Genomic DNA, 144,179 nt, shown 5'->3' with positions numbered 1-144,179 from the left:
ACACCATTTAGCAGATGCTCTTATCCAGAGCGACTTACAAATTGGTGCATTCAACTTATGATAGCCAGTGGGACAACCACCTTTAAAAAATATATATATGTTTTATGGGGGGTGGGGGAAGAAGGATTGCTTTATACTATTCCAGGTATTCCTTAAAGAGGTAGGGTTTCAAGTGTCTCCGGAAGGTGGTCAGTGACTCCGCTGTCCTGGCGTCGTGGGGGAGCTTGTTCCACATTGGGGTGCCAGAGCAGCAAATAACTTTGACTGGGCTGAGCGGGAACTGTGCTTCCGTAGAGCAAGCAGGCCAGAGGTGGATGAACGTAGTGCCCTCTTTTGGGTGTAGGGTCTGATCAGAGCCTGAAGGTAAGGAGGTGCCCTTCCCCTCACAGCTCCGTAGGCAAGCACCATGGTCTTGTAGTAGATGCAAGCCTCAACTGGAAGCCAGTGGAGTGTGCGGAGGAGCGGGGTGACATGAGAGAACTTGGGAAGGTTGAACACCAGACGGGCTGCAGCATTCTGGATAAATTGTAAGGGTTTAATGGCACAGGCAGGGAGCCCAGCCAACAGCGAGTTGCAGTAATCCAGACGGGAGATGACAAGTGCCTGGATTAGGACCTGTGACGCTTTCTGTGTAAGGTTGGGTCGTACTCTGCGAATGTTGTAGAGCATGAACCTGCAGGATCGGGTCACCGCTTTGATGTTATTGGAGAACGACAGTGTGTTGTCCAGGGTCACGCCAAGGTTCTTTGCACTCTGGGAGGAGGACACAGTGGAGTTGTCAACCGTGATGGCGAGATCATGGAGCGGGCAGTCCTTCCCCGGGAGGAAGAGCAGCTCCGTCTTGCCGAGGTTCAGCTTGAGGTGGTGATCCGACATCCACACTGATATGTCTGCCAGACATGCAGAGATGCGATTCGCCACCTGGTTATCAGAAGGGGGAAAGGAGAAAATTAATTGTGTGTCGTCTGCGTAGCAATGATAGGAGAGACCATGTGAGGATATGACAGAGCCAAGTGACTTGGTGTATAGAGAGAATAGGAGAGGGCCTAGAACTGAGCCCTGGGGGACACCAGTGGTGAGAGCACGTGGTGCGGAGACAGATTCTCGCCACGCCACCTGGTAGGAGCGACCGGTCAGGTAGGACGCAATCCAAGAGTGAGCAGCGCTGGAGATGCCCAACTCAGAGAGGGTGAAGAGGAGGATCTGATGGTTCACAGTATCAAAGGCAGCGGATAGGTCTAGAAGGATAAGAGCAGAGGAGAGAGAGTTAGCTTTAGCAGTGCGGAGAGCCTCCGTGACACATAGAAGAGCAGTCTCAGTTGAATGACCACTCTTGAAACCTGACTGGTTTGGATCAAGAAGGTAATTCTGAGAGAGATGGCAGGAGAGTTGGCTAGAGACGGCACGCTCAAGAGTTTTGGAGAGCAAAAACAAGAAAGAAGCGGCAATAGTACTGTTTGTCCATTTTGAGACGCGGTAGTCAGAATTCATCTAACATAACTCAAGAAATCAGTAATTAATGTAACTCGTTTCAGAAAACTAGGTGTGTCGCACATCACTACTTCACAGGCATTTGAACTTAATTTGTATTTTTTAAATCAAAATGCGTTTTTTGGCAGAAATGCCATCTGGAACATGTAAACTTTCATGTGCCTTAAAAACAAACTTGTGTGCCATCTGTAAATACGAATAAAATTGTTAAATTACCAGCCTAGTTGGTTTAGCCACGGGAAAAGACAGGAACCTTCCAGCTAGCCATGATTGGCAGAGATAATGGATGGGCTGGACATGCCGAGAGATGAGTTTGGATTGGTCTGCCATGTAGCACGCTTCTGTCTATAACATGAGCTGCTTAGTACAGTGAGGGAAAAAAGTATTTGATCCCCTGCTGCTTTTGTACGTTTGCCCACTGACAAAGAAATTATCAGTCTATAATTTTTATGGTAGGTTTATTTGAACAGTGAGAGACAGAATAACAACATAAAAATCCAGAACAACGCATGTCAAAAATTTTATAAATTGATTTGCATTTTAATGAGGGAAATAAGTATTTGACCCACTCTCAATCAGAAAGATTTCTGGCTCCTAGGTGTCTTTTATACAGGTAACGAGCTGAGATTAGGAGCACACTCTTAAAGGGAGTGCGCCTAATCTCAGTTTGTTACCTGTATAAAAGACACTTCTCCACAGAAGCAATCAATCAATCAGATTCCAAACTCTCCACCATGGCCAAGATCAAAGAGCTCTCCAAGGATATCAGGGACAAGATTGTAGACCTACACAAGGCTGGAATGGGCTACAAGACCATCGCCAAGCTGCTTGGTGAGAAGGTGACAACAGTTGGTGCGATTATTCGCAAATGCAAGAAACACAAAAGAACTGTCAATCTGCCCCGGCCTGGGGCTCCATGCAAGATCTCACCTCGTGGAGTTGCAATGATCATGAGAACGGTGAGGAATCAGCCCAGAACTACACGGAAGGATCTTGTCAATGATCTCAAGGCAGCTGGGACCATAGTCACCAAGAAAACAATTGGTAACACACTACGCCGTGAAGGACTGAAATCCTGCAGCGCCCGCAATGTCCCCCTGCTCAAGAAAGCACATATACAGGCCCGTCTGAAGTTTACCAATAAACATCTGAATGATTCAGAGGAGAACTGGGTGAAAGTTTTGTGGTCAGATGAGACCAAAATGGAGCTCTTTGGCATCAACTCAACTCGCCGTGTTTGGAGGAGGAGGAATGCTGCCTATGATCCCAAGAACACCATCCCCACCGTCGAACATGGAGGTGGAAACATTATGCTTTGTGGGTGTTTTTCTGCTATGGGGACAGGACAACTTCACCGCATCAAAGGGACGATGGACGGGGCCATGTACCGTCAAATCTTGGGTGAGAAACTCCTTCCCTCAGCCAGGGCATTGAAAATGGGTCGTGGATGGGTATTCCAGCATGACAATGACCCAAAACACACAGCCAAGGCAACAAAGGAGTGGCTCAAGAAGAAGCACATTAAGGTCCTGGAGTGGCCTAGCCAGTCTCCAGACCTTAATCCCTTAGAAAATCTGTGGAGGGAGCTGAAGGTTCGAGTTGCCAAACGTCAGGCTCGAAACCTTAATGACTTGGAGAAGATCTGCAAGGAGGAGTGGGACAAAATCCCTCCTGAGATGTGTGCAAACCTCGTGGCCAACTACAAGAAACGTCTGACCTCCGTGATTGCCAACAATGGTTTTGCCACCAAGTACTAGTAATGTTTTGCAGAGGGGTCAAATACTTATTTCCCTCATTAAAATGCAAATCAATTTATGACATTTTTGACATGCGTTTTTCTGGATTTTGTTGTTGTTATTCTGTCTCTCACTGTTCAAATAAACCTAACATTAAAATTATAGACTGATCATGTCTTTGTCAGTGGGCAAACGTACAAAATCAGCAGGGGATCAAATACTTTTCCCCCCCTCACTGTATGTGTAGGTCATCTTTTATAAAGCGTTTTTTTAAAGATATCACGAAGAACTGCACAAGTGTTGCTAAGGTTCTCCACTTTCTTGTGGACCGAGTTTTGAAATAAGTGGAATTTCCGGTGGAAGCAGAGTATGATAGTTAAGGAGATGGAGAAAAATCAGGCGTTTGATTGCAAATGCGGAGGGAGTCGAAAAGAGAACACAGAAGGCTGTTCTATAAAACACCTGTCAGGATTACATCTTCAAACTAAGGGCAACCATGGTATCCGTGACAGAGAGGGAGAAGCTTCCATCTCAATGTATATGGGTAAGAGAGTCTAGCTAGCTACATATTCAGATATTACACGTTTCTAATTTTATCAGAATGTCGTTTTCATTGCAAGTTAAAGCGTACTTTTAGCTAGCTAGCTAACTTTAGCTGGCTGGCTGGCTGGCTGGCTAGCTAACGTTATGTGCAGGATCTGTGTAGTAATGTTATTCGTATCGCAGAGCCATTTTCATTGCTAGTTATAGCCTAATGTTAGCTAGCTAACATTGAACCTAGCTAGTTGGTTAGCTTTAGCTACCTGTAGATTCATGCAGGGTAGTAAAGTTATGAGTTGGGATTATGGTTAATTGTTTAGCTAGCTAGCTAGATGTCTAAACAAAAGACTCCACTATGCAACTAACCATTTCACTGTACCGTTTACACCTTCTAACAAGCTAGAAACTAACCAAAAACATTGTTCAGAAAGTTGCTTTTAGTTGCCTGGTTTGTTAGATTGACATGTACTGAATTCATTTTTAAACGGATGGCTTTATTGGTGTTAAAATGCACCAGTTATGCTATTTTGGATCCCCAGGCTGCTGATGTCATACAGCCTGTCGTTTTTGTGTTTATAGTTGTTCATAACGACAACGACAAGTTTGATGTCGGACGACAATAGAATGTTCATGATGTCACTGCGACAACTGTATACAGACATGTCAATAGAATATAATAATATAATATGCCATTTAGCAGACGCTTTTATCCAAAGCGATTTACAGTCATGCGTGCATACATTTTTGTGCATGGGTGGTCCCGGGGATCGAACCCACTCCTTTGGCGTTACAAGCGCCGTGCTCTACCAGCTGAGCTACAGAGGACCACAGAAGTAGTATAAACCAGCCTTTAATCTTGAAATCTTTGGTTGTACACTACCGTACTCACGGTTTGGTGCAGTATTTCTCAATTAAAAAATGTGCATGAAAATGAGTGAATGAGTGAAAATTTAAAGGGTTACTCAATGAGGGTTACTTCGCACCAAATGTAACGCTTTGCATTTTGGCCTTTTTGCAGTATTAAGTGCCTTGCTGCAAACAGGATGCATGCTTTGGAATGGGTTTTTCAGGACAGGCTTTCCCTCTGTCATACAGGCCAGTGAGAAGCGACTGCGATGTTGTTGATCCATCCAAATGCAGGTTAGCATTTTTTGTCATGAATCTTGTCTGGAGGCAGCTCTGCAGAGTGGTCACTAGCTGGCACAACCACAGTCACAAAATCTGATTTTCAACCTAAACTTAACCACATGTACATATTACCTCAATTACCTCGACTAACCTGTATCCCCGCACATTGACTCTGTACCGGTACCCCCTGTATATATAGCCTCATTATTGTTATTTTATACTTACTTATTGTGATACTTTTTTCTTTAGTACCACTTTTTCTTAACTCTTATTTTTCTTAAAACTGCATTGTTGGTAAAAGGCTTGTAAGTAAGCATTTCACGGTAAGGTCTACACCTGTTGTATTCGGTGCATGCGACAAAGAAAATGTGATTTGATTTGACTACTAACTACTACTAAATTAAGACCAACAAGCTAATTTTGGTTTTCATAATTCTTTACAAAATAGCCAATTTTGACAGAACACAGACTTGAATTGTATGAATATACATGACTTGAGACAGATGGATTTTCTTAGTTTTTTGCTTCTAGATGCACAGTTGAGAGAGGATGAGAGAGACATTTGAAGAGGAGTTAATGTTGACCTGATGAGCGATGAGGATGGCCTGCAAAATGGCAAACCAGTGTGGCTTTGTCAAGAAATACAGAGCCGCTCGGAGAGGGACCAAAGCTACTTGGTGAGCTACCCCACACAGATCATGTCTGGGGACTTATCGTCAAGGCAACATGGATCCCATGGGCCCCTCAACACTATAGCAACATTTTAACCCTAATGGAGACTCGCCCTGGGCAAAGCTGGATGTTTCCGGACATATACTTGTCTGTGCACGTCTGCGCACATAAAGCCTTCATTATCGGAGATGCACGGGACTTGTGCAAGGCCGAACATGGCTGGACACATGCCTGCAAATTTCCAGAAACTGTACGTTTTCGGACTTGTGCACTGGAGTGTTCGCCCCCTAAATATGCATTTTCATTATCTCTAAATAATGCTAATTTAACAATTTTCCTATTTGTTTAAAATGCAGTGATAAAAAGGTTTTACAGTGGTAAATATGAAAATAAAAGGCAGTTTTTGCTTTGTCATTATGGGGTATTGTGTGTGGATTGATGAGGGAAAAAAACATTTAATCAATTTTAGAAAAAGGCTGTAACGTAACAAAATGTGGAAAAAGTCAAGGGGTCTGAATACTTTCCGATTGCACTTCCAGTGCATTTTCCGAGATCTCCAAGATCCAGGAATCATACAGGGTTTAAGTTAAATGTTCTAATTTAAATGTTAAATGTTTAACAATTACAAATAACACTGTCATAAATGTCATTAATGTAAGGAAAGAAAGGTGGTGTTTTATGTCACACAATCTGTGAAGACTCCAAGCATTCAACACATAAATTATGGACAACTCATGAACTAGGGTGTAACATGTTTTGATTAAACTTGTGTATTATATTGAATGTAGGCTACCCGTTCTGCGTGTGTTCATTTGTATAAAATTTGCCTCAGCTGAGAGGGTAGACTACCGTCAGTGGTATAGGCCTAGTGGAGGGTAAATGCAACTAAACTCAGTTTACCCCCCTTTTTCTGAAAAATGCATTGAAGGTATAGGGAGCGTTACTTTTTTCACCGCTCCTGGAAGAGTTTACTCACCAATTCTTTTTACCACTACATTACTGGTAGGTCTATTTGAAGTTCATGGTAATAGGCCTACACATTTTTGCCTAGTCTAGTAAATTGACCGTGTGTGTTAGCCCTATTTCAGGTGCCCCGACTTTTCAGGCTACATAAAAAGGTACATTTGTCAGCAAGAAATATTAATTAATGTAGGCCTAATCAATGGCAATCGCTGAATGTCATTAGGCACACTTTTTGGGGTTTTGCAAACAGATGTCTATTTCCATTCATCAAATGGTGCGAGTGTACATGCATTGCACTGTTTGGAATACAGTACATTGGAGTGGACAAACATGCACAGGTAGCCTACTTTTTGAAGAGATTTGTTTGAGAATCAGATGAATGCATCATTATGTGCCACTTAGCAGATTATTTTATCCATGACTGGTTGTGTTCATGCCACATTAGAAGGTAATTATTTTTACCGTTAAATTATGTCTTTCTTATTAGGCCCATAAATTAAATATATTTTTTAGGCCCAATAGAGACCCCTGAATAACACTCATTTGCACTCTAACTACAGGTTTCCTCCAATGGTTCTATTTAAAGCTGCAATATGTAACTTTTTGGGGCCACCCGACCAAATTCATATAGAAATGGTAGTTATAGATCTGTCATTCGCATTGAAAACAAGTCTAAGAAGCGATAGATATGTCCTACGTGCGCTATTTCTATGCTTCCCGTTCTTAAGTTTCGTTTGGTCTCATTTTGTCACGTAAACTGAAATTAGGCGAACTATTAGAATTTTAGCAACCAGGAAATGGCGGAGCGATATCTGCATAGTGCACCTTTAAAGTAATGTTCTCTGAGAACGTTTAAAAACAATGTTCTTCTGTGGGAATTTCAGTACTTCAGCATAACTTTTCATACAGGTTTCCTCATGGTTCTATTTAAAGTGGAACTGACAACATTTTAGCAACATGAAATCTTACTAAAATCTGTTCATATCCACCCCCAGCAAGAATATGACACTTAAAAAATAATTTTTTTTAAATGGTAATTTTCACGTTTTCATAAAGGCATTTGTGAAAATTCGATAGCAGTATAGTGCGGCCGTGTGTTTGGACAATTAATAGATACTGCAGTATATAAAACCTTAAAAAAACATCTGTCAATCAGAGCTACAGTAGGCCTTTATGCAAACAAGCCATTTGCCACACAGGCCTGCCATTATTCATTTTGTACTGGACTGTGTGTTTACAGGCAGTTGCGACAGCATGACTTTAGATCATTAGAATGCATTCGCCAAAAGCCACAAAATACATCTGAATGGATTTCTGCAAATATGTAAATACCTCAGGAGTCCTCTTACATTTGGGAACTTTACAGTCCTATTGATCAAACAATCATGAAAAGGTAGGCTCTCTCTCCCTCAGTTATGCACATCAACAACAACAAGATCAACAACTAATGCTAGCCAGAGCAAGATGAGCTAAAATCTAATGAAGGAACATTAGATAAACCCTCTCAAACTTTTTCAGCTAGTTGCCCTTCAAAATTGCACTGATAAACGATGGGAATTGTAGCCTACTCGTCCTTCTGCAGCTTGCCTGCCAACGCATTCATTCTTGTCCCAACCAAGCACCCAAGCTAACTGGATAAAGTTGGCTAGCTTTCTAGCTAGCTACCTCCAGACACAAATGAGAGAACACCTCACTCTGACCATTTTACTCACCGTTGCAGAGCTGGTTATGCTGTTTACATGTTATCTAGAATGTTGGTGTCTTACTATTCATCTTTTTGCCTACGTTTCCTGACACCGGTCATATCTAGTGGGTGTTGCGCATTCGTAAATTCATCAGTTATTTTGCACTCTGGCACACTCAGATGAGAGTGCTCTGAAATCGGAGTAGATAGCCAGAGTGAATTTTGCGACCGCAAGAGATATGCTAACTGGATAACAGTCATTCAAGCTCTTGCTAGCTAACCAAATGACACCTGCATCTCTAGCTGTGTATATCCACCGAAAAACGATATGAGGGGAAAAAGTCAGTCACTCTCCCCCTCCTCCAATGACATTGCATGACATCCTCCTAGCAGCTAGCTAGCTATCTAGCTAACGTTATGCTCCGTCTTTTTACCTTGCTACATAAATAGATACACTAGCCACGTTATGACTGACTTGTGATCATTGCCCTTGCTAGTTTGATTGTATTGAAATTCCAAGCCTTAGTTACATTTGTCAATTTTTTTTCAAAATATTGAGTCATTGAAACTGAAACAGTGCATCCCGAATGGAGGCAGCAAACAATGTACCAGGCCATCTGTGATTAACAAACTGATAATAGCAATATTTTTTGGACTACCAAGAAATGTATTGGTGAATTATATTAATCATGCAGTGAACTGCATCCATCTATTCTGCCAACAATGCCTTAATGTACGTCATGGTATGTTGAGTCAAATATAACCTATTTTTAAAACCTCTTATAAAGCTGGTTTGTAGCATAAACTGGGAATTTGATATTTTTTACTGATATTATGATTGTCTGTTTGTTTCATATCTGCAAAGTAGTCTACTTTAAAGTTCTCAGAACATAAAGAAAACTTTCCATAAAAATGACAAGAAAACATTAGTAACGTTCAAAGAACATTCTTAGAATGTCATTGAAAAACATATACATTCCAGTCTCAGCGTCAACAGAAGTCTCGTTATCCTCTATCTCTTTAAGTGTATTCAGGTGCGATGGCAACGCCCACACCTGATCTTAATGGCTGCTTGTTTCCTTTGAAATGGGGTCTGTTTGAATAGACAAAAATTAACAGCTTTTTATGAGTTAAAAAAACATGGCATGCTAGCTCCATCCTGATGGCGCATTGGACTAATTCCATGGATAGAGAACAGAAGATCATAGGCGCAAACCTTTGTTTTTGTCATGAATCTTGTTCTAGAGGCAGCTCTGCAGAGTGGTCACTAGCTGGCACCCTAACCTTAACCCTAACCACACTACTAACCCTAATGCCTGACCCTAACCTTAAATTAAGACCAAAAAGCAAATGTTTGTTTTAATTAATTTTTACAATATAGCCAATTTTGACTGTGCAGCTGGCCCATGTTGCAGAAATCACTCAGTTCTGCCTCAAGGAGAAGACTCATGACAATAAATGACAACCTGCTATCCAAACACAGTTTAGTTTCTCCAACCTCAGCCATAGTAGCTGTTAAAAAATGAAAATTGTGAACTTTGGGCATAAGCATCTGTGTTTAATGACATCTTTTAGATGATACTGTACCTGAAAGCCAAAGAATGGGTTTGAAAAAGAAATTATCAGGGCTGGATACATCCCGAAACAATTCTAGAATGTCAATCTTATGGAGGAAGTCAGCAAGGCTGTTGAGAAAGCAAGAGTAGCAGCAAGCAAAGCAACATGAATTGAGGGGCTTGCTAGTGAGGCACTAGTTATCTCATTTACTGCCAGTTCTATTGACAAAATGGTATCCCCCTCATCATGGTATAAACCTTTAATCAACCCGAACTCTGAAGTTGCCATGGGGTTTGATCTGGTGTACCGCCACTGCTTTTGGTGTATGCACCCACAATTTCCTCTCCCTCTACAGTGTATATGTTATCTTTAGCCTACTTTGAGTGCTGACATATTGTCTTTGTCTGGTGGCCAGGTATGTGTTATTATTTTGTGTACCTCCCAGATAATTCATTTTCAGTTACTCACAACAAGTTCTCGGCCTCCTGTTTGCAGTATCTCTGGCTCTGGTTTGTGGTCTGCCCGTCTATGCCAATCTACATCTGGTTCTTGTAAGTGTTTGTGCCCGTGGCCTGCATACCCGTCTCCCTGAGCATGATTATGTCCATGTATGGACACCAAGCCCCCGATAGGGTGTTTGTCTTGTGCCTAGAGGCTGACAGCTGTTCATCATCCAGACAGGAAACACAGTAGCAAGTCTAGTGACGACTGCACAAGGGAACATGTCCAACAGACCAACCGGCATATTGAAACCAATGTAAAGTGATATTTCAAAGTAGTTAAAGGTCCAATGCAGCCGTTTTTATCTCAATATCAAATAATTTCTGGATTGTTTTCAATTAAAGTGGTTAAAAATAAACAAAAATAGCTTCTTAGCAAAGAGCAATTTCTTTCTTATTGGTCTATTAACTAATTTACCACCTGGTGATGTGGTCCTCTGTAGCTCAATTGGTAGAGCATGGCGCTTGTAACGCCAGGGTAGTGGGTTCGATCCCCGGGACCACCCATACGTAAAAATGTATGCACACATGACTGTAAGTCGATTTGGATAAAAGCGTCTGCTAAATGGCATATTATTATTATTACCAGGCAGGCCAAAACTCAATCCCACCAAAGCAGGCTGAAATGTCAGGCGGCCTTTTCAAACAGCTCTTACACACACAGAAAAACACAATTTCACAGTATTGTTTCAACCTCATAGTGTGGAAATATATATCAAACACAAAAAAATAAATCACGTTTTGACTGCACTTGGCCTTTAACATCTGCATCTGATTTGGTTTGTTAGACGCACAATAGTCATCTCTCCACTGTAGTAGCTGATGTGTGATGAGCTCCACACCACCCTCTCATACAATGCAAAAATACTCAGTGTAAAAAACATTAAGAACACCTTCCTAATATTGAGTTGCACCCCCTTTTTCTGTCAGAACAGCCTCAATTCGTCAGGGCATGGACTCGACAAGGTGCCGAAAGCGTTCCACAGGAATGCTGGCCCATGTTGACTCCAATACTTCCCACAGTTGTGTCAAGTTGGCTGGATGTCCTTTGGGTGGTGGACCATTCTTGATACACACGGGAAACTGTTGAGCGTGAAAAACCCAGCAGTATTGCAGTTCTTGACACACTCAAACCGGTGCACCTGGCACCTACTACCATACCCCGTTCAAAGAAACTTAAATATTTTGTCTTGCCCATTCACCCTTTGGATGGCACATATACACAATGCATGTCTCAAATGTCTCAAGGCTTAAAAATCCTTCTTTAACCTGTCTCCTCCCCTTCCTCTTCTGGATCATCCAAATGCACTCTAGCAAACTTCAGACGGGCCTGGACATGTACTGGCTTAAGCAGGGGGACACGTCTGGCACTGCAGGATTTGAGTCCCTGGCGGCGTAGTGTGTTACTGATGGTAGGCTTTGTTACTTTGGTCCCAGCTCTCTGCAGGTCATTCACTAGGTCCCCCCGTGTGGTTCTGGGATTTTTGCTCACCGTTCTTGTGATCATTTTGACCCCACGGGGTGAGATCTTGCGTGGAGCCCCAGATCGAGGGAGATTATCAGTGGTCTTGTATGTCTTCCATTTCCTAATAATTGCTCCCACAGTTGATTTCTTCAAACCAAGCTGCTTACCTATTGCAGATTCAGTCTTCCCAGCCTGGTGCAGGTCTACAATTTTGTTTCTGGTGTCCTTTGACAGCTCTTTGGTCATGGCCATAGTGGAGTTTGGAGTGTGACTGTTTGAGGTTGTGGACAGGTGTCTTTTATACTGATAACAAGTTCAAACAGGTGCCATTAAAACAGGTAACGAGTGGAGGACAGAGGAGCCTCTTAAAGAAGAAGTTACAGGTCTGTGAGAGCCAGAAATCTTGCTTGTTCGTAGGTGACCAGATACTTATTTTCCACCATAATTTGCAAATAAATTCATTAAAAATCCTACAATGTGATTTTCTGGAGAAAAAAAATCTCAATTTGTCTGTCATAGTTGACGTGTACCTATGATGAAAATTACAGGCCTCTCTCATCTTTTTAAGTGGGGGAACTTGCACAATTGGTGGCTGACTAAATACTTTTTTCCCCCACTGTATAATGTATGCCATTTAGCAGATACTTTTATCCAAAGCGACTAACAGTCATGCATGGGTGGTCCCGGGAATCGAACCCATTATCCTGGCGTTGCAAGTGCCATGCTCTACCAACAGAGGACCAAAATGCTTCAAGCACCTGGTGGAAAGGTGCTATATACAGTGGGGGAAAAAAGTATTTAGTCAGCCACCAATTGTGCAAGTTCTCCCACTTAAAAAGATGAGAGAGGCCTGTAATTTTCATCATAGGTACACGTCAACTATGACAGACAAAATGAGAAAAAAAAATCCAGAAAATCACATTGTAGGATTTTTTATGAATTTATTTGCAAATTATGGTGGAAAATAAGTATTTGGTCAATAACAAAAGTTTCTCAATACTTTGTTATATACCCTTTGTTGGCAATGACACAGGTCAAACGTTTTCTATAAGTCTTCACAAGGTTTTCACACACTGTTGCTGGTATTTTGGCCCATTCCTCCATGCAGATCTCCTCTAGAGCAGTGATGTTTTGTGGCTGTCGCTGGGCAACACGGTCTTTCAACTCCCTCCAAAGATTTTCTATGGGGTTGAGATCTGGAGACTGGCTAGGCCACTCCAGGACCTTGAAATGCTTCTTACGAAGCCACTCCTTCGTTACCCGGGCGGTGTGTTTGGGATCATTGTCATGCTGAAAGACCCAGCCACGTTTCATCTTCAATGCCCTTGCTGATGGAAGGAGGTTTTCACTCAAAATCTCACGATACATGGCCCCATTCATTCTTTCCTTTACACGGATCAGTCGTCCTGGTCCCTTTGCAGAAAAACAGCCCCAAAGCATGATATTTCCACCCCCATGCTTCACAGTAGGTATGGTGTTCTTTGGATGCAACTCAGCATTCTTTGTCCTCCAAACACGACGAGTTGAGTTTTTACCCAAAAGTTATATTTTGGTTTCATCTGACCATATGACATTCTCCCAATCCTCTTCTGGATCATCCAAATGCACTCTAGCAAACTTCAGACGGGCCTGGACATGTACTGGCTTAAGCATGGGGACACGTCTGGCACTGCAGGATTTGAGTCCCTGGCGGCGTAGTGTGTTACTGATGGTAGGCTTTGTTACTTTGGTCCCAGCTCTCTGCAGGTCATTCACTAGGTCCCCCCGTGTGGTTCTGGGATTTTTGCTCACCGTTCTTGTGATCATTTTGACCCCACGGGGTGAGATCTTGCGTGGAGCCCCAGATCGAGGGAGATTATCAGTGGTCTTGTATGTCTTCCATTTCCTAATAATTGCTCCCACAGTTGATTTCTTCAAACCAAGCTGCTTACCTATTGCAGATTCAGTCTTCCGAGCCTGGTGCAGGTCTACAATTTTGTTTCTGGTGTCCTTTGACAGCTCTTTGGTCTTGGCCATAGTGGAGTTTGGAGTGTGACTGTTTGAGGTTGTGGACAGGTGTCTTTTATACTGATAACAAGTTCAAACAGGTGCCATTAATACAGGTAACGAGTGGAGGACAGAGGAGCCTTTTAAAGAAGAAGTTACAGGTCTGTGAGAGCCAGAAATCTTGCTTGTTTGTAGGTGACCAAATACTTATTTTCCACCATAATTTGCAAATAAATTCATTAAAAATCCTACAATGTGATTTTCTGGATTTTTTTTCCTCAATTTGTCTGTCATAGTTGACGTGTACCTATGATGAAAATTACAGGCCTCTCTCATCTTTTTAAGTGGGAGAACTTGCACAATTGGTGGCTGACTAAATACTTTTTTTCCCCACTGTAAATCCAATGTTGTTGTTATTATTAACTACTTGTAAGGGCACATCAGGACTTTGTTGTTCCATGTTCAGAATGGGAGCTATTCCATGAGAAAATGCACCTGACAATCTTAATCCTCTACCTCCACTTCAGCTAGCCTAAACCAAGCCCTGTTTCAGAAGTGCCAACGTGCGATGGCCATTTATTTATCTTTATTATAAGAAAGTCTGCACATGGCATATTCTGCTCCCAAATGTTTCAATTTGACCTGCACCTGGTTCAATGTGCTCCTCCCGAATGTTAAGCACTTTCTTTCTCTATTCATATCGTTTATTGTTGGCAGCAGGATGTGCCTATCGCTCACACAGACTTCTTGTAATGGTAAATGACGCATGATTCAATCCCTGCTGACTAAGGTGTATTGGTCTTGTAAGTGCCTGTTTACTTTTCAATACATTACACTAAAGGTGTGGTCTCCGTGTTCCCAAGACTTATAGCTAAAAGTCTTGAACTTGACTCAAATATATCTGTTCTGACACAAACCTGTCTTCTCTAATGGGGGAAGATTTCTGCAGTTTCACAATAAATGGCAATAGTTTTCCCTTCTGTTCTCAATCCAACAAGGATAATTGAGGTTTAGAATATTCTAATAATATTTCTCCCAGAGATGATCTGATCACCCATGTAGTCAAATAACAATAATGTTATTTTTCTGGACAAAAAGTAAAGTGAATTTAAACACTTAACCCTAGTTGTTCCTGTAAGTCCCTCTGACTCTTATCTCCCTCAATAACTTTAAGCATCAGTTGTCAGAGCACCTTACCGATCACTGCACCTGTACACAGCCCATCCGAAATTAGCCCACCCAACTACCTCATCCCTATATTGTTATTTATTTTGCTCTTTTGCACCCCAGTATCCCCAGTATCTCTATTTGCACATAATCTCTTGCACATCTAGCATTCCAGTGTTAATACTATTGTAATTATTCTGCACTATAGCCTATTTATTGCCTTACCTCCATAACTTGCTACATTTGCACACACTGTATATATATTTTCTGTTGTATTTCTGACTTTATGTTGTTGTTTTTTTACCCCATATGTAACTCTGTTGTTTTTATTGCACTACTTTGCTTTATCTTGGCCAGGTCGCAGTTGTAAATGAGAACCTGTTCTCAACTGGCTTACCTGGTTAAATAAAGGTGAAATAAAAAAAAATAAAAAATAAAGTATAAGAGTGACAGCTAAATGACTAAAATGTAAATGTAATTTGTCCAATAGAACAGAATTGAACAGACTCTTGTGATACAATTTTACATTTCCTGTCAAAACCTCAAACCGAACCATGTGATAAGCCCTACTTTTGAATTGATAAACACTGACCCACTTTCATTTCTTCCATTGTGTGGTCTATAACCCACATCTTTTTAAGGTTCTGTTTCTCTCAGTTATGTGTTGTGTCATAAGCCTGTTTCACAACATCCCGCAAAAAAATAGCGGGCTCTGTCTGTGTTGCTCCTATTTGTTATTGTTTGAATCCGGGAAAACAATCTGGATACCAGTCAGAGGAACACACCTCCCATGCCTGAGGGCATTTTACAATTTTTTTCCTCCTGGAAAAGACACCTTAGGGAAATTTGCTGCTCTGTGGTTGCTATATGAATCCAATCCAATGTTGTTGTTATTATTAACTACCTGTAAGGGCACATCAGGCAGAGCCCGCTATCAAGTTAATTAACCTACATTTTATACTACCCTATCATTATTACAGAGTATGGAAATAGACCAAAAAAACAGATAGACTAGGGATCTTGTTATTGAATAGGAATTAATGATGAAAGTAAAAAATATTGACTGAACAATACTGTTATGAAGAAGGTTAAAACTAACCACTGAAATGATTGGGGTCTTATGTCCATAATCGCAGGAAGTTGGGGTGCTGCAGCACCCCTTAAAAATTGGGAATAACAATAAAATATTAATTAAAAATAAAATAGAAAAATAAATTTTCAGGAAAGTAGTGCACTGGGCCTTTAATAGTAGTCCTGTATTAGTGGACCCATATAGCCAACTGCAGCATGGGCAAAACTTTTTTCCAGGACTTCCAGAAATTCTCATTAAAAGGTACATAAAATTTAAAGGGATGGCTTTAGCTAAATGTACTGAAAACCCTATTGAATGAAAACTCTATGAGAAACTCTGATGGCCAGCAAGTGGGAGGGTTTTCAGCTGTTTAATTAAATGTATTCAGCACACGCAAGGGAACCACGCCTGCAAAGCTTGTTACGCACATGCATAAGGTAAATCTGAATACCAACTACTGAGAATCGGCCATAAATTACCACAACTATTTTGAAACCATTTTGATAAATATAATTTCATTGATATTGTTGTGAATGCAGATATACTGTACCCCTTGTATGTCCCGCCTACCTTGTTGGTGATTTGCAATAGTGTCGGCCAATCACCAGTCAGCACCACATTCATGTTCTGTGTAACTGTTATTTTGGGGCAGTTTACCTCCTGTAACTAAACTCAGCAAAAAAAGAAATGTTTATTTTCAGCAAATTTAACATGTGTAAATATTTGTATGAACATAACAAGATTCAACAACTGAGACATAAACTGAACAAGGTCCACAGACATGTGACTAACAGAAATTGAATAATGTGTCCCTGAACAAAGGGGGGCTCAAAATCAAAAGTAACAGTCAGTATCTGGTGTGGCCACCAGCTGCATTAAGTACTGCGCTGCATTAAATACTGCAGTGCATCTCCTCCTCATGGACTGCACCAGATTTGCCCATTCTTACTGTGAGATGTTACCCCAATCTTCCACCAAGGCACCTGCATGTTCCCGGACATTTCTGGGGGGAATGGACCTAGCCCTCACCCTCTGATCCAACAGGTCCCAGACGTGCTCAATGGGATTGAGATCCGGGCTCGTCGCTGGCCATGGCAGAACACTGACATTCCTGTCTTGCAGGAAATCACACACAGAACGAGCAGTATGGCTGGTGGCATTGTCATGCTGGAGGGTCATGTCAGGATGAGCCTGCAGGAAGGGTACTACATGAGGGAGGAGGATGTCTTCCCTGTAACGCACAGCATTGAGATTGCCTGCAATGACAACAAGCTCAGTCCGATGATGCTGTGACACATCGCCTCAGACCATGACGGACCCTCCACCTCCAAATCGATCCTGCTCAAGAGTACAGGCCTCTGTGTAACGCTCATTCCTTCGACTATAAACGCGAATCCAACCATCACCCCTGGTGAGACAAAACCGCAAGTCGTCAGTGAAGAGCACTTTTTGCCAGTCCTGTCTGGTCCAGCGACGGTGGGTTTGTGCCCATAGACAACGTTGTTGCCGGTGATGTCTGGTGAGGACCTGCCTTACAACAGGCCTACAAGCCCTCAGTCCAGCCTCTCTCAGCCTATTGCAGACAGTCTGAGGCACTGATGGAGGGATTGTGCGTTCCTGGTGTAACTCGGGCAGTTGTTGTTGCCATCCTGTACCTATCCCGCAGGTGTGATGTTCGGATGTACCGATCCTGTGCAGGTATTGTTACATGGTCTGCCACTGCGAGGACGATCAGCTGTCCGTCCTGTCTCCTTGTAGCGCTGTCTTAGGCGTCTCACAGTACGGACATTGAAATGTATTGCCCTGGCCACATCTGCAGTCCTCATGTCTCCTTGCAGCATGGCTAAGGCATGTTCACGCAGATGAGCAGGGACCCTGGGCATCTTTCTTTTGGTGTTTTTCAGAGTCAGTAGAAAGGCCTCTTTAGTGTCCTAAGTTTTCATAACTGTGACCTTAATTGCCTACCGTCTGTAAGCTGTTAGTGTCTTAACGACTGTTCCACAGGTGCATGTTCATTAATTGTTTATGGTTCATTGAACAAGCATGGGAAACCGTGTTTAAAGCCTTTACAATTAAGATCTGTGAAGTGGATTTTACGAATTATCTTTGAAAGACAGGGTCCTGCAAAAGGGACGTTTCTTTTTTTGCTGAGTTTATTATCTGTAGATGATAGTCTAAAGACAGGACTATTATCTGTAGACGATAGTCTAAAGACAGGACTATTATCTGTAGACGATAGTCTAAAGACAGGACTATTATCTGTAGACGATAGTCTAAAGACAGGACTATTATCTGTAGACGATAGTCTAAAGACAGGACTATTATCTGTAGATGATAGTCTAAAGAGGAGTAGCCGTTTGTTGTTTTGCTTTCCCTTTTTGGGCCACAGCCTTTTGGTCAACGGCTTAGTTTAGGTTTGTTTTGTTGTTACGCTGTTGTTTCAGCGTTGAACGTTACACTGTTTTGGAAATATTTTTGTCAGGCGAAAGAAAACCCGTTCAGTAGCAATACAAAAGAAAAGGAACCACATCCACTGCCTCTGGTCTGTTCATTTCATGCCTCCCGCTTGTGTTAGGGTGCTTCGGACAAGCTGATCCGTTCACATTTGGGACATATTGGTGTAATGTTCCGATATTGCTTGAAGTCTTGACATAATATTCTTGAAAGTGTACCTTACAGTAATATGCATGACTGGTTTTCAAATGTTGTGTTTAAAAGAGTAACCCTGAGCTGTGTGTGTGTAAATTTACAAAATCTGCCTCTGTAGATGGCCATAGACCACAGACTACTGTATGTTTGGCCCAACATCACTGAGAATGATGTTGAGGTAGTAAGACATATTGCAGAAGCACTGGAAAATGAGAACTTGACCTCAGCTGCAGGCAAGATTCAAAAGTATTTGGAGGAGTTGAGCTATGTGCAGCTGAATATTAAGTCACAGGGGAGTCTGGCTCTGGTAAATCCACCTTTATCAATGTAATCAGAGGCCTGAGGGATGAAGAAGGGTCTGCTGACACTGGTGCAACTCAGACCACTGAAAGCAACACCTTACCCACACCCACAATATCCAAATGTCAAAATGTGGGATCTCCCTGGTGTAGGCACTAGACATTTCAAACCAGAGGATTACCTTCAACAAGTTGGATTTGAGCGCTATTACTTTTTTCATCATTTCATCAGAGCGTTTCAGAGTCAATTATGTTACGCTGGCAAAGGAGATCCAGAGAATGAAGAAGTTGTTCTACTTTGTGCGCTCTAAGATCGATGCAGAAAGAAAAAGGAAGAAGAATTTCAACCAGGATGAGACACTTGAAAAAGTAGAGTATACACCGCAACTATCCAGTGTATGCGACAATAAAACATCTTTTTTTTTATGTACAAGAGAAATGGTCATTTCATATTGCAAAGCCACATTCTGGAGTCTGTATAGCCAATTCACTTATTATTATATTTTTTATCATGTTCATTATCTCCAGCACCATACCAATGTCTGCCTATATGAAAACCGTGAAACACAGTTACAAAACATTTTTGGGGTGGGGGCAATTTTCCCATGACCTTTTCTTTGTATCTTTTGGACTACAGTACGTAGAAAACTGCTGTTTTTACATACAGTACACTGAGTATTTAGTTGCACCCCCCTTTGCCCTCAGAACAGCCTCACTTCGTCGGGCATGGACTACAAAGTTTCGAAAGCGTTCCACAGATATGCTGGCCCATGTTGACTCCAATACTTCCCACAGTTGTTTCAAGTTGGCTGGATGTCCTTTGGGTGGTGGACCATTCTTGATACACACAGGAAACTGTTGAGTGTGAAAAACCCAGCAGCGTTGCAGTTCATGACACACTCAAACCGGTGCACCTGGCACCTACTACCATACCCCGTTCAAAGACACTTAAATATTTTGTCTTGCCCATTCACCCTTTGGATGGCACACATACACAATCCACGTCTCAATTGTCTCAAGGCTTAAAAGTCCTTCTTGAAACCCGTCTCCTCCCCTTCATCTACACTGATTAAAGTGGATTTATCAGGTAACATCAATAACGGATCATAGCTTTCACGTAGATTCACCTGGTCAGTCCATGTCAGGGAAAGAGCAGATGTTCCTAATGTTTTGTACACTCAGTGTATGTAGACACTGGTATGGTGCTGGTGTAGAATAAAGCCTAATGTTAAAAAGTGGCTTTTTAAAGCCCCCCCCCCAAAAAAAAATTTTTTTAGGGAAACTCACCCTATCAGACAATTGTCGCATCTTTTTACTATGCAAACTTTCTAAATGTCGACAACAGAAAAATCACTGGGCAAGTTAATGGAAACATAGTTACTGTTGTGGTTGTACTTGTCTTGATTTTATTTACTTTGCTCTTCTTAGGACTTTGAGTATCATGGTGTGGAGTCTCCTCAGGTCTTCCCCATCTCCAGTTGAGTTACCTCTCTATGATTACCCCATACTGGAGGAGACTATGGAGAAGGAACTTCCTGATCACAAGAGGTGTGTCCTGCTGTTAGCCTGAAAATCAACCAGAGGAAGAAAGAGCCTCTCCAAGCCAACATATGGAGATCAGCTCTTGTATCTGGCAGCAATACCAATTCCAGGTCTTTCCTTTAGTGTAGATATAACCATCTTGGTAAGGGAGATCATTATGTACTACCAGGCTTTTGGTCTTGATAATGAGTCTCTGCAGAGCCTTGCTGGTAGAACAAATGTGCCAGTGGAGGAGCTGAAAGCAGTCCTCAAGTCCCCTCTGAACAAGGAGATAAGCCAAGACGCATCAAAATTCTGGACCATGGCAGCTGGGTCAACATTGATGGTGGTTGAATACTTCTTGAGTACCATTCCAGTCTTGGGCTCCGTTGCTGCAGGAGGCATTTCATATGGCACCACCTACTACATGCTGAAGAGCTGTCTGAATGAGCTGTCTGAAGATGCACAAAATGTACTGAAGGCCGATGAGTGAGATGTCAAAGAGACTGTTTTGATTGTGTTTATCAAGATCGAGGGATGTTTTTTCATGTGCCTTTTTATTATACAAGGGAAATATATATTGCCCAAAAATGTACATAAAATACTATGCTTCCTATCGCATTTCATACCAATTTAATCTCTATAACCTACCGCATGAAATCTATTATTTCTTTTTTAAAGGATTCTATCACCACCATGACAGTCAAATGGCGTAGCAGTGCGGTCGCTTTTATTCATTGTCCTTGTGTAAATATCCCGTTTCTTGTTTTTTTTGTCTATTTTGTATACATTTCTCAATTTTTACTTTTCATTCTTTAACTAAATATACTTTCCTGCAACCCGCCTCACCCAACGTGGAAAGGATTCTATTATTTCTTTATAACTTTCATCAAGAACCGTAAGCTGAAACTAGTGTAGCTGCAACTGAATGGCTACTTGCTATTAGTCACCGTTAGCATCTTCACCACTGTGCGTGGCCTACACTATCCACCAGCCAGCTCTAGCTCTAGCCTGGACAATTCGTCGGCCAGTCTGCACAGCGTGCTATCGACCCAGCGTGCTATCGACCCAGAGCTTATTGGACTTTCTGCCGGAATCACTGGACCCTAGCGCCGGATCATCGCAACCAGCTAGCTAGCTGCAACCTGTTGTTGGCTGATTACCATTGCCCTATAGCAAGCACCAGTTAGCCTTGAGCTAGCCTCAGGCCCATCTCCCGGCTATCTACCTCTCTGTCAACCGGACGGGACCTCCTAGTGTTGACACTGAGCCCCGCCGATCCAACACGACTGGTTTGCCGACGAAATAGTCTGATGTGGTTTCAACAGGCTTCCCGTTGCGACGACCACGAAGATCCATCTGCCAGCCCCGGCCCGCTAGCACACGCAAACTACAACTGTGCTCCCTGCTAGCTGTGCTGAAGCACCAATTTGAACTGCTCTCGGACTCACATATTGCTGTTCACTGGACCTTATGATCACTCAGCTGCACAGCTGATGCCTGCTGGACTGTTCCTTTACACGGTACCCTGTCCTGTTTATTCTGTTTAGCCTTAGCCTCTCTCCCATGTCAATTATGCCTTGCCTATTGCTGTTTGGGTTAGTTCTTATTATACAATTTCACTGTAGAACCCCTAGTCCCTCTCAAACTGCCTCAAATAGTTCCTTTGTTCCACCCCCCATACACGCCGAGACCGGCTCAATCGGTGCCTAAAGTGACACTCTCTCTTTCATTGTTACCCAACGCTTAGGGTTACCTGAACTGTACTCATATCCTTCCATATCCTTTTCTGTACATAATGCCCTGAATCTTTTCTACAACGCCCGGAGAACTGCCACCTTTATTCTATGTACCCAACGCACTAGAAGACCAGTTCTTAAAGCCTTTAGTCGTATCCTTATTCTAGTCCTCCTCTGTTCCTCTGGTGATGTAGAGGCTAACCCAGGCCCTGCAGCCCCCAGTATCACTCCTACTCCCCAGGAGCTATCATTTGTTGACTTCTGTAACCGTAAAAGTATTGGTTTTCTGCACGTAAATATCAGAAGCCTCCTTCCTAAGTTTGAGTTATTCACTGCGTTAGCACACTCCGCCAACCCTGATGTTCTAGCAGTGTCTGAATCCTGGCTTAGGAAGGCCACCAAAAATTCTGACATTTCCATCCCCAACTATAACATTTTCCGTCTAGATAGAACTGCCAAAGGGGGTGGAGTTGCAATCTACTGTAGAGATAGCCTGCAGAGCTCTATCATACTATCCAGGTCTGTGCCCAAACAGTTTGAGCTTCTACTTCTAAAAATCCACCTTTCCAGAAATAAATCTCTCACTGTTGCCGATGCTACAGACCCCCCTCAGCCCCCAGCTGTGCCCTGGACACCATATGTGAATTGATTGCCCCCCATCTATCCTCAGAGTTCGTACTGCTTAGTGACCTAAATTGGGATATGCTTAACACCGCGGCCATCCTACAATCTAAACTAGATGCCCTCAATCTCACACAAATTATCAACGAACCTACCAGGTAATAATAATAATAATAATAATAATAATAATAATAGGTACAACCCTAAATCCGTAAACATGGGTACCCTCATAGATATCATCCTGACTAACTTACCCTCTAAATACACCTCCGCTGTCTTCAACCAGGATCTCAGCGATCACTGCCTTATTGCCTTCGTCCGTAACGGGTCCGCGGTCAAACGACCACCCCTCATCACTGTCAAACGCTCCCAAAAACACTTCAGCGAGCAGGCCTTCCTAATTGACCTGGCCCAGGTATCCTGGATGGATATAGATCTCATTCCGTCAGTAGAGGATGCCTGGTTGTTCTTTAAAAGTAATTTCCTCTCAATCTTAAATAAACATGCCCCATTCAAAAAATACAGAACTAAGAACAGATATAGCCCCTGGTTCTCCTCAGACTTGACTGCCCTTGACCAGCACAAAAACATCCTGTGGCGTACTGCATTAGCATCAAATAGCCCCCGCGATATGCAACTTTTCAGGGAAGTTAGGAACCAATATACACAAGCAGTTAGGAAAGCAAAGGCTAACTTTTTCAAACAGAAATTTGCATCCTGTAGCACTAACTCCAAAAAGTTTTGGGACACTGTAAAGTCCATGGAAAATAAGAGCACTTCCTCCCAGCTGCCCACTGCACTGAGGCTAGGAAACACTATCACCACCGATAAATCTACAATAATCGAGAATTTCAACAAGCATTTTGCTACGGCTGGCCATGCTTTCCACCTGGCTACCACTACCCCGGCCACCAGCTCTGCACCCTCCGCTGCAACTTGCCCATGCCCCCCCCGCTTCTCCTTCACACAAATCCAGACAGCTGATGTTCTGAAAGAGCTGCAAAATCTGGACCCCTACAAATCATCTGGGCTAGACAATCTGGACCCTTTCTTTCTAAAACTAGCCGCCGAAATTGTCGCAACCCCTATTACTAGCCTGTTCAACCTCTCTTTCGTAACGTCTGAGATCCCCAGAGATTGGAAAGCTGCCGCGGTCATCCCCCTCTTCAAAGGGGGTGACACTCTAGATCCAAACTGTTACAGACCCATATCCATCCTGCCCTGCCTTTCAAAAGTTTTTGAAAGCCAAGTCAACAAAACAGATCACCGACCATTTCGAATCCCACCGTACCTTCTCCGCTATGTAATCCGGTTTCCGAGCTGGTCATGGGTGCACTTCAGCCACGCTCAAGGTCCTAAACGATATTATAACCGCGATCGATAATAGACAGTACTGTGCAGCCGTTTTCATTGACCTGGCCAAGGCTTTCGACTCTGTCAACCACCGCATTCTTATTGGCAGACTAAATAGCCTTGGTTTCTCAAATGACTGCCTCGCCTGGTTCACCAACTACTTCTCAGATAGAGTTCAATGTGTCAAATCGGAGGACCTGTTGTCTGGACCTATGGCAGTCTATGGGGGTGCCACAGGGTTCAATTCTTGGGCCGACTCTTTTCTCTGTGTATATCAATGACGTCGCTCTTGCTGCTGGTGACTCTCAGATCCACCTCTACGCAGTCGACACCATTTTGTATACATCTGGCCCTTCATTGGACACTGTGTTAACAAACCTCCAAACGAGCTTCAATGCCATACAACACTCCTTCAGTAGCCTCCAACTGCTCTTAAACACTAGTAAAACTAAATGCATGCTCTTCAACCGAACGCTGCTTGCACCCGCCCACCCGACTAGAATCACTACTCTCGACGGGTCTGACCTAGAGTATGTGGCCAACTACAAATATCTAGGTGTCTGGTTAGACTGTAAACTCTCCTTCCAGACTCACATTAACAATCTCCAATCCAAAGTTAAATCTAGAATCGGTTTCCTATTTCGCAACAAAGCCTCCTTCACTCATGCTGCCAAACATGCCCTCGTAAAACTGACTATCCTACCGATCCTTGACTTCGGCAATGTCATTTACAAAATAGCCTCCAACACTCTACTCAGCAAATTGGATGTAGTCTATCACAGTGCCATCCGTTTTGTCTCCAAAGCCCCATATAATACCCACCACTGTGACCTGTACGCTCTTGTTGGCTGGTCCTCACTACATATTCGTCGCCAAACCCACTGGCTCCAGGCCATCTATAAATCACTGCTAGGCAAATCCCCGCCTTATCTTAGCTCATTGGTCACCATAGCAACACCCACCCGTAGTCTGCGCTCCAGCAGGTACAGTGGGGAGAACAAGTATTTGATACACTGCCGATTTTGCAGGTTTTCCTACTTACAAAGCATGTAGAGGTCTGTAATTTTTATCATAGGTACACTTCAACTGTGAGAGATGGAATCTAAAACAAAAATCCAGAAAATCACATTGTATGATTTTTAAGTAATGAATTTGCATTTTATTGCATGACATAAGTATTTGATACATCAGAAAAGCAGAACTTAATATTTGGTACAGAAACCTTTGTTTGCAATTACAGAGATCATACGTTTCCTGTAGGTCTTGACCAGGTTTGCACACACTGCAGCAGGGATTTTGGTCCACTCCTCCATACAGACCTTCTCCAGATCCTTCAGGTTTCGGGGCTGTCGCTGGGCAATACGGACTTTCAGCTCCCTCCAAAAAATTTCTATTGGGTTCAGGTCTGGAGACTGGCTAGGCCACTCCAGGACCTTGAGAGGCTTCTTACGGAGCCACTCCTTAGTTGCCCTGGCTGTGTGTTTCGGGTCGTTGTCATGCTGGAAGACCCAGCCACGACCCATCTTCAATGCTCTTACTGAGGGAAGGAGGTTGTTGGCCAAGATCTCGCGATACATGGCCCCATCCATCCACCCCTCAATACGGTGCAGTCGTCCTGTCCCCTTTGCAGAAAAGCATCCCCAAAGAATGATGTTTCCACCTCCATGCTTCACGGTTGGGATGGTGTTCTTGGGGTTGTACTCATCCTTCTTCTTCCTCCAAACACGGCGAGTAGAGTTTAGACCAAAAAGCTCTATTTCTGTCTCATCAGACCACATGACCTTCTCCCATTCCTCCTCTGGATCATCCAGATGGTCATTGGCAAACTTCAGACGGGCCTGGACATGCGCTGGCTTGAGCAGGGGGACCTTGCGTTCGCTGCAGGATTTTAATCCATGACGGCGTAGCGTGTTACTAATGGTTTTCTTTGAGACTGTGGTCCCAGCTCTCTTCAGGTCACTGACCAGGTCCTGCCGTGTAGTTCTGGGCTGATCCCTCACCTTCCTCATGATCATTGATGCCACACGAGGTGAGATCTTGCATGGAGCCCCAGACTGAAGGTGATTGACCGTCATCTTGAACTTCTTCAATTTTCTAATAATTGCGCCAACAGTTGTTGCCTTCTCACCAAGCTGCTTGCCTATTGTCCTGTAGCCCATCCCAGCCTTGTGCAGGTCTACAATTTTATCCCTGATGACCTTACACAGCTCTCTGGTCTTGGCCATTGTGGAGAGGTTGGAGTCGGTTTGATTGAGTGTGTGGACAGGTGTCTTTTATACAGGTAACGAGTTCAAACAGGTGCAGTTAATACAGGTAATGAGTGGAGAACAGGAGGGCTTCTTAAAGAAAAACTAACAGGTCTGTGAGAGCCGGAATTCTTACTGGTTGGTAGGTGATCAAATACTTATGTCATGCAATAAAATGCAAATTAATTACTTAAAAATCATACAATGTGATTTTCTGGATTTTTGTTTTAGATTCCGTCTCTCACAGTTGAAGTGTACCTATGATAAAAATTACAGACCTCTACATGCTTTGTAAGTAGGAAAACCTGCAAAATCGGCAGTGTATCAAATACTTGTTCTCCCCACTGTATATCTCACTGGTCATCCCCAAAGCCAACACCTCCTTTGGCCGCAATTCCTTCCAGTTCTCTGCTGCCAATGACTGGAACAAATTGCAAAAATCTCTGAAGCTGGAGACACTTATCTCCCTCACTAACTTTAAGCATCAGTTGTTAGAGCACCTTACCGATCACTGCACCTGTACACAGCCCATCTGAAATTAGCCCGCCCAACTACCTCATCCCTATATTGTTATTTATTTTGCTCATTTGTACCCCAGTATCTCTATTTGCACATCATCTCTTGCACATCTATCATTCCAGTGTTAATACTAATTGTAATTATTTTGCACTATAGCCTATTTATTGCCTTACCTCCATAACTTGCTACATTTGCACACACTGTATATATATGTATTTCTGTTGTATTTTTGACTTTGTTTTGTTTTACCCCATATGTAACTCTGTGTTGTTGTTTTTATCGCACTGCTTTGCTTTATCTTGGCCAGGTCGCAGTTGTAAATGAGAACTTGTTCTCAACTGGTTTACCTGGTTAAATAAAGGTGAAATAAAAAAATTTAATAAAATAAAAATCTGATGTTTTGAGATGATTGCATAATCAATAAATATTTTTTGCTTCTGGATTTGAAAAGAATCCTAGTTAAGACTTAATCAATATTACTTGCCTGAAATGTAAAGGTTGTGGTTTACAAAGGATTTTATACTCTTTCAGAATGTTCTTACAATATTCTTATGTTATTACATCAGAAGGGAGAAATAACAGAGTATATCTGTTTAATGTTAATAATTACTTTTAATCATATTTTTTTTAATTATTGTCAAGTTGCAGAAGTGTCTCGTCCTGAATCTAAGCTCCATCTTTACATAATAAACAATCATAACATTTCAGGTGAACAGGTAACAAATACTTTAGACAATCACATATTTTGAAATAAAAATTAAGCACCGCTGTATACTTGAACTAAATATTACTTTCACCATTTGCATCATGTTAGTCAGAATGTACAGTACCGGTCAAAAGTTTGGACACACCTACTCATTCCAGGGTTTTTCCTTTATTTTGACTATTTTCTACATTGTAGAATAATAGTGAAGACATCAAAACTATGAAATAACACATGTGGAATCATGTAGTAACCAAAGAAGTGTTAAACAAATCAAAACATATTTTATATTTGAGATTCTTCAAAGTAGCCACCCTTTGCCTTGATGACAGCTTTGCACACTCTTGGCATTCTCTCAACCAGCTTCATGAGGTAGTCACCTGGAATGCATTTAAATTAACAGGTGTGCCTTGTTTTGTTAATTTGTGGAATTTATTTCCTTCTTAATGCGATTGAGCCAATCAGTGGTGTTGTGACAAGGTAGGGTTGGTATACAGAATATAGCCCTATTTGGTAAAAGACCAAGTACATATTATTTCAAGAACAGCTCAAATAAGCAAAGAGAAACGACAGTCCACCTTTACCTTAAGACATGAAGGTCAGTCAATCCGGAAAATTTCAAGAACTTTGAACGTTTCTTCAAGTGCAGTCGCAAAAACCATCAAGCGCTATGATGAAACTGGCTCTCATGAGGACCGCCACAGAAAAGGACGACCCAGTTACCTCTGCTGCAGAGGTTAAGTTCATTAGAGTTACCAGCCTCAGAAATTGCAGCCCAAATAAATGCTTCAGAGTTCAAGTAACAGACACATCTCAACATCAACTGTTCAAAGGAGACTGCGTGAATCAGGCCTTCATGGTCGAATTGCTGCTAAGAAACCACTACTAAAGGACACCAATAAGAAGAAGAGACTTGCTTGGGCCAAGAAACACGAGCAATGGACATTAGACCGGTGGATATCTGTCCTTTGGTCTGATGAGTCCAAATTTGAGATTTTTGGTTCCAACCGCCCTGTCTGTGAGACGCAGAGTAGGTGAACGGATGATCTCCGCATGTGTGGTTCCCACCGTGAAGCACGGAGGAGGAGGTGTGATGGTGTGGGGGTGCTTTGCTGGTGACACTGTCTGTGATTTATTTAGAATTCAAGGCCCACTTAACCAGCATGGCTACCACAGCATTCTGCAGCGATATGCCATCCTATCTGGTTTGCGCTTAGTGGGACTATAATTTGTTTTTTAACAGGACAATGACCCAATACACTTCCAGGGTGTGTAAGGGCTATTTGACCAAGAAGGAGAGTGATTGAGAGCTGCATCAGATGACCTGGCCTCCACAACCACCCGACCTCAACCCAATTGAGATGGTTTGGGATGAGTAGGACCGCAGAGTGAAGGAAAAGCAGCCAACAAGTGCTCAGCATATGTGGGAACTCCTTCAAGACTGTTGGAAAAGCATTCCAAGTGAATCTGGTTGAGAGAATCCCAAGAGTGTGCAAAGCTGTCATCAAGGCAAAGGGTGGCTATTTGAAGAATCTCAAATACAAAATATATTTTGATTTGTTTAACACTTTTTTGGTTACTACATGATCCTTGTGTTATTTCCTAGTTTGATATCTTCACTATTATTCTACAATGTAGAAAATAGTAAAAATAAAGAAAAACCCTTGAATGAGTAGGTGTGTCCAAACTTTTGACTGGTACTGTATCTTTCAAAGTCAGTCATTTTCTATACCATCTGATTCTTCCAACACTTAGCAGGGTCATTTACTGTCACATTGACACCTGAATCTGACCAGCTGTCCCTTTTTCTCCCTCTGTTACAAAGCCAGAGCCACCAAAGTTGAACTGTCTGTAGTTCCATATGTTCCCAAAGAGATGGACCTCTCCTCAACATCAAGCACCTCAGATCACCACTGACTGAACCTGTGAGCCCAATAGTACTGGCACTGTCCATCTCCAGACCCACCTCTCTCGGTCTCTTCTGGTTCGCATGTAGGACAGGGACATCCATTTCCTCCCGTATATTCATCACAACAGGTTGACAGTGCTGCTAGGCCTGTAGACGGCTGTATTCAGACAGGGCTGAGGACTTCTTTACCCCGTCCCAGATGCGAGCTGCGTAGTGAAACCTGTCACAACCACAACATAATCAAACATATTTCCGAGTACAGTTTTGCCTCATTTCCAACTAATCACAAAATGTATACAGTGAGTGACAGACACGACAACACTTGTGTCCCTCTGTGCTTCCCTTACCAGTTCTTCTCTGTGAGGATGGTGTGTGACAGCTGACAGCGGGACATGGCCAGGATTTGGCTGCGGAGCTTGGAGACCTGAGAGGAGAAGGTGGGGTGTCCTCTGTACCCCGGGAGGAGAGAGAAGAGAGGGGCGGCCCCAGACCCTAGAACAAAACACCAAGACACAGACATGGGTAATCAGTATCACAAAGGACAGTGAGGAGAATATTCACAAAGATAGACAGACGTGTGTGAAAACGAAGACATGGTATTTGCTCTGACCTGCTTTGGTTAGCGCGTCCTCCCCCTCATTCTCCATGAGGGGCAGCAGGAACATGTTGACCTCTGTTTCCAGGTAGTCCCGGCCCAGTCCAGGGAAAATATTACAGTCCAGCATGGACAAAGTGCCTACATATAGAAACCAAAAGATGATCAGTCAATACATGCTAATTAAACCCATGTCTGCACACTTTATGGGGATCTTTAATGACATACAGTGGGGGAAAAAAGTATTTAGTCAGCCACCAATTGTGCAAGTTCTCCCACTTAAAAAGATGAGAGAGGCCTGTAATTTTCATCATAGGTACACGTCAACTATGACAGACAAATTGAGAAAAAAAAATCCAGAAAATCACATTGTAGGATTTTTAATGAATTTATTTGCAAATTATGGTGGAAAATAAGTATTTGGTCACCTACAAACAAGCAAGATTTCTGGCTCTCACAGACCTGTAACTTCTTCTTTAAGAGGCTCCTCTGTCCTCCACTCGTTACCTGTATTAATGGCACCTGTTTGAACTTGTTATCAGTATAAAAGACACCTGTCCACAACCTCAAACAGTCACACTCCAAACTCCACTATGGCCAAGACCAAAGAGCTGTCAAAGGACACCAGAAACAAAATTGTAGACCTGCACCAGGCTGGGAAGACTGAATCTGCAATAGGTAAGCAGCTTGGTTTGAAGAAATCAACTGTGGGAGCAATTATTAGGAAATGGAAGACATACAAGACCACTGATAATCTCCCTCGATCTGGGGCTCCACGCAAGATCTCACCCCGTGGGGTCAAAATGATCACAAGAACGGTGAGCAAAAATCCCAGAACCACACGGGGGGACCTAGTGAATGACCTGCAGAGAGCTGGGACCAAAGTAACAAAGCCTACCATCAGTAACACACTACGCCGCCAGGGACTCAAATCCTGCAGTGCAAGACGTGTCCCCCTGCTTAAGCCAGTACATGTCCAGGCCCGTCTGAAGTTTGCTAGAGTGCATTTGGATGATCCAGAAGAGGATTGGGAGAATGTCATATGGTCAGATGAAACCAAAATAGAACTTTTTGGTAAAAACTCAACTCGTCGTGTTTGGAGGACAAAGAATGCTGAGTTGCATCCAAAGAACACCATACCTACTGTGAAGCATGGGGGTGGAAACATCATGCTTTGGGGCTGTTTTTCTGCAAAGGGACCAGGACGACTGATCCGTGTAAAGGAAAGTATGAATGGGGCCATGTATCGTGAGATTTTGAGTGAAAACCTCCTTCCATCAGCAAGGGCATTGAAGATGAAACGTGGCTGGGTCTTTCAGCATGACAATGATCCCAAACACACCGCCCGAGCAACGAAGGAGTGGCTTCGTAAGAAGCATTTCAAGGTCCTGGAGTGGCCTAGCCAGTCTCCAGATCTCAACCCCATAGAACATCTTTGGAGGGAGTTGAAAGTCCGTGTTGCCCAGCGACAGCCCCAAAACATCACTGCTCTAGAGGAGATCTGCATGGATGAATGGACCAAAATACCAGCAACAGTGTGTGAAAACCTTGTGAAGACTTACAGAAAACGTTTGACCTGTGTCATTGCCAACAAAGGGTATATAACAAAGTATTGAGAAACTTTTGTTATTGACCAAATACTTATTTTCCACCATCATTTGCAAATAAATTCATAAAAAATCCTACAATGTGATTTTCTGGATTTTTTTATCTCATTTTGTCTGTCATAGTTGACGTGTACCTATGATGAAAATTACAGGCCTCTCTCATCTTTTTAAGTGGGAGAACTTGCACAATTGGTGGCTGACTAAATACTTTTTTCCCCCACTGTATGTCACTGCTTTGCACTTCTCACCCTTCAAAAAGATGCACGTGCTGGAATCATAATATAGAAACAACACAATAGTATAGTGCTTAAATATGTGAATGTTGTGATAAGCCTGTTGGTACATTCTCTCCAGTCTAACCTTTGTATTTCAGATGGGAGTGGGCCATCAGCTTGTCCACTGCCATGTGCATTTTCTTCAGGTTTCTGGGACAGAACTCATCTCGACTAGATTTGTTCTGCAGGAACACTAGACAACAGAACAATACATTAGTGAGCGTTCAGTACACTGAGCCAGAACTAGAGTGTGTGTGTGTCCGTCTCTGCATCTGTCACCTATGTGAGGGTAGTACTCTGATCCCTCTTCGTTGCCAGAGGAGCCAGTGCTGTCGTGGCTGGCTGAGGGGGTGGACGGCTTCAGCATCTCTGCTGTCTGGAGGAACCTGGCCAGAGACAATATCATCATCACCAGAGACACTTCATACAACCTGGTCAGAATATTCACACAGCACAACAACCACTACAATGACAACGTGAATATGATATCAGAACATTCACACTGTTGTGACAGTGGAATGGATGCGAGGGTCTAAAACATTTCCCAAAAAATATTTGACGGGTGGGGTGATTACCTGTAGAGGTTGATATCAGTGAACCAGTCTTGAATCACAATGACCACGTGGCACACTGTGAACAGGAAGGCAGTGATCTGAAGAGACTGATTCAAAAAGAGCAGAGGAGAAAGAGTGAGTTATAACACCTTGAGAGAACAGTAGAACTTACTAACCGACTTCAACATACAGTATGGAAACACGTTATGCAAACACAGACAGATGTTTCAAGACTGAATCAGATTAGACAGGAAGTAGCTCTCCTTTAGAGCCTCTTGTTGCCAAGTGCCCTCTGCTGGCCCCTCACTGACCTGCATCTCCACATAGGTGTGAGGGAGGTTGTACTCTGGAGGCAGCTTGCGGTCGTTGTTGATGAGGTGATCCAAAATGGAGGGGCTGAGAATGGGCTGGAGGAACACACAGAGCAGAGGAACATATTGGTATAGAAAATAACATTGGAGCAAGAAGAATGGTATATGGATAAATACAACATTTGAGATACAGCGAATGACCTTAACCGCTGATGCTTTAATCTGACCTGTGTGTCCAAGAAGATGACTCTTTCCTGAGTGATGTAGAAGTCAATACCAGTGCTTTGGTTCCCCCCTCTCTCTTTGATCTCCTGAGTCTGGGCCCTGAACACATAGCCCCTACAAAAACACACACACAGGCATGTCAGACAAACAGATACAATACAACCATCTGTTACCATTTACTTTCTAATTTAATTTCATTCGTTTAGAATATAAAGTACAATTTACAACACAATATTCCCTGTCTTTGCAGATGGAAAGAGCTCCATTTAAGGAGGTGCCAACAGAACAATACCTTTGGTCTTCTTCAGGTGTGTTGGCAGACAGGAGAGACATGATGGTGGATTTCCCTGTTCCCTGCAGGCCAATGACTCCCACTACCAACATGTCTGTCTGGTCCCTTAGGTACTGTAACACAGGACAACACAACTGTTACACAACATGTCTGTCTGGTCCAGTGTTTCCTTTGGAAACATGTGTAGCAGTGGGGAAAAGGATCGCAGTGGAGGGGGTTACGAGGGGGGTCCGGGTTGCCCCGGATAATTTTTATGTAGAAGGACTGAGAAGCTCAGTTCTTGTGATTTTTTAAAAGGTTATTATTCTCCAAAATGAATGATAATTATGCTGACACCATCTAAATGATAATTTCCACCTTCAGAAATGAGCCCAATAACATATTGGTAAAATTGTTAAAAAATATTGGACCATGCATATAGCCTATGCATGGTCCATATTATCAGGTATGCTATTAGCAATAAGCATGATTACCTGTAGCCCAACCAATAGAAGTGGCTAGAAATAAATTGGCTGAAGCATTGGGTCGCAATCTGCATTTACCCTATTGAGCGAATCATTAGCTAGATCCCAAATGGGATCTTTTAAGTAGTTAGCATCATATTGATGAATTTTTTGTCCCAAAAAACTTGCATAAACACAGTGAATATAATGTAGGCCTACCCGTTAGGGTAACTTGGGGTAAAATGGCACTCGGGTAACATGTCCCGCCTGTATTTCTCACAGAAACCACTTCATGTCACAATACACCCCCCCCCCCCCCCCCCCAACACCTGGTTGCCACTATTCTTGGTCAACTAAAAATTACATCTGTCGCTTCACCATTTTTTAAGTCACTCCCCAAAAAATATTTTTGCGGTAAGGTGGCATTTTACCCCAAGCTACCCTACAATTGACCTGTGTTATATTCAGCCCCACTTTCCCCTATGCACTCACAGCAAATTGCTGAGCAGTAAGGTGCTTAACCATTTAGCTGCTAAAACCTCTGGGTTTAAAATGGTGAAGTTCGCGCATATTTAGGAGTTGTAAAATAAATAAAGTTGTAATGGGATGCTTAACAAAGTCCATTAAAATAGCTGTCCCTGTTATTTCGTTATGAATTGTTGTGCTTGTCAGAATGCATGTTTCCCTCCCTATGGCACTTGCAACTTGAATGTGCCTTGAGAGTTATATTTATCTTGCATAGAACGTACAACAACAAATCGACTAGGTAAATAGATAAACTGTTATACTATGGGGTTGTCTGGGTTTTCTATTCATTACTCATTTATTTTCCAGAGGAAAAGTAAATGTGGACTGTTCTAGCATCTTCAAAGTGCCACAGCTAAATGACTGCAGCGGAAACACTGGTCTGGTCCCTTAGGTACTGTAACACAGGACAAAACAACTGTTACACAACATGGAACATGTGTAGCCTGGCTACGGATCTGTTACACATATGTATGGCTTGACAACGATAATCAGAAGAGCTTTACCTCCATGGCGCTGTCACACCAGTTCATCTGATCGTCCACCAGCTTGATGCTGTGCTTCATCTTCTCAGGGGGGACGAGCTTGGTCTGGCCAATCACAGCTGTAAGTAACGTGCATGTGTTAGAGATTATATTCACTGCTGCAGTAAATAAACACTTATGATGGCTAGGGTAATGCTGATGATCAGTAGACATGTCCTGCATCCATGGTGGTCTGAGGCCTTTATTTCATTGTCTCTATTATGTCTCTGGTCACTGATGACACTAGTAAAGAAAGCAGTGGTCTTTGACGAGTATTGACTCACGGTCCACAGCACCGCTGGAAGCAGCTGCTCCCATGCCTCTGTTTTGTATCTGGTAGACAGGTTGGGTAGGGCGCTGGCCCTCCCTCTCTAGCTTTGAGGCCCCAGAGCCAGAGGCCAGAGGAGCCACCTCAGGGGGGGTCCCTGGTTTCACCCCGTCCTCCCTGGTCTTGATGAGCATGATGGGCTTCTCCAGGGCCTGGCCTCCGCTGATGGGTACACTCTGGGAAGGCTTGGACTGAAACAAAACAAGAGCCAAAGCATTATACTTGTGTTGTGTTTACTGCCAAGACCCATGCATCTGAATTCAGTAAAAACATTTAGTCAGCTTAAAGACTAAAACCTAAAGTAAGAGCATCTCTCCTTACACGTTCTCCAGGGGGTTTGGCCAGTATGATGGGGGTCTTCTGAACGAGTGGTCCTGGAGGCTCCTCACTGCCATCCTTCAAAGATCAGATGAGAACTACAATAAACTAAGGAAACCCATATAGATAATTTTCCCGCATAGGAAAGCGTTGCACTTTTGTCCTTACCCTGCGTTCTCTGGGGACATATTCCCGATCTCGACTGGGACCAGAGAGGTTTTGCCCCAGGGGACCCACATCCCTGTCTCGGCGTCGCCTTCTCCTCCTTCCCTGTCCGTACATGCCGGGTTGACTGTGGCCGGATTCTGACATGTTGCAATGAGGTCAACTGTCAAAATAAAACGAGAACAGATAACTACAACATCAGTTCAAATGTAATGCATACTGCTCTACTGATATGCAGTGGCTAGCTACAGTAACATTAACATTTATGGGTGGAATGGTTCTGAGCTGCTTTTTTCACACTTCCTGGTTCTTAAAAGCAGATGTAGCTGCAGATGGGAAGATGCACTTATGAATTGAAGAAGAAGTGGGGGTAGGCAATTAGATGAGACTTTAAGATACGGCGAGGAAGCACATATTGTTTATTTGCAGCTTCCACTTCAACCCTGGAGACTATCTTCCTTCGTCAGACCGCAAGTGTCTGAAGCCGGATGCTGTTCCTAGACGTTCTCAATGGAACGACTACCATCCCCCAACAACGCGGGAATCTGGATATGAAAGGGGAAATGCTCGTTTTGGAGTTGATGTTCGAGAAACCGAGAACCAGCAGCCGGACACTTAACTGCTCTGGTGTTACTGGTAACCACGACTATGCGAAACATCCTCCTCTCGGTAAGTGATGAATGTCTATTCCTGTATTATTATTATTAGTATTAGCTAGATCAACTCGCTGTCCAGGTAAAGTGGACAGGAACATTTTAAATAGAAGACATACCTACTACACGAACAGCCATGAACAAACCATGTAAATTGCCATAGCTGTAGCCGGGAAATTACAATGATTGAATGAACGCTAGTCTTTCCAGGCCAACGACGCATATATTTAAAACACTTTACCTCGTCTTTACAATACAGTTATTTCGTTGACACTTACATTATGCGTTTAATTTGGTTTTCAAAAAGGATTAGCTACTTGCTTTCAAGATAGAATCCACAAAACGGAAACAAAAACAGATGGTAACGCTGAAGTACATCTCTCAAATTATTTCGTTGGGAAACGAAGCCAGCTGACTAGGCTACATTCGTTCCGGGCTAGTTTTCTGCACGACAGGGTTGTATTCATTACGCCGATTCTGTTGCAAAACGGAAAACGAGAGTTTCTATTGGACAAATTCAAGTAGATAGGTGCTAGGTCCCTCCCCGTTTCGTTTGCTCTGTTTTCTTCCGTTTGGTTCTTAAAAGGTAAACGGTTTCCGTTGCAAGACGTAAAGAATACAGCCCATAATAGGCGATATGCACAGGCGAGCATTACGTATTTCCGGTTAAATCTCAGGATGGATGTAAACTTCCGGTTATCGTAGAATGCTGTGCAATCGTATGCTAGCATTGAATGCTTGTCGTCAAAAACATCCGAAACGGTTAATTTTCGTCGTTGTTGTTTATCTTAATGTTTATGTTAATGTTTTTACTTATAACACGATGACGTGTAAACGTACGAAAGTGTCCTTTCAAAAACGGGATGACAGCTCTTCCAGCCATCACTGCTGTGTGCCGCAATGTACAGTGTCTGCCAGATGTAATTCTTCTGTTAGTTTTTTTACTTTTCCCAAAGACAGTGAATTACATAAACGGTGGGTGATTAACATTCGACGAGTCAACTTTCTTACAACAAACACACGAGTCTGCAGCCGACACTTTCTAAGTGAAGATGTGATAGAGCCTCCGACTCCAGCTGGGCGCAGACGTCTGAAGAAGGGAGCTGTTCCAGTGCTGTTTCAATGGAACAATTTCAGTCTTCCAGCCCCACGTCCCGGAGTTTGGGAAAGGACCGAGCGTCCCAACACAGAAGGCAGGTAGTGGGTTGAGGGGTGATGGGTCTGGTAGCTCACCGCTGTAGCCCTTGTAAAGTGTAGATCTGGAATAACAATATCAGGAAAAGAGGGTTCACTAGGAAATACACCAGAATCTAACAGCGATTAATAACATTTATTTCGCAACACATTGTAGTCTGCCTATTTAATTGGACTCTGCATACCTAATTCTGCTTGCCGGAGTAGCATCTGGTTTGGGCTTCACTACAACCATGGCATCCACAAGTCCTGACTTCACTCCCTATTTATTTATGAGATGGTATTAGGAGAGATGCTAGTATGCATGTGACACAACTGTCTGGTATTGAAATGATACAAACCATTGTTCATGGTTTATGCCACTTCTGCTCTGTTTCAGTGCACGAAAGTACAGGAGGGGCGACAGACATGCCACATTCAGAGTAATGGGCAGTCTTATATAGTAATGCAACCAAATAATTGCATATCCCACACCCAGCCACGCAGGAACAGTAGCTTTTAACAAGCACAACTGGCTGTGAATCACGCAATGTCATCTGAAATACACAGAAGCATAATTTAATGGGTTTTGAAAGACGAGGGTCTACAGCAACAGGAGTAGGAGCAAAACTTGTTCTTTCTACTTTTTACTGGTGTAAGCAACTTATCTACTGTCTCGTGTCACTTTTGTGCTTTCTGCATCACTTTCCTACTGTCTTGCACCACTTGGCTATACTGTCTCCCACCACTTACCTATTGTCTTGTGCCATTTACCTACCTTCAAACAGTATTGGCAGAGCAGTAGGTGAGTGGTGCAACATTGTAGCCTAGTACCAATAACAACAGTAGAGTGAAGGTTTAGCTCCTAATTCCTCTTGAAAAGTAGAAACATCAAGTACAAAAGCAAGGAAGTTGGGCCATATGTTTATAAAGAAAGAAGTAAAGATGACAGGACAGTTTTGAGTAGAACATCAGCAGTTTGAAGAATAGCTGAGTGGAATATGTTACTGTCATTGCAGTCATCAAGTCAGGAAAAAGTAGTAATCTCATTATTGTTTACATTTCAACCAAACTCCAATTTGTTTACAACAGACCCAACAACAAAGCATGGCAATTCCCACTCAGCTACCCTGGTCTGTATTAGGCTACCACTGTTCAGCTATCGTGAAAACCACTAAAGTTCTAAAGTGTTCTCTTAGCAATGGCAATCAAAGCTGTGGTAACATTAAACGAGTAAAACATGTGTTGAACGGAACCTTGAACAAGTTCAACAGAACTTTGAACGTGTCACTTAATCTAGTCCTACTCTCAGCTGGTGTGGCTTTAGTTATCTTCATTGAGCAGTAGCAGTGGGCTCTCACAGAGATCTCATTTGTAGCCCTTTTTTTACCTGATACTTTCATAAAAGTACAGACACATGAAGTGAGAGGTATATACACATGATTAAACTTTATTTAAAGCATGATTAACCTGAAGCAGGACGGAGTCATGACTTAAAACACCAAAGCAAGGCTTCAAGCTCAGGCTAGCTAGTGTTAACATATTACCTTCAAAGTTGCAAAGAAAATAAGAAATGTAAAATGTGAAGCCTTTATCCTGTTTGCTACGTGGTGTTGTACTGGATGTCCGGACGACCCTCCGTATATCATTAACAGATACTTTAGGCAACTCCAGCAAACACCTTGTAAACTTAATCTCTGCCATCATAACGGTCTAATGTTTTTTTCTGGTAACCGGAAATGCCCAAGCATCCTTACGCCAATGCGGAAGTGATGCGTGCATAGAGCCTATTCCATGTTTTGTACACTGACTGGAGATCCAACATTTTTAAATGCAGTGTAAAATATGGTTAGTAAAATGTTGCACCGTTCATGTAGTTCAGGCATACATTTAGCTAATCATACTCATTCCATATATATATATTTTTTTTTCATAAACAGGCCTGGCATGCAGGAGCAACAGGGTGTCACAGACTCACATGTTGATGACAGTAATTTCAGATGGATTTTTAAATGTCCTCATAGTGAACCTAGAATAAATCATGTGAACAGGCTTCAATGCACAGACTTCAAAGCAATACATGCATGTGTAATGAGCCATTGCCCTGAAAACTTTTTATTTTGTTGTAGAGGGTGAATATACAATATAGGCCTACACCCTGGTAAAAAATAATAATATTGTAGCCTATCAAAACTTTACTCATTGGTAACCAGGTTTCCATCCAACCTTTTTTATGCGAGTTAAGTACATGTCGGATAGTTTTTTCTATAAACTTTCCAAATGTCGACAAAACAAAAATATGCTAGACAAGGTGGGATCTTTTTGTGTCAGTAAAATTAATTATGCAAGAAATACCTGTGGAAACGCTTTTATGCGCAAATATTGATATAATTACCATCATATCGATGTAAATTTGGAGTCACGCGATGACATGTTGTGTAGTACTACCACTCGTCAGGAAAGCATGCAGTTTATTAGGCTACAGATTAAATACATTATGATGGACTTCAGAGTGGTGAAAGTGCATGGTGATGAGCTCGATGCTCCTTTACAATAAATATCGAGGGTCCGATTCTGGTGACATGATCATCGATGTTTGGTTGCCATTTGACATACAAATAATCTCTCTCTTTAATCCATAATAATATCTTAATGTAGGCTATACATGCGCTCTAGCCACTGCGCGCTGTTGGGTAGAGCGCACGTGCCAACACCGGGAGTGGGCACACTCGCTATATAACGCAAAATGTTTTGTGAGAAAACCATCCGTAGAGTTGAAAATTAAATGGAAACCCATTTAACTTGTATTTTTTATTCGGTACATGGGAATTTAACCGCAAAGGGTATTTTTATGTGCACTACGTCATCACACATATCATTTTATCTGCAACAAATCAATTTGATTGAAACATCTCTGGTTGGGAAAAGCGCATATTGTTTTTATGCGGATTTTGGAATATTCGCATGAAAATCTCTCAACAATTGGATGGAAACCTAGCTAGTGATGCAAAACTGAAGAAATAATAATCAAATAGAACCAAGTGTATTTTCGTAGGCCTAAAGGGTATGATACCATGATCTAGCGCAGCAAGAGTTCATGACTATGCTATTGCCATTAGATTGTGCCATTAGGCTGTGGAGAAGATAAAAGTGCCCTACACATAACCTAAAAATAGTAATTTAGCTACCTAACAACAATATAGTCTTATTGTTACTAATTTAAATTCCCCACTTAGCTAATAAAATAGGCCTAATAATATAATTAAGCCCATAATTGAAATTGCATCAGAACTTTGCATCAAATTTAAATCATAATTTATAGTAGGCCCTTATGGACAGAGCTTACGTTATGGTAAATAAAGGTACAGTTTGTAGTTTCTACAGCAGTCTTTCAATTTGCAATAGAAGTATGTGTAGCCTAATTATGAATTTGTTTATTTATTTATTTTTTTGCAAATGAGTGGAAATCGTTTAAGTATAATATGAATACTGGTAGTTGTAGTATAGCGTTTACAAAGATGGCCAATGATGCATGCTGGGAGCTGTAGGCTTCACACTGACTCCACCCATTCCTGTTAATACAGGAAATAGAGAATAAATGATGGAAGCCAAAGCAGGGAATATTAACGTTTTAAAAAGGACTTAAAAGGTAATGTTTTTCGAAATGTTGCTATAGTTATGTACTATTCGTAGTAGGTGGTAGCTAGGGAATTTAAGTTAAAAAAAATAACGAATCAATGGCAATTTTGCACGCGCACCAGACCAACGACATTGTCGAATGGGGAAACGCGCTCTCTCTCTATCGATGACAACAACGTCATTACATTGGAGATAAATGGTTACGTGATCCTCACATTTGAGAGTTAACTTGTACGTTAGCGAGCGATCAAACTACACACCTGTGTAGTCTGAAGTACATCATTGGAATAATTTGTCTCATATCTAGTTAGGGTTGTATTCATGAAGCTATTCTGTTGCAAAACGTTTCGTAAACGGAAGCAAACGAAACGGGGTGGGACCTACTTGAATTTGTCAAATTTTCAAGTGTTTGTCTAATGATTACGCCCTAGGTTGTCTGAATAAAAACATCTTGATGATGATAACTTTTGAAGTGGCTATCTGTGTAGCCTAGCTAACGGTAGTATTAGCAGAGAGGAATAGGCGACAGTACCAGGTAGTTAGTAACGTTTGTAGTTAGCTGGACAATATCATGGAAGTTAACAACCTGCTTAGCCAATATTAGCAACGTTTTGCAGAAACTGACATTGTAACTAATCTTTTGTCTTTGGGAGTTTAACTATCACAGTCTACACAGTAATGCCAAAGATACTGGTAACTAGCCCTTCTATCTGTGGTAATACTGTAGCAAGTTATTCTGACTTTCTCCATGTCACTATATCATCTCTGTGTGTATGTGTCTGTCAGTAAGTGTCTGTTTGTGTGTGTGTGTGGATTTCTCTTTGCTTACTTTGTGTCCCTCAAAATGTAGGGATCCAGTATACAGTTGCTATGGAGATGGCTGCTGAAGACATAGTGATTCAGGAGACCTTGGGGGCAGAGGTGGAGCTACTGGAGGATGTGAACAAAGCCCACAAGCAGAGCCCACCGGTGAGTTGTTTAAACAGAGTTGATACAGGCCAGAGACTACAGTTATCAATAATATCCTATCAGTGTTCACAGTGTCATCCATCCCAAATCATGTACAGCGGGAGAGTACATATCATGTTGATAGCTGTCAATTTAGATAATAATTTGTTTGAGGAATTTTTCATTATTTACATTTTTAACCCAAATTCCCTTTCAATCGATTCAGTCTGGCATGGAAATGGAATTGGCTGTGTATCCCTCTTGAATGTATCCCTATCTATACTTCTCTCTTACCTCTCTCAATGCCCTCTCCATCAGCTGCCTTGTTATTTTTTCTCTCTTCTCCTCTGCAGGACAGAGAACCCTCTGAAAATCTCAACTTTATTTCTACACCTGTACACTTGGTACTTTTGATATGATTTCCTTTATGTAGGCTATTAAAGGAGAAGTTCACTCTTTTGAACCAAATCTCTATTTTAGATGTAAATGGCATGTTATAGAAGTACCCAGACACTTTTTCTGCGATTTCACTTGTTTTTGAGAAGCGTACCCCACCAGTGATATACTTCTTCATGCTCGTTCAGCAGTTGCAGGGGCATTATAAAACAGGAACAAAGGCTTCAATAACACCCAAGTACATATTTTTTGAAACAGCAACTCTCTCAGTATAGTGATGCAGGTCTTTAGATATTGTACACATTCAATTGTGTGATTCCGAACTTTATCCGCAACGCTATATTCCGTTTTGTGTGACTTGAGCGATACTTCTCCGTGTAGCCCATTCTATTTTTCCGTGTGTGTATGTGCAGGCTACACGGAGAAGTGGCACAGATGCATAGGGGAAACTGCTTGAGTCGCACAAAATGGAATATAAAGGTGTGATTAAAGTTCGGAATGACAGAATGTCATGTGTATTGCTGGTGAGGTAAGTTTCTCAAAAACAAGTGTCTGGATACTTCTATAAAATGCCATTTACATCCAAAATACATTACTTATCCTTTAATGAATTGATTAAGAAAAACTACTTGGGCTGTTATGCTTTGAGTATGCTGAAGCTTAGGCTGTATCTTTCTGTAGACTGTTTCCAAGGCTCTATTTATTTACCTTCACCAGTGCCTGCCTCATATGTAAGCAATTGGCAAACCAAAATATATTTGTGGTCAGTCAATAGTCATCACTTTGTAAACTATTGATTTATTTACTCACTTTGTCTTTAATATGTAATTTTGCTGTGAATTGCAGGAGATCCCCAGGGTTTCTGTGCCATGCCCATTCTCCATGCCAGAGGACTCGAGTGACGATGACTGTGACCTGTCAGGGGACAGCGTCTCTGCTTACGGTATACATTCCATGGAGCTGGGGGGAAAGTGCTGGGAATGTGGCGTGCAATTCAAGTCTGGTCAGGAGTTGATCGAACACTTTGAGAGCCACAGGTCCAAGGTCTCAACGTCCTGCAACATATGTCGGGTGACTTTCAGTCGCACAATATCACTGGCCATGCACCTAGTCAACGCACACCCAAACTCAGTCCTCCATTGCAGCAGCTGCCAGCTGCATTTCAGCAACTTGTGGGACCTCAACAAGCACATAGGAATACACTTGTTCACTGAGTTGTTAAATACACCCCTTGAGAACATCTCAAATAATGGCTTGAATAGCAGTGAAGAGACTTTAAATGCACAGTGTACTGTACCTTCAGCAGTGGCCCTTAAACATGAGGACAACTCAAATGATTGCTTGAATGGAAGTGAAGAGACTTTAAATGCACAGTGTACTGTACCTTCAGCAGTGGCCCTAGACCATACATACAGCATGGAAAGCAATGGGAGAGTGACAAAGACAAGACATAGGCTGGAGGAATCAGAGGAGGAGGAAGATGTCAAACCAGACCCCTCCATTCTGACCCCCTCACTGAGGATCCGTGTCAAATTGGAGAGAGGGGTTGAGGTTGATGGCGCCCCCCTCCAGTGGGATGAGGGGATGAGCGATGGAGAGGGGTCTGAACATAGCGAAGACACTGAGAGCGCAGGAGGAACAGACAACGACAGGTTAACAGAGAGCAGCGGGGAAACGGATATCGATGAGGAGGACATCAGGCTGAGTGAAGAGGAGGAGGAAATGAAGAGCAAACAGGGGGAGGATAGGAAGAATGACATCCAGAGCGAAAAAGAGGACGAGGATGCTGAGATGCTGATTGACCAAGATGGTGAGCCCTCCTCGTCTGAGCGGGAATCAGAATTTGACCCAGAAGAGTTATCAGATTCTGACTCGGGGTCCAGCAGCAGCGGGGAATCCAGTGGGTCTTCTTACACGCCTGTACGCACAAGGAACGTCAAGACTCGGCCATCTCGGACAAAGCGGCCCCGGACCAAGCTGCCCCAGACCAAGTTGTCCCAGGTCAGGCCTTATTATTGCATCTATTGCGCCAAAGGACCGTATCATAATATGGACTTTCATGTGAAGAGCTGCAATATGAAGAAGGACTTTCAATGCTCTTTGTGCCAAGCCGTCTTCCCTACCGAGATGGCCATGTTGGACCATGAGGTTCGGACTCACTCCGAAGCTATATCGGGCCAAATGTACGCCTGTGAGTTCTGCCGTCAGGTCTTCCCCGATCTGGCCTTCTACCAAAACCACAACTGTCCCAAAAAAGACACACCCCCCCCATATGTCCCTGATCCCTCTACGTGTATCCATTGTGGAACAGGGCCATTCACTAATATGGACGTTCATTTGAGAGGCTGCAGTTGGAAAGGCCTTACATGCACTGAGTGCAGAGTACTCTTCCATAATAGGAAGGCCCTGCAGAACCATAACGTTTCGGTTCACGGACAACTTTCCACTATGTGTGCCGTTTGTGGCAGAGGGCCTTTCACTAATATGGACTTCCATTTGAGGAGCTGCTCTAGGGATTGGTCCTTCCAATGCTCTGAGTGCAAAGTACAATTTCCTTCAGAGAAATCCCTGGTGGACCATAATTTTCACTATCACAGTGCCACATCAAAGACCTCTGACAAAGGTGTATGTGTTTATTGCGGCAGTGGACCATTCACTAGTCTGGACATCCACATGATGACCTGCTCTAAGCAGAAGGGCTTAAAATGCACTGTGTGCAAAGTTTTTTTTCCTACTGAATCGGTCCTGGCGGATCATATGGTTTGCTATCACAGCACCCCATACCATGTCCACAGCACCCCATACCAAGTCCAGAGCATCCCATACCAAGACTCAGAGACCCCTGAAGGTACCTGTATCCATTGTGGCAGAGGTCCATTCAGTAGTCTGGACATCCACTTGAGGACCTGCTCTGGGAAGAAGGGCTTCAAATGCTTTGTTTGCAATGTTTTCTTCCCTACAGAGACAGCCCTGGCCGACCATAAGGTTCTTGTTCACAGTATCCCATCAGAGACCCCTGAACAAGGTACCTGTGACCATTGTGGCATTGGGCCATTCACTAATCTGGACAACCACATGAAGACCTGCTCTAAGAGGAAGTGCATCCAATGTTCTGTGTGCAAGTTTTTCTTTCCTAGTGATGTCCTGGCCAACCATATGATTTCCTATCACAGTACCAAATCCCGAGTTCAGAGCCCAGTCACAGAGACACATGACAAAGGTGCCTGTGTCCATTGCGGCAGAGGGCCCTTCACTAGTCTGGAACATCACATGAAGTACTGCAATAAGCAGAAGGGCATCCAATGCGTAATGTGTAAAGCTTACTTTCTTACTGAGGGCAGTCTGGTGGACCATATTGTTTTGGCTCACGCTGACAAGCTGGTGACCCAAGCTGGTGGGTCCTCCGCCACAACATTCTCCTTCGTACCCATGGCTATCTCTACCACCTCAGGCCAGCAGAGCCCCAGTAGCCCCACCCTGATGTGTTACAGTAGTGGTGTCAAGGAGCTGAAACGACTGGCCCCAGTCCCTGTGGCTGATCAGGGCCCTAGTGCAGTTGGCCAGCTAACACCTGTTGGACAGTCTACTGTGTCTCTGCCTAGAGTAATGCTGTCTACCACCACCTCTTCCCCATCCTATTCCCAGCCAGCTGTTCCTGTGATGGCCACCTTGCTCTTTGACAACACTGGTGGTGGTCCAGGGAAAATGGCCAGGCTGGTCCCAGTGGCCCCACAAACCAACCCTCCCAAACCGCAGGTCACGGCCCCCACACAGACTAACACAGCAAAGCCCCTTGGGCAGTTCTGTAACCTTCTGCAACAGGCTGTCCAACAGCCGACACCCAGGCCCACTGCCCTAGCCATGGACCCTATCAGATCCCTCACCCCCATCACCCCATCCCCTAGACCTGTCTCAGCCTCTGCCCCGGGGCAAATCACCATGATCCGGCTCTCACCTGTCCCTACCCCCCTTCTAGCTCAGTCTTCCCCCCTTACACTTACCCTTACCCCAGCCCCTCTAAGTATCATGTGTATGTTTGTGAATAGAAGTAAGGAGCTGGCCCTGGAGAAACGCATGAAGATGAGCTGGCGCTCCAAGGGCACCTACACCTGCCGCCAGTGCGGCGCCATCTCGCAGCAACCCTCGCTCAATGTGAAGCACCGCTACCTCCATCGGGGCTCCCGGCGGTACCGCTGCCACTGTGGTAGGTCGTTCCTGCGGCGGCTGCACCTCCTGCGCCACTACCACCAGCACGCCCAGGCCACCCGCTACATATGCACTGCCTGCGGGGAGACCTTCGACGGGGCAAAGTGCCTCGCACAGCACATGGTTGGTGCTTCTAACGCGACTAGATGTCCAGGTGACAGCTTAACTTTGAAGCCGAGGAAAGAGTGCCGGATGCCCTTCTCCTGTCACTGTGGGCAGGTGTTTTGTAGGCCCGCTGCTTTTCTCTGGCACAAACTGAAAAACACCCAAAGGACTTAACACTGAAATGGGCCCACAGAAGGGCCCAGTCTAGGCCCTATTCAAAGCACTGTTTTTTTCCATGGCTCACACAGGCAGCAAGCCTATCCTTTACTATGCTTAGTGGTAGAGGAGGACAATGCAGTTTATGTACTTGTTGTTTGAATTTTTTCACTGTGAATGAAAGATGATTCCTTATAAAATAATCTATGTAAATTATGTATGTATTGGTTTATAATGCGTTTTCACTTCCACTAAAACATTGTTTTCACCAAAAGAGCAGAAATACAATCATATTAAAATATATTTGACTTGAGTAGTCTTTATAAGAGGTCATAGGGTATTTGTACATTAGGAAGTCTAAAGCATTATCATTAATTTGGTTCCATGAGATGGCAATATTATTATCGTTAATATTATAAGTAGGTAATGATTTAGCTGGTAGAACAATACTCATTCAAAAACTTCCACTCACCAATGGCTATTAATTGTAAGGAAGACAAGAAAATGTATTTACAATGCATGGTTTTATCATGTGCAAAAGAAAAGCTGTAAACGTTTTCAGTTATCATTGTTGCATAATCTATCCTTTGTAAGCTGATTTCACAATATTACCTGTACATGTGATCCTCGTTAAAAAAAAACATTTAAATTTTTTTAATTACATATCTTAACTCCACTTAATGGACGCAGAACTCCAGTTTAAATACAACCATGGGAATAGTTGTCCTCACAAGGTCCTTAATTTGGTAATGCCCCAGATTACCAGCTTTACCATTGGGGCTGGAGAACATGTGTAGAATTTGTGGATTCACAAAGTGAATGACATAAATTATGCATATAAGACAATGCAGTGCCACTGACACATATTTCCCCATTCACATTTGAGTGCAAAATGTATTGAGAGCTGTGTTCTAAAAATGCACCCTTCTTTGAAGACTGGCCACTTACCTGTGTACTAAATATAATTTGGCTGTTACTAGTCCAAAAAACAATCCATGTCACAAAAGTTTTGTTTGGTTAAAGATTTCAAAAGTATTTAGACTGTGATGATGTATTATTACCCATAGGCTTCCACAGAGACCAAGAATAAGACATCGCATGACATATATTAATGTCTGTGACTGGTGTTTGTAATTGTCATGCATGTACATATCCACTGGGGGGAGCTGCCACATCAGAATTAGAATAACAGTGAGCAATGTCACCCTTTACTTTATGCAGGTTGACGTTTATTGTCGTGAGTCTTGCCCTGGAGGCAGAACTGTCAAAATTGGCTATATTGTAAAAAATTAATGAAAACAAAATTAGGTTAGCCATTATGTTTTGCAGTGTGGTTAGGGTTCAGTTTCAAATCAGATTGAATGACTTTGTGGCTGTGTCCAGCTAGTGACCACTCTGCAGAGCTGCCTCCAGTACATGAGTCATCCCAGTAAATGCCAGCCTGCGTACTTTATTAGGCTATGCCACTTGATTGTTATAAGAACAGTTTAACTATGTAAACTGACTGCTTCCCCATACAATAATCCTTAAAACAACAATATATGTCGGGCCTTAACAGTCTAGATTAGTTCTTTATGCGAAAGAGTCTGTTAAATTCAGAATCTACTTTGGTAACTCCCCAGTACCCTAGGGAGTGTTTGAGTGGGCAGCCCTTGAGACATGGCAACTGACTAGCAGTTTAGCCCTCTAACTAAGGCCATGTGAAGAAATTGTGTTTTATTCCCTAATCTAACCAAACGGAGAGGATTAGAACAGTAAGAGAACAGAGATGTGTATTTTATAAGTGACCAGCAGCTCTCTAATAACGAGGCAGTTGTCCCATACACTGGGATGTTGCCGCTTTATACTTCCTGTTAGGAAAAACGTGTGGAATAACCGTTTTGCTTTTACTTGTGGAAAAAGGTATGATTGAAAGACACTTTGAGGGAGGCTGTCAATACTGAGTGGCATACAAATAAGTTCCCCTCACATTTAAAAACGCTGTTTAAACCTCTCTGAGATGACGCAAGCTACAGAACCAGAGGCTATGTTACTGTAGTTCTTAATTCAGATTCTTAACGCAATACTTTGTACATTAAATACATCTGATACAAATACACCAGTCATCTATATCAGACCCCGCTTTAGTCAAATGAACTATTTTTCATTTTTTGTCTATACAAGTACGAGTCGTTGCGTTGGGTCTATTCAGCCGCCGGGTCAGAAGACGATGCCAGCCTTGGTCCTGGCAGTAGTTCAAGTGGTGCAGCAGGCCAAATGTTAAATGCAGCTTTGGGGGGAATAGGATTCCCATCCCGGTCTGATGGAAATTACATACAAGGCTGGTAGCATCCATCTTTAGTCTTTGGGAAAGGCCTGCAGGGAGTGTGGTTCACCCAACCACCACACAGCCACGAGTCACCTGCAGAGAAGAAGAGAGCATAGTTAGAATCTACAGTGTAGGTTATACTCATGCATGTTCATATCAAGTTTGGTTGTGATAGTTAAAGGTGCTACACAGAAGTTTTTTGAATTTTTGCATTGTAATTTCAGAACATTTCCATAAAATATCTGGCGCTAATAGTGGAATGATAGTGTTTCACACTATTACTTACCCGCCAGTGTTGTGATTGGCTGTGTTACAGTCGCCTGTTGATTTCTCCCACCGCAGCGGCATTTGTTGTCAAACTGGGAAAGCTGTTCTGACTTTGTGGCTGTGTTATCTAGTGGATATTTCCGTTTATGTGAGAAAACAAGCACTGAAGAGTGTAGGGAATCGTTGTACCATCTAAACACTGAGAAATATATTTTCAGTAACAGAAAATATCATTTTTACGGCTGTTTGAAGCTGGTGGACCAAATCCAAAAGTAACAGCTGTAAAAACAAAATGTTTTGTTATTGAAAATATATTTCACAGCGATTTTGTTGGTACAATGATTCCTTACACAATTAAGTGCTCGTTTTCTCTTATAAACGGAAATTGAGCTAACAGTGTAGAATTTTAGCAAGCAGGAAATGACAGAGCGATTTCCACTAGATAACACAGCCACAAAGTCAGAAACGCTTTCCCAGTTTGACCACAGATGTGACTCCTTCAGAAGAAATCAATTGGCGTCTATCACAGCCAATCACAACACTGGTGGGTAAGTAATAGTGGGAAACACTATCATTCCACTATTAACGCCAGATTCTGAATATTATGGACATTTTCTGAAATTACATACAAAAATATATAACAAAAAAAAAAATACTATGTGTAGCACCTTTTAAGGTCTTCAGTAAAAACTGCTTAGGTAGTGGTTGTGAAATGGTCTAATCTCAGGGTTGTGTTTGGGTTGTGGTTGTCTTACCTATACCTGATATACAGTATGGGTTGTGGTTGTGTTAGTTGTACCTGATATATGAGTTTTGTATGTATTAAGGATCCAAACAAGATTAAGGCGATTACATCACAAAAAATAAAACAGTACATCATACAACATATTATTACACCACTACTCTACCACTACATACAGTATCTACAATACAAAACGTATAATACCACAATACAACAATATTACAATGTATGTGTGTGTAGAGTGTGTGTGTTAGCGTGTGTTTGCGTATGCGTGTGCGTCTCTTCACAGTCCACGTTGTTCCATAAGGTGTAGTTTTATCTGGGTTTTTTTTTCAATCTGATTTTTACTGCTTACTTGAGTTGCTTGATGTGGAATAGAGTTCCATGTAGTCATGGCTCTGTGTAGTACTGTGCGTTTCCCGGTGTCTATTATGGACTTGGGGACTGTGAAGAGACCCCTGGTGGCATGTCTTGTGGGTTATGCATGGGTGTCTGAGCTCTATGCTAGTTGTTTGAACAGATAGCTCGGTGCTTTCAACATGTCAATACCTCTCACAAAGACAAGTAGTACTAGTTGTGCAGTCAATCTCTCCTCTACTTTGAGCCAGGAGAGATTGACATGCATGTTATTGATGTTAGCTCTCCGTGTACATTTAAGGGCCAGCCTTGCTGCTCTGTTCTGGGGCAACTGTAATATGCCTATGTCCCTCTTTGTGGCACTTGACCATATGACTGGGCAGTAGCACGGCTGTAACAAAACTAGGGCCTGTAGGACTTGTTTTGTTGATAATGATATCAAGAAAGTAGAGCAGAGCTTTATTACGCACAGACCTCTCCCCATCTTATCAAATCAAATCAAATTTTATTGGTCACATGCGCCGAATACAACAGGTGCAGACATCACAGTGGAATGCTTACTTACAGCCCTTAACCAACAGTGCATTTATTTTTAACAAAAAAAGTAAAAATAAAACAACAACAAAAGAAGTGTTGAGAAAAAAAAGAGCAGAAGTAAAATAAAATAACAGTAGGGAGGCTATATATACAGGGGGGTACCGTTGCAGAGTCAATGTGCGGGGGCACCGGCTAGTTGAGGTAGTTGAGGTAATATGTACATGTGGGTAGAGTTAAAGTGACTATGCATAAATAATTAACAGAGTAGCAGCAGCGTAAAAAGGATGGGGTGGGGGGGCAGTGCAAATAGTCCGGGTAGCCATGATTAGCTGTTCAGGAGTCTTATGGCTTGGGGGTAGAAGCTGTTGAGAAGTCTTTTGGACCTAGACTTGGCACTCCGGTACCGCTTGCCGTGCAGTAGCAGAGAGAACAGTCTATGACTAGGGTGGCTGGAGTCTTTGACAATTTTGAGGGCCTTCCTCTGACACCGCCTGGTATAGAGGTCCTGGATGGCAGGAAGCTTGGCCCCAGTGATGTACTGGGCCGTACGCACTACCCTCTGTAGTGCCTTGCGGTCGGAGGCCAAGCAGTTGCCATACCAGGCGGTGATGCAACCAGTCAGGATGCTCTCGATGGTGCAGCTGTAGAATTTGTTGAGGATCTGAGGACCCATGACAAATCTTTTCAGTCTCCTGAGGGGGAATAGGCTTTGTCGTGCCCTCTTCACGACTGTCTTGGTGTGTTTGGACCATGATAGTTCGTTGGTGATGTGGACACCAAGGAACTTGAAGCTCTTTTTATTATTTATCTTAGCTATCGTTGCATCAATACGTTTTGACCATGACAGTTTACAATCCAGGGTTACACCAAGCAGTTTAGTCTCCTCAACTTGCTCAATTTCCTCATTATTCATTACAAGATTAAGTTGAGGTTTAGGGTTTAGTGAATGGTGAATGGTGCCAAACAATGGTTTTAGTTTTTGAAATATTTAGGACTAGCTTATTACTTGCCACATGTTCTAAAACTGACGGCATCTCTTTGTTAAGTGTTGCAGTGATTTCACTTGCTGTGGTAGCTGACATGTATGATGTTGAGTCATCAGCATACATAGACACACAGGCGTTACTCAGTGCTAGTGGCAGGTCATTAGTAAAGATTGAAAAAAGTAAGGGGCCTAGACAGCTGCCCTGGAGAATGCCTGACTCTACCTGGATTATGTTGGAGAGGCTTCCATTAAAGAACACCCTCTGTGTTCTGTTAGACCGGTAATATTAAATCCACAATATAGCAGAGGATGTAAAGCCATAACACATACATTTTTTCAGCAGCAGATTATAATGGATAATCTCAAAAGCTGCACTGAAGTCGAACAAAACAACTCCCACAGTCTTCTTATATCAGCCAAGTGCTGTGCATGTTGAGTGCCCTTCCCTATCAGCGTGATTAAAGTCAGTTGTTAATTTGTTTACTGTGAAATAGCATTGTATCTGGTCAAACACCATTTTTTCCAAAAGTTTACTAAGGGTTGGTAGCAGGCTGATTGGTTGGCTGTTTGAACCAGTATAGGGTGCTTTGCTATTCTTGGGTAACAGAATGACTTTTGCTTCGCTCCAGGCCTGAGGGCACACACTTTCCTGTAGGCTTAGATTGAAGAGATGGCAAATAGGAGTGGCAATATAGTCCGCCATCATCCTCAGTAATTTTCCATCCAAGTTGTCAGTCCCAGGTGGTTTGTCATTGTTGATAGACAAGTTCTCTTCCACACTCACTTTACAGAATTCAAAATTACTATGTGTGTCCTTCATAATTTAGTCAGTTATGCATCGATATGTAGGTTCAGAGTTTGTTGTTGGCATGTCATGCCTACATTTGCTAATCTTGCCAATGAAAAAATCATTAAAGTAGTAGGCAATATCAGTGGGTTTTGTGATGAACGAGTCTTCTGATTCAATGAAGGATGAAGCTGAGTTCGACTTGTTGCCCAAAATCTAATTTAAGGTGCTCCAAAGCTTTTTACTATCATCTTTTATATAATTTATCTTTGTTTCATTGTACAGTTTCTTCTTCTTTTTGTTTAGTTTAGTCACATGATTCCTCAATTTACAGTAAGTTTGCCAATCGGCAGTGCAGCCAGACTTATTTGCCATTCCTTTTGCCTCATCCCTCTCAACCGGTGATTTAACCGTTTTTACAGTCATTTTCCTAATGGGTGCATGCTTATTAGTAACTGGAATAAGCAATTTCATAAATCCATCAAGTGCAGCGTCTGGTTGATCCTCATTACACACCACAGACCAGCAAATATTATTTACATCTTCACATAGGAATCACTACAAAACCTCTTGTATGATCTCTTATACACTATATTAGGCCCAGCCTTTAGAATTTTGGTTTTCCTTGATATAGCTACTATATTATGATCACTATATCCGATGGATTTGGATACTGCTTTAGAGCAGATTTCTGCAGCATTAGTAAAGATGTGATCAATACATGTGGATAATTTCATTCCTGTGCTGTATGTAAATACCCTGGTAGGTTGACTGATAACCTGAACCAGGCTGCAGGCACTTGTAATAGTTTGAAGCTTTTTCTTGAGTGGACGGCTTGATGAAAGCCAGTCAATATTCACCCAGAAAATATACCTCTGTTGATATCACATACATTATCAAGCATTTCACACATATTGTCCAGATACTGACCGTTAGCACTTGGTGGTTGGATTGTGGTTGTGTTAACTGTACCTGATATATGTGTTGAGGTTGTGTTAGCTATACCTGATCTCAGGGTTGAGGTTGTGTTAGCTATACCTGATCTCAGGGTTGGGGTTGTGTTAGCTATACCTGATCTCAGGGTTGGGGTTGTGTTAGCTATACCTGATCTCAGGGTTGGGGTTGTGTTAGCTATACCTGATCTCAGGGTTGGGGTTGTGTTAGCTGTACCTGATTTCAGGGTTGCGGTAGCGCAGGGCCTGTCCCAGCAGCTCAGAGGTCTGTTGGAAGCAGTGGCCCAGCTCGTCTAACTTCTGCTCCATGGAGATGATGCGCTGCTCCAGCTCCCGGTACGAGTTGTTCCAGTTGGCACTCAAATCGCACATGATCATCTGCATCTGTTCACCATCAATCAACCAAACAAACAATCAAACAGACAATTAATCCATTCATCCAATGCTAGTTGTTTTGTGCTTTTTATAAAGTTATTTGTCGTAACAGCACAAGCATGCCTAACAAAATCCAGACATGGAATTCAGATAAACCCAGACTTAACCCTGGATGAGCTGAGGGTGACAGTGGCAACTTTCTTGGGGGAACAACTCCCTAGGGTAGTTAAAACATTGAGGGGAACCACATACGTCACATGTACATATCTCCCTCCTAAATACTGGCTCCTGTGACTGTTTCCTCCTCATACATTTGCTCCTGTGTTCGATATACATATGAGCTGGACTTGCACAAATATATAGATCAATTTAATTAATAAAAGCGCTCACAACCCATTAACTATAGCCATTTTCTTTAGTTGTGCATTCTTTGCCAGGTATACTGCCCATTAAGTAAAAAGCTCTGACTCTAGGATTACATCACAGAGTGACTTGAACCTTCTGCTAGACCTCATGGCCGTTTTATAGAGTTTAATGTGTCTTTTACAGACACTTTATGTGTCTCAACACCTAGTAATAAATAACACAGCAACCTTAATATACTGGATAATGGTCTGTGTAAGAGTGTGGTTATTACCTCGAACTGGGTTATCCTGCGCATGGTGTGTGTGTGTGTCAAACATGTCGACACAGCTCTGCGTGAGTTGTTCTAGCCTACTGTGTGGTGTGGTTGGTTTACCTTGGGCAGGTCGACCATCTCGCTGGCGTAATCTCTCAGCTTCCGTTGTTTGAGGCGCAGGTGCCGGAATCTGTCCAAAACAGACAAAGTACGTAGCAACATCTTAGTATGATAACAGTGTGATAGTGACCTTAAATAAATGCCTGGGCCTGAAGTGAGAAACTATCTTCACTGCCATTAGTACACATTACAGTATGTATAGATCTGACTGGGTAGTGTGTGCACTGTAGAGGGTCCCCTTCACTGAACAAACACAACATCCCTTACACTAACAATTACACAATCCCTTGGCTTTGAGAAAAGCTGAGGTACTTAATAAACAGTTGCTTCAGGCTTAAAGCGGCAATCAGCAATTGAAACAATAACATAGCGTTCTCCCTGCCTCTGTTTCAGTAAAAAGCTGAGGGATGGGGCTGGAGAAATGAAATCACTCACATTCATAGACAGAGCTATGGATGCAAAGACTGACCATCCAGGCTATTGAAATTATAATTTTAACTATGTTTTGAGGCTATAAAGTGTTTATTTACATTTACTTTGTTTAAAAACATTGGAGTAAAACAAGCTTATATGTTGGGTTCTGATGGGCTACGACAGTTGAACTAAACTTATGAGGCATTTATAAGTCACCCGAGTGGCGCAGTGGTCTAAGGCACTACATCGCAGTGCTAGCTGTGCCACTAGAGATCCTGGTTCGAATCCAGGCTCTGTCGTAGCTGGCCGCGACCGGGAGACCCATGGGGCGGCGCACAATTGGCCCAGCGTTGTCCAGGGTAGGGGAGGGAATGGCCGGCAGGGATGTAGCTCAGTTGGTAGAGCATGGTGTTTGCAACGCCAGGGTTGTGGGTTCGATTCCAGTATAAAAAAATTAAAATGTATGCACTAACTAAGTCGCTCTGGATAAGAGCGTCTGCTAAATGACTAAAATGTAAATGTAAATTTTCTTCAAGAATCAATGGGTAGGGTAGACCGTGGTTGGTTGTCACACTTTTTACTCTTCTGTGTATTTCTCAGCACTAGTATATGTTACAAGACTCTTTTCAATATTAGGAGAAATACCAAGGTCTTCGGTTGAAATTGGGACCCTTTTTACCCTCATATCTTATTCTAACATGGAGTTATTATCCATCAAACACACTCTGTCCACTTGTGACATCCAGCCCAATTGCGGGACTGTATGTTGTTGGTTTTCACAATGTTTGCTAGTAGTTTATTCATTTTGTAACAGGAAATGAAGTAATATAGCATACAGTCTTAAAAATAGGCTTTCTTGGATCTAACGATATTCCTAACAAAATTTAGCATTTTATGCCTTGAGAATAACATTTGGCATTTTGAGTAAATGTGTATGTACGTGTGTTTAGTTTGTTAGGATCCCCATTAGCTACTGCACATGCAGCAGCTACTCTTCCTGGGGTCCACATAAAACGTACAAATACATGACAAAGTACAGAACAGTTGCCCTCAGGACAGCCTCAATTCATCAGGGCATGGACTCTACAAGGTATCGAAAGCATTCCACAGGGATTCTGGCCCATGTTGACTCAAATACTTCCCACAGCTGTGTCAAGTTGGCTGGATGTCCTTTGTGTGGTGGACCATTCTTGATACACAAGGGAAACTGTTGAGCATGAAAAACTGATTGAAGTGGATTTAACAAGTGACATCGATAAGGGATCATAGCCTTCACCTGGATTCACCTGGTCAGTCTATGCCATGGAAAGAGCAGGTGTTCTTAATGTTTTGTATACTCACTGTATATTCATATTCTTATATACAGTACAGTTAAATTAGATCTTTAGAAAGAGGAGAGGCGCTGTGATACAATACTGTATGTTTATTATCAGTTTTTTTTAAAGCTAAACTTGCTTTTTGCCTGAGTAACCTCTGGTGGCAGAGCATTCCACGATGACATGGTGCTATACATAACTGAGCAATGCATTAAATCTGTTTTTGGTTTGGGTACCGTGAAGAAAACCCATAGTGGCGTTTCTGGTGGGGTATGTGTATTTTTTCAAGTGTATGCAAATAGATTATACAAGTGGTTAGGCATATGGCAACACATAAATGTTTATTAAAAAGCTTAGAAGAGAAGTAGTCAATTTCTCCTCAACCCTCAACCATGAGACTATCATGCATGTTGTTGATGTTAGTTCCGTGTGTGCAGTTAAGGGCAAGGCACACTGCTTTGTTTTGAGCCAGCTGAAGCTTTGCTAGGTCTTTATTTGCTGAACCTGACCATATTACCAGACAGTAATCAAGACTGGACAAGATCAGAGCCTGAACAACTAGTACAGTTGATCTTTGTGTCAAAAAACGCAGAACATCTTTTTTATAACAACTTTGTCAATATGACTTGACCTTGATAACAGACCATCCAATGTTACTCCTAGGAGTTTAGCTTCTTCAACTTGTTCAATGTTCACACCCTTTATGCATGTTTCCAGTTGAGGTTTAGGTATAAGAGAATGTTTTGAACAATATACAATGCTTTTGGTTTTAGATGTATTTAAGGCCAGTTTATTGTTAATTACGCATTCTGACTGTAACTCCTTGCTAAGAGTCTCAGTGAGCTCACCAGCTCTAGGTGCTGATGTGAAGAGTGTGCATTCATCAGCATACATAGTCATTTTAGCTTCTTGTAAGACAAGTGGCAAATCATTTGTAAAAATTGAGAATAGTACTGGCCCAAGGCAACTGCCCTGAGGGATACAGCACTGTACATATCTGATGTTAGAGAAGCTTCCATTGAAGAATACTCTCTGAGTTCTATTTGATAAGTAACTCTCCAACCATGTGATGGCAGGTGATGTAAAGCCATAACATGTTTTTTCAATACCAATTATGATCAATAACATCAAAGGCTGCACTGAAATCTAACAAAACAGCTCCAACTATCAACTTACTATCCGTTTATTTTAGCCAATCATCATTCATCTTAGTCAGTGCAGTACAAGTTGAGTGTCCTTCCTTATATGCACACTGAAAGCATTGTATTTGTTCAAACACAATTTTATCAATCCATTTACTAAGAACAGGCAGCAAACTGATTGGGTGGCTGTTACAGCCAGCAAAGGTTGCATAACTATTTTTAGTTAATGGAATTACTTTAGCTTCCTTCCACACCTTCCACACACACTCCTTTAGGCTTTGGTTAAAGACATGGCAAATACGGGTGGCAATACAGTCTGCTACCATTCTCAATAGTTTCCCATCTAGGTTGTCTATACCTGGTGGCTTATCCTTATTGATGGATAACAATAGTTTTTCCACCTCTTCCACACAAACTTGACCAAATTCAAAACAGCAATCTTTCTCTTTCATTATTAGATCTTCAATACAATAATATGATGGTTCACTGTTCAATGTTGTAATTTCACTTCTCAGTTTGTCTACTTTACCAGTGAAATAGTCATTGAAATGATTGGCTATATCAAAAGGTTTTGTTAGAAATTACCCATCAACTTCAATACAAAAATAAATTCTGCCCATAATATAATTTAAGGTGCAAATACTTTTTGTGTGGGTGTGTGACAGAAAAAATATGTGTGTGAGAGAGAAAACGAAGGGAGCTCTTTATAGCACAAGCACAAAAGAGCTTGGGATTTTATAATGGAGCTGATAGCAACAACCTACTTCACATTCCGTGTGACAACCATCCCCAACAGTTATCACATGGCTTGACCTAGGAACTCAGAAATAGGTTTGAAATATAGCTCTCCCTTTCCTATTTTCAACAAACATAATTGTTCATGGATAATCACATAATTCAAACATTTACAAATAAAATACTATTTTATTATTTTTACTTTCACCTATGAAAAACACATAAATACCCTTCACCTCAATGTTTTGTCATGCTGACATGAATTGACCAGGTGGATGAGTTCTTTCAAAGAACTCACACATTTTAACCTTAAAAATACAGTGTATTACACAGTGCCATTGACATTGGCAGTAATTAGCACTGTGACAATCAACCTGTGAGACAACCAACCCAGTCTCCCCTACATATCATTCATTTATAAGTCCAAAAATTTATGTAGCAACTGCAGGTTGACCATTTAAGTTTATAGTGTTTGGCTTTTAGATACAGTCAATAAATCAGCATCCATGAGCCATGCTATGTGTTCGGAATGGAAAGGTTGGAGCAATGTCTGTTGCTCCAACGTTCTTGACGTTTAGTGTTGGGGAAAAAAACTAAATTTAGATGAAACCAGAACTGCCCCAGAAAAATAAAAATGGAAACCAATATTGCAGGGAACTTCCATCAAGCACTCATGTGCACTAAATTGTCCTAGTGGGGATGCAAGAGCCAAAGAACCGATGCATAAAAGCCTGAAAAAGTCAAAACAAAATTAGTCTCTAAATAGTCTCTTAACTGTTTGGCTCTGTCTCCATTCCAAGGTGCTGGAAGTGCCTCCTCATGCTTTCTTTCCACCATATATTTATAGTGGGTCTGCTAACTGTACAACAGGAAATGTAACCCCTCCACCCTTACAGGCATACTCTCTCTTTCCCACACACACACACACACAGACTCACACACACACACAGTATTATGAAGTCCTGCTGCCTGATAATGACTCACACATTCACACGTCTCAGCTTCCTAGTTTCCTATTTGTTAGGATCTCCCGTGAAAGAGGTCAGGCAACCCCACACCTCACTCCACTTGTTATTAACAGGAAGGCTAGGAAACATATTGTCAAACAACATGGATGAACAACAATGAAAGTAGACATGGGGAAGCAGGCAGAGGACGTCAAAGTTTCTAAGTGCTATTATCGCGAAGGAGCTGTCATTCAGAATATTTTTTTTGTCAAATTCAAGCAGTTTTTTGTTAACTTTTCCGGTGTTTCTTAGTTGTGATTTGACTTCACATGATGGAGGTTCCTTCTTCGTCTGAATTCCGTGTCAAATAAATGTTTCACTGTTTGTCAGATGACCACCGTCCAGTTATTTTGGTGACGAGAGCTTTTGTGAGAGTGAGACTATGTTGTATGCTTTTCTCTATTCTAAATTTAAACTTTACTTGTCAGTGAGCGTATCCATTTGATTGATGTCTAAAGTAGATTTTACATAGTGGCCTAGTCTTTTACCAAAGGGGTGGAGTGCCAAGATTGTTTTGCTGGACCGTAGCATCCAAACAAAATAGGCTCAGTTCAGTGTTGACGAATAGTTAATGACCCATAAAACCAGCACAACACACACAGACACACACACACACAGAGAGAGACATGCACACACACACACACACTTTAGACGGCTTAGTGGTCTCTAAATGTATTGTTATTCTTCTGTTCTCCAGTGTTCCTGCAGAAGAAAACTAGTTGAGATGAGTTCTGTCCCAGAAACCTGAAGAAGATGCAAATAGCAGTGGACAAACTGATGGCCCACTCCCATCTGAAACACAAAGGTTAGAGTGAAAATAATCATACTGTGATGAGGACTTACACTCTGATGGCCTCCAGTAGGCACCTCTGGTGTCTCCGGTGCTCTCCACTGTTGCCCTTGGTCAGGTTGGTGCGGTGCAGCAGCCAGCACTCCCTCAGCACATTGGCAGCAGCATGGCGTATCTGGGACAGACAGAGGCGCCAACATCAAGACCCAGTCAATCAAAGGTGCAGCCCTAATGTGTAAGTGTGTGACACACTCCTTTGTACAGAAGGACTGTCCCAGCTGGAGATAAGAGTATTTGGAACTGTGATGCATTAAGCTAACACTCATGTTTATTGCAGGATTAAGTTATAAAGAATTACAGCACTAACTTGGGAGCATGTTTATTTGCTGATTAAACTGTTGTTATGAAGTGAGAGGTAGCCCATGGTTAACGTTGATGAAAACAATTTTGCCTAGTGCAGAACTGGGTCAGGCGGGGTGGGCTGTACACTGTTTGCTACATGGTGGTGTTTGCTAAAAACATAAACGGATAGACACGTACTCATCATATAGGGAATAATATTTGAGGATGCGAATAGGCATCAGTGGGCCATATGTTGGTTACGGAAACACAATCCTCTTTTTTCTCTTTGATTCTATTAGTGTCTGCTGTCCTTCCTGATGAGGACACCGTAACTGCCCTGCTATCTGAGCCTGGTGATGTTACTCCAGCCGGGCCCTGTCTTGTGTTGTCCTGTGTGTGGGGTTATTATTAGGGGCCGTCAGGGGCCGTGGCCAGATGTCTTCTCTTATTCTTCCTGTCAGCATAAATCAGGGCAACGACGGACAGCTCCGCGGGGATGCACACACACACCAAACAACTACAAACAGACGTAAGAATGCACCCAGTGAGAGGATGTGTTCAGTGCCAGGGAGGAAGTGGTTGTATCCTCAGCAGACTCAGACCTACAACCTCGCATCCTCACGCTGACAACACACTGCAGCCTGCAGCCAGTTGTAGCCTACACCTACACTGCCAACCTAGTGCTCAGCTAATGCTCAGTCAGGTCAGTGAATTTCAAAGAATCCTGCCATACACTACTTACATATTAGAGAATTATGTATATGGAAAATGGATAGGGAAACATGCTAGCATCTTCCGTTGCGTTCGTTTATTTTCAGGTTGTTGATTCTCCTTCCGTGCGATAAGCAAACAGATGGATCCTGTCCGAGGCTTCAACATGAAGTAACCCCTCACCAACACACATTCGCTCACTTTGTCCTCAGTTACGGCAGTGAGTGTATATACACACACACGACACACACATCATCTTATCCAGTTTCCCGTCAGTCCGAGCGCCTCGTCCTGGACTGACACAAGTCCCTTTCCTGACAGGGACACGATTGTTTCCTCCTTTTGACGCCTTTTGGAGGCTATTAAGAGATTGGCGGGCCCCACCTCCCAAGCCCTCCAGCCCCCCCCCAGTCTTTTTCCCACACTATCCTGTCCTCTGGAATGCCCTATTTAAGGAAAAAATAATATTATAAAAAGACTCCAAAACCATAACACGCGTGCGACACGGAAAATATCGCTGCATCCACCCAGAAGGCCTCATCCGTTGTGTCATGGGTTTTGTTTTTCTTGTGAGACCAAGGGAACCTTTGAAGGGAGCTGGCTGTTACCGGTTATCAATGTAGGACAGTGGTTTGGATCTTCACAATATGTTTTTCTTATCATTCAGTTATTGGAAAATGGGGATAAATGACTCCTTGAACTGAGACACCCACAACATGTTCACTCATTATTGTCATTATAGAGCCAGGTATTTTTACTGACCATGTGACCAGGAAAAACTCCCAGCCCTTGTAAAGGTTATAACTAGGGCCCAGAGTTTTCCTGACTAGGTGGACACATGGGATCTGGAAAAACTCTGGTCTCTAACTCTGAGTGATTGGTACAGTCGTTCTCCTCTCACCCGTTTGGAGATCTGGATGTCCATCATGAAGAAGTGCACGTGTTTCTCTCCTTTGTTCAGCGCCAGCTTCTTGGTCATGACGGCCACCAGCATGGCGGTACAGGCCACACCCTGAGGACAAACACACAGACAGCCACACCACCGTCACCATGGTTACCACCACCGCCATTTGTCATCCTCCTCCTGTCCCCTTGTGACTCGTAAGAGCGGGAGTCAGAGTCGGAAATCACAAAATGATCATGTCAACATTCAAAATTTGCCCTATAACCTCCGGTCTGTTTGGCCAACTTCAAGATAGACATCGTCATTCCTTTTCAAGAGGTTATGAAATAGTTGTGACTTGTTATAATTTGAACAAATATGGTGGGCCTATTTTGCCTATTTCGCCAAATAATACTAGTTACACTGAATTGACCTTATGCTTATGTGAGAGTGAAATGGTTAATCATATGCCATTGTGGCACTGATATAATAGTATGGGTTTACTCTGAGAATAGCATTGTGCTATTGCTGGATAGGGAACAACAAAATGCTGACGAATGCTCAGGAACACCACAGAGTGAATCAGAGTGACTTGCACACTAAAAGTGACTATATTTCAGTGTGGTACAATAGTTTCAACACAGAAATTCTTACTGCGTAATCTTAGACTACACTTCTGACCTATGGGGGAGATTTAACATAGTTAATTTACCATTGAGTGCAATTTTATATCAATATGTACTGTAAATACACAAAGCTCACAGTTGTACCAATGTGTATCTACCTACACTGTAATTGCATTGTACCTGCCAGTGTAATTACTGTGGAAATACAGTACATGGTTTTACATTTAGTCATTTGGCAGACGCTCTTATCCAGAGCGACTTACAGTTAGTGAGTGCATACATTTTCATACTTTTAGAGACATAGTGTAATCATATCATTTCAAGATTAGACTGGTTTGAAAATGAAGACCGATTTTTACCTTTTTTTCCTTCCCTTGTTTGCATTAGTAAAAGAGAGAGAGAGAGCAAAGTCTGATAAGGAAGAACAATCATATTAGCATGCACGCCAAGGCTCACAATGAAACACAGGTCACAGTCTGGACACAGAGATGATGCTAAGAGCCATTCGGATGGATGAATCACAAAACTAGTCCCCTGTCCCTTCCTAAGAGCTCCCAAAATACTCTGCTGGCTTCCTAACATCAACCAGCCCACTCACTGGTACTGGCATGGGCATGACTGGAAACAAAGATTCCGTGTGAATCTTCCTCAGCGTAATCTGGGAATTCTGAGAGGCACAACATCCTTCACAGGGATCCATCCACACCCCACTGATAGGATGTGTGGCGAGCACTCTGCTCTGCTCACCTCCCCAACACAGCTGGGGCACTACCAGAGAGGCAGGTTAGCCCAGGATAGAGGTGCTGAGCGTAGGGGTCCTTGACAGCCGAGTGCTACAGGTGTGAGTACTGCTTCACTCATTGTCCTAGAGAGCTGCCCTGTCGGGAGTAGGAAACGCCCTCCTGTTCCAGTGGTGCCAAAGGCTATAAACCACCTACAAATGGAAATGGTGGAAAGTTTTCCCTTAAAAAAGGGGAAAGCTTATAAAAACAAGGGGAGAGGGAGAGAAAGAGGCGTGAAGGATTATTTTCCACTGTGTCAGGGAGGTGTCTCGGCCTGGTTCGCGCCCCTCTGCCGGTCTTGTGACTCGCCACCGCTTATCTGCTCGGATCGGAAACGGACAGAGCTGAGGTGAGGCAGAGAGCCAAGTCCTTACAGCCCAACAGGCAGAAAACACCCAGATACCTCCCTCTCCCTCTCTCTCTCCCTCTACTAGTCATATGGCCTTAAACCCTTCAAAATGCAAGATCCTGTTGGTAACATGTATGAGGAACCTGCCCCCTGCATGTCCCCTTATGATATATGGGGAAAACCTGCAAGTCTGTGAGTGTGAAAGTCCTTGGAGTCATATTGCAAAACAATCTGCAGTGGGACGAACAAATCGATTCAATGATTCGCAAGGGAAGCAAAAAGTTGTTCTTCCTATGTCAACTTAAAATATATAACGTGCCACAAATGGACCTGGTAGCCATCTACACAGGCTATGTTCAACCCTGCCTAGAGTATATCGCAAGAGCTTAGCACAGCTCCTTGACTCAAGCCCTCTCTGAACAACTCGAGCCCATACAGAAGCGAGTTTGCAGAATCATCCCTGGCACGGCATATCCTGATCCTGGATACAACAATGCTCTGACGTCACTATCACTGCCCTCACTTCATGAGAGAAGAGAGAAACTGTGCCTGGACTTTGCTTTCTCCCAGTTCAAGTCCCCCTTCAGAGACTGGTTACCTGCCTGCTGAGGACAAGTGTCAGGCAAATCCACCTGCTCTCTATTCCAACTGCCAGGACTGAGAGATATAAAAAGTCACCCATTCCATACCCATGCATATTAACAAAACAAAACTTTGAGTCTCCTGAATGTACATATTGTCATGAATTTCAACTTCAATGTGTTATTGCGTGTGTATTGTAATATCCAATACATTTACATTTTTACATTTTACATACTCCCTTTCCCTTTCCCTTTCCCTCTACCTCTACCTCTACCTCTCCCTCTCCCTGTCTCACTCTCCCTCTCCCTCTACCACTGCATCTCACTCTGCATCGCACTCTCCTTCACTCTCTCTACTCTCCTTTTCACTCTCCCTCTCCCTCTTACTCTCCATCTTCCACTCCCTCCAACCTCCCACCTCTCACTCTCATTTCCTCTCCATCTCTCTCCATCTCCTTCTCACATGTTCTTCCATTGTTAAAACCTAGCAAAACTCAACTGACCCCTTACTGCCTCTCATTCTAATCTTTGTACTCAGCATCAACTACTTAACTGACATATTGGCCTACATTCTTCCTGGTGAGGGTCCATTGTTTTGTAAACAATGGCAGTTGAATTTGACAATATATCATATTGAAACTTCTTTTTTCTTTTCTATGACAGAACAACACCTGAAGTGTATTATTTAATGTCATTTCCATGGCACCCAGACTGCTTGAACATAAGAGTCGCAGCACTTTCACAAATTTCAAATAAGCTTACAGTGCTTGAAATTAGCTTTTTTTCTTCTGCGTGTACCTTTCTTACAATGGGTGTAACCAAAGCATTTGCGTCACAGACATAACAATACATGCGTCAATAACCACACCGCTTTCGTCGTTCGACAAGAGAAAGGTCATATGTTATCATGTAGAGCACATTGGGGCTGCATTCTGTATGAAACGTGCTATAAAAATAAAGTTCAATATTATCAGTGCCTATACTCTTTGAGTTCACCCATAAAACCAGTGAACCCACTATAACCTTTCACATCTCCCCACCTCTGCTCAGTGCCAAGACATCTCCATAAAAGCAATGTGTGTGGGGCCAAAGCCAGCTCTCAGCATCAGACAACTACTCCAGTGTGTGTGTGTGTGTGTGTGTGTGTGTGTGTGTGTGTGTGTGTGTGTGTGTGTAAGTGTGAGAGAAAGAGAGAGTTGTGCATGAGTCGTGTGTGTGTGCGCATGCATGTGCATGTGGGGTGAGAGAGTGCCTGGTACCAGAGAATCATTTCTCTGACCCATTACTCAACACCCCTTATCTCAGAGGTGTATAAACAACCAAGACATCATCAGGCATTCTCCCTTGAACATGTCAAATACAGACTGATAGTGGGGAAAACAATGCAAAATAAAGAATATTACAGTGGTACAGTAGTGTTAAATTCATTTTCAGAATAGAATAGAATAGCTTCAATATGGAAACTACAGCTACTGTACTTTAAGACATCAAAGCATGCACTGGCAACACACAGGGGGCACATGCTATAGTGTAGGACATTGTAAGAATGCCATCATGGAAAAGAATACAGAAAGAAGCCAAGACAAGAGAAATCGATGGGAGTAGCGACAGGCAAACAATGAGTCAGTAGCAACAGTACTGTTGTACATGGCATGCTCTCTGTATGTACCCAGCAACTAGCCGCCTGCATCAAAGTCATTATTGGGACTGGGTGGCACCAAGCACCACTGTATTTCTTAATGGGCACTTACACAACAACCAACTCAAAAGCCCTGACTACTGTTTCAGTTTCCCTCTATTCTTCTTAATTTGATCACCCTGTTGCAGGATAACTTTCCTGTAATGCAGGAAATGTAAAACCTAGTGTATTTGAGGTTTAAAAAGGCTTCTGAAGTTTGTAATTTCCACCTTGAAATTACAGACATGATTTTCCCTTCCGAAAAATGTATCTGTCACGACTTCCTCCGAAGCTGCCTCCTCTCCTTGTTCGGGCAGGCTTCGGCCTTCTAGCCACTGCCGCATCACATCTCATCATTCCATTTGTCTTGTCTTGTCTATTACACACACCTGGTTCATATCCCCTCATTAGTACGTGTATAAGTCTTCCCTCTGCCCCCTTGTCCTTGTGGGTGATTGTTTATGTGAGGAGTGAGTAGCTCGGTTGAGCTACGTGTATTTTGTATTGCTGCGGTATATTTTCCCTGTGTGCCTGTTTTGTTCCAGTGCGCCTGTTTTGCACACTGGACTGTTTGACGCTATCCTGCGTAACTCTGTATTCCGGAATAAACTCTGTATTCTGTGATTTACCCTCCTGTGCCTGACTCCTTCAAATCACCCATCACAGAATCACCCACCAACTATGGAGTCAGCGGGAGAGGAGCACATGCCTGGAGTCGTGGCACGGGTCCAGGAGCATTCGACGATGCTAGCCAGCGTGGGAGAAGCGATGGAACGGGTTCTCCAGGTCGTCCAACGCCTGGAGAGGAGAGGACCCGATCTGTCGAGACCAGCTGGGAGACCGAATCCAGCCACCCACACCCCAGCACCCAGAGGGATCCATATATCCCAACCTAGGGATTTCAACGGGACAGCTGCTCTCTGCCAAGGATTCCTCCTCCAACTGGAGCTCTATTATTCCAGCATCAGCCCGGCCCCATCGGAGCGGGAGAAGGTGTCCGCCCTAGTCTCCTGCCTCTCGGGGAAAGCCCTGGAGTGGGCCAACGCGGTCTGGAATGAAGGAGGAGCCGCGTTGGACAACTACGGGGAGTTTGCTGGCCTCTTTCGGGCTGTCTCCGATCACCCGCCCGAGGGTCGAGAGGCGGGCGAGCGGCTGGTCCACCTGAGGCAGGGGAAGAGGACCGCGCAGGACTTCGCCCTGGAGTTCCGGACTCTAGCAGCTGGGTCCGGGTGGAACGAGCGGGCCCTCATCGACCACTTCCGGTGCCATCTGTGGGAGGACGTCCGACGGGAGCTAGCCTGCCGGGACACCATGTTGTCCTTCACTCAACTGGTGGACATGGCCATCCGCTTGGACAACCTGCTGGCGGCCAGAGGACGTCCTGGAGGGGGTCTGCCCGTTCCAACCCCACCCGACTCGGATCACGAGCTGATGGAGCTGGGTGGAGCGGCGATCGGAGAGAGCCGAGGACGACAGCACTAGTGTCACTCTGGTGGCACGAGAGGACATTTCACCGCACAATGTATGTACTGGCCCACCCGATCCATCACTACCGTTCGTAGTGGAGGTGGATGCGTCCGAAGTAGGGATAGGCGCTATCCTATCTCAACGCTCGGGCACGCCACCTAAGCTCCGCCCCTGTGCCTTCTTCTCCAAGAAGCTCAGCCCGGCGGAGCAGAAATACGACGTTGGTGATCGGGAGCTGTTGGCTGTTGTCCAAGCCCTGACCGTATGGAGGCACTTGCTCGAAGGGGCAAAACACCCTTTCCTCGTCTGGATGGACCACCGTAACCTGGAGTACATCCGGGCAGCGAGGAGGCTGAACCCTCGCCAGGCCAGGTGGGCCAGGTTTGATTTCACTCTATCATACATCCCGGGTACGAAGAACGTGAAGGCACACACACTGTCACGGCTGTACGACACAGAGGAGAGGCCCAGAGACAACACCCCCATACTCCCAGCCTCCTGCATTGTGGCGCCGGTAGTATGGGCGATGGACACGGATATAGAGCAGGCATTACGCACAGAGCCATCTCCACCTCAGTGTCCAGCTGGGCTGCAGTACGTGCCTGCTCTTGTCTGTGACCGTCTGATCTACTGATCTACTGGGCACACACGTCCCCCCTGTGGGAAATGTAACCCCTCCACCTTTACAGGCATACTCTCTCTCTCCCACACACACACACACACACACACACACACACACGCACACGCACACGGACACGGACACACACACACAGTATTATGAAGTCCTGCTGCCTGATAATGACTCACACATTCACACGTCTCAGCTTCCTAGTTTCCTATTTGTTAGGATCTCCCGTGAAAAAGGTCAGGCAACCCCACACCTCACTCCACTTGTTATTAACAGGAAGGCTAGGAGACATATTGTCAAACAACATGGATGAACAACAATGAAAGTAGACATGGGGAAGCAGGCAGAGGACGTCAAAGTTTCTAAGTGCTATAATGGAGAAGGAGCTGTCATTCAGATTTTTTTTTGGGTCAAATTCAAGCAGTTTTTTGTTAACTTTTCCGGTGTTTCTTAGTTGTGATTTGACTTCACATGATGGAGGTTCCTTCTTCTTCTGAATTCCGTGTCAAATAAATGTTTCACTGTTTGTCAGATGACCACCGTCCAGTTATTTTGGTCACAAGAGCTTTTATGAGAGTGAGACTATGTTGTATGCTTTTCTCTATTCTAAATTCAAACTTTACTATTAGATGACTTGTCAGTGAGTGTATCCATTTGATTGATGTCTAAAGTAGATTTTACATAGTGGCCTAATCTTTTACCAAAGGGGTGGAGTGCCAAGATTGTTTTGCTGGACCGTAGCATCCAAACAAAATAGACTCAGTTCAGTGTTGACAAATAGTTAATGACCCATAAAACCAACACAACACACACAGACACACACACACACACAAACACACACACTTTAGACGGCTTAGTGGTCTCTAAATGTATTGTTATTCTTCTGTTCTCCAGTGTTCCTGCAGAAGAAAACTAGTTGAGATGAGTTCTGTCCCAGAAACCTGAAGAAGATGCATGTGGCAGTGGACAAACTGATGGCCCCGGTCTTTTTTGTATTTCTTTTTTTTTTTAACCTTTATTTAACCAGGTAAGCCAGTTGAGAACAAGTCCTCATTTACAACTGCGACCTGGCCAAGATAAAGCAATGCAGTGCGATAAAAACAACAACACAGAGTTACATATGGGGTAAACAAAACATAAAGTCAAAAATACAACAGAAAATATACAGTGTGTGCGAATGTAGTAAGTTATGGAGGTAAGGCAATAAATAGGCCATAGTGCAAAATAGTTACAATTTCGTATTAACACTGGAATGATAGATGTGCAAAAGATGATGTGCAAATAGAGATACTGGGGTGCAAATTAGCAAAATAAATAACAAAATGGGGATGAGGTAGTTGGGCTAATTTCAGAATGGCTGTGTACAGGTCCAAAGATCGGTAAGCTGCTCTGACAACTGATGCTTAAAGTTAGTGAGGGAGATAAGAGTCTCCAGCTTCAGAGATTTTTGCAGTTCGTTCCAGTCATTGGCAGCATAGAACTGGAAGGAATGGCGTTCAAAGGAGGTGTTGGCTTTGGGGATGACCAATGAGATATAACTTCTAGAGCGCATACTACGGGTGGGTGTTTCTATGGTGACCAGTGAGCTAAGATAAGGCGGGGATTTGCCTAGCAGTGATTTATAGATGACCTGGAGCCAGTGGGTTTGGCGACGAATATGTAGTGAGGGCCAGCCAACAAGAGCGTACAGGTCACAATGGTGGGTAGTATATGGGGCTTTGTTGACAAAACGGATGGCACTGTGATAGACTACATCCAATTTGCTGAGTAGAGTGTTGGAGGCTATTTTGTAAATGACATCGCCGAAGTCAAGGATCGGTAGGATAGTCAGTTTTACGAGGGCATGTTTGGCAGCATGAGTGAAGGAGGCTTTGTTGCGAAATAGGAATCCGATTCTAGATCTAACTTTTGATTGGAGATGCTTAATGTGAGTCTGGAAGGAGAGTTTACAGTCTAACCAGACACCTTGGTATTTGTAGTTGTCCACATACTCTAGGTCAGACCCGCCGAGAGTAGTGATTCTAGTCGGGTGGGCAGGTGCAAGCAGCGTTCGGTTGAAGAGCATGCATTTAGTTTTACTAGTGTTTAAGCACAGTTGGAGGCTACTGAAAGAGTGTTGTATGGTGTTGAAGCTCGTTTGGAGGTTTGTTAACACAGTGTCCAATGAAGGGCCAGATGTATACAAAATGGTGTCGTCCGCATAGAGGTGGATCTGAGCGTCACCAGCAGCAAGAGCAACATCATTGATATACACAGAGAATAGAGTCGGCCCAAGAATTGAACCCTGTGGCACCCCCATAGAGACTGCCAGAGGTCCAGACAACAGGCCCTCCGATTTGACACATTGAACTCTATCTGAGAAGTAGTTGGTGAACCAGGCGAGGCAGTCATTTGAGAAACCAAGGCTATTTAGTCTGCCAATAAGAATGCGGTGGTTGACAGAGTCGAAAGCCTTGGCCAGGTTGATGAAGACGGCTGCGCAGTACTGTCTTTTATCGATCGCGGTTATTATATCGTTTAGGACCTTGAGCGTGGCTGAGGTGCACCCATGACCAGCTCGGAAACCGGATTGCATAGCGGAGAAGGTACGGTGTGATTCGAAATGGTCGGGGATCTGTTTGTTAACTTGGCTTTCAAATACTTTCGAAGGGCAGGGCAGGATGGATATAGGTCTGTAACAGTTTGGATCTAGAGTGTCACCCCCTTTGAAGAGGGGGATGACCGCGGGAGCTTTCCAATCTCTGGGGATCTCAGACGTTATGAAAGAGAGGTTGAACAGGCTAGCAATAGGGGTTGCGACAATTTCGGCTGCAAATTTTTGAAAGAAAGGGTCCAGATTGTCTAGCCCAGCTAATTTGTAGGGGTCCAGATTTTTCAGCTCTTTCAGAACATCAGCTGTCTGAATTTTTGTGAAGGAGAAGCGGGGGGGCATGGGCAAGTTGCAGCGGCGGGTGCAGAGCTGGTGGCCGGGGTACTGGTAGCCAGGTGGAAAGCATGGCCAGCCACAGCAAAATGCTTGTTGAAATTCTTGATTATTGTAGATTTATCGGTGGTGACAGTGTTTCCTAGCCTCAGTGCAGTGGGCAGTTGGGAGGAGGTGCTCTTATTCTCCATGGACTTTACAGTGTCCCACAACTTTTTGGAGTTAGTGCTACAGGATGCACATTTCTGTTTGAAAAAGCTAGCCTTTGCTTTCCTAACTGATTGTGTATATTGGTTTCTGACTTCCCTGAAAAGTAGGCATATCGCGGAGGCTGTTCGATGCTAATGCAGTACGCCACAGGATGTTTTTGTGCTGGTCAAGGGCAGTCAAGTCTGAGGAGAACCAGGGGCTATATCTGTTCTTAGTTCTGTTTTTTGAATGGGGCATGCTTATTTAAGATTGAGAGGAAAGCACTTTTAAAGAACAACCAGGCATCCTCTACTGATGGAATGAGGTCAATATCCATCCAGGATACCTGGGCCAGGTCAATTAGAAAGGCCTGCTCGCTAAAGTGTTTTAGGGAGCGTTTGACAGTGATGAGGGGTGGTCGTTTGACCGCGGACCCATTACGGACGCAGTGTACCGGGTGGTCGGGTCTGGCTCTCGACCCATAATCTGCCCCTCCGCCTGCCCTGCCGGAAGCTGAGCCTGCGGTTTGTGGGGCCGTTCAAAGTCCTGAGGAGGATCAATGAGGTTACTTATAGGTTATTACTTCACCATGATTACCGTATTAACCCCTCGTTTCATGTGTCTCTCCTCAGGCCGGTGGTGGCTGGTCCGCTCCAGGAGTCTGAGGTGCGGGGGGTCCCTCCACCTCCTCTGGACATCGAGGGGGCTCCGGCGTACTCTGTCCGTTCCATCCTGGATTCGAGGCGTTGTTTGGGGGGCCTTCAGTACCTCGTGGAGTGGGAGGGGTACGGTCCGGAGGAACGGTGCTGGGTCCCGGTGAGGGATATCCTCGATCCCTCCCTGTTGCGGGATTTCCACTGTCACCATCCGGCTCGCTCCGCTCCGCGTCCTCCTGGCCGTCCCCGAGGCCAGAGTCGGCGCGCTGCTGAAGCTGCGCATCAAGGGGGGGGGTACTGTCACGACTTCCTCCGAAGCTGCCTCCTCTCCTTGTTCGGGCAGGCTTCGGCGTTCGTCGTCACCAGCCTTTTAGCCACTGCCGCATCACATCTCATCATTCCATTTGTTTTGTCTTGTCTATTACACACACCTGGTTCAATTCCCCTCATTAGTACATGTATAAGTGTTCCCTCTGCCCCCTTGTCCTTGTGGGTGATTGTTTATGTGAGGAGTGAGTAGCTCGGTTGAGCTACGCGTATTTTGTATTGCCGGGGTATATTTTCCCTGTGTGCCTGTTTTGTTCCAGTGGGCCTGTTTTGCGCACTGGACTGTTTGACACTATCCTGCGTAACTCTGTATTCCGGAATAAACTCTGTATTCTGTGATTTATCCTCCTGCGCCTGACTCCTTCAAATCACCCATCGCAGTATCAACCCTACAAAAATATTAATTAATTATAGTCCATATAGTAATTCACATTTCCTGTTGCTGCAGGATTATTTCCCTGCTGTAGCAAACTGGCTCAAATTTAGATCATACATCTGTACACCTGCAGAGACATGAAGCCATGTACAGTACATGCACAGTATGTTATTTAGCCTGCCTACTTTACAGTAATGGTCTGCTTTAAAAAGCCATTGTAACCTTTAACATACAGGCTTTATCATGCTTTGACACTCAGGCTAGAAACGTTATTTCCCCTATCCCTCCATTCCCCCCACCCCATATAGTTACCATGACTCCGGTGAAGAGGCACACCACTTTGCCACAGCTGGTTTTGGGGGACACGTCCCCGTATCCCACGGTGAGGAAGGTGATGGCAATGAGCCAGAGAGCCGTGTCCATACGACCAGTCTCCTCCTGTGTCTGCCTGTAGAGGGCAACACACCCTGGGGTCACTCACTACATACATAGATACATATGTCTTACATGAAGATATTCATAGATTTTATAGATATTATATAGACATATTGCATTAATAACAAGATCAGACCAATGGGTAAGACAAAACCAGAGATATATTAAGTTGGCAAATCTGGTTTGAGATTTAGAATCTTTATGGGCACCCAAAGATCCAAGCGTTCTAGTAACAGTTAGACTGTGATTATCTATTTATCTATCAGTGGCTGTGGGGTCAGGGAAGGTCCTGTTTCTGTTTCAATTCCAGGAAAGAGAATATGGAAGTTGAATTGTCTGGACAGATGGTGAAACTGCCTCAAAAATGGGTTGACTTTTCTAAGTTGTTGTTTTCTCAGAATCTTTTTCAAGACCATTCCAATTCAGTGTTCATCTCAAGTCTTCTATTGACTACAGGGAAGTTATGATGCATTATACCTGTCAGGTGTTACTCAGAAGTCTTACAATCTGTCAATCATCAGATCATATAACCAAAACGTCGCAGTTTGTTTAACATGCAGCTTGATAAATTAACACGTTTGATTTTCTCTATGTAACTGAGATCTAAGAATCCTATCCCATTGTAGGTTCAGCCTAAACAAATGACCTCACATTGGTCACGAGCAGACTTCAGAGGCCTAGGATGGTATGTGTTGGCTCACAATGAAGAGAAATTTGTCAGAGTAATTCAACAGAAAACTATCAACATTGAATCTGTTATTAGACTTTCCGAATGGGGAACTCAAATTGACCATCAATATTTGAAGTAGAGTGAGCAATTGATTGCCCCAGTCTGTTTGTAATAAACTGTGTAGGGGTGTGTGTGTGTGTGTGTGCATGTTTCTGTGCTGGCAGTAGTAATGTGTTATATTTAGAATTTTGGCAAACTGTTTTCTTCTCTCACTGTGTGTCCCCTTTTCCTGTTTATCACACAGACGCCTGTGCCTGTGTATCTCAAACAGGAGAGTGTGCGTGAGTCATGCATGAGTTGTGTGTGTGTGTGTGTGTGTGTGTGTGTGTGTGTGTGTGTGTGTGCGCGTGTGAGCATGAGTGTGAGCATGAGTGTGTGTGTGTGCCTGCATGTGCGCACCCCTCCTCCCTACCTCTCACACAGCGTGAGCATCCAGGAGGCGATGAGCCAGAACAAGAAGATGAAACCCATCAGCGTGCGCGCTGGGTACTTGTTCATCAGCACCTTGAGCACGAAGCGGAACGTGAAGTTGATGTTGTTGAGCGAGCCGATACTCCTATAGGAGGCACTGAGCAGCACCTTGCTGTGCAGTAGGATCGTCCTGTGGACCAGGTACAGCCTGAGGAACATCAGCACCGACAGCAGCAGCTCTGTGTCCAACAGCGCCTCCCCGTGGCGGGAGGACACACACAGCGGCGCCGAGTTGGACGAGTTGACCTCTACCCCCTCCCTGGCGATGGGCGCGGGGACGCCCACCTCCCAGTAGGTGCCCACAGGGTGGATGGCACAGACCAGCAGTTCCAGGGAGATGCCCAGCACCCTGCGGCTTGTCATGGCGATGCGCCAGTCCACCTGGTTGTGGTCAATGATGAAGAGCTGGAGAAGAAGAGAGGGGTCGGGACAGGGGCGACAGGGGAGAGAGAAAGGGATGAGGGCGAGCGGAAGAGCCAGAGGGAGCAGGAGAGTTAGAGGGAGAGAGAGGGGGAAAGAGAGTGAAATAAATAAAAAGAAAGAGAGAGAGAGAGAGAGAGAGAGAGAGAGAGAGAGAGAGAGAGAGAGAGAGAGAGAGAGAGAGAGAGAGAGAGAGAGAGAGAGAGAGAGAGAAAGGGATTGAGTGGGAGAGAGAGAAGTAGGAAAAGAAGGATGTCAACAGAGAATTGTTCATTTGATTTGAATCATTAAGGAAATGCTGATGATTAACTAAAGGTGGAAATTGGAAGAATAGCAACGACAGGGACATGATTCATTTATTTTTGTTTGAGATGGAGGCCAAGGCAAACGAAGACCCACCCAAGCAGATACGGAGCCAGTGAAAGTCAAGATTGTGTGGGTTGTAAGCGACACAAGCCCTCTCTGACTCACAAGTCTCTTAGATCATCAATATAATCCTGTCTGATCCTAGTCTGACATGACACAACTCCAAGATATCACTTTATCATATCACTAAAGAAAATGAAAACCAAATCCCACACTGGCCAAAACCTCCAATTCCTGTTGTTTTGAGGTTTCTTTGTAACTCTTGATATTTGAAACTGCCGTAAGCATATTAGAACACTCAGTTCATAGTCTTGTTGCCCTTGACTGACTTTCCCATTACCCAATCCCCACCCAGTTCCTGCAGCAGAGGGGGAACTTCAGCCATATTCTTCCCCTTGATATTGCCACACCCTTCCCTTGATATTGGCCTCCTGTAGCTCAGTTGGTAGAGCATGGCGCTTGCAACGCCAGGGTTGTGGATTCGATTCCCACAGGGTGCCATTATGAAAAAATTTATGCACTCGCTAACTGTAAGTCGCTCTGGATAAGAGCGTCTGCTAAATGACTAAACTGTAAAAACTAAAAAAATATTGCCACACCCTTCCCTTGATATTGCCATACTCGTCCCTTGATATTGCCACACCCTTCCCTTGATATTGCCACATCCTTCCCTTGATATTGTCACACCCTTCCCTAGATATTGCCACACCCTTCCCTTGAAATTGGCTCACCTGAGGCTTGTTGGTGCAAGTTCATTTCCTTACCTTTCACCTTCGGATGTGTTTTAGAAATTCAACTGTACCTCCATCTCCTGTGTTCTTATAGACTAATCTCCAGGGTAGTCCACACCCAAACCACCAGCAAGCCAACCTCAAAATACAGTCCTTGACCAACCAACCCAAAACAGTTTTTACATGGTCTATCGAGCCTGATCGGGCTATCGTGCTGCAACACTCTTTCCTTGAAATTGATTAATCTGTGGCTAACCTTGTCCCGAGGCTATTGCGCAAAGTGCATATAAGCTTGGTATATCAACCACTCAAAGTTGGCCTTAGTGGGAGTGACCATAGAATTCTATAGGAGTGACCTACTGAGTAAAGTATTTGCCATCATTTATTTTTAACGAATCACACGACTGTGAGGAGTGGCTCTGTGCTTGTGATGTGCTAGTGTACAGGGGAGGGTTAGGGGGATGGTGTTGTGGGAGATGATTGGTTGGTAGATTAAGCCGATTAAGCCAATGCCTATGCGCCGGGAGTTTCTCTGTATTGGCTAACAAAGGCCAAGTTTGACGCATTGGTCCACCAGACTCTTTGCGTATTTGGGCGGAAGTGTTTGGAAATGTGATTAATCTGTGACTAATCAGTGTGGCAGTCTGATAAACATTCCAGTTACAGTGAGGGAAAAAAGTATTTGATCCCCTGCTGATTTTGTACGTTTGCCCACTGACAAAGAAATGATCAGTCTATAATTTTAATGGTAGGTTTATTTGAACAGTGAGAGACAGAATAACATTCAGAACAAAAAAATCCAGAAAAACGCATGTAAAAAATGTTATAAATTGATTTGCATTTTAATGAGGGAAATAAGTATTTGACCACCTCTCAATCAGAAAGATTTCTGGCTCCCAGGTGTCTTTTATACAGGTAATGAGCTGAGATTAGGAGCACACTCTTAAAGGGAGTGCTCCTAATCTCAGTTTGTTACCTGTATAAAAGACACCTGTCCACAGAAGCAATCAATCAATCAGATTCCAAACTCTCCACCATGGCCAAGACCAAAGAGCTCTCCAAGGATGTCAGGGACAAGATTGTAGACCTACACAAGGCTGGAATGGGCTACACGACCATCACCAAGCAGCTTGGTGAGAAGGTGACAACAGTTGGTGCGATTATTCGCAAATGGAAGAAACACAAAATAACTGTCAATCTCCCTCGGCCTGGGGCTCCATGTAAGATCTCACCTCGTGGAGTTGCAATGATCATGAGAACAGTGAGGAATCAGCCCAGAACTACACGGGAGGATCTTGTCAATGATCTCAAGGCAGCTGGGACCATAGTCACCAAGAAAACAATTGGTAACACACTACGCCGTGAAGGACTGAAATCCTGCAGCGCCCGCAAGGTCCCCCTGCTCAAGAAAGCACATATACAGGGCCGTCTGAAGTTTGCCAATGAACATCTGAATGATTCAGAGGAGAACTGGGTGATAGTGTTGTGGTCAGATGAGACCAAAATCGAGCTCTTTGGCATCAACTCAACTCGCCGTGTTTGGAGGAGGAGGAATGCTGCCTATGACCCCAAGAACACCATCCCCACCGTCGAACATGGAGGTGGAAACATTATGCTTTGGGGGTGTTTTTCTGCTAAGGGGACAGGACAACTTCACCGCATCAAAGGGATGATGGACGGGGCCATGTACCGTCAAATCTTGGATGAGAACCTCCTTCCCTCAGCCAGGGCATTGAAAATGGGTCGTGGATGGGTATTCCAGCATGACAATGACCCAAAACACACGGCCAAGGCAACAAAGGAGTGGCTCAAGAAGAAGCACATTAAGGTCCTGGAGTGGCCTAGCCAGTCTCCAGACCTTAATCCCATAGAAAATCTGTGGAGGTAGCTGAAGGTTCGAGTTGCCAAACGTCAGCCTCGAAACCTTAATGACTTGGAGAAGATCTGCAAAGAGTGGAACAAAATCCCTCCTGAGATGTGTGCAAACCTGCTGGCCAACTACAAGAAATGTCTGACCTCTGTGATTGCCAACAAGGGTTTTGCCACCAAGTACTAAGTCATGTTTTGCAGAGGGGTCAAATACTTATTTCCCTCATTGAAATGCAAATCAATTTATAATGTTTTTGACATGTGTTTTTCTGGATTTTTCTGTTGTTATTCTGTCTCTCACTGTTCAAATAAACCTACCATTAAAATTATAGACTGATCATGTCTTTGTCAGTGGGCAAACTTACAAAATCAGCAGGGGATCAAATACTTTTTTCCCTCACTGTAATTTCAGTTCTTTGTTGGTGCAAGTTATTTTCCTTGTCTTTGACCTTTGGAAACATTTATAGAATTTCAACTGTACCTCCATCTCATGTGTTCTCATAGACGTACCACCTGGGTAGACCAACGTAAAAATACAGTCCATTACCAACCAATCCTAACCCTAAGTTTTTACAATAAGAAAGTATTGTTTTTCTTTGTACATTGTAGTTATACAGTATATACCGGTAAGCAAATACAATTTGATTGGATCATATTGAAGATATACAAAGAATTATACATTCTCAATTCCTGTGTCTACACACTACTCAACTGTGCGCTTCATTAAAAGTATGTCGCACACATCAGAATGAAAAGAGGCCCTCTGGTAATGCAAATGATCTGCCACCAATGAAGAGGGGTCTTTATATGTGACTGAAAGGGGAGGGAGTAAATGCTACTCATACTGGAATTTATCCAAGCCAGCAGCTGGGCCAGCCACTGTACAAGCAGGGCCATCTGAACCCAATGGGAATGGGAGCTGGGAAGAGGCTTAGGGTTGGGGATCATGTAGAGACAGGTAATGAATTTAGCAGCCCTTACCCCTGGGAACATGTGTTTAGATACTCACTATCACCTGGGGACCTCGGCCACATACCGCTCTCTGCCACTGCACACCGTCCTGAACACTGCTCACATGATGATTAAGAGGGTGACGTTTTAGGTGACCAATGATATGAAGAAATATCAGCAGGGTTTGTTTTTCTGTCCATCTTCCTCTTCCTTTTTCTTTCTATGTTTCTCTTTTCTCTGGGTCTGAATCAATTACCGGTATGTTTTTTGGAGAGTAAGACATTCAGTGAGGTTAACGCCAGGTTGCGCTGCCTGCACGTTTTGTTTTCAGCCTAAATATGGAGGCCCATGAACAGCCCAAAAACGATAACCTCCACCCATGCTTGAAACCGCAACTCCCTTATCTCCCCACAGCACTTGCGCAGAGCCCCCCTCCTCTCAGATATGCCTACACACGGATGTCAACCTAACAGGCATTTAAAGACCAGGCAGTGTGGCCTGAAAAACCTTCTGGCTGCCCACCCTTTTGTCTAAAAACTCATGAATGGGACCTGACCCACTGTTTTATTTAATCATATACTGCACTGAGTGGTACATAAAATATATCTACTTCTGCACAGTCTTCACACCTTGCACTGTTTATCATATAGCACCTTGTTGACTTCTACACTGAGCAGTAAGGACATGGAAGGACTGTCTTAACATATTGAATTTCAGTATCTTCACCAAAGTCCTGGCACCTTGTGCATTAACAAGGTATTACAGAGCCAGGACGAAAATAAGACGACCACCGTAGAGCACTGTGCAAGTCTCTGTGGATTCGAGTCTCAAATCAAATGATCATCTTATTTGTCACATGCGCCGAATACAACAGGTGTAGACCTTTACGGGAAATGCTTACTTACAAGGCCTTAACCAACAATGGAGTTCAAGAAATAGTTAAGAAATATTTACTAAATTAACTAAAGTAAAAAATAAAATAAAAAGTAACACAATAAATAACAATAACGAGGCTATATACAGGGGGTATCAGTACAGAGTCAATGTGTGGGGTTACAGGTTAGTCGAGGTAATTTGTACATGTAGGAAGGGGTAAAGTGGCTCTGCATTGATAATAAACAGCGAGTAGCAGCAGTGTAAAAACAAAGGGTGGGGGGGGTGTCAATGTAAATAGCCCTGGGTGACTGGAGTCTTTTACAATTTTTTGGGCCTTTCTCTGACACCACCTAATATGTAGGTCCTGGATGGCAGGAGGCTTGGCCCCAGTGATGTACTGGGCCGTACGCACTACCCTCTGTAGTGCCTTACGGTCGGATCCCGAGCAGTTACCATACAAGGCGGTGATGCAACCAGTCAGGATGCTCTCGATGGTGCAGCTGTATAACTTTTTGAGGATCTGGGGACCCATGCCAAATCTTTTCAGTCTCCTGAGGGGGAAAAGGTGTTGTGGTGCCCTCTTTACGACTGTCTTGGTGGGTTTGGACCATGATAGTTTGTTGGTGATGTGGACACCAAGGAACTTGAAACTCTCGACCCGCTCCACTACAGCCCCGTCGATGTTAATGGGGGCCTGTTCGAACCTCCTTTTTCTGTAGTCCACGATCAGCTCCTTTGTCTTGCTCACATTGAAGGAGAGGTTGTTGTCCTGGCACCACACTGCCAGGTCTCTGTCCTCCTCCCTATAAGCTGTCTCATCGTTGTCTGTGATCAGGCCTACCACTGCTGTGTCGTCAGCAAACGTAATGATGGTGTTGGAGTCGTGCTTGGCCACGCAGTCCTGGGTGAACAGGGAGTACAGGAGGGGACTAAGCACGCACCACTGAGGGAACCCAGTGTTGAGGATCAGCGTGGCAGATTTGTTGTTGCCTATCCTTACCACCTGGGGGAGGCTCGTCAGGAAGTCCAGGATCCAGTTGCAAAGGGAGGTGTTTAGTCCCAGGGTCCTTAGCTTAGTGATGAGCTTTGTGGGCACTATGGTGTTGAACGCTGAGCTGTAGTCAATGAACAGCATTCTCACATAGGTGTTTCTTTTGTCCAGGTGGGAAAGGGCAGTGTGGAGTGCGATTGAGATTGTGTCATCTGTGGATCTGTTGGGGCGGTATGCGAATTGGAGTGGGTCTAGGGTTTCCGGGAGGATAGTGTTGATGTGAGTCATGACCAGCCTTTCAAAGCACTTCATGGCTACCGACGTGAGTGCTACGGGGCGGTTGTCATTTAGGGAGGTTACCTTCACTTTCTTGGGCACAGGGACTATGGTGGTCTGCTTGAAACATGTAGGTATTACAGACTCGGTCAGGGAGAGGTTGAAAATGTCAGTTAAGACACTTGCCAGTTGGTCTGGGCATGCTCTGAATACATGTCCTGGTAATCCGTCTGGCCCCACGGCCTTGTGAATGTTGACCTGTTTAAAGGACTTGCTCACATCGGCTACGGAGAGCGTGATCACTCAGTCGTCCAGAACAGCTGGTGCTATCATGCATGCTTCAGTGTTGCTTGCCTCGAAGCGAGCATAAAAGGCATGTAGCTCGTCTGGTAGGCTTGCGTCACTGGGCAGCTCGTCAATGCACTTATTGATGAAGCTGGTGACTGTGGTGGTATACTCCTCAATGTCATTGGCTGAATCCCAGAACATATTCCAGTCTGTGCTAGCAAAACAGTCCTGTAGCGTAGCATCCGCATCATCTGACCACTTCCGTATTGAGTGAGTCACTGGTACTTAGTACTTTCGTTTTTGCTTGTAAGCAGGAATTACACAATTATGATCAGATTTGCCAAATGGAGGGCGAGGTAGTGCTTTGTATGCGTCTCTGTGTGTGGAGTAAAGGTGGTCTAGAGTTTTTTTTCCTCTGTCATGTGAGCGTGTGTAAGCCACCGCATGGTTATTTACTAGGAAGTCATGCTGACAATCTGTGTGTGTCACGATTTCCTCCGAAGCTGCCTCCCCTCCTTGTTCGGGCAGGCTTCGGTGTTCGTCGTCACCGGCATTCTAGCCACTGCCGCTCCTCATCTCATAATTCCATTTGTTTTATCTTGTTTATTACACACACCTGGTTCATATCCCCTCATCAGCACTTGGATAAGTGTTCCCTCTGCCCCCTTGTCTTTGTGTGTGATTGTTTATTGTGGAGGTATTATAGCTCGGTGGAGCTACTTTATATTTGTATCGCCGGGATATTCACCCATGTGCCTTGTTTTCTCAAGTGCGCCGTATTTACTGCACTGGAGTGTATTACACATTGATGCATACCGCTGTGTTCCTTATTAAACTATATATTCTGTGATTTATCCTTCTGCGCCTGACTCCGTCCGAAATCAACCGCCACAGAATCACACACCCGAACATGGAGTCAGCAGGAGAAGAGAACATGTCTGGAGTCGTGGCGTGGGTCCGGGAGCATTCTACTATGCTAGCCAGCTTGGGAGAAGCGATGGATCGGGTTCTCCAGGTCGTCCAATGCCTGGAGAGGAGAGGACCCAACCCTTCGGGACCAGCTGAGCGACCGGATCCAGCCACCCACACCCCAGCACCCAGAGGGATTCACCTATCCCGACCGAGGGAGTATGAAGGGACAGCTGCCCGCTGCCAGGGACTGCTCCTGCAGCTGGACCTCTACTTCTCAACCATCACCCCAGCTCCATCGGAGCTGGAGAAGATGTCCGCCCTCATCTCCTGCCTTTCGTGGAAAGCCCTGGAGTGGGCCAACGCGGCTCCTCCTTCACTCCAGACCGCGTTGGCCCACTCCAGGGCTACAGGGAGTTTGCTCGCCTCTTCCGGGCAGTCTTTGATCACCCACCCGAAGGAAGAGAGGCGGGCGAGCGGCTTGTCCAACTGAGGTAGGGGACGAGGACCGCACAGGACTTTGCCCTGGAGTTTCGTACTCTAGCTGCTGGGTCCGGGTGGAACGAGCAGGCCCTCATCGACAGCTTCCGGTGCACCCTGCGAGAGGATATCCGAAGGGAGCTAGCCTGCCAGGATAGCATGTTGACTTTCGACCAGCTGGTGGATATGGCCATCCGGTTGGACAACCTGCTAGCTTCAAGAGGATGTCCTGGAAGGGGCCTGCCCGTTTCACTCTTGACAGCTCCAGTGTCACTCTTGTGGCAGGAGAGGACATTCAGTTGTCAGGGTTCTTCCGGGTCTGGAGGCGGCAGGCAGGGCACTCTCGCGTCACCCCAGGTAGCGCACACCCACACTCGTTCAGAGCCCTCTGCTGCGCACTGCACCATACACGTCAACTTCCCTGATTACCTGGTAGTTCCCCAGTCTAAGGTGGTAGTCGATTCAGGCGCAGCTGGGAACTTTATGGACAGAGCTTTAGCTAATAGTCTCTGTATTACATTGGTTCCCCTACAAATTCCATTGCCCATCAAAGCACTTGACAGTCGACCATTAGGGTCAGGTTTTGTTAGGGAAGTTACAGCACCAGTCACGATGGTTACGCAAGAGACCCATAGAGAGCAAGTCACCTTTATTATTGAGTCTCCCGATTTCCTTGTTGTGTTGGGTCTTCCCTGGTTAGCACTACACAACCCCACCTTTTCATGGCCGCAGAGGGTTCTCACGGGGTGGTCGCGAGAGTGTCAGGGTAGGTGTCTAGCTGTTTCCGTTGGTGCAACCACGGTGGAAAGTCCAGACACTACCCCCACCGTGCGCATTCCCCCCGAATACCTTGATTTGGCGCATGCGTTTTCCAAAACGCAGGCGACCAAATTACCACCTCATCGGGTGGGGGATTGCGCGATAAACCTCAGGGTAGACGCTGTGCCTCCCAGGACTCATGTATATCCCCTGTCGCAGGCTGAAACGGAGGCGATGGAGACATACGTCTCCGAGTCCCTGCGCCAGGGGTTCATGTGTCCCTCCACTTCACCCGCCTCCTCGGGTTTCTTTTTTGTGAAGAAGAAAGACGGAGGTCTGCGCCCTTGCATTGATTAACGAGCACTTAACAAGGGGACAATTTGTTGTAGTTATCCTCTACCCCTCATTCCATCTGTAATTGAGTCAATGCATGGGGCGCGCTTCTTCAAAAAATGAGATCTCCGGAGTGCGTACAACCTGGTGCGTGTTCGAGAAGGGGACAAGTGGAAGACAGCATTCAGCACAACCACGGGGCATTACGAATACCTGGTGATGCCTTACGGTTTGATGAATGCTTCATCACTTTCCAGTCCTTTGTGAACGAGGTGTTTCGGGACATGCTTGGTCGTGGTATGGTGGTCTACATCGATGACATTCTGGTGTATTCCGCAATGCTCGCCGAGCATGTGTCCCTGGTTCGCAAAGTGCTGGGCCAACTGTTGGAACATGACCTTTATGCCAAGGCAGAAAAGTGTCTGTTTTTCCAGCAGTCCGTCTCCTTCCTCGGATATTGCATCACCATCTCAGGTGTGGAGATGCAGGGAGACCGCATTTCAGCCGTGCGTAATTGGCTGACTCCAACCACGGTAAAGGAGGTGCAGTGCTTTATTGGCTTTGCCAATTACTATCTGAGGTTTATCCGGGGCTTTGGCAAGGTCGCAGCTCCCATCACCTTTCTATTGAAGGGTGGGCCGTCCTGGCTCCGCTGGTCTGCTGAGGCTGACAGGGCTTTCAGTAACCTGAGGGCTCTGTTCACCTCAGCCCCGGTGCTGGCCCATCCCGATCCATCATTAACGTTCGTAGTGGAGGTGGATGCGTCCGAGGTAGGGATAGGCGCTGTCCTATCTCAACGCTCGGGCGCGCCACCCAAGCTCCGCCCCTGTGCCTTCTTCTCCAATAAACTCAGCCCGGCTGAGCAGAACTACGACATTGGTGATCGGGAGCTGTTGGCTGTTGTCAGAGCCCTGACCATGGGGAGGCTAAGCTCGAGGGGGCGATACACCCTTTCCTCATCTGGACGGACCACCGTAACCTGGAGTACATCCGGGCAGCGAGGAGGCTGAACCCTCACCAGGCCAGGTGGGCCCTGTTCTTCACCCGGTTTGATTTTACACTGTCTTATATACCGGGTACAAAGAACGTGAAGGCAGATGCACTGTCACGGCTGTACGACACAGAGGAGAGGCCTATCGACAACACCCCCATACTCCCAGCCAACTGCATTGTGGAGCCAGTAGTGTGGGCGATGGACGCGGACATAGAGTGGGCGTTACGCACAGAGCCATCTCCACATCGGTGCCCAGCTGGGCTGCGGTACGAGCCGTCTTTTGTCCGTGTCTTCTGATCTATTGGGCACACATGTCCCCCTCCTCTGGTCACCCAGGTATCAGCCGTACAGTGCACTGCCTGACCGGGAAGTACTGGTGGCCTACCTTGGCTAAGGACGTGAGAGTGTATGTCTCCTCCTACTCGGTGTGCGCCCAGAGTAAGGCACCTAGGCACCTCCCAGCGGGTAACTTACATCCCTTACCAGTTCCACAACGGCCATTGTCCCACTTGTGTATTGACTTTCTCACTGGTCTTTTCCTCTCTCAGGGTAACACCACCATCCTGGTTGTTGTGGACCGCTTTTCTAAAGCCTGCCGCCTCCTTCCTCTACCCGGTCTCCCCATGGCCCTGCAGACTACGGAGGCCCTGTTTACTCACGTCTCCCGGCACTACGGGGTGCCAGAGGACATGGTGTCTGACCGGAGTCCCCAGTTTACATCCAGGGTCTGGAAGGCGTTCATGGCACGTCTGGGGGTCTCAGTCAGCCTGACCACTGGGTTTCACCCCGAGTCTAAAGGGCAGGTGGAACGGGTGAATCAGGATGTGGGTAGGTTCCTGCGGTCCTACTGCCAGGACCGGCTGGGGGAGTGGTTGGTGTTCTTGACATGGGCCAAAAATGCCCAGAACTCTCTCTGTCACTCCTCCACTAACCTATCGCCATTTCAATGTGTTTTAGGTTATCAGCCGGTTCTGGCACCGTGGCATCAGAGCTAGACCGAAGCTCCTGCGGTGGATGACTGGTTCCGTGCGTCACCAGAAGGCCAACGCTGACCGCTACCGCAGTGAGGCCCCGGTCTTTGTACCGGGTGATTGGGTTTGGCTCTCGACCCGGAATCTGCCCCTCTGCCTGCCCTGCCGGAAGCTGAGCCCGCGGTTTGTGGGGCCGTTCAAAGTCCTGAGGAGAATAAACGAGGTTACCTATAGGTTATTACTCCCTCCAGATTGCCGTATTAACCCCTCATTCCATGTGTCTCTCCTCAGGCCGGTGGTGGCTGGTCCGCTCCAGGAGTCTGAGGTGCGGGAGGTCCCTCCGCGTACTCCGTCCATTCCATTCTGGATTCGAGGCATTGGGTGGGGGGCCTTCAGGACCTCGTGGAGTGGGAGGGGTACGGTCCGGAGGAGCGGTGCTGGGTCCCGGTGAGGGATATCCTCGATCCCTCCCTGTTGCGGGATTCCCACCCTCGCCAATCCGGCTCGCCCTGCTCCGCGTCCTCCTGGCCGTCCCCGAGGCCGGTGTCGGCGAGCTGCGCGTCAAGGGGAGAGTAATGTCACGAGTTCCTCCGAAGCTGCCTCCCCTCCTTGTTCGGGCAGGCTTCGGCGTTCGTCGTCACCGGCCTTCTAGCCACTGCCACTCCTTATCTCATCATTCCATTTGTTTTGTCTTGTTTTTTTACACACACCTGGTTCATATCCCCTCATCAGCACATGTTTAAGTGTTCCCTCTGCCCCCCTTGTCTTTGTGTGTGAATGTTTATTGTGGAGGTATTATAGCTCGGTGGAGCTACTTTATATTTGTATTGCCGGGATATTCACCCTTGTGCCTTGTTTTCTCCAGTGAGCCGTATTTACCGCACTGGGCGGTAGTCATTTAGTCTGCTTGAAATATGTAGGTATTACAGACTCGGTCAGGGACAGGTTGAAAATGTCAGTGAAGACACTTGCCAGTTGGTCCGCGCATGCTCTGAATACATGTCCTGCTAATCCGTCTGGCCCCACGGCCTTGTGAAAGTTTACCTGTTTAAAGGTCTTGCTCACATCGGCTACGGAGAGCGTTATCACACAGTCGTCCGGAACAGCTGGGGCTCTCATGCATGCTTCAGTGTTGCTTGCCTCGAAGCGAGCATGAAAGGCCTTTAGCTCGTCTAGTAGGCTCGCATCACTGGGCAGCTCGTCAATGCACTTATTGATGAAGCTGGTGACTGAGGTGGTATACTCCTCAATGCCATTGGATGAATCCCAGAACATATCCCAGTCTGTGCTAGAAAAACAGTCCTGTAGCGTAGCATCCGCATCATCTGATCACTTCTGTATTGAGCCATTCGTACTTTGTGTTTTAGTTTTTGCTTTTAAGCAGGAATCAGGAGGATAGAATTATGATCAGATTTGCCAAATGGAGGGCGAGGGAGAGCTTTGTATGCGTCTCTGTGTGTGGAGTAAAGGTGGTCTAGAGTTTTTTTCCTCTGTCAGGGGGAACTTGCATGTGAGCGTGTGTAAGCCACCGCATGGTTATTTACTAGGAAGTCCTGCTGACAGTCTGTGTGTGTAATCAAGATATCATCAAGGCAAAAACAGCATCAGAGGTTTTTGTGACCAATCAATGAACAAACCAATGGCTGAATGTTATCAAAGTGTGGTTGGTAGGACTTTATCAGGAGTTATCTCAAGCCTATTTGCAATGTGTTTACACAGCAGGAAATGCAGAAGTATTTTATTTTTTGCTATGATCAGCTTGTCAAAAATGGACCAATACAAACTTGAAACCACTGATCATGACAATGGGGTGAAACTCCTGGACAACCGTTGTGATTGTTCATTCCATATTGTCCATTTTACTTTGACCTGTCCTGTTTTTAGGAAATGTTGTTTGTTAACATGACAGCGCATTTTTTATTTGATTGAGCGCCATTTAGGTTAGGCTATTTGATCGGAGAAACCTGCATGATGTAAAAAGTGTCTGTCTCATTACATTATCATACATTTTATCTCAAGCCTGTAGGCTAAAGAAAAGGCCACATACTCTTTTTACCATATCCTATATCTGCTACATGATTTATGTTAGATTTTTGACAGAACGTTGGTGGAGCACTGCAGAGATGCATCTCTCCAACAGCACCCTGGAGAGGCGCGCTGGGAATGGACAAGCAAGATATTTTGCAACCATGCCTTTAACAAACTGCTTATCAAAGGGCGGCATCAGCGCTCACCTAAAAAGCCCATATGCCACTGGTTGAGAGAAATTGTCATTTAGGCAGAATTATGTGAGGTTTTATGTGTTGTTGTTGGAGGTGCGTCTTGGTCAGTTTAGCTCAGAAAATGCCGCCCTCGTCAATCTACTGCCATAATCCTGCCTAATGAGCGGGCCGGCCGTGCAAGTAGCATTCATAGAGGACTGAAGCACCTTTAACAGTACGTGATTTAATGTAACCCCTGCCTTCAACTCCTCCGTTCAAAGAGTAACTAACACTGTTCCCTCCAGTGATAGAGAGCTGGGCTGCAGAGTCAGTAATGGGGTCAGAGGTCAGAGAGAACACACACTCACCCTGATGTCCTTATAATGGAAGGCTACGATGAGAATCAGAAGACAACCAGTGGACATGCTGATGGAGCAGTGGATGATAAAGGCGTAGCGGGAGTCCTGGGGAGGAAGAGGGGGACAGACAAGATAAAGACATTAAAGGGAGGTTTAAAGTTATTCCAACAGTGCTTCGGTTTTCGATTATTTTCCGTTTGCCGTTTTTCAGAGCATTCCGTTAGCGGAATGCTCTGACCTTCAGCCTCCACTGGCCACGCACACTGATTTGGTGACAACTTTATAATGTGTGAGATACACATGGACACTCACGAACGCACGCACACACTTGGGCGGCATGAGATCAAGTAGGCCAATTGACCTGGCATGATATGAAGTACTGACTTCAAGTGAACCATCAGGTCATGCAACCAAATAAAAGGAGTATAAGCCTACAAAGCTCTTAGCTGATGCATTAAAACAATCTTTATAAACTAGCAGAGATGGCCCTAGCCACTAAGCGACGTAAGCGGAAGCTTAGGGCCCCGCGGCTGCTAGGGTGCCCCCGACCCAAAGAAATAATTGTTTTTTTGTTTGTTGGTTCTTTTAGGAACTCAGTCAGGGTCTCAACTTACTGTTGAGAGTTAGAATAGTAGAATACACAAGGTGCAATTGTCACGATCGTCATATGGAACGGACCAAGGCGCAGCGTGATGAACAAACATACTTTAATTAGTTAAAGTTTAAACTCAATACAAAACAAGAAACGACTCGTGACGTCCACGGTATCAATGACCGAACACGGAACAAAAACCCACAACCACAAAGGGAAAACATACAGTTTAAATATGGCTCCCAATCAGAGACAACCAGCCAACAGCTGACACTCGTTGCCTCTGATTGGGAGTCACTCAGGCAAACATAGAATACAACAAACTAGAATGAACACCAACATAGAAAGACACACATAGAAATGAACACACCCTGGCTCAACATAATGAGTCCCAGAGCCAGGGTGTGACAGTACCCCCCCCTAAAGGCGCGGACTGCGACCGCGCCTCAACTAAACAAACCAGGGGAGGGCTGGGCGGGCATACCTCCTCGGCGGCGGTTCTGGCTCCGGCCTTGACCACCACCCTCCAATACACCCCCCATAGTGCCCCTGGTCCAGTCTGGCCCCGCCGGCTGGAGCAGGACTGGACTTAACAGGAGCGATCCTTACCAGGCTGTCGACTCGCACCCCTGGCTTGGTGCGTGGAGGAGGAACGGGCCTTACCAGGCTGACGACTCGCACCCCTGGCTTGGTGCGTGGAGGAGGGACGGGCCTTACCAGGCTGACGACGCGCACCCCTGGCTTTGTGCGTGGAGGAGGAACGGGCCTTACCAGGCTGACGACTCGCACCCCTGGCTTGGTGCGTGGAAGAGGGACGGGCCTTACCAGGCTGACGACTCGCAACCCTGGCTTGGTGCGTGGAAGAGGGACAGGCCGGACTGGGCTGGCGACGCACACCGTAGGCTTGGTGCGTGGAGCAGGGACAGGCCGGACTGGGCTGGCGACGCACACCGTAGGCTTGGTGCGTGGAGCAGGGACAGGCCGGGCTGGGCTGTCGACGCACACCGTAGGCTTGGTGCGTGGAGCAGGGACAGGCCGGACTGGGCTGGCGACGCACACAGTAGGCTTGGTGCGTGGAGCAGGGACAGGCCGGACTGGGCTGGCGACGCACACCGTAGGCTTGGTGCGTGGAGCAGGGACAGGCCGAACCGGGCTGTGGAGACGGATAGGAGGCCTGGAGTGAAGAGCGGCCACCACCCGTCCTGGCTGAATGCCTACCCTCACACACTCTGTGTGAGGCATCCGCACAGGACGTACAGGGCGGTGTACCCCTGGCCTGGTGGCCTTCTGGATCCGCCCCCTTTTCTCCTCCGTCAGCCCCGTCGTCCATGCCGTGTGCCCCCCCCAAAAAAAATTCTGGGGTTGCCTCACGACCGTCCGACGACGACCCTGATCACGCCGTAGCTCCTCTCTACGGCGCGCCTCCACCGTCTCTTCTCCCGGCGCTTCCTCCCATGTCCAGCCCAAGAGCTGCCCCTGGACACGCTGCTTGGTCGTTGCATGGTGGGTTTTTCTGTCAAGGTCGAGGTAAGGAGTAGACCAAGGCGCAGCGTGATGAACAAACATACTTTAATTAGTTAAAGTTTAAACTCAATACAAAACAAGAAACGACTCGTGACGTCCACGGTATCAATGACCGAACACGGAACAAAAACCCACAACCACAAAGGGAAAACATACAGTGTAAATATGGCTCCCAATCAGAGACAACCAGCCAACAGCTGACACTCGTTGCCTCTGATTGGGAGTCACTCAGGCAAACATAGAATACAACAAACTAGAATGAACACCAACATAGAAAGACACACATAGAAATGAACACACCCTGGCTCAACATAATGAGTCCCAGAGCCAGGGTGTGACAGCAATTTCAAAATGTGGTTGTGCATCAGCAGTTTTTCTCTTGTTATGCCAGTGACTGACAGTCACTCAATTAGCACGTCAGCTAACTTTTTGTAGATTGGTCTAGCCAGCTATATAAACTAGTAATCATGTAATCATGGTTGAATTACCAACCGTGCACGCAGGGCATGTGCCCAGGGGCCCTGACCTCCAGGGGGCCCCCATTGATTTTGTTAGACACTCTCACTCAGATATCATATTAATATGGCATAAATAAGTGCAAGAAACTGCAAACATTTCTCTCCTCCCCATGGCAAAATGAGTAGAATTGCATGAAATGAGTTATAAAATTGCTCAATCTTCTCTCTGCCCTATGGCGAAATGTGTAAAATTGCAGCAAATGAACTCTAAAAAAAAAAAAACACTGTCAATAAAATGTCACTTAGGGCCCCCAAAAGGCTAGGGCCGGCTCTGTAAGACAGTAACTAACCAGGTGAGAGGTGACATGCTATCCATGAGGCAAAACAATGTTTTTTTTTTACTTTACCCTGGACTGCAGCAAACCCTAAAGATCATGGTACATGAATTTTTTTATTTTTTTATTTAACCTTTATTTAACCAGGTAAGCCAGTTGAGAACAAGTTCTCATTTACAACTGCGACCTGGCCAAGATAAAGCAAAGCAGTGCGATAAAAACAACACAGAGTTACATATGGGGTAAAAAACATAAAGTCAAAAATACAACAGAAAATATATATACAGTGTGTGCAAATGTAGCAAGTTATGGAGGTAAGGCAATAAATAGGCTATAGTGCAAAATAATTAAAACAATAGTATTAACACTGGAATGCTAGATGTGCAAGAGATTATGTGCAAATAGAGATACTGGGGTGCAAAAGAGCAAAATAAATAACAATATAGGGATGAGGTAGTTGGGTGGGCTAATTTCAGATGGGCTGTGTACAGGTGCAGTGATCGGTAAGGTGCTCTGACAACTGATGCTTAAAGTTAGTGAGGGAGATAAGAGTCTCCAGCTTCAGAGATTTTTGTAATTCGTTCCAGTCATTGGCAGCAGAGAACTGGAAGGAATGGCGGCCAAAGGAGGTGTTGGCTTTGGGAATGACCAGTGAGATATACCTGCTGGAGCGCAGACTACGGGTGGGTGCTGCTATGGTGACCAATGAGCTAAGATAAGGCGGGGATTTGCCTAGCAGTGATTTATAGATGGCCTGGAGCCAGTGGGTTTGACGACGAACATGTAGTGAGGACCAGCCAACAAGAGCGTACAGGTCACAGTGGTGGGTAGCGTATGGGGCTTTGGAGACAAAACGGATGGCACTGTGATAGACTACATCCAATTTGCTGAGTAGAGTGTTGGAGGCTATTTTGTAAATGACATCGCCGAAGTCAAGGATCGGTAGGATAGTCAGTTTTACGAGGGCATGTTTGGCAGCATGAGTGAAGGAGGCTTTGTTGCGAAATAGGAAGCCGATTCTAGATTTAACTTTGGATTGGAGATTCTTTATGTGAGTCTGGAAGGAGAGTTTACAGTCTAACCAGACACCTAGGTATTTGTAGTTGTCCACATACTCTAGGTCAGACCCGTCAAGAGTGGTGATTCTAGTCGGGTGGGCGGGTGCCAGCAGCGTTCGATTGAAAAGCATGCATTTAGTTTTACTAGTGTTTAAGAGCAGTTGGAGGCTACTGAAGGAGTGTTGTATGGCATTGAAGCTCGTTTGGAGGTTTGTTAACACAGTGTCCAATGAAGGGCCAGATGTATACAAAATGGTGTCGTCTGCGTAGAGGTGGATCTGAGAGTCACCAGCAGCAAGAGCGACATCATTGATATACACAGAGAAAAGTGTCGGCCCAAGAATTGAACCCTGTGGCACCCCCATAGAGACTGCCATAGGTCCAGACAACAGGCCCTCCGATTTGACACACTGAACTCTATCTGAGAAGTAGTTGGTGAACCAGGCGAGGCAGTCATTTGAGAAAACAAGGCTATTTAGTCTGCCAATAAGAATGCGGTGGTTGACAGAGTCGAAAGCCTTGGCCAGGTCGATGAAGACGGCTGCACAGTACTGTCTATTATCAATCGCGGTTATAATATCGTTTAGGACCTTGAGCGTGGCTGAAGTGCACCCATGACCAGCTCGGAAACCGGATTGCATAGCGGAGAAGGTATGGTGGTATTCGAAATGGTCGGTGATCTGTTTGTTAACTTGGCTTTCAAATACTTTCGAAAGGCAGGGCAGGATGGATATAGGTCTGTAGCAGTTTGGATCTAGAGTGTCACCCCCTTTGAAGAGGGGGATGACCGCGGCAGCTTTCCAATCTCTGGGGATCTCAGACGTTATGAAAGAGAGGTTGAACAGACTAGTAATAGGGGTTGCGACAATTTCGGCGGCTAGTTTTAGAAAGAAAGGGTCCAGATTGTCTAGCCCAGCTGATTTGTAGGGGTCCAGATTTTGCAGCTCTTTCAAAATGTCAGCTGTCTGAATTTGTGTGAAGGAGAAGCGGGGGGGGCATGGGCAAGTTTCAGCGGAGGGTGCAGAGTTGGTGGCCGGGGTAGTGGTAGCCAGATGGAAAGCATGGCCAGCTGTAGCAAAATGCTTGTTGAAATTCTCGATTATTGTAGATTTATCGGTGGTGATAGTGTTTCCTAGCCTCAGTGCAGTGGGAAACTGGGAGGAAGTGCTCTTATTCTCCATGGACTTTACAGTGTCCCAAAACTTTTTGGAGTTAGTGCTACAGGATGCAAATTTCTGTTTGAAAAAGTTTGCCTTTGCTTTCCTGACTGCTTGTGTATATTGGTTCCTAACTTCCCTGAAAAGTTGCATATCGCGGGGGCTATTTGATGCTAATGCAGTGCGCCACAGGATGTTTTTGTGCTGGTCAAGGGCAGTCAAGTCTGAGGAGAACCAGGGGCTATATCGGTTCTTAGTTCTGTATTTTTTGAATGGGGCATGTTTATTTAAGATTGAGAGGAAATTACTTTTAAGGAACAACCAGGCACCCTCTACTGACGGAATGAGATCTATATCCATCCAGGATACCTGGGCCAGGTCAATTAGGAAGGCCTGCTCGCTAAAGTGTTTTAGGGAGCGTTTGACAGTGATGAGGGGTGGTCGTTTGACCGCGGACCCGTTACGGACGCAGGCAATAAGGCAGTGATCGCTGAGATCCTGGTTGAAGACAGCTGAGGTGTATTTAGAGGGTATGTTAGTCAGGATGATATCTATGAGGGTACCCATGTTTACAGATTTAGGGTTGTACCTGGTAGGTTCGTTGATAATTTGCGTGAGGTTGAGGGCATCTAGTTTGGATTGTAGGATGGCCGGGGTATTAAGCATATCCCAATTTAGGTCACCAAGCAGTACGAATTCTGAGGATAAATGGGGGGCAATCAATTCACATATGGTGTCCAGGGCACATCTGGGGGCTGAGGGGGGTCTGTAGCAAGCGGCAACAGTGAGAGATTTTTAGAAGTAGAAGCTCAAACTGTTTGGGCACAGACCTGGATAGTATGATAGAGCTCTGCAGGCTATCTCTACAGTAGATTGCAACTCCACCCCTTTTGGCAGTTCTATCTAGACGGAAAATGTTATAGTTGGGGATGGAAATTTCAGAATTTTTGGTGGCCTTCCTGAGCCAGGATTCAGACACTGCTAGAACATCAGGGTTGGCGGAGTGTGCTAACGCAGTGAATAACTCAAACTTAGGAAGTAGACTTCTGATGTTTACGTGCAAGAAACCAAGACTTTTGCGATTACAGAAGTCAGCAAATGATAGCGCCTGGGGAGTAGGAGTGATACTGAGGGCTGCAGGGCCTGGGTTAGCCTCTACATCACCAGAGGAACAGAGGAGGACTAGAATAAGGATACGGCTAAAGGCTTTAAGAACTGGTCTTCTAGTGTGTTGGGTACATAGAATAAAGGGGGCAGATTTCCGGGTGTTGTAGAAAAGATTCAGGGCATTATGTACAGACAAGGATATGGAAGGATATGAGTAAAGTGGGGGTAAACCTAAGCGTTGGGTAACAATGAAAGAGATAGTATCACTAGAGGCATCAATTGAGTCGGTCTCTGCGTGTATGGGGGGTGGGACAAAGGAGCTATCTAAGGCAGGTTTAGCTGGGCTGGGGGATCTACAGTGAAATAGTACAATTAGAAATAACCGAAACAACAATAAGCGAACCATGTTTGGGCTGAGGCTAAACATAAACAGGATGTAGTACCGTAAAAAGGAACAGTCCAGCAGACATCAGCTGTATAGCTGAGTTATCATAAGGGCCGGTGAACAGCAATAGGATAGTTCGGAGGCTGCTAAAGCACTAGCAGGTAAGAGGCCACGGCTAGCGTGTGCTAGCGGGCCGGGGCTAGCAGATGGAATCTTCGTGGTCGACGTCGTCGTAACCACATCAGACGATTTCGTCGGCAGACCAGTCGTGTAGGATCGGCGGGGCTCCGTGTCAACACTAGGTGGTCCCGTCCGGTTGACAGAGAGGTAGATAGCCGGGAGATGGGCCTAGCTCAGGATGATTAGCCAGACCACAGCGTCCATTTAGTTGAAGCTAGCTGGTAGCGATGAATCCGGAGTTAAAGGTCCAGTGATTCAGTGATTCCGGCAGAAAAACTGATATGTTCTGGGTCGATAACGCGCTGTGCAGACTGGCCGAATATCCGGTGATTAATATCCAGTGATTAAATTAATCCCGCAGAAAAAAAATCCAATGTTCTGGGTGAAATACCGCTAACTGTGGCTAATAGCTAATAGCAAGTAGCTAGTTAGCTGGCTAGCTAGTTTCAACTGGAGATTCTATATAAAAGGTAAGTCAATAATAGAATCCGTTCCACATTGAGTGAGGCGGGTTGCAGGAAAGTATATTTTGTAGAAGGATGAAAAGTCTGATAGGGAAATATGTACGAAAAATACAAAAAAACAGGGTATTTACAGGCTATTTACAGACACACGACAAAAACAGAACTGCACTACTTCGCCATCTTGGATTATTTAGTTAGATGAAAGAAAAAGGAACAGGATTTGGCTTCTGTAGCTATGAACATAGCCGCAGGAAGTAGGGGTGCTGAGGGTGCTGCAGCACCCCCTGAAAAATCAGAATTAAAAAAATATATATCAATAAAAATCAAATATTTTATCTTCACAAAAGTAGTGCACTGGGCCTTTACTAGTATTAGTGGACCGATATTGACATCTGTAGCATGGGCATACTTTTTTTTTCAGTGTCTCCACTTTGCATAATTAAGAACAGTATCTTGCAGGATTAAATAGTTGCAATTGTAAGAGTTGTTGCCCTGTCTTTTTCTCTGCGATTGTCATTCTGATGGAATCCATAAAGGACAATACCATGATGTGATTATGTAGCTGAGTTAGTAGGCAGAGGGCTTGCAACGCTAGTATTGTGAGTTCAATTCCCACAGGGGACCTGTATGAAAATGTATGCACTCACTACTGTAAATTAAGAGAGTCTACTAAAATGTAAAAGGAATGAATAGACGTTTCAATTTACACATAGAAATAAGTATTTTAAGAAACTGGAAAACATATATCAAGCAAGTATTTCAGTATTAGATTAACTGTCTGGCACAGATAATTATCAGACTCAAGTTACAAATGCTGGTAAACACTAAAATATAAATAGATTTAGTTAAAATATTTTCACAAAAGTAGTGCATTGGGCCTTTACTAGTCCTGTATTAGCGGACCTTCAGCGCAGGCATACTACTTCCTGCGAAAATGCGATGATATGTCAACACATCTGATAAGTAGGCTATGAGTGTCTTCATAATTGACCCTGTGAGTAACGATCACTTGACTTCACTGTACTTGAAACGATCGTCTCGACAGTAGGCTAAGTGATAAAAGGTGTGCTGTTTATTGCCATGATGTCCACGCAGGCAACTGATGTAATCTCGATGAAGGTTTTAACGGGGAGTTAATTTAATGATGGGTGGTTGGAGTTTACAGTCTAAAAGATATAATTGCAAATTTTCAGACAACGTTAGGGAAACTTCAACGCAGAGAGGTGGTATGGTGTGACGTAGGTTGGCAACGTTGATCGTTTTCCACAATTTCACTTGTAGCATCTGCATCATGTCTAATTTTATCCAAAAGCCTAATTGGACTCCACATAAGCGTAACGTTAATTTGACTACATTATTAGACCTATCACATGGCACAGCACGTTGCTTGCTCCGAGTGTCTAAATTTGTTTTGTAATATTTTCCTTTTGGAAACGGAGTAAATTCAATCCCTTTTGAAACTACCCAATTTGTAGTAACTGTAACACGGGTTGTTTATCCAGGCCTTGGACAGACAGAAAGGCCACCCAAGACCAATGCATGCCAGCATCCATCCCATCAGCCTTCAGACAGACGCTGTGAGTAGAGCCTGAAACATTCATCATAATTCTGAATTAATTATTAAAAGAAAGAAAAAACCCGTTGTTGATCACTTTTGATAAGGTCTAGTTGATTTGCAACAATGTCCTCGGTGTGCTGTGTTCGTGACAATGGCACACCCAAACAGCTGTTAGGCGGTCGCTAATAACATCAATAATCATTGTCGTTTGTTTTGTTTTTACAGTCACAACATGATGATGTTGTATCGGCTTTACTATAGAAACGCATCCTCTTGGCACGCAGTCAAACCTGGCGCATATAACTTGGGAAAACACAGTGCAGATTAGCAGATGTAACTAACTAGATGGTCACACTCCAAGAGCCCGTTCTGCCTTATCAGTCTGTCATGCTCGCCCAAAGACCTTGACAATCAGCCCAGCCTTAGCCCCCCTTCTCCAGGAGTGGTGAAACTCTTGCATTATTCAAACAGTCTCTAATGAAACACAAATGATGTGGAAAGATCCAAAATGACCGTGGGCAACCTGAGAAACACTAGCTGTGAGGGGAAACAAATACAATGTGGAAAAAGTACCACAAATAGCTCATTTTCCTCATCCTGCATAACCTGGTTTCCAAGGAAAAGTATGCTTAAATACACTGTCATGCAGAGAGGGTATACCAGGCATCTAGCTATTTCTGAGCATCCAGTTGTCTCACTCATCATGCAGCATATGTTTTCTAGAGTTTTGATACAATTTATGCATTTCCAAAAATAATAGTTTGACAAACTCAAGAGTGGTTTTCAAAATCAAGATAATGTATAAGGAAAAATGCATGGAAAGGCCTGCCTGGGTAATTGCCAGATACATCAGCATATGGAGCTGTTTTCAACATGAACTTGCAACATGAACTTCTTCCAGGCCCAGGTATACACTGTGTGTAGGCCTAGTTACAAATCAATATTTGATCAAGCATGACAATCATATTAATCAAAGAAGACAAAACAGATTGGATCTCCTTTCCCTGAAATCAGCCTGATTTAAACAGCCTGACTACTGCACTCAGCAGTTTCACTAAGGGAAACATTGTTTTCACTTCACTTGCCTTTGGATCATTACATGGAGGAATTAGGTCAGCTGTACAGGAGCTATAGCTTGCTCATCTAGCTGTAACTACCTCTAAGTATAGGGACCTCAGATTGGATCTCTTTTCACTGGATGGCCAGGCAGGTATAACCAGGCTGACCGATTGTTTCACTCCATTGTTTTCACTTCACTTGATAAGTGAAAGTGAATTGAAAAAATGGTGAGTGCAGTGGTCAGGCTGGTTACACCAGGGAAGGAATCACCTACCGCATAGTGTTTAGGTGGTCTGACATTTGCTTGCATCATGTGTGAGCTGCTGATAGCCTGTTTTCTACTTATGGAACTGGCACGTGTACTCTAGAACTTCAGTGGGATGGAGTTAAAAATGGCTTGATTGTGTGGACTGACGTTATTATCCACCCTGATCTGTGTGTTAATGTGAAGAGATGGCAGTACCAATTAGTGGTTCTGGAAATAGGCTCATAATCAGTAGGTCACCAGGTTCAAATCCCAGGTGTGGGTTATGCTATTGTGCTGTGATGCAAGTCATGCTTGTTTAAGGGGTCTGTTAATCAAGGAAATGGTTTTGACAATAATTAGACATGCCGTTCCGTTCTCTTCATATGAATGGACTGGATATAGTAGTTCTGTATGTAGATTAATCCAAGGACATTGTGGTAGAGCTACAGGGCACATGTAGGTTGATAATAGCATTCATGATCTTTATGTTGTATCAACAACACCTGTTTTCTGTCTGGCTGACTGACCTCTTCATGTTAAAGGGATACTTCAAGATTTTGGCAATGAGGCCCTTTATGTACTTCCCCAGAGCATGCTAGCAATTACCCATAGACTTCCAGTCATGCGCTAATGCTAGTTAGCATTGGCTCGTGAAACTACATCCAACTTCCTTCATACTGGACACAGAGACATACAAATGGTATCCATGAGTTCATCTGACTCTGGGGAAGTAGATAAAGGGCTTCATTGCCAAAATCCCGAAGTATCCCTTTAACATGTTCATGATCCATGCAGAAGTTGATACTCATTTCTCCACACAAGGGGGGTGACATTCACTCATAAAAAAGCACAAATAGTGGTCAGTAGGTCTGTGACCTATTCTCAGATAGACTCTCTTTCTTGAGCAGCCTAGTCAGAATACTAGGGCTATACACAGGATATCTGGTTCCCTGAGTTAGTTGCTACTATTCAATGAATTGCTGTGGTGGCCTGGCCAGCAGCAGGTCAGTTGAATCCTGCAGGTTTCAGTTGTATTACATGCTGTTGTTGAGGCCTGCGTTGCTGGTCATTTTATAATTGGTCAGGTGGAGACAAGGTAATTGAACCCTAAAGAGGTCTCTAGCTCACCAAACCAAAGTGGTCCCTGTGCCATCCTAGTGGTGTCAAACAGGTGTAGTTAACGATTAGGTAGAGAATCAATCTAATTTATTTTACACATGATTACTTGGCTCTTGATTAATCAAAATATGTGAGCTGAGAATTGATGAATCTTCTATATATCCATAATGGCCTGTGGATAGTGACAATAGTGGCATATGTTTGACACCTGTCTTTGACCCACTTTGAATGTTATCTTTCTGATGGAAGCCTTGTACTTTAAGTTCACTGTCTTGATCTAATCATTTTTAAATAGAAACAGCTCTTTCAGTTCCTCTCTTTCAACTTGAGTGTTGCAAGGCTATAACGTAGGTCCACTTTATTTAACTGAAACTGAAAACCAACAGTAAACACCTTTAATAGCCAGGGATTTGTTATCATTTCCTTGATAAATGAGTTAGCATGATTATATTTTAAGTCTTGTTGGTAGTTGAAAGTGAATTTTACGGAATGTGAAGTGACCAAAATGACCTACCGATTGGTAAATAAACGGGCACAGCTCCGCGTGCAGTATCATGAGCAGTGTCCCAAGCAGTGCGGTGCCCAGAGCCCAAGCGCACAGACGCTTTTTGTCCTCCAATAAAAACTTTCTGTCTCGCAATCTATAAAGATTGTCCCCCTCTATTTGAGGCATACGCTTCCCGGGGTGGGACAGTGGCACAGATATCTCCGTCATGTCCACGCCGTTTCTGTTGATCACTCCATCGCAATTGTCAACTTTGGAGTCGAGGTGCAAGTTGCGGGTTGTCATCTCCATGTCGCGTTGGGGTCGGCTGTGGCCGCTCTCCGTGTCGTCTTCTCCCTGTCCAGTCTCCCTTCTGTCCGTGCTCGCATACCACGATGGGCCAACTGTGCCCCCAGGTCCTCCTCCTCCTCTCCGTGGCTCATGAAAGTAGCGGAATAAGGACAGTATAACTAACTGTACGCGCTCACCTGAACACGAACAGCGAACACCTCCACTAGTGGCATGGGATAAACGTACCGCTGACAGTTGATTGGTTGACTGGGGCGCTGTTCTTATTTGCATGGGGTTATGAGGATATATGAGAGGGCGCCATAAAAAGTCTCTCTCTCTCTCTCTCTCTCTCTCTCTCTCTCTCTCTCTCTCTCTCTCTGTGTGTTTGTGGCTCGTCTGATCATTTCAGATGGTGAGGAGTCAATCACCAATTCAGTTGGACAACAATTTTAGACTGTCTCTACCTTTTTAAAATCCCATTTTGATGGGCTTTTCAGTGATGTGTCCCATTCATTACAGTACTGACAAAAAATAAATACATAAAATCCAGCAATCCCCATCGAAACAAATTATTTTACAATATCGCAATACTGTGTGCTCCCAAAATGCTATTCTGTAGTCTTCTAGAATGAATTAATTCATTTTGGCATTATCAATTGCAAATAAGCTATCACTTAGGCTACCAATAACAAGCATAGTATAGACTAGTACTGTTGTTATTTACCTGTGCATTGACATGGTGAGCCTATTCTCAAACAACACTTTCACAGCTCCAGTGTGACCTCTGGTGGATAAAGGAGTAGGGTGTTTATTGAGATATAGGGACAATGTTATACAGTATGTAGCCAACTATTTATTGTCAGTCAGACCCTTATTTATATGAGAGGGATTTTCAGTCTCTCTTGAACAAAATTGCATTGTTATTATTTTACTGTTAATAAATGTCCCATGGAATGTAGACGTCACCTCGTAATTGTTTTATTTTGTTTTGTACTGTGCTCAGATGTCTCAACCACTAAACTCTAGACATCTTTATCTGTTCCCAACAAACTGATGCAATAAGTGACAATTAGATAACTACCCCCCTCCTTCCCCAGACACCTAAGTAACATTCCTCAAAGTGCCTTGAGCTATAGTGTAGAGTGTAGCCTGTCTACCCCCCCACCCATACATACACACTCAATCCCCATCACCCCCACACAACCTCTCACCCTATTTCCTAGGTTCTGTGCCTGGGAGGAACAGCGTCATGACCTTGGGCCATGTGACGCACTCACCCCACACGGATCCTTCCGATAGGGTATCCTGTGCTGGGCTGCTGCTGACGACATTGTCACTACTCTCACGGCTCTAAGTGACTGGCTGACCGCCTCATAGTGGCTTTCTGCTGGACCTGACCTGCTCTGTATCAGGACCGGACCTGGTCTCTGTATCAGGACCTGACCTGGTCTCTTTATCAGTGTCAGGGAGAGGTTGTGAATATAGGGTTAGGGTTAACTGGTGGAGACTGATTTGATACATACATGGGCCCAAGGCCAACATAGTACACTATATATACAAAAGTATGTGGCCACCCCTTTCAAATGAGTGGTTTCAGTTATTTCAGCCACACCTGTTGCTGACACGTGTATAAAATCCAGCACACAGCCATTCAATCTCCATAGACAAACATTATTGCGGGTGTAGCGAAATGCTTTTGTTCCTAGCTCCAACAGTGCAATAATATCTAACAATAAACAACAATACACACAAATCTAAAAACTAAAAGAATGGAATTAAGAAATACAGAAATATTAGGACGAGCAATGTTGGAGTCCGGAGTACGCTATATATACAAAGTATATGGACACCCCTTTAAATTAGTGGATTTGTCTATTTCAGTCACACCCGTTGCTGACAGGTGTATAAAATCGAGCACACATCCATGCAATCTCCTTACATTTGACATTTACGTCATTTAGCAGACGCTCTTATCCAGAGCGACTTACAAATTGGTGCATTCACCCTATAGCCAGTGGGTTAACCACTTTACAAGAAATCTTTTTTTTTATTTTTTTTGGGGGGGGGGGGGGGGGGGGGGTAGAAGGATTACTTTATCCTATCCCAGGTATTCCTTAAAGAGGTGGGGTTTCAAATGTCTCCGGAAGGTGGTGAGTGACTCCGCTGTCCTGGCGTCGTGAGGGAGCTTGTTCCACCATTGACAAACATCGGCAGTAGAATGGCCTTACTGAAGAGCTCAGTGACTTTCAACGTGGCACTGTCATAGGATGCCACCTTAACAACAAGTTAGTTCGTCAAATTTCTGCCCTGCTGGAGCTGCCCCGGTCAACTGTAAGTGCTGTTATTGTGAAGTGGAAACGTCTAGGAGCAACAACGGCTCAGCTGCGAAGTGGTAGGCCACACAAGCTCACAGAACGGGACCGCCGAGTGCTGAAGCACGTAGCATGTAAAAATCGTCTGTCCTTGGTTGCAACACTCACTACAGAGTTCCAAAAACTGCCTCTGGACACAACGTCAGCACAATAACTGTTCGTCAGGAGCTTCATGAAATGGGTTTCCATGGCTGAGCAGCCGCACACAAGCCTAAGATCACCATGCTTAATGCCAAGTGTCGGCTGGAGTGGTGTAAAGCTCGCTGCCATTGGACTCTGGAGCAGTGGAAATGCATTCTCTGGAGTGATGAATCATGCTTCACCATCTGGCAGTCCGAGGGACGAATCTGGGTTTGGCGGATGCAAGGAGAACGCTACCTGCCCCAATGCTAGTGCCAACTATACAGTTTGGTGGAGGAGGAATAATGGTCTGGGGCTGTTTTTCATGGTTCGGGCTAGGTCCCTTAGTTCCAGTGAAGGGAAATCTTAACGCTACAGTGTAAAATGAAATTCTAGACAATTCTGTGATTCCAACTTTGTGGCAACAGTTTGGGGAAGGCCCTTTCCAGTTTCAGCATAACGATGCCGGTGTGGAAGAACTTCACTGGCCTGCACAGAGCCCTGACCTCAACCCCATCGAACACCTTTGGGATGAATTGGAACGCCGACTGTGAGCCAGGCCTAATCACCCATCATCAGAGCCCTACCTCACTAATGCACTTGTGGCTGAATGGAAGCAAGTCCCCGCAGCAATGTTCTAACATCTAGTGGAAAGCCTACCCAGAAGAGTGGAGGCTGTTATAGCAGCAAAAGGGGGACCAACTCCATATTAATGCCCATGATTTTGGAATGAGATGTTCGATGAGCAGGTGTCCACATACTTTTATCATGTAGTGTATGTTGCTATACAGTATAGTTGCAAGTGATTCTGGCCTGAGGTATCCTATAGACTGCTCTTGCGCAAAGACAAATATAAATATTCTCTCAATACACTACTTGTCTGTGTGAAACAGTACAGTATACACAAGGTAACAGATTGCAAAAACACAATTTCATTTTAGAAATCGGTTGATTTAATGTTATGTGCTGACAAGACAGAGAGATGATGGGTATAAAAACTGACACAGCTTAACATAAACATTAGCATGGACAATTGTCCATCAGATACAGTAATAATCGTGTGAACACAGAGTACTGCTCTGCACTCAGGACAAGTGAAAAGGCAGTTAATACAATGGAATAAATATGCATCCAAAGCAGATCAATGGGCCAATAAAAGCCAGTAAAAAAATTGAGAATATAAGTATGAAGTTATGAAAACATCTATTCATATTAAAGATAAACATTTGGATCACCCAAGCATTTTTCATTTCCAGTATATAAAACTATTTACAGTAAATGCATGGAAGCCTGATTATACAGGAGTGAATACAGTTCAGTCCAGACCCATTTTATCCCAGCAATCAATCAATGAATCAATCACATTTAGTTATAAAGCCCTTTTTACATCAGCAGATGTCACAAAGTGCTATACAGAAACCCAGCCTAAAACCCCAAACAGCAATCAATGCAGAACTAGAAGCACGGTGGCTAGAAAAACTCCCTAGAAAGGCAGGAACCTAGGAAGAAACCTAGAGAGGAACCAGGCTCTGAGGGTTGGCCAGTCCTCTTCTGGCTGTGCCGGGTGGCGATTATAAGAGTACATCGCCATAAAGGCCAGATTGTTCTTCAATCTGGCCTTTAGCAAACTAAAGATTTATAAAAATGGAAATTATAAACAAATAATTATTAAAATCATACATGCACCAACACTACAAACTTTATCAAGATATATAAAATAGACTATAGCCATAAATATGCTTGGAATTTGACTTTACAACAGTGATTTTGGTACCACCCACAGGTGAAAAATAAATTACAACAGATAAAAAAAAAAAACTAATGTGGTTGATAATTACTATTTCTTAATAGGTTACAGTATGTACAAAAAGCTTCTGGTTGGTCTGTTAATTATTATAAAATAGAGAGAGTTTTGTGCTTGACAGATAAAATATACAGTTTACAATCACAGTGAATTGTCAAAAATAGTAACATTTGATTGGATTCCAGAATACCATTTCTTATACTGTACAGTGCTTGTGGTAATCTATTGTCTTGTATTGATACATTATATTGTAATGATATGCAGTTAGATGCAGCTTCTGAGAACACAAGAGACACGGTACATATGTTACCACATGTAACTGCATATCATTACTGTCTATAGCAGGGCTGCCCAATCCTGGTCCTGAAGGGCCGAAACACTACTGTTTTTCATCCTCTCCTTCTAATCAGGGACTAATTCAGACCTGGGACACCAGGTGAGTGCAATTAACTACCAGGTAGAAACAAAAACCAGAAGTGTTTTAGTGAAAGATGAAAAGGTAGTCTATAATATTTACAAAAATATTTAAAATCACCAAAGAAGCTTTGGCTTTCTGCTTATTGCTGAGGATTCCTGAGATGGTATGAGCACCCAATGAAAGAATACAGCCCTCAAACTACACTCTGGACCTTGAAGCCAGTTCCACTGCTTTTTTTTCATTGTTCCCCATCTAATCAGACACTGATTTAGATCTGGGACACCAGGTGGGTGTAATTCATTATCAGGTAGAACAGAAAAACAGCAGGCTCCGGACCTCGTAGGGTAAGAGTTGAATACCACTGGAATACAGTATCACACTAAACTAGTCAATCTGCAACACACTGTCTAGCAGGCCTACTCTAGACACTTCAGCAATATGAACAGACTACTTTTAATCAGTGGATTACCCTAAACCAAAACTTACTGGCAGCCCTTAGGGAAGTGCCTGTAGCAATATTTGCTAAACCCTGTTTTAGTATATTCCCTGTTTACTTCAGTGGCAATTCTACCTAAGAAAGTTACATTGAGGAAATCCCCAAAACCAATTCTCACCAAAAATAAGAAAATGAAGTGTACAGCAATCAAAAACGTATATAATGAATCAAGTTGTGCTCCCCGCTAACCCTTCAAATATTTTGTCAAACTATCTTAATTGCGCCTCACCCACACCTTCAAAAACCTGCATAGACCCATCATAATTAAGCTCATAGGTAAAATGGCAGTTTTACCTCCCCCTCTCCAACCAGTTGGTTTAGCTCTTCACAGCCCCCCATGGCTGCAGAGTGGCATAAGGCATGATGAACTGCGGGGTTGGCTGGGGCAGGACGTAGTAGCCGAACACTGGGGGAGGCGGAGGTGGAGGCGCGTATATTGTGGTGAGGAACACAGGACCCTTCTTCTTGTACGTTGTGGGCCACACAGGGGCAGGGTGGTAGAAGTACTGCTGAGAGGTGGGCTGGAGCTGGAGAGAGAAAGAACAGAGGGAGAGAGATCTTAGATATGATTCCGATTATAATTCATCTTCATTTCAATAATCAGATAGTACTTCGAGAGCACTTATTCTGGATGTGTAGGATCTGGTGCTACGTGAATCCACGTGTCCACAGTGCTACATTGTGGATGTCAGATAGGGAGATTTGGTACCACATTAAGGTCATGTAGATTAACAGAAAAGTTCTTACCAGTGTTTTGTTGACCTTCTGTTGAGCATGCTCGACCCTGAACCAGTCCCGAACCCTGGGCATCATGGCAATCACACAAGGTTTGCCCTCCACCTTTTCCTTCTCTTTCTTTCCCTCTTTCTCCTTCTCCTCATCTTTTCTTCCCTCCGTCTCTCCATCCATCCCCTCCTCCTCTGTGTCACTGGAGACAGCAGAGCCACAGTCAGACGAGGTGGCGGAGTGGTAGTCGGACGTATCCAGGTCGACATCTTTGTCTCCTTTCACATAGTCCTCATCCTCCTCTTCTCCTTCTTTGAAACGAGCTACTGTGAAGTACCTGCTGTTCTCCCCTGACCTGTGAGAGAGGAAAGAGAATACATTAGTTCCTGTAAAAAAAACACAGAAACAAGCTACTGTGAAGTACCTGCAGTTCTCCCCTGACCTGTGAGAGAGGAAAGAGAATACATTAGTTCCTGTAAAAAAAAACACAGAAACAAGCTACTGTGAAGTACCTGCTGTTCTCTCCTGACCTGTGAGAGAGGAAAGAGAATACATTAGTTCCTGTAAAAAAAAACACAGAAACAAGCTACTGTGAAGTACCTGCTGTTCTCTCCTGACCTGTGAGAGAGGAAAGAGAATACATTAGTTCCTGTAAAAAAAACACAGAAATGAGCTACTGTGAAGTACCTGCAGTTCTCCCCTGACCTGTGAGAGAGGAAAGAGAATACATTAGTTCCTGTAAAAAAACACAGAAACGAGCTACTGTGAAGTACCTGCTGTTCTCCCCTGACCTGTGAGAGAGGAAAGAGAATACATTAGTTCCTGTAAAAAGAACACAGAAACAAGCTACTGTGAAGTACCTGCTGTTCTCCCCTGACCTGTGAGAGAGGAAAGAGAATACATTAGTTCCTGTAAAAAAAACACAGAAACAAGCTACTGTGAAGTACCTGCTGTTCTCCCCTGACCTGTGAGACAGGAAAGAGAATACATTAGTTCCTGTAAAAAAAACACATTGGAATGACCTATAAACCACCTTGTAGCCATTTCCTGCAGTCAAATGACCTAGTGGCCTCATGGGTGGAATATTATTAATATTTTTCATAATTTCATAATCAAAAAAGCAGCTGAAAATTCGGTGTTTCTATGTTAAACGGTTTTGTTATATTTCAGTCTTCTGTGATGTATATAAAGTGTAATATTGGGATGCAAACTCAAAATGTAATACATTTCAACTCTATATCTGACATGGAACATGTCTTCTTTTTTTAAAGCCCATAACCATGTGTGTGAGGTGTACACTTTTGTTTCACAGCAGATTTTTTTAAGACTACCAAGAATCACTCTGTGTGACCCTGATTTAACCCACTGCAGTAAAAGGTTGAAGGATCTAACAGTTTCACTTGTATCAACACATCTCCCTCAGGATCATTTCCTCATTGTAGTTGTTGTATTTCCTCACCCTCCTCCTACCGTAACTTGATGAGTCATCACATAGTGGGCAGGTTCGTACAACACATGCATCATGATGATAATTATGGTACCTCCAGAGAGCTGACTGTAATGACGAATGAAAGCCTTCTTCCTCTGCCTTCTGAGACTGAGCATGTCACTGTCTCACTGTGTGTGTACGTCTGTGCACGTGTGAGTAACATAGTGTGACTCACCGTGCGCACACCTCCAGTGGGTCGATCCACAGCGCAATCTCGCATGGGAGGCCCAGCTCGCTGGGTTTGAGCTCGCTCTCCTCACACGCCCTCAGCACCTCCTCATCACACGGCACCCCCTCGCTTACCCTGATGCACCTGAGAGGGGTGAAAGTGCAGATGTCACAACTCCACTCTCCCGAGTGCTGTTCACCTGGACCACAGTCCAATTCTCATCATATACAGCTGTGGAAAAATGTAAGAGACCACTGCACATTTTTCTTAAATCAGCATCTCTACATGTATGACAGACATTCCATTCCAGTGTCTGTTGAATTCCAACACAGGCACACCTCATTCTACTGAATTAGGTACTGATTAGGTGATCACATGAACCAAATCTTATTTAACGAGGAAAAGTATAAAAACCACTGCTGTGGTCATCACTATCCTCTTGCAATAGGACCAGATGGATGGCAAAAACAGTGCTAATAGTACCTCAAAAGTAATATTAATAAAAAAAGAACTATTGACCATGCCAAAAGAGTTTAAAAGGAAAGTTTTGAGTGAGGAAAAGAAGGGTTCAATTCTGGCTTTACTGGCAGAGGGATACAGTGAGCGTCAGGTTGCTTCCATCCATAAAATGTCAAAGACGGCGGTTTATAAGAACAAGGTCAAGCAGCAGACATTGGAGACAACAAAGCTACAGACCGGCAGAGGGCGAAAACGACTCTCTACTGACCGGGATGAACGCCAACTCATTCGAATGTCACTCAACAACCGTAGGATGACATCAAGTGACCTACAAAAAGAATGGCAAACGGCAGCTGGGGTGAAGTGCACGGCGAGGACGGTTCGAAACAGGCTCCTAGGGGCAGGGCTGAAGTCGTACAAAGCTAGAAAAAAAGCCCTTCATCAATGAGAAGCAAAGAAGAGCCAGGCAGAGGTTTGCAAAAGACCATAAGGATTTGACCATAGAGGACTGGAGTAAGGTCATCTTCTCTGATGAGTCCAATTTTCAGCTTTGCCCAACACCTGGTCGTCTAGTGGTTAGACTGAGACATGGAGAGGCCTACAAGCCACAGTGTCTCGCACCCACTGTGAAATTTGATGGAGGATCGGTGATGATCTGGGGGTGCTTCAGCAAGGCTGGAATCGGGCACGTACAAGGTTGTCCTGGAAGAAAACTTGCTTCCTTTTGCTCTGACATTGTTCCCCAACTCTGAGGATTGGTTTTTCCAGCAGGACAATGTGCCATGCCACACAGCCAGGTCAATCAAGGTGTGGATGGAGGACCACCAGATCCTGTCATGGCCAGCCCAATCTCCAGACCTGAACCTCATTGAAAACTTCTGGAATGTGATCAAGGGGAAGATGGATGGTCACAAGCCATCAAACAAAGCTCTTCCTAAGTTAAAACATTACTATTGTGTTGTTTAAAAATGAACATGAGCTTATTTTCTTTGCATTATTCGAGGTCTGACATCACTGCATCTTTTTTGTTATTTTGACCAGTTGTCATTTTCTGCAAATAAATACTCTAAATGACAATATTTTTATTTGGAATTTGGGAGAAATGTTGTCAGTAGTTTATAGAATAAAACAAACATGTTATTTTTACCCAAACACATACCTAGAAATAGTCAAACCAGAGAAACTCATAATTTTGCAGTGGTCTCTTAATTTTCTCAGCAGCTGTATTATGTATCTTCTCAGAGACAGCCACACGAAATAACAACCCAGTTACTTCACTTCTTTAATATTTCACTTCACTTGCTGATTACCTGAATGCCTGTCCTTTGTTGGGGTTGTCGGGGTACCAGTGGTCTTTGAATTTGTCACACAGAAGTTGCCGCAACTTTCCAGCAAAAGCGTCAGCTTTGGTTCCATCCAAGCCACCCCGCTCCACAGCTAGGCGTCTCAGGAAATTCACCCCAGCGTTTACCTCTCTCTTCATCGTTTCTGTGAAGAAATAGGTGCAGAAAACATTTGTCTATCCTGTAAAGCTACTCAACTAATTTAGAAGATTTGAACCAACAGTACAGCGTGGAAAAACTATTCCGAAACTACAGCGTGTGTGTTCAATTCACAAGCCACCACTGTCAAAAAACATTCTCAGTTCCTCAAACCCCAGAACAGCCCTATTTCACAGTCTGTATTACAAAATATTTACCACCTTTCAGTCTAATGTAGGGCAGGAGGAACTCCGCTCCTCGGATAAGACCTCTTCCTAGAGTATTTCTATGATCATTACCTTCAGACCACACTACATCTATCTGTTCAATGTACGCAAGTCAGACTGGCCTTCTGTTGTTGAAACAAACTGGGAACCAAAGGTCGTAGTTTGTATACAGGCAAACAAGATGCAAATAGACTCATAGGCCATGTTGGCATGTGAATATGTCACATACGCAAAACATGTCAGGTACAGACCAAAGGTACAGTATGTGCCTTCTGATAGATAAGAGTGTCTGTTTCTTCTCAGTAGTGCCAGACAGTGTCAGATTGACATAGGGTAGAAGGTACAGTACAACCCTTGCCTACAGTACAGGTCAAAGAACTTTAATGTTTGCCCGCTTAGCAGAAATGCTGAGCCAGTTTAGCTGATTAGCCATCATGAAACTACATATGTGAGGAGTGTAAGTGACACCCTGGAAAGACAGTGTGTTGACTTCCTGCTCTGGTTTAGTCGAGGTGCGAGGGTTAATTGTTGTTGTCAGTGTAGACCTGACATACATAGAGGGAGTCAGGGAGAATCTGAAAAAACACTGGTTGCATCAGCTTCCACCTCAAGCATCTTCCCGGAGGTGACAGACTTTGTCTGGTGACAAAACAATGTACTAATGGCATTACGTAAACTGTTAAGCAATTATACAGAAACAATTTGTTTTTACAGGTCACAAGTGAAGAAGTAAGTTAATTTCCCTTAAGACCAACATAACAAATAGCTTTACCGTACAGTCCTACTGGGCACAGATGTCAGTTTAACATCTAGCTTTGATTTACATTTGGTTGAGTGTCAACTAACGGGAATTCAATGTGAACAAAAAAATCACGTCATTAGATTTAGGTTAAAAGTTTGATGAAAAAAATACAAAATGCCCTTACGTTGATGACTTTTTGCAATTCCAATTCGTTTTCCACATTGATTCAACGTCACCACATTGATTTGGGCAGTTGAAATGATGAGGAAACAAGGTTGATTCAACCAGTTTTGTCCCAGTGGGGTAGGTTCAGTGAGCTTATTCAGTTATTAACCACTTTGTAACTCAGTTGTAGAGATATACCAGATGGTGAGGTAACAAAGTCATATTCATTACATTATTACTTCACAATATTGCTTTTAGATGCTTTTCATGATCGCATGGTACTGTGATTATATCTTACTCAATAACAGAATGCATTTTTCATTAGAACTCTACCAGTACACGGTCACAAGTCCTTGAAGAACTCCGTGTGCCTCAGGATGTTATGTCGAAACTCTCTCCCTCTATCTCACTTTCACATAAACACACACACACAGCCACAGACACCAGTACCTCAGTCTGAAGACAACTCTGTAAACCCAGCTGACACTATGGTTTTTCAGCTAGGATTTCCTGTTTCAGATAGCTGGCATAACTGAAAAGCATTTGCAGGTGGTGCCTCTAGCCTGCACTCTTAAACTGCCTCGTCCCACAGTTGGTGGAAAGAAAGAATGTTAGATACGTAACAGGATATTTACAGTGGGGGGGTGACAGAATGGTAATCCTTTTTACCTTAGGGATATACAGAAGAAGGGTAGACTTTGTTTGTACATGTGATCAATGTGACATGGACCAGTTTGAATGGACTGAAAAATATTGTTTTCATCACCATGTTGAAACCCAATAGAAATGTCAGTGAGAAGTTACTAATGTAGGATCTTAATTTGAGACAGTTTGCTACAGCAGGAAAATAATCCTGCAGCAACAGGAAATGTGAATTATTGTGTGGATTATAATTAATGGACGTTTCTGTAGGGGTTGATACATTTTTTGTAAGTGAAAATCAAGTCTGAAATTTCAAAGTGGAAATTATAAACTTCAGAAGCCTTTTCAAACCTCAAATACACTACAAGTTTTAAATTTCCTGCATTGCAGGAAAGTTCTCCTGCAACAGGGTGACCAAATTAAGATCCTACATCTGTACAGACATACAGTAACACAGACTGTTACAGACACAGACTACTGACTCATCACATTGTTCTGACTGACTAGTTCACAGTCTGACCACTTCTCTAACTTCACAGCCACATAATGTCATTCAGTCTAATAATATTGACCACAACAATCACCACAGGTTTGTTATTTTTCAGACTGCACAGCAACATACAGATGTAGGATCTTAATTTGACCTATATTATCACAGCAAAATAATCCTGCAGCGACAGGATTGGAACGTTTAGTCCATAATGTTGCTTGATCGGTGGTTAGGCTATTAGCTGGCCAAAGGTAGGCTACATGAAAGGTGCAACACTGTTAATATAACCGTGTGTTAGCGTGGGTTTTCAGTGAATTTATGTAACTCACAAAGCTCCTCTGCATTTCCTGCGCTGCATTTCAGCAACAAGAGTGATCAAATTAAGATCCTACAACGGTAGAGCCATTTCTCTAAAGTGTAACTAACAGACACATATTTTGGCCACTGCTGTACATCACTGAAGACATTGGGAGGCTAATTGAGAGACATGAGCATCTCTGAACTTAGTAATGTGGTTCTTGTGCAGTATCTAGGACAGGGCATGTAATGGCGAGGGTTATCAGGTCAAGAGGTGGTGAGAAGTTTCATTCTGTGATATGCTCCCCTCCACTCTGCAGTCTAGTGTGAAACCTCTTACAGCTCAGAGAGCTGACCTCATGTTAGATGATGGCCCAGTCATTTACTGGTTGCCTCATCTGTCATCATAAACTTTGCATATTAAAGTGCTATTATCGCTAAATCATTCACTACCTTATTTAGACTGGATTGATGTGGACATTGCTCATGATTAGATTAGAATATGTTAGGACCACTGAGACCAGAATGAAACATCTTCCTGTCTATAAATTACATTATCCAGATAAAAAATGTAATGCCATGAACAGATCTGCATTCTGCAAGGCCCTCATCTACAGTGGGGAGAACAAGTATTTGATAAACTGCCAATTTTGCAGGTTTTCCTACTTACAAAGCATGTAGAGGTCTGTAATTTTTATCATAGGTACACTTCAACTGTGAGAAAATCCAGAAAATCACATTGTATGATTTTTAAGTAATTAATTTGCATTTTATTGCATGACATAAGTATTTGATCACCTACCAACCAGTAAGAATTCCGGCTCTCACAGACCTGTTAGTTTTTCTTTAAGAAGCCCTCCTGTTCTCCACTGATTACCTGTATTAACTGCACCTGTTTGAACTCGTTACCTGTATAAAAGACACCTGTTCACACATTCAATCAAACAGACTCCAACCTCTCCACAATGGCCAAGACCAGAGAGCTGTGTAAGGACATCAGGGATAAAATTGTAGACCTGCACAAGGCTGGGATGGGCTACAGGACAATAGGCAAGCAGCTTGGTGAGAAGGCAACAACTGTTGGCGTAATTATTAGAAAATGGAAGAAGTTCAAGATGACGGTCAATCACCCTCGGTCTGGGACTCCATGCAAGATCTCACCTCGTGGGGCATCAATGATCATGAGGAAGGTGAGGGATCAGCCCAGAACTACACGGCAGGACCTGGTCAATGACCTGAAGAGAGCTGGGACCACAGTCTCAAAGAAAACCATTAGTAACACACTACGCCGTCATGGATTAAAATCCTGCAGCGCACGCAAGGTCCCCCTGCTCAAGCCAGCGCATGTCCAGGCCCGTCTGAAGTTTGCCAATGACCATCTGGATGATCCAGAGGAGGAATGGGAGAAGGTCATGTAGTCTGATGAGACAAAAATTGAGCTTTTTGGTCTAAACTCCACTCGCCGTGTTTGGAGGAAGAAGAAGGATGAGTACAACCCCAAGAACACCATCCCAACCGTGAAGCATGGAGGTGGAAACATCATTCTTTGGGGATGCTTTTCTGCAAAGGGGACAGGACGACTGCACCGTATTGAGGGGAGGATGGATGGGGCCATGTATCGCGAGATCTTGGCCAACAACCTCCTTCCCTCAGTAAGAGCATTGAAGATGGGTCGTGGCTGGGTCTTCCAGCATGACAACGACCCGAAACACACAGCCAGGGCAACTAAGGAGTTGCTCCGTACGAAGCATCTCAAGGTCCTGGAGTGGCCTAGCCAGTCTCCAGACCTGAACCCAATAGAACATCTTTGGAGGGAGCTGAAAGTCTGTATTGCCCAGCGACAGCCCCGAAACCTGAAGGATCTGGAGAAGGTCTGTATGGAGGAGTGGGCCAAAATCCCTGCTGCAGTGTGTGCAAACCTGGTCAAGACCTACAGGAAACGTATGATCTCTGTAATTGCAAACAAAGGTTTCTGTACCAAATATTAAGTTCTGCTTTTCTGATGTATCAAATACTTATGTCATGCAATAAAATGCTAATTAATTACTTAAAAATCATACAATGTGATTTTCTGGATTTTTGTTTTAGATTCCGTCTCTCACAGTTGAAGTGTACCTATGATACAGACCTCTACATGCTTTGTAAGTAGGAAAACCTGCAAAATCGGCAGTGTATCAAATACTTGTTCTCCCCACTGTATGTCCTAGATCTGTATGTCCTAGATCAAAAGCCATCGCACAGAAGTGAGGTGGAGAGCCATGGTGGACGCCCTATGCTCCCAAAGGGGCCAAGAGGTTTAAAGACACACTCCAGCTATTTTTGAACTTTTCCTGTTAAAAAACAATATCCCGAGTATAAATACAGTAATGTACACACCAGTGGTGGCTGGTGGCACTTTAAAAGGGGAGGGCAGGCTCATAGTAATTGCTGGAACGGAATTAATGGAATGGTCTCAAACACATCAAACACCTGGTTTCCATGTGTTTGATACCATTCCATTCACTCCATTCATTATTAAGAGCTGTCCTCCCCTCACCAGCCTCCTCTGGTACACACACTTAAGGTTAAAACAATACATTCTGAGAAATGTTTTGTTTTTTAAACACAACTGCAAACTTCACAGAGTTGGTCTGATGTGATGTCATTGGCATCCCCCCTTGCTTGCGGGAAAAATAGAATAGCAATAGAGGACAATAGAGGATCTTCGAGGACATCAACTACCTGAGCCATGGCCTGTTCACCCCGCTATCATCCAGAAGGCGAGGTCAGTACAGTGCATCAAAGCTGGGACCGAGAGACTGAAAAACAGCTTCTATCTCAAGGCCATCAGACTGTTAAATAGCCATCACCAGCCGGCTACCACCCGGTTGCGCAACCCTGCACCCTAGAGGCTGCTGCCCTATGTACATAGACATGGAATCACTGGTCACTTTAATAATGGAACACTAGTCACTTTAATAATGTTTACATACACCCCCCCCCCACACACACACTTGTGCCATGTCATGACATACCTGGACCTCCTATTGAGATGTGCCTTTTGGTAAGTAAATCGGGTGATAAAGAGGTGAAATGGAGCCTGGGGTGCATCTTTAAGCCAAATCAGATCTGTATGTAAATTGCATTTACATGCATAGCAACCGTTCCAGTAGCAGAGTCTTTGAGTGACATGCTTACCCTCTATAGACAGTACACAGTGACCCACTGCCTCTAACAGACAAAGCAGTAACACTGAGGTGTTGGTATTGCAGCAACCCCTGTATTGATCTGTGTGTAAAGACAGAGACATGACCTCTCTACAACCCAATAACAACATACATGTCAGTCCATGTTGTTCAAGGGTGAGAAAATTGACATGGTGTTCCCAATAATCTGAACCAATCCACTGAGCCTAACACAGTACAATAACCTACATAATAACCAATAATTGTATAATAACTAGTTCCTATTAAGATGAGTGAACACTGGCAGTGAGAAGCTTCTGTGTTATACATGCTGTCTGTATTTCTTTGACATCAGTTAATTAATATCTGGTTGTTGTTGTTGAGTAATATGGCTGCTTGGAAGATTATGGTTATAGCACAGTAATGTTATAGCAGCATATACAATACATGAGGTTGTTGGCCCATGCCATGTGGGGAGTCTTGTTGATAGCAAGTTCATGTAAATGGAAAGAAAACAGCTGACATTTCAGATCTGAAAGAGTGGATTTGAGTCTCCTATAGCCCGGTCACGTGCTTCCTGAGCCTATGGAAAGAGTCAACACTGCAGAGATTGGATACATTGTAACACTTGAACTCAAGTGATTGCTATAATGTAACTTGTGAAGAACATTAAATGGTTATCATTTAGAGATCACACATCCTGTAGGCTACACGTCAAACAGATTTCAGATTGGGTTTTCCGTTCAGCCCGTGGTTTTGTAATTTTCCGCGTTGTGGCGCCGACTTTTTTCTGCCTCTTTCGAAAACATTGAACAGGGGAGTGGGTTCTCAACGCGGAAATCCCCCCATGTAATTGGAAATTCAAAACGTTTCCTTGAATAGATTCCGCGTTTATCCTAAAGATTAAGTCTAAATTGTTTCAAATATACAAACTTAAATAATAGTTCGATTTGGGAATAAAAAAGCTAAACAACAATTAAACTAGGTTCCAATTAAATTATTACACGCTACAAGGATTGTCGTGGTGAGCTAGCTGTTGTAATTGCTGTCATTTCTAGTCATTAAGCAGCATATTCCTTAAAGAATAAATACATGTACAACTTTTGTAATACCCAAACAATAACCAAGTTATTTAAATCACGTGGAAAGAGCCTAAATTTGTTTACAAATTTATTTTTCAATCACATCAAAAGGTTGACTTCCAAATATGGTAAGCTTCTCAATATTTCTCACTTACCTGTCTAATAACCGCAGTATTTTAAATATCCAGTGTAATGACGCTGTTTTCTCTATTTCCTCTCTATATTGCTGTGATCAGACTACTTGTATAGTTATCGGCACATGTTGCTTCCTTTTTCTCTTTGGTACAATCAAAGTGATCCACGTTCCTGGTTTTGCGTTGGTCTGTGGGAATATCTCAATTGCATTCTCCTCGCGTCCTCTCTCCTCGTCTCCTTCTCAAAATCCATTGGATGAGAAAACCAGGGGTCCCGCCCCTCTGACCTTCTCCTCCAATGGGTTTTGATAAGGAGACGAGGAGAGAGGATGCAACGTATATTTAATTGAGATTATCCCTGTGTTGCGTAGAGGTAACACCGTCAATATGACTCACTTCCTTGTTCAGTGCTATGAGCAATATGCTCACTCCCTTCCACCACACCCAGAGACTCCCACTACAGACCGAATATGGTAAGCCCCGGTGTACAGATAGTCTTCTACTATCATAGGCTATCATACAAAAACATATAAGCATTACATTTAATTCTTACCATGTTATAACCTTATTATAGTCCTAACCTGTTATTATTTATATTGATGAATAGTAGGCCTAACAACAACGTTTGGCTTGTAAGGCTACTGCAACAACAACAGCCCTTCAATGTAAAATGAAGTCTACTCAAACTTGAAATCCGTCTGTGATAAGCTTCTATGTTCATTTCAAAGTTATTTTGACCCTATGTAATTGTGCTTGTAGTGACTTCATAGGCCTGCATGTTGGTACCATTAGTAGTCGCTGACAACCAGATGTTTTGACACAACAAGAAAACATGCCTAAAGGCATAAGGCATGTTTTTATAATATGTCACATTGCATAATTTGTCTAACATACATAAGGGTAATTATTCTTCCACTCAGGAATCATTTATTATGTCAAGCGGTCATCATGCCTAGAGCATCTTGTAGGCTCCACTACTGATGTCTATTTAATTTAGGACAGATAGTCACAGTTTACATAAGAATGTCTGTAGGCACATTCATTCTGTCATCAAAATAATAATTTTCTTATCAACAAAATTCAAGACACTACATATTAGGCCTGTAATTAAAAACATCCTCTAGACTGCTACAAGGAGAAGCCTTGAAATTCCCGATGGCCCTCCTGAATGGCTGCTTACAGTGCTCTGAGTCGATACACCATCTATAAATGCCAGTTGCTCACAGCAACACATTAAGTTGAAGGACTGCATCTTGCATCACTGTGTGGAGCCCTTTCATTCAATAGCAACACAGGCACTGTAATTGATATACAGGCTGCATCTCAATAGTATAAAATGGATTCCTTTCCCCTAATCCTCATCTCCTCTCCTTCATATTCACTGATATGAAACAAACTAGACAGGTGAAAGCAAATACCTTGGTGGCATCTAACCCATTTATTGCACTTATTTCATGTTTTCAGATCAGTAGACAGAGGAGAGACGAGTAGAGGAAGTGGACACAGACTATTGAGATGCATCCACATTGCTCTCAAACAGATGAATGTGGATGAAAGATGCAACATTCTCCATATACATAATATAGAATTTATAAAGGTAAATGACTGTGATATAAAGCATATATAATACATAATAATAATAATTTGTTAAACTTCTATAGCGCTTTTCATAACAGAAAGACATCTCAAAGCGCTTCAAAAAACCAAACAAGCAATATATCATCATGAGTAACCTAGCTATAGCTAGCTAGCTAGGACAACCAATAGATGCCAAGTCTGAGTGCATGCATCCTCCAAAAATGTAGAGGGTCAGTTCATGGCTTGATCAGATTAAGGGGTTTAGGGAGATGGTTGTTGGAGATGGAGTCTGATGATGATCTTGTAGAGGGCTACTCTGGGAACCAGCCTGAGTCATGTAGCCACTGGAGTTATCCTCCTTCACAATGTGTGGCACCCACTTGGGTGATGCCTTAGCAGCTCTAGGCACCAGAAATTTCACTACACAGTTCAGAGTAGTAGCCAATCGTCCTCACAATGAGCCCTCTGCCTCAGCACTGCTTTCCTCCACTGCATCTCCTATTCCTCTCAAGCTTAAGGTGATTCCTCAGTTGATGTTTTGCATTCATGTTGGATACATTGTAACACTGGAACTCAAGGGATTGCTAAAATGTAACTTGTGAAGAACATTGAGGTATTTCAATGAAATTGTTATCATCACACATCCTGAAGGCTACACGTCAAACAGATTTCAGATTGGGTTTTCCGTTCGGCTCGTGGTGTTGTCATTTTCCGCGTTGTGGTGCCAACTTTCTCCCATTCCTCTCAAGCTTAATTGACTCCTCAATGTATGTTTTCAAAAGATCAGGCACCAGCAGCCAGGTGAAACAAAAAAGCTGGTACAGTGTCCAGATGCATTATTCAAAGAAAAGCAATATTAGTCAGCTAGCTAGCTAGCCAAGCCCAAAAAAAGTTGACCTGTTAGTCTGCAAATCTGTAAATCTGTGGGTACAAACCACCAGATACAGTGGGGAAAACAAGTATTTGATACACTGCCGATTTTGCAGGTTTTCCTACTTACAAAGCATGTAGAGGTCTGTAATTTATATCATAGGTACACTTCAACTGTGAGAGACGGAATCTAAAACAAAAATCCAGAAAATCACATTGTATGATTTTTAAGTAATTAATTTGCATTTTATTGCATGACATAAGTATTTGATACATCAGAAAAGCAGAACTTAATATTTGGTACATAAACTTTGTTTGCAATTACAGAGATCATACGTTTCCTGTAGGTCTTGACCAGGTTTGCACACACTGCAGCAGGGATTTTGGCCCACTCCTCCATACAGACCTTCTCCAGATCCTTCAGGTTTCGGGGCTGTCGCTGGGCAATACGGACTTTCAGCTCCCTCCAAAGATTTTCTATTGGGTTCAGGTCTGGAGACTGGCTAGGCCACTCCAGGACCTTGAGATGCTTCGTACGGAGCCACTCCTTAGTTGCCCTGGCTGTGTGTTTCGGGTCGTTGTCATGCTGGAAGACCCAGCCACGACCCATCTTCAATGCTCTTACTGAGGGAAGGAGGTTGTTGGCCAAGATCTCGCGATACATGGCCCCATCCATCCTCCCCTCAATACGGTGCAGTCGTCCTGTCCCCTTTGCAGAAAAGCATCCCCAAAGAATGATGTTTCTACCTCCATGCTTCACGGTTGGGATGGTGTTCTTGGGGTTGTACTCATCCTTCTTCTTCCTCCAAACACGGCGAGTGGAGTTTAGACCAAAAAGCTCTATTTTTGTCTCATCAGACCACATGACCTTCTCCCATTCCTCCTCTGGATCATCCAGATGGTCATTGGCAAACTTCAGACGGGCCTGGACATGCGCTGGCTTGAGCAGGGGGACATTGCGTGCGCTGCAGGATTTTAATCCTTGACGGCGTAGTGTGTTACTAATGATTTTCTTTGAGACTGTGGTCCCAGCTCTCTTCAGGTCATTGACCAGGTCCTGCCGTGTAGTTCTGGGCTGATCCCTCACCTTCCTCATGATCATTGATGCCCCATGAGGTGAGATCTTGCATGGAGCCCCAGACCGAGGGTGATTGACCGTCATCTTGAACTTCTTCCATTTTCTAATAATTGCGCCAACAGTTGTTGCCTTCTCACCAAGCTGCTTGCCTATTGTCCTGTAGCCCATCCCAGCCTTGTGCAGGTCTACAATTTTATCCCTGATGTCCTTACACAGCTCTCTGGTCTTGGCCATTGTGGAGAGGTTGGAGTCTGTTTGATTGAGTGTGTGGACAGGTGTCTTTATACAGGTAATGAGTTCAAACAGGTGCAGTTAATACAGGTAATGAGTGGAGAACAGGAGGGCTTCTTAAAGAAAAACTAACAGGTCTGTGAGAGCCGGAAATCTTACTGGTTGGTAGGTGATCAAATACTTATGTCATGCAATAAAATGCAAATTAATTACTTAAAAATCATACAATGTGATTTTCTGGAGATTTGTTTTAGATTCCGTCTCTCACAGTTGAAGTGTACTACCTATGATAAAAATTACAGACCTCTACATGCTTTGTAAGTAGGAAAACCTGCAAAATCAGCAGTGTATCAAATACTTGTTCTCCCCACTGTATATGCAATAAAAACTCAATGTTATAAAAAACGAAACAGCTGATTACAAAACAACATGAAAAATATATACACTACCGTTCAAAAGTTTGGGGTCACTTAGAAATGTCCTTGTTTTCCATGAAAACATACATGAAATGAGCTTGAATAGGAAATATAGCAAAATGCATAGGAAATGTAGTCATTGACAAGGTTAGAAATAATGATTTTTTATATAAATAATAATTGTATCCTTCAAACGTTGCTTTCGTCAAAGAATCCTCCATTTGCAGCAATTACAGCCTTGCAGACCTTTGGCATTCTAGTCCCCTGTAGCTCAGTTGGCAGAGCATGGCGCTTGCAACGCCAGGGTTGTGGGTTCGTTTCCCACAGTGGGCCAGTATGAAAATGTATGCACTCACTAACTGTAAGTCGCTCTGGATAAGAGCGTCTGCTAAATGACTAAAATGTAAATATAGTTGTCAGTTTGTTGAAAATCTGAAGAGATTTCGTCCCATGCTTCCTGAAGCACCTCCCAGAAGTTTGATTGGCTTGATGAGCACTTCTTATGGTCAAGCTGCTCCCACAACAGCTCAATAGGGTTGAGATCCGGTGACTGTGCTGGCCACTCCATTATAAACAGAATACCAGCTGATTGCTTCTTCCCTAAATAGTTATTGCATAGTGTGGAGCTGTGCTGTTGTAGGAGGAAATTGGCTCCAATCATGCGCTGTCCACAGGGTATGGCATGGCGTTGCAAAATGGAGTGATAGCCTTCCTTCTTCAAGATCCCTTTTACCCTGTACAAATCTCCCACTTTACCACCACCAACGCACCCCCATACCATCACATTGCCTCCACCATGCTTGACAGATGGCATCAAGCATTCCTCCAGCATCTTTTCATTTGGTCTGCGTCTCACAAATGTTATTCTTTGTGATCCGAACACCTCAAACTTCGATTTGTCTGTCCATAACACTTTTTTTCCAATCTTCCTCTGTCCAGTGTCTGTGTTCTTTTGCCCATCTTAATATTTTATTTTTATTGGCCAGTCTGAGATATGGCTTTTTCTTTGCAATTCTGCCTAGAAGGTCAGCATCCCGGAGTTGCCTCTTCACTGTTGACGTTGAGACTGGTGTTTTACGGGTACTATTTAATGAAGTTGCCAGTTGACCTGTGAGGCATCCGTTTCTCAAACTAGACACTCTAATATATTTGTCCTCTTGCTCAGTTGTGCACCGGGGCCTCCCACTCCTCTTTCTATTCTGGTTAGAGCCAGTTTGCGCTGTTCTGTGAAGGGAGTAGTACACAACGTTGTACGAGATCTTCAGTTTCTTGGCAATTTCTCACATGGAATAGCCTTCATTTCTCAGAACAAGAATAGACTGACGAGTTTCAGAAGAAAGTTATTTGTTTCTGGCCATTTGGATCCTGTAATCGAACCCACAATTGCTGATGCTCCAGATACTCAACTAGTCTCAAGAAGGCCAGTTTTATTGCTTCTTTAATCGGGACAACAGTTTTCAGCTGTACTAACATAATTGCAAAAGGGTTTTCTAATGATCAATTAGCCTTTTAAAATGATAAACTTGGATTAGCAAACACAACGTGCCATTGGAACACAGGACTGATGGTTGCTGATAATGGGCCTCTGTACGCCTATGTAGATATTCCATAAAAAAACAGCCGTTTCCAGCTACAATAGCCATTTACAACATTAACAATGTGTACACTGTATTTCTGATCAATTTGAAGTTATTTTAATGGGACATTTCTTAGTGACCCCAAACATTTGAACGGTAGTGTATATGTACAAATGTACAGGAACTCTGTGCTTAGGCTGCTACTAGGGCGTCATGGCAACTAATGAGCTGCTGTGACCTATTGGTCCTCACTGCAGGAGCTGTGGGTCTGATTTCTGATGAAAGAAATACAGGCTACACTATAACCTTCTCTTTGACCAGCAGAGGGCAGACTGGTCTGAGGTTTCTCATGTCTCTCTCTCTCTCTCTCTCTCTCTCTCTCTCTCTCTCTCTCTCTCTCTCTCTCTCTCTCTCTCTCTCTCTCTCTCTCTCTCTCTCTCTCTCTCTCTCTCTCTCTCTCTCTCTCTCTCTCTCTCTCTCTCTCATTTACATTTTAGTCATTTAGCAGACGCTCTTATCCAGAGCGACTTACAGAAGCAATTAGGGTTAAGTGCCTTGCTCAAGGGCACATCGACAGATTTTTTCACCTAGTCGGCTCGGGGATTAGAACCAGCGACCTTTCGGTTACTGGCACAACGCTCTTACCCACTAAGCTACCTGCCGCCCACTGGTCAGACTGGTCTGAGGTTTCTCATGTCTCTCTCTCTCTCTCTCTCTCTCTCTCTCTCTCTCTCTCTCTCTCTCTCTCTCTCTCTCTCTCTCTCTCTCTCTCTCTCTCTCTCTCTCTCTCTCTCTCTCTCTCTCTCTCTCTCTCTCTCTCTCTCTCTCTCTCTCTCTCTCTCTCTCTCTCTCATATCACCCAGACCTTGTATTTTGCTACCCCCCCTCATGCACTTAATCTCTTCACATTCAGGCTACATTATAACCTTCTCTTTGACCAGCAGAGGGCAGACTGGTCTGAGGTTTCTCATGTCTCTCTCTCTCTCTCTCTCTCTCTCTCTCTCTCTCTCTCATATCACCCAGACCTTGTATTTTGCTACCCCCCCTCATGCACTTAATCTCTTCACATTCAGGCTACACTATAACCTTCTCTTTGACCAGCAGAGGGCAGACTGGTCTGAGGTTTCTCATGTTCCACTCCTTCATCTCTCTCTCTCTCTAATTCCCATCACCCAGACCTTGTATTTTGCTACCCCCCTTCACGCACTTAATCTCTTCACATTCAAATTCTAGGGTGGCTCAGCGGCTATGAAGGTCACGTCACTTTATCAGGAGCTGACCAGAGAACAGTGTGTTAGATTGCTGTCTGGTCTCTCCTTTACTCTCCCACCCCCCTGCTTCCCTCCCTCCGTTGGATCATAGTCCCTTTCCCAGATGACAAGTCAAGAGGAAATGATCGCAGAGAGAGAGATGAAGAGAGGGAAGGTGGGATGGGAGAATGAGATGGAGAGAGGATATAGGGATTGTAGGGTCACTGTGGTCTGTTGAGAGTATATGAGTTGGAATATTAATTTACGACAATAGGAATATTAAACACAAAGTCTCTCTCGCTCTCTCTGCTTTTCCCCTCTGCTATCTCCCTATGCTCTCTGCTCTCTCTCTCTCTCTTCTCTCACTCTTCTCTCACTCTCTCTCTCTGCTATCTCCTTCTCCCCTCTGCTCTCACTTTCTCTATCTCTCTCTCCCCCATACATTCACTTAGCCTACATCTCAGTGGGCAATTCCGGTCGTTGACGGCAAGACTGATTGCATTTTTTTCCTCGATGCCTTTAAACAAACAATTAATTTGACCAAAGAGCCACGGGTCGTTTGGCTTCCTGCTCCAATCAGGACTGACAGAGAGTGTTGAAAGCCCAGACTGGTCTGGCTCCTAAGAGCTCTTAGAGGCAGGCCCTCCACATACCTAGAGGGAGAGGTGGGGATTCAAGAGAGACAAAGTGAGGTGGCCTGTTTATAAAAAAATATATATAACAAAAAATAATTTGACTCAACTAAGTTTAGGCATCTCATATATTGTCACACAGTTGACACATGGTACCAGGGGCGTAGGCACGGGTGGGCCTGGGTGGGCGATCAGATTGAGCAAAAAAATTAATGTATATTTCTTTTTTTGCATGCTCTACTTTATTTGTCTTTTTACCTAAGCACAATACTTGACTTGGGCAGGAACTCACCGGAACTGAGTACCGGCACCTCAAATGTTCCTGCACCTTCTATAGAATATTAGCTAAAAAGTATTGAGCAGTTCCTGCACCAAAATATAACCGATACCGGCACCAACAATGAGTACCGGCACCTATTTCAGTCGAAGTCAAGCACTGGCCTAAACATGCATGGTCCTCTGTAGCTCAGCTGGTAGAGCACGGCGCTTGTAACGCCAAGGTAGTGGGTTCGATCCCCGGGACCACCCATACACAAAAATGTATGCACGCATGACTGTAAGTCGCTTTGGATAAAAGCGTCTGCTAAATGGCATATTATTTTTTATTATTATATTATGCATAAATAAATACAAATCTAATCAAATCCAATTTTATTGGTCGCATACACATATTTAGCAGATGTTATTGTGGGTGTAGTGAAATGCTTGTGTTCCCAGCTTTGATGACAAAGTTGGATGACAAAATTTGCCCACAAGATGGAACGCCGCGCTACCTTCCTGTTCAAGTGAGCACAGCACAACAAGGTGAGTCCAAAAATGTCTGGTATGCTGCTGCATAAATAATGTAATATGTCAGGGAGATATGTATACTGTAGCTAAGAAAGTAATTGTATGTTGTGTAGTAAGCTGTTAGTAGCCCATGTGCCTCACCCTAATAATTTGGTCCCTTTCCCCCTCATAACTTAGCATACTATTCTGACTTGGGGGTGCACATTTATGCTGTAGCCTGTTTTACAGAAATGTAATCATCGAATATTGTAAGAGCTTTCATTGTCTGCTTATATGCCCCCTTTATTTATCCTAAGGTTCTGACTTGGTGTACAGGGAGGACACTGTAAGAACGGCCCATGTTCTGAATTCTGTCGCTGTACATTTCAAAGGTGCTGAAGAAATAGTTATATTGACTACGTCCGTCCTAGCTCACTCATTGTCTTAATCTAAATTACGGATTGCCTCTTATCCGCTTGTCGTTCCCTTATACCATAGTTTGTACATCTCAATTGTCAGTAGAAACCAAATTTGTTTAAGCAAGTCAGCCATGTTTTAAAAAAAGACAGTAAATGAGGCTGAAAGAACTGTTTCGCTGCCAGACAAGGCTCCGCTGATAGCCAGATGTAGCAGTGGTAAGGATTCACTCCATGGTGGTGAAAAGAAAGCTCTGCTGTTGGGAAAGCTTTATGTAAGCCCTAACAGTTTGTGGGCACCATTTGTGACCGTTATAGTGCAACTAATGTATTGTTTAGTGTTGTGTTGTGTAGTGGCTTTGCTGGCATGCATCAAACATTTGGCACACCTGTATTTGGGGAGTTTATCCCATTCTTCTCTGCAGATCCTCTCAAGCTCTGTCAGGTTGGATGGGGAGCATTGCTGTGACTCTATTTTCAGGTCTTTCCAAAGATGTTTGATCGGGTTCAAGTCCGGGCTCTGGCTGGGCCACTCAAGGACATTCAGAGACTTGTCCCGAAGCCACTTCTGTGTTGTCTTGGCTGTGTGCTTAGTGTCGTTGTCCTGTTAGAAGGTGAACCTTCGCCCCAGTCTGAGGTCCTGAGCGCTCTGGAGCAGGTTTTAATCAAGGATCAAGGATAAGGCTGTAACGTAACAAAATGTGGAAAAAGTCAAGGGGTCTGAATACTTTCCGAAGGCACTGTACATATATACACTACCGGTCAAAAGTTTTAGAACACCTACTCATTCAAGGGTTTTTCTTAATTTTTACTATTTTCTACATCGTAGAATAATAGTGAATACATCAAACTATGAAATAACACATATAGAATCATGTAGTAACCAAAAAAGTTTTAAACAAATCAAAATATATTTTATATTTGAGATTCTTCAAATAGCCACCCTTTGCTTTGATGACAGCTTTGCACACTCTTGGCATTCTCTCAACCACCTTCATGAGGTAGTCAACTGGAATGCATTTCAATTAACAGGTGTGCCTTCTTAAAAATAAATTTGTGGAATTTAATGCATTTGAGCCAATCAGTTGTGTTGTGACAAGGTAGGAGGGGTATACAGAATATAGCCCTATTTGGTAAAAGACCAAATCCATATTATGACAAGAACAGCTCAAATAAGCAAAGAGAAACGACAGTCCATCATTACTTTAAGACATGAAGGTCAGTCGCAAAACCATCAAGCGCTATGATGAAACTGGCTCTCATGTGGACCGCCACAGGAATGGAAGACCCAGAGTTACCTCTGCTGCAGAGGATAAGTTCATTAGAGTTACCAGCCTCAGAAATTGCAGCCCAAATAAAGGCTTCACAGAGTTCAAGTAACAGACATATCTCAACATCAACTGTTCAGAGGAGACTGTGTGAATCAGGCCTTCATGGTCGAATTGCTGAAAAGAAACCACTACTAAAGGACACCAATAAGAAGAAGAGACTTGCTTTGGCCAAAAAACAGGAGCAATGGACATTAGACCGGTGGAAATGTGTTCTTTGGTCTGGAGTCCAAATCGGAGATTTCTGGTTCCAACCGCCGTGTCATTGTGAGACGTGGAGTGGGTGACTGGATGATCTCCACATGTGTATTTCTGGATGGTAGCAGGGTGAACAGGCCGTGGCTCGGGCGGCTGAGGTACTTGATGATCTTCTTTGCCTTCCTGTGACACCGGTGATACGTTGGGCAGACCGCTTCATCCTCTGGAGAGCCCTACGCTTGCTGACGGTGCTGTTGCCATACCAGGCGGTGATACAGCCCTACAGGAGACTCTCAATGGTGCATCTGTAAAAGTTTGTGAGGGTCTTATGGGTCAAGCCAAATTTCTTCAGTCTCCTGAGGTTGAAGAGGCACTGTTGCGCCTTCTTCACCACACTGTCTGTGTGGGTGGACCATTTCAGATTGTAAGTGATGCATACGCTGAGGAATTTGAAGCATTTCACCTTTTCCACTGCGGCCCCGTCGATGTGGATGGGGGAGTGCTCCCTCGGCTGTCTCCTGAAATCCACAGTCAGCTTCTTCGTTTTGTTGTTGTTGAGGGAGAGGTTATTTTCCTGGCACCACTCCGCCAGGGCCCTCACCTCCTCCCTGTAGGCTGTCTCATCGTTGTTGGTATTTAGGCTACCACTGTGTCATCTGCAAACTTGATGATTGAGTTGGAGACATGCGTGGCCACCCTGTGTCGAGGATCAACGTAGTGGAGGTGTTGTTGCTTACCTTTACCACCTGGGGGCGGCCCGTCTGGAAGTCCAGGACCCAGTTGCACAGGGCTGGGTTCAGACCCAGGGCCCCAAGCTTAATTAGGAGCTTGAAGGGTACTATGGTGTTGAAGTCTGAGCTGTAGTCAATGAATAGCATTCTTACATAGGTATTCCTCTTGTCCAGATGGGATAGAGCAGTGTGCAGTGCGATTGCGTCATTCGTGGATCCATTGGGCCGGTATGCAAATTGCAGTGGGTCTAGGGTGTCGGGTAAGGTGGAGGTGATATGATCCTTAACTAGCCTCTCAAAACACTTGATGACAGAAGTGCTTTGAGAGGCTAGTGAGTGCTAGAATGCATAGCAAGCAGTAGGGAGGGGGTGGGGAAATGAAAGGGATATATATTGGCAATAATAATAATAATACTACATTTTATTTGGCAGATTCCTTCAGGACACTCAAAGACATCTTACATAAAATCTAGAGCTGTACATAAAATAAATTGCATTTAGGCCTATGTAATGAATCTGAATTATGTTTGATCATTTACCGGGAAAAACAATAAAAATAAACAAAACAAAGAAATAAGCGTATTAATTTCAAAATAATTGGTGGGTTCTGGCACGTCTTTGCACTGATACTTGGCACTGTTACAATGTGCATTAAACAGTAGCTATAATAATATAATAATAATATGCCATTTAGCAGACGCTTTTATCCAAAGCGACTTACAGTCAGGTGTGCATACATTTTTACGTATGGATGGTCCCGGGGATCGAACCCACTACCCTGGCATTACAAGCGCCATGCTCTACCAATTGAGCTACAGGGGACCACTGTGTAGGCTAGGCTACACTGTGTAGGCTACTTACCATTAGCAAAAACATAAACGGATTTCTACCTACACCACTGCATGGTACAATATGATTTGACCAGACAGGGTCTTCCTCAGGCATGGTTTGGATTGCCATCGTCATATTATAGGCCTCTTTGGGTTATCATATCAATTTCTTGTGGTTCTCTTCTGTATTAGGTATTTCTGTGGTGAGCACCCCTGTCTTTGTTTCATTACAATGAAGGAATGCAAAACATGGATAGCATCTCCCTGTGCATTTCTCACCGGATCACAGATCCTTGATCTGGTACTTCTAAACAACTGCTGGGAATTTGGAGACCTGACCTCAAATTCAGATAGTTTATCTGCCATAGTTTGGGCATCAGCCACTCTGTGAATCCGCCTGGTATCAATGAAGCCCACGCGCACACGCCACATGCAACCTGCTTCGCCTTTAAAAACATATTGATTTCTCCAATTCGCAGAGAGCTTTAACGCGATCGATAGCCCTGGCCTTCCAAGATCAACGCCAGTATAAGCATCCCTTCCCCTAACACACACACGCCCACCTCTCTTCCCCTCAGGTAATGATTGTCCTTGGGCAGGAGAATAGTTTGTCTGCATTAGGAGTGAAGTGTTTCTAATGGAATTGGGTCTCTCTCCTCCCCCACCCACCCTCACCCACCTCACCCCTCTTCTGGGTCTGTAGTAATGTGGTTATGTTCGGTGTGTGTATATATACAGTGTGAACCTCAACCCCCTCTAACCGTCTGAAGTAATGGCGACAATGGCGTTCACTATGGTCCTTCACCACTTCTACCGTGAGACCTGAGTCCGAGCCAGCAACCTGTACACAGCATCCAGTTGAAGCATTGCGGCACACCTCTCCTTTGACCTTTAACATCCACTTGGTTTTCCATCCCTCGCTCCTTACTTCCCTTCTCCCCCTCCCTCCCTCCCTCTCTCCCCCAGCCTCTCTACGACTCCCCCACTTTCCGTCAGTATGGATCGATAAAAGTTTGTATTTGCAACGCATTAGAGGCCTGCCTACCTCCGTGCTATATTGAAAAAGGAGGCTGCCTGCTCATTTTGGTGCTGTGCAGTCAAATCACATCACCCAGATTGAATAGGTTCTTAGGTGATGTTAAGGTGGCACTCGTGTGTTCCAGATGTTGTTCTCAATGATCGGACTCTGTATTATGTTTCATTATGTTCACACCTAGTTGATATTATAGCTCCTCCCACTGTTCCTATCCATCTGATTGTTATCCTATTTCATCCTCCAACCTAGTTCCTTGTTCCTGTCTGACCTAGTCTTATCCCTCAATGGCCAGTATGGGAAGGAAAGGTGGTAAAAGGCAACATGTATGATTGAACATTGGAAATACTAAGAGATATATGCTGGTCTATGCAATTGCTGTTTTTATTAGAATGTAGTTGATCTGTAGAACGCCCTTCAGCCAATCAGAATGAAGTATGCAACAAAGCCACATGAGTCTAAAAGTACATACCTAGTGCCCTTGAGATAAACCCTTTAAACAAAAAGCCCTAAGACTTTTACATGAAATATCTCTACATTTTCAGTTGTTACCATGGTGATCTAGTGCTGTTTCACAAGTTATGGATAGCTTTTCTGTACAGTGTATGATTCCATTTAGTAGTTTGAAACCCACAAGTAGACCGAGCATATTGTTTATTTTCCCGTCAGAAAGATTCTCATGTCAACATTAAACTCATGTACCCTCGCACACACACACACACACACACACACACAGGATAGTCACAGACCAGAGTTTTGTTCAGTAGGGCCTTCTGAGCAAAATCACTTAAATGAAATACAGAAAAATGTATATGAATATTAAGAAAATGCACTGCTTGTAAACTTAACCTTGGGTCTTGAGTTGTAGTTTTTCCTAAATTGTACTTTATTTTTGAAGTCTGACTTCAGAAAGATCGTTTTTCTTAAAATAAATCAGCAGTTCTTCAATGTTGTAGAGGGACACCCTAACAATGTGATGATCCAAGATAGTGACATTTCCTGAGTAGTTGACCTGGTCTCAGCCGTAACCTTGAACTAATGTTGGCAAACCTTTCCCCTCCCCCTATCTGTAGTTCTCTCAGCCCATTTTTACCCCTCCGTCCCTCTCTCTCTTTCTCGGTCTCTCTCTCTTTCTCGGTCTCTCTCTCATTCTCTCTCTTTTTCTCCTTCTCTCTCTCTCTCTCTCTCTTGCTCTCTCCTCTGTGTGCGCCTCTCACTAGCTCACCCCCTGCCTGCTGACTGTGTCTGCTGGCTGTGTGTTAGAGTGTGCTGGGGGGCCAGTAAAGGGGAAGTCGACTGAGGAAAGCTTTCAGAGTTCAAGTGCACGGCCAGAGAAACGTTCCTGAGTCGGACAAAGGGATAGAGGGAGGGAAGGAGATACAGGAAGGTGAGAGGCTGAACTACTGACAAAGCAGCTGAGGACGGGGGAGAGAGCATGAGGGTCATTTAAAAAAATGGGTGAAATTTGAGAGAAAGAAATGTGAACGGGAAAAAATTGAGAAAAAATGTCCATCCCCTCCCCTCTCTCCACTTATACACTCCTCTTACCCTCCCCCTAAGATATTCCTTTCAGAACCACCCCTTTTCTCTTGCTCCGTCCCTCCCTCTCTCGCTCTCTCCTCCATTCCTGCCCCGCTTGCTCACACACACTAGATGACTGACGCCCTCTCACCCTCCCTCTCTCTCTCGCCCTCCTTTTCTCTCTCTCTCCAAGCTCTCGCCGCTACACCACCAATACTTTTTTCCCTGGCTGCGGTGTGTTTGTGCATTAGCTAGTGCACGGACAAAACCGGTTCTGTGCTGATCCAGCGTGTGCTATCCCATTCACAGAGCCAGGAGCAGCGTTCCTCTTGCCAACAGCCTGCCGCCACTCTGCTGCCTTTTCTGCTTTGTTTTCCCACTGTCTGCTTTTCCACAATACCTTTTCTTTCTTTAACCTTCTGCTCTCTTCCAAGAATGATCTAGGAAGAGGGGAAAGAAAGAAGAGAAAGTTGTCTGTGTGAAGGGGAGATGAGGAGGCAGAATAGGAGAGAGAGAGGGGAGAGGACTAGAGAGAAGACTGGGGTGCAAGACGAGAGGAGAGGGAGAAAGAAGAGAGCAACAAGGATCGAGGGATGATCGAGGTGGAATCGGGAGAAACGCAGGAAAAGGAGGGAAAAAATGTACAGACTCATCTGACCTCTGCTGGTATTTTTCTCATCCTTTTGTGATTCACATACTTTCTTTTTAAGTGTTTCTGAAATGATTTGTTTCCTTTATGTTTCCCTATCTATCTGTCATGGGTTTCTCTTTCCGTATCTTCTAGGGTTTTCAGTGTTGCATGTCTTTCCTCCTAGTTTAAAAAAGTGTCTGCCCATTTGTGTACTTTAGAACCCTTTCCTTCCTCCCACTCCCATCGGAAGGTTTTCCTCTGTCCTTCCACGTGTCTCTCTCGCCGAAATGAAATGCAATGATTGCTTTTGTTTGAATGTACGTTTTGATACTTTTGCTTGGATTTTCCAATTGAATGTTTACATAGTTTCGAACAGAAACTATGTTGGAAAGGTAAGACCTGAAATTGGGGCCCAGTATTGAGGCCGAAAGAGAGGGAAGAAGGGGGAAGGGGGGCCTAATTTTTCTCCGTTTTTTGGTTTGTTTAATCTTCGTGTGTATGGGTATGTAAGTGTTTTATTGTCGTAAGCTTCGTGCAATTATTGAATGCTTATTTTCTGCACAGTTTGGAGTCATTTTGATGAGTTTTCATAATATTTAACTGGTAAAAAGGCGACATTGTGAAGTGAATGTAGTTCTATTATTGGGGTATCCCCATCGCCGCTCTCTCTCTAAATCGTTCCTCCTTCTGTTCGCCCCTACTTCCTCTCTGTTGTCTGTTTGTGTCCTCAATACGTCTGTCTGTTAGTCTGTACGTAAACACATCTCTTCTGAATGTGTTTCACTATTTATCCACTAATACGGCACTCTAACTTACAGCAATCTCTGTGGGCCTTCTCTGTCCGTCTCCACGCTATTGGCTTCCACCCTCGCTTCCATTGTTTGATTTACACAAGTCGGTGTGTCCCTCCGTTCCTACTTAATCTCAGAGGCCTGAGTGTGTGCTTGTGCTGTGTGCTGTGTGTACATGGATGTGTGTGTTATATTCTCATTCCATCCCAGCTCTTAGCCACCCTATCCATCTCCATAGAGACCTGCTATGTGCTCTTGGGCCCCCGTACCTCGGCCTAAGCGCGGGCGCACAAAGACACCCCCCGGACGTCGCCCTGCGAGGGTGTCAAATTGGGACGGAGAGGGGGGTACCTCGATTGGGAGTTGTCGGAGGGTGACGGCAGGGATGGACGTGGTCCTGATAGCCATGGCGAAGGGGCTTTGTGTCTGAATGGAGGTTAAGCTGGGGACTTAAGTATGGAGCTCAAGCCCAGACACCCCGCCGCTACGGGCCTGCAGGCTTGGTTAACAGTGGGTAGAAGGGCAGAAAAGAAGGCCTGGCTGACTGGCTATCTGAAAGGCCTGACTGAGATCTCTGCTCTATTGTCTTATCAGGTGGACTTAAGGCACGGCGTAACAGTGCTCTCTTGTCCTTCCCCCAGGCCCGCTGAAGGTGCTAGTCTGTATGGTTTATACCATCATCTCAACAAGCAAACTAAGCCTTTATAGTTTAAGGTTTGTGTAAAAACAAGTCTCAGAGTAGATAATCATGTTTACTGTATTTGCCGTTTTGTATTTTCACGTTGATGAAAAGGCATTGTACACTGTAGTAGAGAGCACTTTTTGGAAATTAAAATGTGGTGTTTGCTAGTCCAAAATCGCACTATGACGACATCGTGGATCCACGCTCACACCTCAGATATGACAATAGACATAAACGATAGAGTAGTCAGTCAGTGCTGCTAGATATCTGGTCGGTGATGATGGAATGCCACAGATCACAGTTACCAGCCGTTAAATATTTGAACCGGCTGTAGCTTGACGTCAGTTCCTCAGGCTCTCCCAGCCGTCTCAGAGTCAGTGCTGCGGTGGAGGAGGCCACTAATGTGCTTCCCTTTATGAAGCATAACTCAGCCAGCACTATCAATTATACAGCTAGTACTTGTCTGACTCTGAGAGGGGGTGGGCTACTAGCCTGCTACAGAAGGTACACCACGCTACTGGGTCCACTATGGAGGGACTGGCTAACTGACTGACTGACTGACTGACTGACTGACTGACTGACTGACTGGGGCATAGATAGAAAGAAGCAGCATGTGACCATCATGGATGCATTCCGACTCTCAGGGTCTGTGTGAGAGAAATCCCCCCCCCCATCCCCCCCCCGGAATTAATTGTTCCAGTTGTGTCAGGATTTGTCTGCCTCAGCTTGACGAGGACACAGACCGCAGAAACACGGAGGAACCAGACAAGCTGTGAGTTCTGTTTTGATTCATGTAGGCTAATAGGTGCCTTTTTCGTAAATACTGAATTATTTGTGTGTTTTTTTCATACAGTGCTTCAGTCCTCCAGTGTCTCTGTGTGTCTGTCGCTGTGGATAAATTGAGTTACTAACTCATATTTTTTAGAGCACTCGGCAGCACACCTCGTTTTGTCAATAAAATTGAATCCATTTTTTTTCTTCAATTGGATTTGATGTGTCCATACTGTGTATTGTACCAACACCTAATCCCAAATTGAATTTGAGTACATTGATGTATAGGAGCGTTGACATCGATTTGCGCACAGAAATCAGCACATATGAAAGACCAAGTAGTGAGAGGTGTGGGTGGGGGGTCACACCCAGCTGGTCTGTTGGGGTTCCAGCACGATCTGGTCTGGGTTGGTTTAGGTTAGTTAATGGGTTAGTTAATAACAGGTCTTTTAGACATAAGCTGGGATATACTTTACGTATATCAGGGTATATATGTCCATCCCAGTATGAAATTGAAGTTGATATTTTGACGTTTTTTGATGTACCCAAATCAATTAGGCCTACTAATCATTCGTTCTTAGTTGAGCTAATAGTCCATTCTTACTTTAAAGCAGAGAGGTGAAAAAGTATGAAAAGACAGGTATTATGTATCCAGAATGTATTAATTACATTTTGATGGAACTAGAAAACCTCTTTAACCTTCAACTCTTCATACCTCTTCTGACGTATTTATGTAATTGTGTTCAATAATTGATGTTCTAATAACTTAAATGTGTTTTACCCTGAATTACACATATCACTTCAAATTACACCATTGTCATTGTTCGGACACAATATCACCTTCTCTCGGAGTCAGAGTCTCTCTCTTCGTGGACAACCCCTAGTAATGTGATAGGTGTATTTTACATTTACATTTTAGTCATTTAGCAGACGCTCTTATCCAGAGCGACTTACAGTTAGTGAATATAAAAAAATAAAAAAAATTATACTCCCCGTGGGAATCGAACCCACAACCCTGGCGTTGCAAACGCCATGCTCTATCAACTGAGCTACATCCCTGCCGGCCATTCCCTCCCCTACCCTGGACCAATTGTGCGCCGCCCATGAGTCTCCCGGTCGCGGCCGGCTGCGACAGAGCCTGGATTCGAACCAGGATCTCTAGTGGCACAGTTAGCACTGCGATGCAGTGCCTTAGACCACTGCGCCACTCAGGAGTGTATGAATGGCTACATTCTTGTGGTACTGAACGGTTTTGTGGAGATTCTATAGTGTGGTTTTGTCCTGTGTGTGTACTGTAGATTGAGGCGGTGGTAATGGTGGTGGTGTGGGGGTTAAACTTACAGGCTGGAGGAATGTGTTTCGAGTCAGCAGTGAGAATTCCTCAGTTCTGCATTAGTAGGTCACAGCTTTGCTTCTTACCTCGGCAAACTCTCTCTGCTCTCTCTTCTCCCTCTCCACCATGTCTGTCTCTCTCCTCCCCCACCCGCCCGCCCCTCTCTCTCTCTCTCTCTCTCTCTCTCTCTCTCTCTCTCTCTCTCTCTCTCTCTCTCTCTCTCTCTCTCTCTCTCTCTCTCTCTCTCTCTCTCTCTCTCTCTCTCTCTCTCTCTCTCTCTCTCTCTCCTGATCCTTCTCGGTCTCACCATGTTTCCTCCCCCTCCCTCCCTCCGTCCCTCTTTCTTTCTTACTTTCTTTCTTTCGCTCTGCTCCCTTCGCTAGTTCTGATCCTAATCCTTCTCCCCCTTCTCCCTCTCTCACAGACATCTAAGGCCCGAGGTGTTGGGGGTGGGTTGAAAGGGAAGCGAGATGGGGAGACTGTGTGTGTGTGTGTGTGTGCTGGTGCGCATGCGTGTGTTATATAAATCTAGCAGCACAGCTCTCACTCCTGCTTTCAGTGCTTCTAGTCATCTATGATTTATTGAGCTGGGTTCCTGAGGAATGGCCATTGTCTATGTCACCAGATTCTACCTGTTCTTATCATCTAGCGTACATGTCATTTACCTCACATGTCCCACTGGACTATCATGGTCAGACACCACTGATTCAGCTCCCACTAGCATTGATATCCATATTGCTGATCATCACATGCCAGCATACTTTCCTGCTGAGGCAAAAATTCCAGAACTATCTCGGGTCCTTCACAAGACTGTCTGACAGACTGGGTGTGAAGCAAACACAGAACATTATTAAGATAACACACAGAAACATATACAACCGAAAACATGGCATACACAGTCAGCGGCCAGTACTGTCTATCAGATAACTCGTGGCGTATAGCGTTGGTGTGGTGTGACTGTGAGTCAGGCCTGCTGGCTGGTTGTCTGGCTGCCATACTGACATGGCTCACAAGCCTTCATAGTCTACCCGTTTTATGCTCAGCTCTGCTCTACAGTACCATCGGTGGCGCTAGCCGGCCGTATTTACAGAGCAACACCCTTTAGTGCTATGGGCCCTGGTGCCAGACGATGAGAGAAGGAGGGGAGGCGAAGAGGCAGAGGAAGGGAGGAGAAGAGGAGGGAAGGAGAAGAGGAAGGGAGGAGGGAAGTCGAAGAGGCAGAGGAAGGGAAAGAATGCTGGCAGAAGCACAGGGAGGTAGTGCTGCTCAGTTGATAGAGCATGGCGCTTGCAACGCCAGGATAGTGGCTTCGATTCCCGCTGGGGACCAATATGAAAGAAGTATAAAAATGTATGCACTTACTACTGTAAGTCGCTCTGGATAAGAGCGTCTGCTAAATGACTAAAATGTGAATGTAGTGGGGTAGAGGCGGAGGGAGGTTATGGTAAAGAGGAGAGAACAACGAGGGAGGTGGGGAGGTGAGGAACAGCCAAGGTGATGTCAGATCCCTCATACTCATTTCCCCCCTGCTCCCTGCTCCACATTGCACTGTGTCCCAGCAAGTGCTCTGTGTATGATGTCTGTGTTTTCAGAGAGACACAGCTCTCTGAACTACATGAATATCTCTCTGCCCTAATCTAGATCTACCCTAATAACTATGCCAGTGTGTGGCTGTGTATCTCTCTACGGCTCAGACATGTCTTATAGTGACTGGCTGGACTGTCATGGCCGCTGGGCCGTCTCTGAGTTCTAGCTCCCAGTTCCCACCATCATGGCTGCAGAATCCCCAATTTAAAAGACTGTTGTGATACCCTCTGTACAATATTGTGACAAAGCACACCAACCTAGTAGTAATTGATTGTGAATAGTGAAGTAAAGCCTCCTGAGTGTGTCTGGGCGGTTGGTTGTGGTGGCAGGGGGGCTATAGGAGTGTCTGTGGGGGTCAGGGCTGGGAGATGAAAGGAGAGGCTGTGGTTGGTCGCTTCATGCTTCAGAGGTTCCTCAGAGAGAGGGAGAGGTCAGGAAATGACCCCAGTACAAACACCAGGCGCATTGTTCAAGTTCAAGGTTAGGTTGAATGGCACTTTTCATTCTGTCTGTGCAACTGCCCTCCCCTGGCTGTGGGCTTTTTTCTAACAGTGGTATTAATTGGGGGGAAATGTTGCTGTTGGGTCAAATCATAAGTTTATGTTATGATAGCATAATTGACAAGCAATTAGGTCAATATTAATTGCAATTACACGTTTGACTATTTAAAATTACGTGAGGGCCTAACCATGTAGGTTTTGGATGGCTACTTGGCTCAAAGAAGCAATCAGATAATTCAATTTGCAAAGTGTGTTTGGAGGTAAGTCAAAAATGGTCAGCATTTTACTTTTTCGGAATAGCTATGGGAATAGATTTATTCCCAGAGATTTGATTGCAAATTTGGCTCAGCAAACTTTGATATCTTATGTGAGGTCATCTGATTGAGAAAACCCAACTCTTACTTCTGCCAAACTGCTGTAAGTTCATAGTCCCAGACATAGTGGAGGAGAATCAGATTTAGCTTTTTGTGTGTATGGGAGCGTGTGTAATTTGTGTGTGTTTGTCTATCTGTGTGTTTACCCACAGAGGAAGGGGATTACATGTATTTTATAGAGGATGAGTTTTGGGAGGGGTGTGTGTAGGGGGCAGGCCCGGCCCTCCCTCCCCGAGAGCTGACCCGTGCTGAGCTGCAGTGTGTCTATCTATGCCCTCCCAAACCTCCCAGACAATGGGTCAGATGTCAGGCCGGGAAATGCAACACTTCCCCTTCCCCTCCTCTCCTCTCCTCCTCTACTTCCTCCTTCCCCCTCTTCTCTCTTCTCTCTGTTGTGTCTGGTGGCTCGTCAGGTGCTGTTCATTAACCCTTCACAGGGGACTTCCTGTCCCCATCCCCCCCTCCATCCCCAAATATAACATGTAATGTCTTAACCTCTCTATTTAGAATGTATATTTTTTTTCTTTTAGGATATTTATTGCATTGTCTAGGCCTGTTCAAGATTAATATACTATAGGAGGATAAATCACCAAAGAACAGGAATGTATAGACAAGGTAGAATAGCCCCCCCCCCCCCCCCCTTAATTCCGCACACTGCTTATGTATGTGGTAAGGCCCTTGCTTTTCAAGGCTGCAATTGATGGTTTTGTACTCTCCGACTCTGTGCACAGTGCACATGTGCACACACACACACACCGAGGTACATAATTCTGGGTCTGAGTCACCCCTTTAACAGAAAGTCAATAACAATACAGGAATGATTAATCAGGCCCTCTATTCCCTCCTCCACTCTACCTCCATCCCTCCATCTATTCCCCTCCTCCACTCTACCTCCATCCCTCCCTCTATTCCCCTCCTCCACTCTACCTCCATCCCTCCCTCTATTCCCCTCCTCCACTCTCTCTCCATCCCTCCCTCTATTCTCCTACTCCACTCTCCATCCATCCCACCCTCTATTCCCCTCCTCCACTCTCCCTCCATCCCTGTCTCTCGCTCCCTCACTTCTCTCAACCCCACTCTCACCCTCTCTCAGCTAACTATTGATCTGAATGCATTTGCCTCCAATTTATCGCTCTAAACTCCCCCGTACACTCCCCCCCCCCCCCCCCCCCCCCCCCCCCCCGCCACTGCAGCCAGGCACAAAGACCCTCTCTCACAGGAGATTCTGACACACACGCACACATAGACACACGCACACACTAGATACGTCAATTTGTTTGTAAAATCGTGTTAATTGCATTTTATGTATGTAAAATTATGCATTTGTATCTACAATTATGTATTTTTAGCCCATTTACTGGTCCAACTAAAGCAGCATATTCATATAAGATGTTTGCACAGCTACACATTGCTGAGGGGAAGTCCGGTAGTCAGAAATAGACTGTATATTAATAATTTAAGATAATATAATATATGTAATTTAGCAGACGCTTTAATCCAAAGCGATTTACAGTCATGCATGCATACATTTTACATAAGAAGAGGGTTAAGGTTCACTTCTGCAGTGTGGTGAGCACTCGTCCTCTTCCTATGTAAAACACTCTATGTAATTACCATTTTACAGACTTCGAAGTCTACAGTTATACATTACTACCTAATTCAGAAATCAGTTGTATTAAATAAGTTAAATGGGAAATGATTTATAAAGCTTTATAATGTTTCGGGGATGCAGGTGCACTCTAAACCTCTTTGCATGCATGCGTATGTGTGTACGTGCGTGCGTGCGTGAGTGCGTGCGCATGTGTTTCGCCTCAACCTTTGTAAACCTGTGGCGGGATTGAAAAAGGTTTGACTGACAGCTCCTTTGACCCTCCCCCTCATCCCCTAACCATTCTAGTTGGTGGCAGTCAGGTTGCCATGACACCAGACTGTTTTGTCTGCCCTTTGACCTTCCGAAGGGGTGCTGTGGTCAATCAGGCATTACATTCGATGGGCGAAAGGAAGGGGGAAAGAGGCAAGGGGCGAGGGGCGAGGAGTCGAAGAAGGGGGGCAGAGGGGCGCATTTCCTCTCTAAAAATGAGGTACAAAAGGTTCTTCTATACATCCGCTGTATACACAGACATGGAGATGGAGAGCCGTGGAGGGGGGAGAGAGGGAGGGATACTGAGACAAAGACACATGTGCACACAGACATGAAAGCTCGCTCCTCTCTCTCTCTCTCTCTCTCAAATCTAGCTTCTTCTATTTCTCATTACCTTGTTCTGTTCACTCTCCATATCCCTCTTCTCTCTCTCTCTCTCTCTCTCTCTCTCTCTCACACTCACACACACACACACACACACACACACACACACACACACACACAGGGAGGAGAGAAGTGAACTAGGCTGTGTGTCCCAGGGGGTGGAGGGGGTTATTATACTCATTGTGCAGCCTGCCGGCCCGGCCAGCTGAAAACGTTTGGCTGCTGTGCCGTTTGAAGTTATATTTATCAAGCAGAAGCAGGAGGCTCAGCTTATACACTGAGATCTGTGTCCTCTAATTATTGAGAATGGGGAAGGACACGTGTTTGTTTAGACGGTAAAGTGAGGCTTATTTTGATATTAGGGATTGGACATATGTGCAGATGTGTGTCAAAATGCTTTCCTGAAACATCAAAGAGGGAGAGGAAGTGTGAGACAGATTATATTTCAACACACTACATTTCTGATACTTCAAATATGATGAAAAGTCTGTTTTTTTATGCCAATATAGTGGTACTTTCAAATATGCGCATATGATCAATTAAAATCTGTTTAGCCTGTACAAAACATTGCCATTTTGCATTGTGCTGAATTAGCCAATTATTAAGTAAATCAACCTGACTAACTTGTAGAAATGCATTAATGAAAGCACTTGAACTGAATGAGACAGGCACTCTAGATGCTGAATGTGGATTTGAGTGAAGTTCTGCATGTGACATTTATTCTAATTAATTTACACTCTATCTATAGTGCTGTATTAATGATCTCCTTGTACAGATCATACAGTATAGCGTAGATAGATGATTGTTCATTTAATTATTTTGCCTGTTTATTTACTGTAGATGGTGATAATTGATTGTGTAATTTAATCATTTTAATTGCAGCTGTGTTAGCCTGCTTTTGATTTTCCTCATTAGCAATGACCTTTATCTGACCCATAGAAAATAGGGCATTGGACCTTTCTCTGCTATGAGCACATATACTGGTGTCATAATATTGACAGTGACTATTAAAGGTGCGCATCACCACCATGGCCCGAATCTGTGTTAACATGTCGTGTAAGATGCTGAGACATAGAAAGCCTGCCAGAGCTCAGGAAGTTAGAGGAAACTATTTCCCAGTGGTAAATTCCCATGTAATATTTCCATTTCAATCAAAATACTGATGTATACTGTAGTGTGTCGCACTGAACCATGTGTCTATTTCTCTTCTGAAGCTGAGCAGTTAGAATTGACGGTGATTAAAATGTCATACTTTCATGCCAGGGCGGCAGGTAGCTTAGTGGGTAAGAGCGTTGTGCCAGTAACCGTCTGCTAAATTACTAAAATGTAAATGTAAACACTGGCAGCGGTATTTGAATTTGTGCATTACGTTAAGTAGCTGTGCAATTATTTTCTTGACACTTGGATCAAATTGAAGCTGTTATGATTCATATGTTATGAATCTCCTCCCCTCTGGAAAGAAGTTGACTTATAATCTATTGTCTGGAAATATCTGCCTCATTCATATAGAAATATCTCACTCATCGATCATATGACTGGAAAACAACACTGTGTTTTTCCACAGCAGCTGCACCTCTACAGTACGTCTCTCTCTAAGCTCTTGTCCTTCCTTGTTTTCAGTGTGGGGACCTGACCCTTCACCTGACTGTCCTCTCCTGTCTTCCTGGTCCTCAGCAGAACAGCCATGAGGTAATATCCTCTCCTCCTCTCTACCTCCATCTATTCATTCATCCATCATTCCATCCCTCACTCCCTGCACCCTGGGTGTGGGAGGCATCGACCCTTCTAACACCCATCAGTCTATGGTTTTAGATATCCTGTTTCTCAATCTGTTTTATCTTCTGTTTTCTGTCTGACAGACAGCTGTCTTGCTGCCTCTATAGAAAAGCTCTACTATCCCATCTGCTTTATGGAAAACCAGGGCTCTTCACCTCCCTGTTTCTGGCATGACTCATGCCCATTGTGCTGTGGTGACTACAGTGTGCTTGTGAGACTCCTGGTTTCTATGGTTTTTACCATAGCTGTATATAGTCCATGTACAAGAAATAGCCATGACTAGCAGGATTACTATTTTCTTCTCAACCTTGCAATACACTGCCTGCAATTAAAAAATATCCCACTTTTAATACATATATTTTTTAATGCAGTGTATTTATATCAAAGGAGCTATTTTCAAAATCCACATTTGAGTAGAGAAGCCTACAGAAGGTTATTAACCTGCAGTGTACAGTGCAATGTAGTGTGTATGAATGCTGTTACCCATGGCTGTCCACTCGTACACTAAAACCATACTAACCTCCATCTGAAGCACACTTTGTGTAAATGTCTAAAATCCCATTTCCACATCAGGTAATGTAATGCACCCCGACTGGGAAGGGCTAGGGGCACGCCTGGCACACCAGCCTGGCCCGGGCAGAGATTGACAGCTGTGCCCTAGCAACCATTGGTTTGGCACATTGCCAAGCCGACAGGGGTTTCCAGGGAAGAGGTTCCCATGGCAACGCTCATTTTGCCACTTTGGTTGGCGTACTTACAAGGTTGGCGTTGGGCAGATTAATGTGTGTTACAGCAATGCTGCTCTCAGCTGGAAAATCCAATGCATATTCCAGCAGATTGGAGCTCTACCCGTCTGCACGGCACGGCATTACCATGGCGCTTTTAAATGACATAGCTAAATTAGTCCCATCTGATGGTCTTTTATGCAGTAATCACTTCGAGACCCTAAGGAGTGGCATTAGTGACTTTTAATTAATTAATTATTTACCGTATAAAGTCTAACACAGATGTTTGAATTTCCACACTCATCCAGTAATGTATCCATTCATTAAGTGTCAAGGAAATAGTACAATCTGTGAGTCATATTTTAGAGACTGATTTCCAGCAGACCAGACACTGCCTAATAGCCTAGTCTTCACTTCATCAACTGTTTTTCACATAGTCTCTCCATCCGACTGCGCTAGCTGGTGCATTCCCCACAAAATGTCTCTCCCATTCACACATCCTCTGGATGTACTGAAGGGTAGCTACGATGATCAGAGGGTTTTGAATTGAAGGGTTGAATGGAGAGATATAAACTGACAGAATACTGCATGTAATAGTGTGGTATAGGTCTGTGAGGGTTTAGGAGTCAATTGCAGGCAGAATACTATGTAGACTACAACAACCTTCTAGGGGCACACACCCGCCACAGCCCAGACACTTAAAGTTGGCCAGCTCCCTTGGTGGAATTGCCTCAAGCCCCCAGACACACAGACAGACCTGCCGAGGAAAGAGAGAGAGAGACGACGAGAGAGAGAGAGAGAATGAGCAGGATAGCGGATAACGGCACAACCACGCTGCATTTCTGCGTGACTTGACTGTGAAAAAGATTGCAGGCGGGGAGTCGAGCGGAGGAAGAGGAAGGAGGGGGATGAAAGACAGGATGGGGTATGTAGAGAGAGGGTGACAAAAAGGATAAGAGGCGGGAAAGGAGGAGTGACGAGGGCGGGCGAGGAGAAAAAGGTCAGCTGAGTGGAGAGAGGGAGGGGCAGGGAGGCGAGCACTTTGGGACAGGAGAGAGGCACGAGAGGGGGTGATGGTGGAAAGGAGAAGGGGGGATTAGGAATTTGAGCACAGTCCAAAAGGGGGGGAGGGGTGTGAAGAGGAAGAGGACGGAGGGGGAAGAGAAACATTCCACCTGGCAACGTTTTAATGGTTCTGCTGGCATGGCCATGGTAACCCTGGCATCATCTGATTGGCTGAGGGAGTGTTCTGAGGCTAGATGTGTCTGGGTGTGTCTCGCTCTCGCCGTTCACACACCAGCCTCATCCACGGATAGCTAGCTATAGTTCAAAGAAAGGTCTGCAGAAAGATAGGTTTGGGCAAAACATGGTCACGGATCTTTATTAGTTTCCTTCTTGCTAATGTCATCTGACAACCTTCGGCTGGCAGGACGACATCCCTCGCAGCAGCCTTCCCAAACTCCACACGCCAC

At 44.1% G+C, this 144,179-nt stretch overlaps 4 protein-coding genes and 1 pseudogene across 9 annotated transcripts; 2 read left to right on the top strand and 3 right to left on the bottom strand.

Moving 5' to 3' along the window:
* The first annotated feature begins 18,728 nt into the window (after window positions 1–18,728).
* Window positions 18,729–20,923, top strand: LOC311139237 (interferon-inducible GTPase 5-like; annotated as a pseudogene). The gene is made up of 2 exons: window positions 18,729–19,100; window positions 20,338–20,923. The product of its transcript is annotated as an interferon-inducible GTPase 5-like (transcript).
* Window positions 20,924–29,232: 8,309 nt separating this feature from the next.
* On the bottom strand, window positions 29,233–36,714 carry LOC311140742 (nonsense-mediated mRNA decay factor SMG9). The gene is made up of 14 exons (XM_084175950.1): window positions 36,614–36,714; window positions 35,686–35,845; window positions 35,521–35,595; window positions 35,156–35,390; window positions 34,854–34,951; window positions 33,380–33,492; window positions 33,090–33,201; window positions 32,863–32,958; window positions 32,573–32,658; window positions 32,277–32,383; window positions 32,083–32,190; window positions 30,131–30,256; window positions 29,868–30,012; window positions 29,233–29,740 (listed from the first exon to the last, which is right to left on the bottom strand). The coding sequence occupies exons 2-14, from the start codon at window positions 35,827–35,829 to the stop codon at window positions 29,662–29,664; spliced, it is 1,524 nt and encodes a 507-aa protein (XP_084032076.1). The 5' UTR covers window positions 35,830–35,845; window positions 36,614–36,714; the 3' UTR covers window positions 29,233–29,661.
* A 4,375-nt stretch (window positions 36,715–41,089) lies between these two features.
* Window positions 41,090–47,225, top strand: LOC311139769 (uncharacterized protein). Of its 2 annotated transcripts, XM_084174714.1 has the most exons (4): window positions 41,090–41,157; window positions 41,998–42,116; window positions 42,449–42,499; window positions 43,338–47,225. In XM_084174714.1, the coding sequence occupies exons 2-4, from the start codon at window positions 42,018–42,020 to the stop codon at window positions 46,974–46,976; spliced, it is 3,789 nt and encodes a 1,262-aa protein (XP_084030840.1). In that variant the 5' UTR covers window positions 41,090–41,157; window positions 41,998–42,017; the 3' UTR covers window positions 46,977–47,225. The 2 variants fall into 2 exon arrangements, with proteins under 2 accessions (XP_084030840.1, XP_084030841.1); XM_084174715.1 differs by lacking the exon at window positions 42,449–42,499.
* A 246-nt stretch (window positions 47,226–47,471) lies between these two features.
* LOC311140638 (intermediate conductance calcium-activated potassium channel protein 4-like) lies at window positions 47,472–100,572 on the bottom strand. Its single transcript, XM_084175782.1, has 9 exons — window positions 100,098–100,572; window positions 88,350–88,445; window positions 74,508–74,971; window positions 73,243–73,378; window positions 62,367–62,477; window positions 60,466–60,587; window positions 55,009–55,078; window positions 54,112–54,278; window positions 47,472–49,359 (listed from the first exon to the last, which is right to left on the bottom strand). Exons 1-9 carry the CDS (start codon window positions 100,377–100,379, stop codon window positions 49,356–49,358), a joined length of 1,452 nt encoding a protein of 483 aa, XP_084031908.1. The 5' UTR covers window positions 100,380–100,572; the 3' UTR covers window positions 47,472–49,355.
* Window positions 100,573–103,780: 3,208 nt separating this feature from the next.
* LOC311140500 (maternal B9.15 protein-like) lies at window positions 103,781–116,996 on the bottom strand. Of its 4 annotated transcripts, none has more exons than XM_084175584.1 (6): window positions 116,857–116,989; window positions 109,722–109,899; window positions 107,959–108,096; window positions 106,982–106,999; window positions 106,316–106,631; window positions 103,781–106,095 (listed from the first exon to the last, which is right to left on the bottom strand). In XM_084175584.1, exons 2-6 carry the CDS (start codon window positions 109,892–109,894, stop codon window positions 105,886–105,888), a joined length of 855 nt encoding a protein of 284 aa, XP_084031710.1. In that variant the 5' UTR covers window positions 109,895–109,899; window positions 116,857–116,989; the 3' UTR covers window positions 103,781–105,885. The 4 variants fall into 4 exon arrangements, with proteins under 4 accessions (XP_084031710.1, XP_084031707.1, XP_084031709.1 ...); XM_084175581.1 differs by lacking the exon at window positions 106,982–106,999 and adding an exon at window positions 106,719–106,736; XM_084175583.1 differs by lacking the exons at window positions 106,982–106,999; window positions 116,857–116,989 and adding exons at window positions 106,719–106,736; window positions 110,114–112,056.
* Window positions 116,997–144,179: the final 27,183 nt, after the last annotated feature.

Source organism: Coregonus lavaretus (assembly GCF_964263955.1).
Source record: "Coregonus lavaretus genome assembly, chromosome: 13".
Lineage (NCBI taxonomy): Eukaryota > Metazoa > Chordata > Actinopteri > Salmoniformes > Salmonidae > Coregonus > Coregonus lavaretus.
The sequence above is the reverse complement of the archived record's forward strand: the minus strand, read 5'-3'. Positions and strand labels throughout refer to the sequence as shown.

Coding starts and splice junctions, on each gene's coding strand:
- LOC311140742 (XM_084175950.1), bottom strand. CDS start 35,829: ATGTCAGAATCCGGCCACAGTCAACCCGGCATGTACGGACAGGGAAGG. Junction 35,391..35,520: donor CCAAACCCCCTGGAGAACGT/GTAAGGAGAGAT, acceptor GTTTTGTTTCAG/TCCAAGCCTTCCCAGAGTGT. Junction 34,952..35,155: donor TTCCAGCGGTGCTGTGGACC/GTGAGTCAATAC, acceptor CGTTACTTACAG/CTGTGATTGGCCAGACCAAG.
- LOC311139769 (XM_084174714.1), top strand. CDS start 42,018: ATGGAGATGGCTGCTGAAGACATAGTGATTCAGGAGACCTTGGGGGCA. Junction 42,117..42,448: donor CCCACAAGCAGAGCCCACCG/GTGAGTTGTTTA, acceptor TCTCCTCTGCAG/GACAGAGAACCCTCTGAAAA. Junction 42,500..43,337: donor TTTCTACACCTGTACACTTG/GTACTTTTGATA, acceptor TGTGAATTGCAG/GAGATCCCCAGGGTTTCTGT.
- LOC311140638 (XM_084175782.1), bottom strand. CDS start 100,379: ATGGAGATGACAACCCGCAACTTGCACCTCGACTCCAAAGTTGACAAT. Junction 74,972..88,349: donor TCCATTATAAGGACATCAGG/GTGAGTGTGTGT, acceptor CTTCTTCTCCAG/CTCTTCATCATTGACCACAA. Junction 60,588..62,366: donor ACATCCAGATCTCCAAACGG/GTGAGAGGAGAA, acceptor TGTCTGTCCCAG/ATACGCCATGCTGCTGCCAA.
- LOC311140500 (XM_084175582.1), bottom strand. CDS start 109,894: ATGAAGAGAGAGGTAAACGCTGGGGTGAATTTCCTGAGACGCCTAGCT. Junction 108,097..109,721: donor AACAAAGGACAGGCATTCAG/GTAATCAGCAAG, acceptor CACCCCTCTCAG/GTGCATCAGGGTAAGCGAGG. Junction 106,650..107,958: donor CCACTGGAGGTGTGCGCACG/GTGAGTCACACT, acceptor CCTCTCTCACAG/GTCAGGGGAGAACAGCAGGT.